The following is a 119595-nucleotide window of genomic DNA, read 5'->3' on the forward strand; positions in this document are numbered from 1 at the left end:
CTCCCACTACCAAAACCTTGCCATGCAAACCCAATATAACTGCACAGGCAAAATGGACAAAGCACTTCACTTCTCACTGATCAATGAACACATGTAGCAGAGTTACCTGAAGAAAAAAAAAGTGCTTCCAGTTTCTGTAACTCCATGTTACCATACCCATTGCCATAGAAACCCTAGCAGATGAAGCCAGTCTTGCAGCCTGTACACTTCTATCTGCTTATGTTATCATGACTTCATATGGCATTTTGACAAAGAAAATTGACAGCATGCATGGAAAGTAATTCCTCTGTGGTCTAAACCTTTGGTTTGGGGTTGGTTTTTTTTTGTTTTTATTAATAAGGCCACAATCATGGATATGAGTTGTGAAGAGAAATGCAAAGTCATAGAAGGTAAACACATGAATCAATTCAAGAAGTTGTTCGACAGATGACTACCATGGATGAAGGAGTAAAGATTTTCTGTGAGACAAAGTGTTTTTTGCAGCCAGAAGAGGAAACAAGAGCTATCATAGTAGTAATCTCCCTCTGCAGGAGAGGAGATTAAACAATGGGGCAAAAGCAAATTGGAAAAAGGAGCAGTATGTGAGCGCTGGAAGTGCTTGAACATCACACAGCAAAGCTGGAAACTTTCAAACAAATGTAACACCAAGATAAAAGCTCAGGGAAACAATTTTGCAGTGATGAAGGACAACGTGGGTGAGAGGCTTGGAAGAGGTTTGCTCTTCAGACATGACTAGAATAAAGATAACAGTATAGTTGTCTGCCTTCCTCCTGTGGCGCAAGACAATAGCTCAAGACATAGAAAAGTGAGTCTGAGTAGGACTAACAGTCATGGGAGATCAGCAGAGAGATGGAAGTGGAAATCATGTCAGTGGGTGAGAAGCACTGACTAAAAAAGAAAACTGGATACCCTTTGGTGCCTCAGTGAGAGTGGGAGAGGAAGGCGGAGGAGGACCTACTGAAGAATCATTGCAGTGACTTCACTGCATCTTGCCACAGTGGACTTAGTTCCACCTATTTCAAAAGTACTGTAGAAAGGGAGGCCTGGATTAACTGATTGCATGTATGACTAGCCTCATGTTTTTAATTTTTTTTATCATAGATTCTGCTAGAATTATTAAGATATTCTTACAAATATCTGCTGAGTGGAATGATTCTTTTGGAACAAATAATTATGAAGTTGTTGGGGGGAGAGAGAGAGAGAATGAGGAAAAGAAAAAAAAAAAAGACTAGTTCTAACTGATTGAATCCTAATAAGAGTCTTATACTTGTGTGAAAATATTTAGTAGTATTTTTCTGCATCCTGTTATACCACTAAACTATATATCCTAATGGTCAACTCTATTGCTTTCTGGACAAGAAAGGATCGTTGAATCATTAATTTATTGTCCATGGTTAGTAGGATACACATATTTTAAGCAGTGTAAAGAACAGTAGTGTACAACAATTGTTTTCAAGAATAAATGAGCTTAGACTGCAGTGTCCTCAGGGCAGGCATTTCGTGGCTTATGCTGTGCTTGCCTAATGAAGCCTTTGCAGAGTAACATGTTCACCTGTGGTGCTACTGAAATGCTTATAAATAATCAACTCTTTGTAGCTTAGTGAACGTTTTTTCATCAAAGACTTCTGACTATTAAATGACTGAGGTACCTTATAAATATATCCTACTCTGGGGAGGACTTTTTCTTTTCTGTAGTGAATTCAGTGTTCAGGATTCACAGCCTTGAGGACTGGGACTATTTTATCTTCCACCGAACAATGGATAATGAAAAACAATAACTGCTAACACTACCTCCTTGTGTTTTTACATTGTTGTATTTTATGGTAGTTCTCTGACCAGCTTTACTTGATAGTGAGTGACTCTCTGGAGGTGCTTGCTGTATAATGTCCTCTTAATTTCAAGATGCACGTTCAAGAACTTGGCTAATATATAAAGATCAGAAAGAAAGGGGTTTATGTTATTGGGGAGGGTCTTTTTTTCTGTCAGTGCTTTCTCTTGACATTTGTGGTAGGTAGAGTGCTTTGGCCAGCACCTCCTGGGGTCTATCATCCGCAGATACTCTAAGTCATCTAAAACAGGGACTGACCAATTGTGAACTTCTCTCTGCCAGTTGAGATGATTGTTGTTACTAGCTTTTTGCTACCATCTGCCAAGCAAAGGTTACCATCCAAAGGCTTGTTCCAGTGGAAGGGATCCCATGAGCTGTGAGTGATCCACATCAGGAAAAGTCAGGTAGGTCAACTCAAACCACCTGGCTAGATAAACCAATTTTGAAATGGACAAGGGAGTGCTCCTGTAATCGCTTTTCTAACATTGATTATGGCTGGCAGAGAATGGTAACAACCAATCATCAACCAGAACACCCATTTGCTAGCTAAGCTTCTGTCTAGCCCCGCCCCCAATATTTAATTTGTTTGGGTTTTTTGCTTTCCCTGAGGGATCTATGAGTCAGGTATACCAAACAAGAGCCTTCTGTATATGAACTATCCCCATATGATGTGTGTTTTCTGAAGTCTTCATGATAGCTTAATCATACCTAATTGCATTTGCCATATTCAGCCACACTGAGAAAGAAACTTCAGGTAAATGCTCAAGTAGCTCATGATGGATTTGCTTGCCAACACAATGCTTGCATAAGTTAAATGCAGGCTAATAATTTGTGCCCTTAAAATCATAGAACAATGCTGGAAACAGTGATGTAAGAGCTGAGGTCCCCATGGGGCCAAACATATTTTTATCAAGCAGCTACTTACCAAAAGACCATCACACTCAAGGCTGGGTTTACTGAGAGTCCAGGCAGAGGAACAAGTAGCAGAAGCAATAGTTTCAGTCAGCACCCAAACTGGCCATTCTGAGTTTGACCTTGGGGCCCTTTCTGTTACCATTGCTTTTCTTGTCAATGTTAATAAGCAGATGCATTGACCAATAGCCCTGATAAGTAGGCTACCGTAAGAAGGAGCTGGTATTGAAAATATGAGTAAAGGCAAGGAAGATAAAGACGATACATCTAGAACAGGAAGGGCAATGTGGCTGGTGACTGTTGTCACTGTACTTCCATTGTACAGCATATTGCTCCGGGCAAAGCATGGCCTTTTGTTACCAGTATTAGCCTGTTTCATTCTGCTTAGGTCTGCTGGGTTTTTTTTGCTTTGCTGCACTTTTTTACTATGACTTTAAAATATTTCTTAAAACATTGGGGAAAAAAAAGTCCCATAATCATGACTGTTGCAATCCAGTACTACACAAAGACATTACTTCATGGAGAAAGCAGGGATAGTTGTTACACCTCTCTTTGTTCCATGTTAACCTTCTCTCAGAAGTTTGTGTCTCAGAAGTTAACCACCATAAGGGAGGTTTTTGCTTGGAAAAACTTCTTTATTTGATGGTATCTTGTGAAAAAATAGGTGTAAGGCAGAAGGGTATTTCTAACTGCTGTAGATGATTTCACTGGATGCCAGACAATACGAAAACAATTCATATTTGTAAACAATTTACATTGTTACATTTTTGGGTTGCTAGCTATAAGAAGCACCCATTTTCTCTGCAATATGACATGAGGTTCTGTTTCTGAACAGTAGATAGACAGTAATTAAGGTCAAACCCTCAATTTGTAGTGCCGTTTGTGTGGCTTTTTTTCTCTTTAAGGTGCTACTCATCACTTTATTGCTTTCCTACTGTGAGCCTCACACTTTTGCTTTAACAGTTCTCTTTCCTGCAGGGTAAATAATAGATCATCTGGAGATTATGTTTTCCCTCCCTGTCCTATGTGTAATATTCAGAAGAAGCTTAAACATCTCAATAACTTTACACTTTTTTTTTCAACTTAAAAAACAATCTACATTTCCAGGGAGTCATTTCCTTGAAATCCTTGAGGATATTCAGTTTTGCCACTTTGGAAAACATGTACACATTTTCAGAACACATGCAGAACAATTTTCAGGGTTGTTGATTGGAACTGATTATAACTGCAGTTGTTTTTTGCATGTAATAAGATTACTTTTCAAGTTTTGTACTGATTTTTTATACCACCTGTTACAGACCTCAAGTAAACAATAGAAAAAATAATGTAGTTCTTTAGCCAGTTGATCATGACTACATTTGCATAGCAAAAACTCTTAAAAAATAGTCCTTGGAAGTGAAGGAAAAAATATCATTTAACAAAAAGTAGTTTTCATAAGGAAATTCAACTGTGACTTGATGAGCATTTCTTTTAGCAGTGGTGCTGTTGTTAGAGGGTCTTATCCCTTGCATGTATTCTTATCCTGGTATGCTTGAATAACCTTAACACTGCCCTTCATTGTCACAAGTGAAATGAGTATCCAACCCAAATGTGCCTTTATGAATGGGTTTAGTTCAGCACAGTTACATACACTCTGAGTTGTAAAGATACAAGCTGTTTGTGAGTTTATACAGTGTGTTGGATTAGAGAGCTCATCTGGGACAAAAGCTTGAAGAAAGTCAGGAAAAAAATATTTCACAGGCAAATCAGCTCCATGAACTGTAACAGCTGAAGAGCTGAAGCAAGGATGTTTCAGAGTAAATTGATATTTTTTTAAGGTCCTTCAGCAGGTTAATTTCCCTGTGGCTGAATTTTGCCTCAATACTTTAATAAGGGGGTTTAAGTGCATTGCCAACCCGTTTCATACAGTGGTTGGGATAATTTCTGCTTCTGTGGTGAAGTATGGTAAGAGTATCCAACGGGTATCTGGTACTGCCTGGAAGCTCAAGGTGCTTCTGTTGAAATAGTAATTGGCAATGTTTTGACATATACGGTCATGCAATTTCCTTGGCACCCTTTTGCTTGCCTGCCCAGTGAAGGTAGGGGGCACACACACTTCACAAGATTTCAGCAGAAAATTCTGGTGTAAGCAAGGGTGAATGGGACCTTCCCAAACCCTGTCCCAATTCGTCCCACTGCCTCCATGCTATCTTTGGATGGGAGGTATCCTTCACAGAGGCCTGAGTACTTTCATGTCCGTGGGGACAGGACAGAGAGAGCAGAGTCCTACCTGCACGGGAAGCCCATGTTCTTTCCCTTCTTGCAGATCTGCTTGTGATTTGTGTCCTCCTGAAGCTTATTTAGGCCAATAAATACAGTGCTACTCCTCAGTGCCACAAGCATAGGCAAATAGTGTGCCAGACTAGGATGACGGAGACAAAGGGTATTATGCTGACGCACTTCAATTATTTTAATTTTATATATCAATATATTAATTTTATCATTTGTTTTGTGATCCTTGGTTGGAAGATACTAAAGAAATAGGAGAAAATATAGCTATTCTCAATCTATTAATGAAGACTATTGATACCAGATAAACCTTAACATTTTGTAATGTGTCTCCATAACTTGCTTATCCCTTTTCCAGTGAAAAATAAAGCCTAAAAAAGTTGCATCCACTGTAATATATGCTCAGCAAGCTACAAAATGGGACCTGCTCTGCCAGAAGTCCTGCAGCACCTTCATTATACCCCGCCCTCTTTGCCATTTCAGTCTGCCATGTAACATACTAAAAGAATGAGTAGTGCTGTTGTTGTCTCTGACTTTTTCTGCCTCCCATGACTTAATGCCTCGTTCTAATAAACTTTTGAAGTAGCTTTGAAACCCTGCCAAGAATTCTTCTGTTCCATGATTAATAAGTCTATTTTGGCAGGCATACAATGTCATGCAGCATTGCATTTAGGCTGGATTTATTCAGATTTGCTTGTGAGATCATTGCACATCACAGACACAGCGTACAACTCCTTGAGAAAATTTTTTGCTCATTTTGGTGCATGCTGAGAGAGACACAAATCTGTATCCCCATTTTTAATGACTGAGATCGCTAAGTGGTTCCAGCCATTATAACCAGAAATCATTCTGAGGTCCAGAGAAAGTCCTGAGGGGGCCTACCAAGGAAAGTTGCCTCAAACTGCCATCTGAGAGTCATACTGCCTTGGCACATTGTGAAACCTCCAAACACAGCAGGAACTAAGGATTTGCTGCGTAAGACCTCCTAGGTTCAAATGAAAATCTTCCTACTCTTCTTCCTGTCTGCCTATGCTCTACCCACCATGGCAGCATGGCTTTGGACATCAGTTAGCATCTCTGCAGCTGTTCAGCACAGGTTTTGAAGAATTACTGGAGCTCAGTGTCATATTAATTTTCACCTTGACTACTGTACAGTAATTACAGGGAGGAGGATGGGGAGGAGAGGTGCTGAAGCAGTTTGTAGCTCTGCCTTGGCTCGTACTGGTATTAACAGGGTCCAGAAGGTTGTGTTCCTACAAGTGGACAGCAATCCCTCCTTTCTGAGCAGGCACTTCAGTGAGTGGTGCCCACCTCTTCCCTCAGGTTGCAAATCAGAGTATGGAGTTTCTGTTAGCTAAAAGGGAGACTCGTGGTACATAACTGTTTTCAACTCGGTATGCAAAGTTATCAGAGGCAGATTTCAGCCTGGATTGCAAAGGTCTGTCTTCTGTCCTTGGCTTGACTACTCTAGATTTTGGGCAGGATTCACAAAGTGTGGGAACTAGCTATACTACCACCCCCCCTTCCCGATGTCTGGGAGTGGGAAAGGAGTGGTGGGAACCACCAGTGCTTTTGTCGGGACAAACATGAACAAATAGGCTTTTGAGAGGGTTTTGTTTGGTGGTTTTTTTTGGGGGGGGGGTAGCTAATATCCAGTCAATATTTAATATTTTGAAGTTGCACTTTATCTTATAATAGTTCACTTGCTCTTATGGTTTTCCTTCTATGTCCTGCTCAGACAGTATTTATCAAATATTTCTGTTTCTATTTCAAATGAATTTTACTTCACCTCTCAGGAGGTGTGTCTGTGTGATGAAAAGAAAATCAACCAGAAATGTGAAGTCTAGTGTTTCCAAACACATAACTGAGAGAACATTTTGTAAAATGAAAGTTTGTAAACATCCAACAATACAAAGGGTACAAGTAGTCTGAATCACAGTCTGTCTCCTTTTTCAGGAAACTGTGAACAGATTCTTACCCTCACAGCCATGTAGCAACTCTAAAGCCTGTAGAGTAGCTGAAAACCAGTTCCCTGACATAAGTTAATTCTGTTCTTGAAACAAAAGCTTTCTAAAGGTATTCTTTCTGGAAGCTATATTCACAAGAAGGCATTTCAGATGGCTCTTGACAATGGAAGATGGGAAATTTGCTGTGCTTTATAATTCATAAGAATACCTTTTATTTCTAACTATTCTTCTCTGCTGGCTTAAAAGAATAGCTAAGCATATAGATCTCCATCCTGCACTGCTCTTCACTAAACAATGGTTATGATCTGTTCCTTTTTCATTCTGTGTTTCATTTTTTAAATGCTGTTAGGTGAAATGCATAGTTTTGGGTCCCATTTGATGAAACTGCTTTGGCAGTGGGACTATGATAGCAAAGAGATCAGGGTCTTTGATATTAAATAAGCATACTGTGAGGTGTGATAAGCTTCCTTGCTTGTGTTGTGCATTAGTGGCACAGCGAATTGCAATTGTTATGGAGTATTCCACAGGTGCACTGTACAGTCAGACATGTACCACTTCCCTACTCTGCCAGTGTCCTAGTGAAGTGTGCCTTGTATGGATGGCATTACAAAATAGATAAAGCTTTAATGATTACTGTGATTTCAGTGAAATACACTTTGGGTAAATTTGACAAGTTGTTTGTATGAATATTTTCACACACTGGAGGTTTCTGTGAGCTGCAGCTACAACCAGTTTTAAAACAGGCTTACAATTTGGGGATAATTTCTCCTGCATTAACTCAGACTTAGTAAAGACAAGAAAACAAAGACACAGCTTTGGTCTGTGATATCTGAGTCAGTGGGTGGAGCAGTTTTGTGTATAGGTAAAATATTTTATTTAAGGATATGACACAAAAAAGACAAAGTTTTTTTGACTAATAGGAGGAATACTTTCCTCAGGAGAATGATGTGAGTGAGTGACTGGAAAGAAGAAGCCTAACTCTATTTACTAATTTGAAGCTGCAAAGTAGTATAGTGTGATAATTTCCAAATTTTCTTTCTTTTATTGAAAGGGAAGGAGGAGGACAGTGTGAGGTGAATCTCTTAAGATCCTTTTTGGAGGCTCAGGAATGCCAATCACTGTTCTCACTGTCAGCTCTTCCCACACAGCTGATAAGGGACAACTGGAAACTGTATGAAGGATAGGGTGGACTCCAAGCTATACAGGTCTCTAGGACATATCTGTGTGCCCCTCATGGCTGTGCCTGAGCACCACATGCCGTTTTGCTATACTTTTCAATTTATATTCTTCACATTACAACAGTATCTCAACAATATGGTAAAGGACTCGGCTTACCCCTATCTTTTGGGGTTTTTTGCATCTAGTGTGTAGATGGGGATTTCTTATATGTAACACTACAGTGTAAAATCCTAGCAGTCAGTCTTCTGCCTAAGAATTAAAGGTTTTATCTCAGTGAAAGCAGAGAGTATTTAAAGAATATTATGAGAATGCTTGCTTCAGGCAGATTTTTAACTAAGTTTTCTGTGCCTATCTTCAGGCACATTACAAACTACTATCCCTCCTTTATCTTAGCAGAGAGAGTGCTTAAATCAGATAGCTGAAGATCTACTGAACAAAACCAAAAGCATGTGGGTTCTTCGGACATTATAAAAATTATGTATTAAATGGCATCAGGCGTCCAAATCAAAATTGTTAGTCTAAAAAGGTTGCACCAAACAGGACACAAGAACCAAAAGATGCATCAGATGATCACAGATGTATTAGCTATATTCAGCATGAATACTTAAAAGGAAGGGAACTGAGAACAGCCTTTTAATGGTGTAGACTTCTCAGGCACAGCTGTATTGAGACTGAGAGCTAGTGCCTGAGCCCTGGTTGCCTGTTGTGTCCTGTCCTGCGGGACCAGGCTTAGTGGAATGAGTGACATTTAGCTGTATGCACAGCATCTTAGCTCCTGCAAAATGACACGGTTTTGCTGAATTCAGCTGGACTCATTTTTCAGCTCATCTAAATCACCACAAGATCACGGACTTCAGCAAAGCCCTCTTCATGTCCACGTCTTAGCCTCTCCCCTTATTTCAGCTGCTAATCAATAACCTGTTTTGGAGGGGGCTCAGCATTCATCATTCAGCTTTCCTTCCTGCTCAACCCCTGACACAAAGCGGCATCTTTGCCTTACCCTGTCCAGCAGTGCTGCCTCCTTTCGATGCTCCCCGAGTGCCTGCAGCCAGCGTGATGTGGTGCAGTGGGCGAGGGAGGGATGACAGCAGTTACCATGATTTTCCTCAGGTTAACACTGGGCTCAGCTTTTGTAATTTAGAGCATGAGAAGATGTATTTTGCTAGCAAAAGCTTAATAGGTAATGAAAGACTGCAAACTGCTCATGATTTTAATGCTGTTCATCCAAACCACAGATTTGGTTTTCTTATTGGAATCAAGAATCCTTGCACTGCCTTGGTTGAAATCAGCAGAACTACATGGATGTAAAGCTGGTGTAATGGAAAGGAGAATCAGGCCCTCTCTTTACAGAGGTATGTAACTGCTTCGCCGAGGAGCACTGGCATATAGCTTTTGCAGTCATTTGTAAATAGGAATGTTTTGGCTGTTAGGCAATAGATTTAAAGCCAGAGTAGCAGCATCGAAAGCAGACATTCTGAGTGCCCCCCCATCATGTTTACTTAATATGCAGACTAATTAGAAGTATCACCTGATATCAGCTCCAGGAAAAGATATTTCCCTTGTTTGAAAATAGGTCAGGAGGAAACCTGACATTTCCTTGAATACCTGATTGCTGTGTTTGCCAGTCCAGGCAGCCCTACTCAGAATATCTTCTGGGAATGAGAAATAAAAAAAGTGTCAAAGGGGCTGAGAGTCCTTACTCTGCTAAATTAATTTACCGGTTTCAGCTTTCTGCTCTTATTTTTTCCCAAGAACAAATGACTCTCAGGCTTTGCGGCTACAGTGTTGTAAGTGTCTGATTAATTTCTGGCTAATCCAGAGCAAAGAGGGGAAGTGGCTGGTTGGAGAGGAACTGTTTCTTACTGGCTGGGGAGATACTGTGAGGTGTGGCTGTGATGCCAGCTTCAGGGGTGACTCAGCAGACACTCCTATCGTCACTGGGTTGAAAAAGTTATGCAAAAGCAGCTGGTGCTTCTCTCTATGTTTTTTGTTCACTTCATCCACCTGCCCCAGTGAAACATCCTGTCATCATATGAATAAGCAATTTCTTATGTTGCTTAATATTTGTTCTGAGATTCTGACGCAGATCTAAGCACCAGGCTACTCCTTCTTCCATGACGGCTTGTTTTTAAAAACAAATGCAGAATTGTTGAACACTTGGTTTAAGGAGTTACAACAGGCAACAGCCCTGATCAAACAGGAGCATGCTTCTGTATATTTGAGAGTAGGGTTAGTCTCTCGGACAGCTTGAGGATTTTTTTGTGTGTGGTGCAGCATGCGCAGGAGTGATGCTCTGGATGGAGTCTCAAAAAGAAGAGTTTTGTGGCCTCCAGGCACACAGAGCTACAGCATCCATGCACAGAAACAGGAAGGGAACTTGTTTTTATACACATATGTGACAGTCTGACAAATTATAGTCAATGTCTCAAACATTCGTTAAAGAACTTTGGTGGGGAAAACGGCCTCTGTAAAAACGCTGGAGTTTGTAAACAGGACAATGTGGCCAGAGGACAGGGCCCCACAGAGGGTGGGACCACACTTCTCCAAAGCCACAATTCCTTATCTTAAGTGACCAGGAGAAGGAGCACAGCATATGCACCTGGAGGAGGAAGCCCCACGGAAGATGGGACTGTGCTTCTATCTTAAGTGGTCATGCCAGCAGAAAAAGAGAGGCAACTCTGCAATGATACCCCCCCCTCTGCCCAAAGCTCACTGACCGATTCCAGAGAACCCCGGGAATGGGACTGCACATGTTGAGACCATCGACTAACACACTATAAAAGAAGGGAGAACGAGTTCTCAGCGCGCGCCCTCCGGACCTGGATCTCTACACTGGCTGGACCAACGCTGGACCCAGGACTGGTGAAACCCTTTTCTTCTCTCTTTCTTCCTTTCTTTCTCTCTTTCTCTCTCTCCCTCTTTTCCTTCTCTCTTTTCCACAGTCCCTACACCTCATCCTTTTAAACATAAACCGTTGACCAAGTCTGAGACTAGGAGTGGATCCAGCCGCCCCTGGGCTCCTCTTTGAGAAGGAGTCCAGAAAGCAAGGGGGTCTGCTCTGAAACTCGTGACTCAATGGGAGGGCTCTCCTTCTGATACAGTTCCATGTTCCTTTTTCCATTTCTTTTTCTACACCTCCCTTCTCTTTTCAAACAGCAGCTTAATGACATGTTGCAAGGTTCATACTGATAAGTTCACTTGTACTTGGGCAAGGTTAGCTAGGTTGAATAAATGTTGATTGTTGTTTGAACTCCCCTGGTGTTGTTTCACCTTAATTCTGACAAAGGAAATCCAGGAACCTGAGTCGCTCCAACTTTGGGACGCAATAACATACACTTACCTACTTGGGCAGTTGCAACAAGTGCTTTCTTAAAATAGTTAGGCATCAGCAAGTGATTTTGGAAGGCTTGCAATGTTTCAAACCCCATGTCCTCAGGGCTACCCACCTACCTTCTACATGACAGGAAAAGGAACAGAGTTCAACCTACTGTGCACAAAGGCCATAATAAAAATGGAGCTGCACCCACCCAAGGATGGTTTAAAAGTCTACAGATTAGGGTCAGCCTTTTTCTCCCTGACTTCTGAGCTTTCTCTGAGACAACTCCTCCATCTCAGATTACTTCCCCTCTCTCTCCCCTCTGCCTGCACTACAAGATACGAGATGATGGATGTAAAAGTCACAAGATGCTAGCAGCTGGCATGTCCAGTTCAGGACAACCCTCACAGCTGTTTGGCATATGCGATGTGCTGCCCTGTGTGGACTTCAGGAGTGGCGACAGCTGCCACCACCCTCTTTTCAGTGCCCCTCAGCAAGCCTTGGCAGCTCAAGGGAAGAGGATTAGAGGAAAGGCAGGTGTCTGTGACCCTTAATAACAGAGGAGGGTTTGTTGTGTTGTTAAACTCGCTAGGCCTACTTCTTCCTGCTGGAGGGTGGCTGTTCAGGACAGCTGAGGCAAGCTCTGTTGTTTCCCAAGACTGCCCGCAAAGGGGACAGAGACTCATGTGGTAACACAGTTTCTGCCCTGTTGGCAAAATGCGGCTGACCCCACAAGGAAAAAAGTAGTCACTGGTATGGCTTTGCCTGTATTTGTCTTGCAGTGAATTGGTACTTTCTAATTACCCCAATCAGTAGCTATAGCTTCCTTTAAGAAGATGAACAAATCTGGTGTGTGCTACAGCATCATGAATCATGGGCTTTGGTGCTCCAAGCTACATTTATCATGGATGGGTGAATGTGCTTAAAGGGTATAGAAACCCTATTTAAAACTGTACCATTCTGTTTTCTGCTTGCAGGACTGTGTCTTGAAAGGTTTCATGATCTGCAAACAGAGAGTGAGTAAATTTTCTGGAATATGGCCCTGAAGTGAAGAATTCAGCTGTCCCATAAGGGCTGCTTAAAGCAAACGATTGCAGTTGTTCCCTGAGTGCACCAAGCTATTCCAGTGTCTCCTGCTTCTTTCCCTGAGTTGACCTGTGACTTTTTTACACAAAAAACACAGGCCAGGTGAACATAAAAGAGTGACGAAGACTTGCTGAACTTGGAGGACAGACACGTGCAGATCAGAGGTCTGTGACAGAGGAATCACTTATTGCAATGTAAGGAAAGGAGAGAGGAACTGAAGGCAGGGTGGGAGGGGGGGAAGGGGAAAGAGTAGGTAAAGATTAGCCATGTGGTACAGGATAGTTGAAAAAGGGAGAGAGCTAAGACAGGACATACAGGGTGAGGCCATGCTTCAGTAACAGCACTTGTGTAAGGACATAAATTTCCATCCCTGTGCTGCAGCATGCATATAGCATGAGCACTGTTAGACCATAGTCAGGATTGTTGGGATACAGCCCTGCAGGGGTGGGAGGTTCTCAGCCCCATCCCCACCTGGCAGGTCTTTGCTGAAGACACCTATCCAACTCCTTGGAGTCAACAAGACTTCACAAAATGCTTAATTAACCCTGAGCCTCTGTACCTATGCTTCTGAGTCTCAGCCATGGACACAATCCAAAGTCAAGAGAGAGGCGTAGGAACAGGAGGGGAAGAAAATGTGTGGGACTGCAAACAGAAGCCCTGGCAGCAGAGGCTTTTCCAGTTTGCATGCTCTGACTCAGGGCATTAGAACTGAGATTTAAAAAATCACATTGCCAGCACAGATGAATGTCGCAGTCTGAAGCGGATTGCTTTAGTCATTTTTTTGGCATGTAGAAATCCAAACTCCCCCATGCCCCTTGTAGAAGAAAAGAACATTGTTCATTAGGATCAGTAGGTGCTGGGATTTTTTCTTCTCTTTTTAGCAGTCAGTGAAAGAAATAAGGTAGCAAGAATGAATAAATAAACAAAAAAAAAAACCAAACAAGAGCCAGCTTTTTAATTCCCAGTGGCAATGTGTGGCTTTTGCTCTGGTAACCATGCTTGCCTCCATACAAAGATCCCAAGGGTCCAAATATCCCCTGCTCCACTTTTTACTAGGCATCTCTGACTGTAACTTATGGTGATTTACCCTAGTGTGTCCCCACAGGATCTTGCTGTTACTGCCTCAGGAAAAATTAGCAGTAGCTCCTTCTTACTCATACCATGCTACTATGTCAGTGGTATCAGTCCCATCAAAGGACTGGATTCAGAATATTTCTTCTACTGAAATAAAATAATTTTGTTGATTCATTGCCTGGCACACAAAATAAACTCAAATTGAATCTTCAACAAATAAAGTGTTTGAAATTCTTTCACATCTGTGCTGATGGCTATTATCTAGCTCTTACCAGTTCTACATGCAAATTAAATAAGCCTCTTAGAAAATAAAAAAACTTTCAGAAAGCTAATTTTTGTGAAGAGCTCAGAAAACCACCCTGCCATGTCAGTGTTGCCACTGAGGTCTGTTGCAACCCAATGGCAAAATTTCAGGTGGCCTGCGCATGGCACAGCATGTGGCAGGACTTGGCAGAGGCTGGCTATGTCTAAGATACCAGGCCAGTGTGGCTTGTCCTCAGGGATCTATCAAATCATGAATGCAGTGCATCAGGCAGGGTCATTCATTTGTGTTCTCTTCCAATATGAATGTTCGGGGGAACCAAACCAGGGCTGGATTTGGCACGAGCAGAGATGCTGGTTCATCAGGCTGATAGGGGTCAGGGTGTGGAAGGGCACAAAAATCATACATGGTCTGTGGGACAAATTAATGGAAGACAAGTCCCCTGAGCACAGGGGACCATGTCAGGCTCAGGAGGTCTGTGAACCGAAGAGGGTTAGAGGCTGCGAGGAGGGCGTTAGAGGAAAGAGTCAGAGATGCCCGTCTTCCATAGCTTGTGCTTATGGCCACTGTTTCAGGCAGGATGGACCTTTGGTCTGGTCCAGAAAAGCTGCTCTTATCCATTTATATGCAAAAGTACACAACCTATTTTGAAATAACAAGCCGTTAAAGAGTGGAGTGTTACTTTGAAAAGTGCCCTAGGAATATTCTTGAAGATGAGAAAAATGACAGAGGATCTAGATTTTCCTGATTATTTTTTAAAATATTGTTCTCTCACTCAGTCTTCTAAAGCATTTCTAAAATGTTCACATGTAGACAAGGAATAATTACATTGCTGGGGGAGGTTGTCTATCATGGATAGGGATTGGCCTTTGTTATAGGGAAACATTTTAACTCAGAATTTTTGTATAGGCTTTTAGCATAAGTCATGAGTGTATAGTTGTACATTTTTAAGGAATTCTGTGAGTCAGAAGGAAATCACAATACAAAATGTAGGTGGAATGGTTTCGAGAGGCAGTCTCTGCCTTTGCAACAAGTGTTCCCACACACATTTTAGCACCTGTGACTCACCATAGAGGCTGATATTAATTGTTAGTGCCAGTGCTTTTATGAGAGCCCATTGATTTAGTGTGGCTCAATGTTTGGGTGCTCAAATGAAGATGTCATTGGGAACTGCCTCAAACTGACTAAGTCCCACTAGCTTCGGTGGGTGTTAAGTGCCAACTGCATAAACATCCCTTGAGAATCTCACTGGCTGTTCTTCTGCATTTTAGTGAATATCTTCCTTTGTGCTCTGTGTTCTGTTCAGGGACAAACAAAGGTGTCTGGAAGACTTTATTTGCTGTCACACATGCCTCTGCTATGAAAACTGTCCTTAGAAGTTCCCCATAACTTTTGCTCACCAAAAATTGACTTAGCTGAGGATTTTGAGAGGGCATTTATAGTCTAGCACAATGTTTTCTTAGCTCATGAGGCAATGAGTAACCTAGCTAGACTTGGCATTGTCTACAAGAGTGGCACAACTCTCACATGACAGATCAGTGTGGTCAAAAACAGGAAGGACAACTTCCATTTTTAAATCATGGAAGGGTGATGTATAAACAGTAGCACATGTGAGCTTTTTATAGCTAGCACTGATCAGTGCAGTTAATTAATGTAACTGGCATAAAGTCACAAACTAGTCATTAGCCTGAAGCACGGTTTACTATGGTTGTGCTTTTTATATTGACTCACAATAAATCAGCACAAATAATGAGAGAGCCATGATATAAAATTCATATTTTTTGTTGCGACAAAACAAAACTCACATGCTGGATTGTTTGCTGTCTAAATCATAAGAAACTGGAGGCAGGGCACAAATGGTAACTCCTGGTTACAGTTTTCTTCTGGGGCTTTCTGCCAATTAGCAATACATTGCTTTTTCTTGAGCATGCCCTCTATAAAAGCAACTGAGAGTTGGTATAATGTCATTACTGGCAATATTACACTATCTGTGTGCCCTGCACTGGTTTGATTGACTTACTAACAGTAGTGATTTAGTTACTCTGAGAGATACAGAATCCGGGTGCATACCCTTGCAAATGGTGTGTGTATATGAATAAGTTCTTTTTTAACGGTTAGTGAGAAACAATCACCAATAATTATACTAAATCTGACCAATTTAGAGCATAACAGCTAGGGTTCTGCTTGTGGAGGATCATCTCTGTTCTCTCTCCTTCAGAAAGAACCTAGGGAGATAAACTGATCATGTTAGTTCATTAATATAGAAACTGAAATTTGAATGACATATATACCCACAGTATATAAATGGTGTCATCCACAAAAATGGGATTTTGTATGATTTTTTTTCTCTTCTGCATTATATAATTATAGCAATGAAATTTTTACTTTAAAAATGAAATCCAATGAAAAAGTATCATATTAGTTCAAAAGTAGCTTTTGTATTAGTCTGGCTCAGTTTAGAATTCTAGCTGTGAAAATAATCTGATATACTGATACTCTCTTTTCATTACTTGTCTGTCCATGTCTATTGTCTTGCCTGAGCAAATGTGGTAAGCCTTACACATAAACCACAAAACTACAAATTTGCAACATTCCTCTGGTGCAGTTTATGATTGAACAGGCTCTACTGTGCAACTTCTTCAGACCTTTCATTAATGAAATCTATTCATATTTCATCTTACCAGAAATCAAGCTTTTGGACTGAAAATATGTGACCCCTGTAGTATTTTTTTAAAAAATAAATTATGAGGATAAGAGAAAGGAGTGAAAACAAAAGGAGCAAAGGAGAGACCACTCTCTTATAAGAGCATAAGCTGAAAAGAAGGTAATAGAGAAATTTATGTTAGGTTCATCATTAATCCTGACGGAGTAAAATGTTAAGATGAGGAAAAAATAATTCCCACGAAAGATTTGACATTTGCTTACTGCTGAATTACATCACTTTTACAGGTTTGAAACTAGTTTTCAAGGGAGTTACGTGTGCAAAACCAGAATAATGAAATGGTGAATTGCAACAGTGCCCTTGCCATCTGTGGGAAGACTCCCACAAATCTCCATGGTCTGATTTGGGCACTCTTTGGAGCATGTGGTTGGGCCGATCCCTAGTCACTGACCTTGACGTGGTCTGTTCTTCATGAGGGGTTTTTTGTTGGCTTTGCTGAGAATCAAACACCTCATGCTTATGCCATTTGGTAAGTAGGAACAAGATTAGTCACTTAAACATCTGATGGCTAATTGTTTTCCTGGATGAGACTGCTCACATGCTTCAGGGTAAGCATGTGCTTCAATGTTCACCTGAACCAGGGTCTCCACTAGTCATCTGGGCAACCTCTACTGCAGTCTGCTGTCTCTGGTCAACAATGACTCTTTGTATTCCATGGGAAGGTGTCTACACTTTCTGAAGGTTTCATTTCATGCTCACAGAGTCTCATTACTGTATGCTTCAGTTAATTCCTAAAAAGCCACTGTGAAATAATAATAGAAGATGCAGAAGTAGAAATAAAAGAAGAAACAGAAGGATTGTAGTATTGACTTACCCTGTATCAGTGTAGCCAGGCTGCAAATTCACCGGAGGAAGAATACTGCCTGTAGCTTGAGTACTATAACCTACTACAGATGCAGTTTGCTATTGTAGCAAATGAGGAAGGAAGAGCACAGAGAGGTGAGATGTTCTGCCTAAAGTCACCCAGAATTTCAAGATTAGATCCAAGTCTCCCAACATTAGCAGTCCCTTCTCCATATAGCAGGCCAGAGTCACTCCGAAATACGTTCAGGGTTCTGTATAAACAAATAGATAATCTAGCAGGATTTCTGTCCAGATGAGAAAAAGAATAAGAAGCAGCAAACAGTAGCAAGTTGAAAAAAAAGCAGAAGTGATAACTTAGAAACATCTAGAATTCTTGGAAGCTCAGAGTCTGATATGCTCTCAATTAAAAATAAGCATCATCATCTCATTAATGCATGTCAGTCACAACTGTACTGAAATGCTAAGTCTCAACAGCAACATATAGAATGTTTACATATACCTTCTAGCACTTGCAGTTTTCAGAACATATTTATAAGCTTGTTATGAGGGCTATTCTTTTGAAAGAGAGGCTATGTTCAGATGACTGAAGATCAATGATTTTAAGAAGGAACACTAAATATTGTGAAACTTCAAAATAAGTTGCCAGTGTAGCAATGTTACCGTTTTCTACTAGTTAAAGGGTAGGCATGGAAGAAAGAAGAAGAATGAAATACAAAATAATTTGTGTCTATGACAAAATGGAATCAAGCATATATATCTTCTGAGTTCCAAAATACAGAATTGCTGTTCAGTTTTATTTGCATTCCCAATTTTGCCTGATCAGAACAAAGAAATGCTAATATAGTAAAAGTAAGTTTCTGGCCTGGCTTGAAGATTTGGAGACCTTATAAATTTATCTGTTCTTGTAGCATTTAAGGTTTCTTTGCCGATGCAAGGATCTTGTTTAATTTAAAAAAAGGCACCAGTTCAGGAATTTTGACTTCACCGTTACTGTTGAGTTTGAATAATGAACCAAAGTGACTTAAAAATTTACAGATATTATGTCAACTTACACTATGGAGGATGTGTAATTTGAAATGCAGCTGCTCCCTGAGCTAGAAATAAGAAAGTGACCCCTTTTATTTATATCAGCTGTACAAGTGAGTTCCACCATATGTGGGTATAGGTGTGACAGATTAATTCTGTAGGAAAAATGCTTGTTTTCTGGTAATTGCTCTTTTTCACAGAGTTACAGGTCTTTAGGTTTGTGTGTAATAGGGAACATGTAGCCTCATTTACTGTTGCATTTAAAATATGATGAGGGAAAGACACTGGGACATCATAAAACATGATTGAACTTTGGGTTAGACATAGATGTTTTTATTTAAAACTATCTCTCTGTGTGCGGTCCAGTGACAGGCTAGCCTCTGTCTGTTGGGGAGTGAAGACTTTCCACAGGTTGCCTTAATGGTTTTAAGGCCAACAAGGCAGAGGCTCTTTGTTAGCTCCCTTCAGTTTGTGGTTCTGTTCTGCAGAAGGGACAAGTGAAACCTGCATCTTTTTAAATTTTCAAAACAACTTTTAAAGAACTCGGCCGTGATCTGTTAGAAATAGAAATGTGCTGAAATCCCACAATGAAAATATCCTTTATGATTTACAAGGAGAATATCCTTAAATAGTATTTGCTAAGTAAGTTGGAAACGTCTACAACTGACTATGGCTATTGCTAACATGGCTGTGAAAAAGGCTGTGTTTGGCAGACTGACTTTTTGTTTGTGGTTAATGTGGTTGGTGTTAGTGTCTATATTAAAGGATCTGTGAGAGTGTCATCTGGGTTAAACGTGCTTTCATTTACAGTACTGAAACTGAAGACTGCTTTCTATATGGGTGATACTGCAGAGAGCAGAAAATGACCCATAAATATACATGCATATCCCCAAGGCAGACTTAAATGAAAATCCTGAATTTGAACATGATAAAAATTTTAGTGAGGCTTCAATGCAGTAATGAACTTCATGTTTCTCCTTCTTATGACAAAAGTCTGATCTCATTTGCACAGTTTACTAGAGTATGTTCTTTAAGTTACATAGGATTTACACCAGTGAATATGAAATTAAGTTCCCTAGATCTCATACCTTCAACCCCTGAAAGATTTTGACCCTGTTTCAAACACAGACTCATTTAAATGACTTATATTCTGCTCTGTGTTAGAAGAGAGGACAATTTAAGTCTGTTTTACTTGCAGAACCTCTCCAGAAAACTCCAGAAAAAAGGTTTGTCTCCACACCCCCACTCAGCTTCTCCATCTTAAATTCATGTATTGTGCTTACATGAAGACAATGAAAAATATTCTTCATCATTAGAACAAGATGAAAATTTAAAGGACATTTAAGCCTTCAGCAAGACCTCATTATTAAAAAAAATATCATAAAAAGGACAAGACATGAAACGTTTTGTAAAGGACCTTATGGAAAAAACATGATACTTGATAGAAAACCTGATCCCCTCCCCTATTTTTTTATTTAGCTGCTACATGAAGCATAAAATTAAAGAAATACTTGGATTTTATGAGCATTTTAGTGTCAGTTTCTTTACTGAAGATACCAGAACTCACTGGAAAGATCCAGTGAAGCCTGGGGCTGCTCCAGTGCTACCTCTCTACCTACAGGTAGGTATGTGGCCAGGCTCTGCAGGCTGCATCCTCAGTGCATCGCTTCTGCCCATTGACCTATTTTGGTACAGTCTGACCACTGCTGCCCCAAGGGAGAAAAAACATGGTCAGCTGTAATTTTGAACTCACTACTGTTGGTAAAAGAACACCCTTTAAAGAAGCCCTACAAATAGCTGGATCCTGTCAGGATACAAGGGTCTGTGCATTCAAAGCACAGCTATCCTCTGCTGGTTACTTTTCTAAAACACTTTCCTCTGTTAAGTTGACACTTACTCTGATTTGCATATTGACTTTGACTAACTGACTTTTGCAGCTTGCCCAGCTGAGCAGTGAAACTTTGGTGATTCAGCGTAGTGGCCTCCAGCACCTTGGGGACTGTGGAGGCCTCCAGGAACAGACTCGTATGGTCTGCTATGGAGAACCTTCATTGCTGCGCCTGCATTTACTACATCCCTAAGAAATTCAGATTACCCCCTGTGTGTAAAAAGCAGCACAGAGCAACCTGTAGGCATGTACAACAGCAAGTTTTATCTGTCTTTGACAATCCCAGGAAGAGTGCTAGTGCTACGTATTCTTGAGTGCCATCTTACTGGCACTTTCCCTACGTCTTATATAAAGTCATACTTTTCTTAACAAGCAATTTCATATTTGATCCTTCATAATAGCTCTCACTGCCAGTTTTGCTGGTGGGGTTTACTTTATCCAGGACTATAGGGTAAGTTCTTCACCACACATCCCAAGGAGGACCCTTGCATCTCCCACTGTATCCAGGACCCAGACCCCCAGAGACCTGCACCCGGCTCCTAGACCTGCAAAGTCTTCATGCTGGTCCTCAGACGAACAGCATGCATATCTCAGCACCCTAGTTCTTCACTTGTAATAGTTCTTCCCTCTCTTTATCCTTTCTGCTGCCTTTGAAATTATCTTGGGACAGAAGCTCAAGTGCCTCCATTGGGCCATATAAACAATGTATACATAGTTACCTAATAATAAAACAGCTAACTATAGATCATACAATCCTAGAATATCTCAAGTTGGAGGGAACCCATAAGGGTCATCAGGTCCAATGCCCTGTCCCTCACAGGACTAGGTAAAACTAAGCCATATGGCTAAGACTGTTGTCCAGATGATCCTTGAACTCTGACAGGCTTGGTGCTGTGGCCACTTCTCTGGGGAGCCTGTTCCAGTGACTGACCACCCTCTCAGTGAAAAACCTTTTCTTAATGTCCAGTCTGAGCTTCCCCTGATGCAGCTTCATTCCGTTTCTTCATGTCCTATCACTGGTTACCGGAGAGAGGAGATCAACAGCTCCCCCTCTGCTGCCCCCCAGTAAGGAAGTTGTAAACTGTAAGGAGGTCACCCCTCAGCCTTCTCTTCTCCAAGGTGAAGAAACCAATCTTGCCTGTGAGACCTTTCGCCATCTTCGTTGCCTTCCTCTGGACACAGTCTAGTAGTGTGATGTCATTCTTATATCGAGGTGCCCCAAACTGCACAGAGTACTCGAGGTGGGGCCTCACCAGTTCATTGCAGAGTGGAACAATCACCTCCCTCAACTGGCTAGCGATGCTGTGCTTGATGCACCCCAGCACACAGTTGACCCTTTCCATTGCCAGGGCACACTCCTAACTCATATTCAACTTGCCATCAACTGAAACCACCAGATCTATTTCCATGGGGCTGTTCTCCAGCTTCTTGTCCTCTAGTTTGTACGTATAATCAGGATTGCCCCGTTCCAGGTGGAGAATCTGGCACTTGCTCATACTAATTTCTTATGGTTGGTGACTGCCCAGCTCTCTAGTCTATCCAGATTTCTCTGCCCTTGAGGAAGTCCACAGTTCAGTATTGTCAGCAAACTTACTGAATGTGCATTTGATTCCTGTGTCCAGAGCATTTATAAAAATATTGAAGAGAACTGGCCTTAAAATTGAGCCCTGGGGAACCCCACTTGTGACTGGCCACCAGCCCAATGTAACCCCATTTACTAAAACTCTTTGAGCCTGATCCATCAGCCAATTGCTCAGCCAATGTATTATGGGCTTGCCTAGCTGTGTGCTGGATGTTTTATCCTGAAGGATACCGTGAGAGACAGTATCAAAAGCTTTGCTAGCATGCAAAAAACCCAACATCTACTGGCTTCCTTTGGTCAACTAGATGAGTGATCTTGTCAGAAAAGAAAATTAAGTTGGTTAAGCAGGGCTTTCCCTGTGTGAACCCATGCTGGCTGTGACCAATGACTGCACTGTCTCTCAAGTGTTTTTCAGTAACTCCCAGAATAACCTTCCCCATAATTTTACGAGGCACTGAAGTGAGACTGACAGGCCTGTAATTACCAGGTCTTCCTTTTTTCCCGTTGTTGTGGTTGGGACAATGTTTGCCAGCTTCCAGTTGACTGGGACCTCTCCAGACTCCCCAGACCATTGAAAGTAATGGAGAGAGGTTCCATGATAACACTGGCCAGCTCTTTCTGTACCCTGGGATGAATCCCATTGGGTGCCATCCACATCCAACTGGAGCAGCAAGTCTTGAAAAGTTCAGGGTCAACTGGAGTTTATCATCCCCCTAGTCATGGTCTTCCAACACAGGGCTCCGGAAGTCCCAGGGCCCATCATTGGTGTTGAAGACAGAGGCGAAGAAGGCACTAAATATCTCTTCTTTGTCTATATCCCTATTTGTGAGGTGACCAACCTCATCAAGCAGTGAACCAATGTTATCTCTGATTCTCCTTTTGCTATTACCTTGTTTAAAAAGCTCTTTCCATTGTCCTTCAGAGAGCTGGCCAGCTTAAACTCTAATTCTGCTTTGACCACATACATTTTCTCCCTACAGTGGCAAACAGCATCTCTGTAGTCCTCCTGTGTCACCTGTCCTTGCTTCCAATGTCTGTACACCTTCCTTTTCTGCCTAAGTTCTAGAAGAAGATCCCTGCTCAGCCAAGCCAGCCTTCTGCCCCACTTGCTTGATTTCTGACACTTTGAAATTGCCTGGTCCTGCTTTCTTAAGAGGCGGCTCTTAAAAAGTGCCTAGCATTCATGTACCCTGATACATTCAGAAGCACATTCCCACGGGACCTCCCTAACTAGCTCCTTCAGCAGCCTGAAATCTGCTTTCTCCATATCCAGGGTTAAAGTTTGCTGGCAGTTTTTCTCCTATTGCCAACAATTTGAAACTCAACTACTTCGTGGTAACTGTGACCAAGACAGCCACCAATCACCATTCCGCCCATGAGCCCCTCTCTGTTTACAAACAACAAATCTAGGAAGGCACCTTTCTTAGCTGGCTCCCTTAGTACCTGCACCAAGCAGTTATCTTCAACATGCTTCAGAAATTTCCTGGACCTGTTTTTGTCCAATATATGATATTCCCAGTTGACATCTGGGAAGTTAAAACGACCCATAAGGACAAGGGCAGTTGATCTAGAGATATCCCTTAATTCCCTGTAGAGTAATTAATCAGTGTTGTCATCCTGGCTGGGTGGTTGATTAGTAGATGCCCACAACAACATCCTCTTTATTTGCTTTCCCCTTCGTCCTTACCCAGAGACTCTCAACCATGTCACCACCAGCTGCAAGCGCCAAGTCCCCTCCCTTACATACAGCACTGCCCCCCAGCCTTGCCTGCCCTGCCTATCCCTCCTGAAGAGCCTATAACCACCCACCATGGCACCTCGGTCACAGGACTCATCCCACCACGTTTTGCTTATGCCAGTGATGTTGTAGCTCTGGGACTAGGCCAAAGCTTCTAGTTCAGCTTGCTTGTTCCTTGTATATCTTTGTATACTTTGAAATCTTCAAATGTAATGGTGAGGATGGGAATAATAGTCATAGATTTGGAGGGATGATAGAGTTAAATAAATTTATGTGACTGATTGTTGGAGGAAAACTGGACTTTATTTAAGAAGGGGGGACAGGTGAATGAAAGGTAAGTATATTTGAAAATACTCATTTCGACCTGTCCACCTGCCTGGCACTGTATTTATGTCTGTCTTCTCTGTATCAGATTGTTGGTACATGTTGTTCCTGTAAGGATAGGTTCACAAAATTATTTGTAGATATTTAAGTCTTTCAGCCACATTTAGGTTTTTGATTCATGTGCCTTCTGAATATGTGGAGATAGAATTTTGTTTCTGAACCTGCTTCTTCTCTCAGATGGAAGAAAAGATGGTATAAAAATCATACATCTTCTTGCTTTTCTTTCTAGTTTTCATTGTTGAGTGGTGCATTTTGTGCACATCAGCATCAATTTACTGTTACAAACAGCCAAAGAAATGAGGTTTGTGTGTAATACCAAAAGTGGACTGTTTCCAGAGCCTTAATCTCCTGTAGTTTGGGTGTCGTTCTGAAGTTGTTTCACTTAAACCATACAAGAACATTGAAACAGAAGAGAATATTGTTTATGCCACTGCCAAATTGACCAAGAATCTTGTTTTATCTCTGCCATCCAAATGATTGATCAATTTAAATCTAACAGGTCATGGAAAGTAGGGACATAACTGACATGATGAAAGATTAATGTGGTTTAATTTCATGCTCTCTCTTTTGCTGCTTCTAAGCAAAACCTCTGTTGGGTGGTCTTCTGCTTTCTTAAGTAATGAGACCGTGATGTTTCTTTTACCTGCAGTTTTGTTGTGGACGGGCCCTTCCGTTAAGGTGCCACTACCTCACATGCATTGCCATCTGTTGATGGCAGCTGGAACTGCAGCTTCTCGGGAGGGATCCTCATGGCCTGGAGTTTCTCGCAGCAAATTGTAACCCAAATAGTTTAACAAACCTCTATCTATCTATCTGTCTATCTATCTATCTATCTATCTATCTATCTATCTACCTACCTACATCTATCTAGAAGCTAGAGATATGACATATCATTCATCAGCACTGCCTATGTTTCTAGCTTTGCATATTTTTACAAACTGAGCGATATGTTTTGAAGATGTATGAAGGCTCTTTCCTGACACTTTTCATTATTGTGATAGTCAAAGAATGACAGAAATAATAAACTAATCATCTTTCTCTACTTCTGTAGAAATTAGGAGTATTATTAAGTCAATTAATATAATTTTATATGCATGTGTGTATGTGGAGAGGTGAGGTAAAGGGGTGAGTGTTGCATCACATAATGAAAACAAGTATGTGCTAATAAAACTGTCATATTCTTTCCCAGAATTTGGCACAGTGACCTTGTCCAGGACTGTGTGACATGATGTTAGGCACAGAAAGTGGATACTGAAACCTCCAAGGCATTAAGAAACATTAGGAGGAAAAGAGAAGAAAAGAGAAGAAAAGAGAAGAGAAGAATGAAAAGAAAAGAAAAAAAGGAAAGAAAAGAAAAGAAAAGAAAAGAAAAGAAAAGAAAAGAAAAGAAAAGAAAAGAAAGAAAAGAAAAGAGAAAAGAAAAGAAAAAAGAAAAGAAAAGAAAAGGAAAAGCTCTTTCCATGCTTCATGCTCAGCTGCCTTGCCTCCTCTTGAGCATGGCTGGAAGTCTGACACAGGGTTTGGAGTACCACGAATGTCACTGATATGAAACCTTTGGTTGTAGCATCTTATGATGACAGTGCTGGAGTTGTCTCTCCTCAGGAATGCAGAGCTGTGTTTTTCCCAAAGATATTCCCTCGATAAATGATGAGGCAATGCTGCCGTGTTCAGGAACAAAGACAAGGGAATTCTGAAAAAGCTTTTGCAAAATTGCCTTTGTCTTTCAGGAACTTACCAAAACTTACCTGAAGAAAAGCTCACTTACAGGTCATAATGGTGTAGTTTTCTGTAATGTTTTCAGTAGCTGATGATCTGCATTTTGCCCAAACCAATGTAATTTTAAGACAAGATTTAGTCTCTGCTACATTTACTGATGTTTTTTTCAAAGGATCTTTGATGTTGAAAATCATTCCTTCAAGGGTGCTTAACTTTTTAGCTTTGGATTTAATGAGAATGTGATTTTATAGCTTCAAGCATATATTTCAAGCCTTTGTTTGTGTGTCCAGGGTTGGAGAGTACTAGTATTTTTCCAGTCATTGTTGGCTTCTACACATGTGTGTATTTTTGCAGACCTTCATGTTTTGTTTTCAAAACATTTTATCTTATTTTATCCTTGGTTTGTTCTGCCTTTACTTGATACAAGCATGTTTATTTCCCTCATCAGCTGAATTGCTGGATTTGTGTCTCAGGAGATCATGAAAAGTCTAGGAAACCCTTAGCCTGCAGTTAACTTGTTAAAATTTTAACCTATTGTATGGGTTTGCCCAGCTTTGCCAAATAATAAAACTTATCACTCTTTAGCAGCTGTTCAACAGGTCAGTTGAGAATGAGTTAATAGTTCCAAAATCTTTCCTAATGAAGGGATGTCCATGTATCAAAGACTGATATTGTCACTGACACTGACTGGCATCCATCTGGAACATCAGCTCACAAAACTAAGGCTGAATGGGTATGGAAGTTATTTTTTAACTTTTCACTTATATGTTCCTATTCTCCTAACAACCCTGATGAAAATGGGTTTTATGGGAAGCTTGCCATGTGAGTAGTTGAAAACACTGTAAGTAATATGGTTTTGGGGTTTTTTCCCCTTCTTGAAAATAATTTCCTTTATATTCTTCTAGTACTAGACTTTTCCCAGTACTACAATGCTGGTGTGCTTAGCTGGTTTGTTATTGTCCTCTCAGGATACTTACTAGCTCCTAGGAGCAGGCACTGATTGAGTGCATTGGAGGGCTATAGGTGGTGTTAATCATTCGTTCAGTGGCTGAAGAATTTGTCATTGAATTGACTACTTGTTGCACTGTTCTTCCCTGGACTCCTGCCTTTCATCTGTATTGTATTCACTTGATTTTACAGGCAACGTGGAAGTAAGAGTTAGAGCAGTTCCTCTGGCTAAAGGCACCATGCCCTCAGTCATTCTGCAGAATTTGCTTTTTCAGAATTCACTCACAGAACTCAGAGTTTTGATATTTTGCTGAAGCTTCACATTCAAGACTTACTTTTTAACTCCTGACCATGATGAAACCTGGTTCTGGTGCTCTTTGCTCTCTGATTGCCCTGCAAAAAAAAAAGAAAGGAAAAAAAAAGGAAAAAGAAGAGGAGTCATTGGTTTTATAGCATTTGCCACTTGCCATGACAGCAGAGGAACCCGACTGGGGTACAGATGCTAGCTAGGGAATATGTGGAGCTGGTTCTGATCCTAGTGCCTTCATGAGATAGAGACAGGTCAGCTCCAAGAACATGCAGTGGTCAAAGTTCAAAAAGAGAGGAGTCCCTGAAGATAATTACAGCCTTTCCACTTCCTCTGGCATGTGCAGTGGTGAGGTGAGTTTTGAGCTGTGCCATCTGTGCCTGCTAAGACTTTTGCGAACTGTCTGCCTGAAAAATGCAATAAAACCTTGGAGTCTAAAGTAGTCACTGTTGAATGTTATGTTCTCTGAGTGATAATTGCTTGTGCAAGTGTTATCTGGTGTAGCAGAGTACATTAAAGTGGACATGACATTTAGGAGGACCTGATCTGTGATTTACATGGGACATTGATGGCTGTGGAGCCACAAAGTTTCAGTATTTTAGTGCTCTGAAGTACATCCTGCCTCAACCAGCCTGTGCAGGCTAAGACTTCTGTTCACCCCTTTTTGGCTGCTCCAGCTGCACCTACTATACAAATAAGTACTTCAAGACATGTAACAATTAGTGTTTTTTTTTTTTAAATATCATTTTAGAACAATTAAGTAATAAAGGGTTGCACCAAGATGTAAATCAGGAGTCCCTCCATTGAGTGCAGACACAACTAAACAGTGAATGCAATTATCTGAGCAGCATGCCCATTCGTCAGCGTAGTAGGTGCTGCGAGCAAGTCAGACATAGCCAGCCATGTGTGATATCAGATGTTATTAAAGAAAGCAGCTGTATTAACGATCATTCAGTCATCCATTCATTTTGGCTAGGATAAAGACAAGAATATGATTCTAAGTAGAATTATCTAAGTAGCATTATCATTAGAGGAAATATATATACACATATCTTCAGATGAACTTCCCAAATGCTTACGGCTACAAATTTTCAAAAGTGATCTAAAGAACAGAGCATATGGAGTTGTAGAAAGTCTCCTAAATATTTTCCTCTCTAATAAAAAATTAACGTGGCAGAATTTTAATGAATGTTAGGAATTTAAAGCTGGTTTCGAGCTTTTAATAAAACATTCTGTTTAAAGATGGAGCAGGATAGATTCAGTGATCAAGAGCAATTTGGATAAGTTCCTCTAAGTCATATATATCACCTTAATTTCTTGTGATCCACATAAATTGACTAGGAAATGTAAAAAAATGACTTCTTCATGAGACTTCTGATGTTTTTCCTCTGAACCTAGTGATCAGGCCTACCAGGAGAGTGTAAAGCACCCAAGTATAATGAAAAATACATCCTGCTGTACTTTTAGCGTAACATCCAGTTTTTCAGAGAAACTTGAAATACAGTATTTCAGAAATATCAGAAAAACTACAAATAGCTTCATAAACAATAATTGCAGAAGTCTGTTGGAATTTTAAGTAGTTTTTTGACTTAGCTGTTAGATTTCCTTTTCATGAGCTGCTCAGAGACCTCTACCCAAATAAGGTTTTGTCTGCAAGTAGATTTCAGCTGTAGCTGTTTTCTCTGTGAATACCAAAGTGGCATCAGAGCAAAGTTACCTGTGTTTCTGTTACACGACATTCTCTAATCTGTGTTCAAGAGCAGAAAGTGTTGACTTGGGAGTTAATATCTGAAAAGGATTGCAAATCAACTTTTGAAAGTTTCGTGCATGAAATTAATCAATCTGATTTGTCATCTGACTTCCCACCCTCGCCCGGGTCCCCCCAGTGCCAGTGTAACCACCCTGCTCTGCTTGCACTCCTGCGGGATGGTGCCCCTCGGGCAGGTTTTGACCCTAGTCCTGCCTCAGCCCCCTCCTGGTGCAGCCTCTTGCTGCTCCCAGACATGATCGGCATAATCATCCACTCAGCTGTGAAAAGATGTGGGATAATGAGGGTGGTAGGCACAGACTTTCCAGTTAATGCTCTTCAGGCTCATCTGACTTATTTAAATGCAGCAGGTTAGGGAAAGATCGATGTAAGTATTACATTACATAGAAAAAGGCATTTTCACTAGCACAGCTGCAGCACCGTGACTTCAGCTTGTTTTTGTATCTACTTCCAGAACTGCTTGATTTTATGATGTCCTTCAGCAGGGCAGAATATGCATTTTGTGTGCCTCAAAACAAAATGGCATTTTAAAATCCCCTTGTGAAAAGAGTCACCTTTAGCAACAAAGTCTGACAGAAGATAATTTATTGCCTTAAGTTTTGCAGTATGTTTAGAAACCAAGGGAAAATGCACCTTGAAACGTGGAAAAACCAACATTCAGGGCATTTCATTGTGGTAGAAGGAGTTCACAGCTGATATGCAGAAGTGGCAGGAAAGAAATTACAGCAGTTATTTCTTTGTGAATAGGTTGTGGCACTGTAACTTAAATGCTGATTACAAGCAAAACTGATGCTTGCAGATTTACTGAGGCACTAATGTTTGTACCAAACATAGTTATGTCATCATTCTTTGGTGTCATCTTTGTTTCCCTTGGATGGATTTATCTGGTTGGCAGATGGCTATCAAGTAAGTTATCAGTTTAGTGGTATGAGGAAGGGTATGTGGACCAATACTTTCCATTTCTCCTTCATTACACATTTTCCCATGAGTTTCAGCTGTGGTAAAGGGATAATTGTGTATTTCCATCCTTATCTTTTGTGTAGCAAGCACGCTTCAGAACTTTGAATATCTAGTAAGTGTCTCTGACAAGGAGGTACACATTTGAAGGAAGAAACAAAAATGTGGCATGTTTGCTAACAACAGAAATTTTTGTAGTGTTCAATAAACTCTTTTAGGAATGAGCCCAGTACTCTGAACCTGTCTGCACCAGGATCATTTTCATCATTTATTATATATTAAAACCACTCTGTGTTGTTCAGATTTTATTGCTATTAAACAGAGCTAAATAAAATTAAAGGCCTTTTTTTTTTTGCAAGACTGGTGTGCTGTAAAGAGAACCTTGTGTAAATGAAGACTGTCCATGCTCTCCATGCAGTCCTTTATATTTGTACTAAAGAAGCAGTAGGATGCTATGAGTTAAATTGGTACAGTTTGTCCTCAATCTCTGTGTAGTATTTGGTCTCCAAATTTTTAATGTTTAAGAAATAGACGATGTAGCCCGGCGCTATATTATCTCCAGTGAGAAGTCTGTCTTCAAAGATTTGCACCCTCTTTCTGCCTCCTGACCCTGGCTGCCCTTTCCCACATCATGTCACAATTTGACTCCCCCTTCTGCGCTAATACATTCATTTGTGGAACCGTGCTGTGGATGGGATCACTGCACTAAGTCGACTTAAGAAAATTATTATTTGCTTTGATTAATGACCCATTTTACGGGGCAGCCCCATGGACAGTTTTAATGGTACACTGATGAGGGCAGCAAGTGGCAGACCTCATGGAGACAGTTAAGTCCTGCAGCCACAAAAGTAAACCACAAACCAGACTGGATCTGGCTTGTCTACAGTAAAAAGTTGCACTGTGGTAAAGGTATTTAACTAAATCTGATCACTGTGTGAGTCACAAACTCATAGAATCATAGAATGGTTTTTGTTGGAAGGGACCTTAAAGATCATGTACTTCCAGCCCCCCTGCCATGGGTAGGGACACCTTCCACAGACCAGATTGCTCAAAGCCCCATCCTGACCCAGTCAGGAGAAACAAATAAAACTTGAGTAATAAATAAAATTTGAGAAACAAGCAAAAAGGAGTGTGCAATTCATCTATATCATAGCAAATGTTCACCCAGAGACCACACTCAGACAGTGAACACAAACTTAATTCTTTTATTTATCTATCTTTTTGAATTCTGCCTTTGCATCTTTGATATTAATATAATGTCATCTTTATTGGTAAGATTAATAAATCAGCCCTCAATGTATGTCCCTTGCCTTTTTATATATCCAGTGAAATATTTTCCAATGTGGCTAATAAATAAAAATGAAATATTATTAACTTAAATTTCTGATGAAGTCTTACACAGTTCCGTCAAGGCTATGGTCTTGATTTCACGGCAATGGTGAAACATCTCATTACAACTCTTTCACTGCTGCTTTTTACAAGTACTTGCAGAATCATTAACTTGAATGCCATGCTCATCATTCCTCCCAAGTTGTTCTTTCTTTTATTAAAGGAGTACAGAAGTCTACCAACTGAATTTTTAGACCATGATTATTCTTCTTCTGAGTTCTTTAAACCAAGGCTTATTACAGATAGTCTAACTATGGATTTTCAGAGACTGAGTGTTTTGTTGCACTTTTTTTTTTCCATTAGAAGTCTTTGCAAGTATATAAATACGGAGGAAATATGATATTATATAATGACTAATGTGAGAATGCAGTAAAGTAAATAATAGTAGTTCAGAAAACATGCTTTATAGACAAAGACGTAGGGCCTCTTATAATTGTACATGTAGACTTAATCTCTCTGGGAATATTTTAAACATAAGATGTTAATGTTCTAACAGAAATAGGATTAAACAGCTGGATGTGTCTTGTCTGTGAACTGAATTTCAAGTCAGTGCAAACAACCTCCACAAACATCTTCAGCATTTCCAAAAAACCCACTGATGCTAAAATTTGAAAATGAAAAGGTAAGGTAGCCAGCATCACTGGATAAACTTCCAGATAAGCTTCCTTCACACATCTGAATGACAGCTCCAAAAAAACTCTGAACGGCTTTTGTAGTCATGTGAGTAAGAGGATCCAAAAACCACTCAGGAGGATCTGAGAATGTGGGGTACATGTGCTTACCCCTTTTTTCAAGCTGGGTCTCACTGAAAGAAATCCAGATGAGGAATACTGGGGACGCTGTGAAGGAATTCTCTAGTTAAATACAGATCAAGAATTGCATTTTAATGTTGTTTTATTATTATTTTACTTCCAAACCTGACCTGTTCTATTAATTAATTTTTTGTTTTGTTTCACTATTAAGCTTGTCTAGTGTTGCAGATACAAGGTGAATCAGGATAGAGCTGGTAAACTTAAGATGTAATATCTGCATAAAGGCAGAAGCAAGGAGTCTTAACAGATCTGCAAGAAGATGCAAATCTAAACCAGCAGATATATCAGCATCTTGCTCCTTTTGTTAAGATGTTTTAAATCAGTGTCAGGCTGTTAAAGCTATGCAAGTCAAATACGTCTAAGGTAAAAGCTGTATTTCGTGAGAAAAAAAAATAAATCCATGTAACTTCCTCCACATGCTGAAGCGTAGACCTGTATGCAGCATCAGAGCATGCCTGTGTGGACAATGTGCAACATCCTTGCTCAGTAAGGCACTTAAGCATTTAAACAGTGTTAGTCATAAGTACACTGCAGGGGAGTTTGTCTTTTTTCAGTAATAATAATAAAGAAGGTGAACAACTTCTTCCATTCTTTTGACCCTAGCATGCCAACCCTAAATAGTAAACTAAACATTCATGAAAGATTAATCACTTAGGAAATTAGTATCTTCTTATATTTCAGTCAGTGAAACTTCACCAGCACCATCCATTTAGTGACAGACAGGACGATGTTGATGTGGTACACTTCATCTTGAACCATTCAACCTTCAGAAGATCTCATATTGGTAACAGCTGGAGCAGCCCTGTGAAATAGCCACGATGCCTAAACATGAAAAGCCAACCGCCATTGAAGGAAATGGTAATTACAACTACAATTATGCATCTTAAGCACATATTCATTTTCTGCATGTAGCTCAACAGTGTGCAAGTTTTGTTTTCTTCTTGTTCTTTCTAATACAAAATTCTCTTTGTCACAATTCATTACCTTTTTTTCAGAAATTTATTTTACTTGGCTTTTGAAAGCAGCTTTGCTGTGTAAATTGGCTAGTTGTAGCATGGCAGTGTGGCTTTCCACTGGTTAGTAAATCAAAAGGGTGCAACCACAGCCCGGTTACTTGTCTTGCATTTATATGTAGTTTAGAGGGAAGATTAAGAAAACAAGGCTGTTTTGTGGCTTCTGTAAATTGCATAAAGGCAATGTCTCCTTTACTTATCGCTTTGAGTATTTGGTGTGAAATGTCAAACATTCTTCATTATAAGATTAACAATATTTCTATACTGATACTGCACTGTTCTGGATGTAAAAAATGCTTTTGTAGGCTGGTAATGCTTAATGGCTTACTCGGGAAAAGTGCAAGGCAACTCTTTGATATAGGAAGTACTTTCAGTTCTCATGGACAATACTACTCTTTCCAAAATATGGATCCTTTTTGTACAGAATAGACATGACATTTCTTACCTTCAGCATGGAGGAAGATTGCAAGGAACCTTATTCTAGACTGGTTTCTGAATGAATTCATTAGGTCTTTCTAAGTACCAGTGCTGGTACTACTAAAAAGTACTTTCTATATTTTTAATTCACACTCGTAATGTGCCATAGTAATAAAATGGGTTCTGCTTCCATAGAAAACATCAGAAGGGACTGCTTAGCATTTTGGCAAAATATAACAAGCAGTTCATTTTAAGAGTCCATCCTATTTTCTTTCCTTTTTTTGTCTGAGCACCTTCATCGGTTTTTTTCTGCCAGTGTTTTCTACAAGTCCCTTTATTGAACAATTTAATTTTCAAGCAGTACATGTTAATTGAGTTCATTTTAACATGAGCGAAGCACAGAATTTAATGTAGCATGGGCAAAATACTTACCAACTTCAGCAGAATTTTTATCTGAATTAAAAAAATGAGCATGAATATAGAACATACATATTTTTATAATAATTTCTAATTAAAAATTTCTTAGAATATCAAAGTTCTAATTTTATCCTATCCTAAATGTCTGCCTTCTGCTTGCAGATATCTGACTAAATTAACTTACCTTCTTATCCAGTGACTTTATTATTCATTCAAAGTACAGAGGTTAGCATTCCCATGGTGAACAAAACCCACACATCTTTATAACTGGAGAAAGCTGAGATCTTTAGGTTGCAGAAACATGATCACTCTGACACATTTTACATGAAAATTTATTGTGTATGTAATTTATAATAAAATCTAAATACCTTAATGACAGTTATCAGTATATCTGGAGATGAGATCTTGCAAGTAAATTCAAGACTACATCTAGATTTAAGAAGACTTTTAAAAAGCTGGAGCTCCACTTCAAGTAACTATGACACACTTTCAGAATGTGGTTCTCAGTCCACTTTTGACTTAAAATGTTCCAAGGGCTGGAGTTAGTCAGCACAGAGCTCAGGCACTAATCTGGTTGTAATTTCTTTACAGGAGGTTTTGCTTCACCATTGCTGACAGTCCTGAGGAATATTCTTGCAAAGAATGGATGCCCCCAACAGTTGCACAAATGCAATCTAGGGCCATACATTTTTGCTTTTTGATATCTTTAGCTCTAGTGAAGCCCTGGTTTGGCCATTCGTCTTGTTTCATAGCATGTCTTCTGCAAAATCTGTGATAGTAGGACATGTATGGTTCATTAAGCTAAGTTCATGAATGTGAATTCATTGTTCCAGGCTTCTCATGCAGGAAAAGAAGACTTAGGGCACAAATCTTCAGATGGGATGTTTAAAAGAGATCAGATGGAAAGTGCCTATTATCATCTAAAAATAACAAAGAGAATATGTGGTGAGCTGCTCAGCTCTAGGTATCAACCTTAAAAGAGCTGTCTTCTCACAAAGTAGTAAAAAATAAAGTTGACTTCAGATCCACTAAGAATGCTACTTTTGTAACTTGAACATAAACTGTTTTCTCCATATTAAAACGTGTTCTTCCCATGTTAACACTAATATGAATGAATAACAATAAGCTAAGTAACTCACATTTCAGAACCTGAAAAGGTCAGATTGGTATGATTTACTGCAGTCTCACACTTCCTAGAATGCATTGGACACTTAATAGTCTGATTCTAATTCTTGCAGTAGAGACTGGATGAAAATAAAAAACTGCCCACCATCAAGCCAACTGTGTGATGAAGACACAAAGTAAATGTGGCTTCTCCTGGTTGCTTTATTACAGTAACCACCAGGTCCTGCAAGCTTGTCAGATCTCTAGTCTTGCGTAGGACAAAGCACTACGTAGTTAGGTCTTTGTCTGGCATAGGTGGGGAAATGTGGGTGTATCCACAGAGATAGTGTAAGACATGGTGGCCTGGAAACTTTTATCCATGCTTTTCTGAAGGGGATGAAATACTGAGGGCTTTCTCACTAAATTAGCTTCCTCCTCTACCTTCTGAAGATTTTATAATAGCAAAATCAGATTTGGCCTAAAATTCTTGTACTGAAATTGTGCAATAAACTTATTTATCCCTGAAGGGAAACTTTGCCTAAGAGAAGTCCTGACCCACAAACTGAGAGACAACACTCAAACTTCATGGTGTGGAAGTACAGTCCAGGAAGAAATTGGAAAGAGGAGAATGTAACCAGATGATATGCCCAATGCCAGCCACAGTGCCACCTTGATCTATGTGAGCTCAGTCTCTGTTGTTTTAGTAGAACATTTGTAATTTTTCCTTACCCGTGGAAAACAAATGAGCAATTTATGGGTGTGAATTGAATGGATTCCATTTGTTCCCTGTGGTCCCATCTGTAATTTTTAGTTGTTGAGTGGGCTACAATTAGTTGGGCAAAATGTCTTTATTGGCAATCTGCAGAGAGGGAAACCTTATTGCCCTTCAGGCAACATCTGGAAACTCTATGGGTGTAGAAGTCTGCAGGCCACAGCATGTATATTAAGACTAATAATTCTTCCAAGACACTAGTGGCTTTATGACATTGTAGTATAAATGTTCTGCCTACTTTATTATTTACAACCTTACCAATTTAGGTGCAGAAAAATAAGCAGTATATTTGCTAGTGTGACTGTAACTGAATAGGAATTATTATTTTACTTCACAAATTCATAGCTATTGCTGGACAGGATATTTTCTGAGCATTGTGATTTTAATTTTAGTCCATTGGAAGAAAAAATTGTAACACTAACTGGGAAAACCATGAAAGAAAAATCAAACATGGTCTCAAATACTAAGTGTGCCAGCTGTTGTATAAATGTAATTTTTATTTGTAATTTCTGTGTTTCAAGTCCCCTTCTCCTGTGCCCGAGGTCAGCCAAGCTGTTTTTCCCAAGGTATGGTTTCCCCTCATACACTAAGAGGATGGGGTCTACAGTGTTAAGGTCTCAAATCTTGGATGTTGAAGTCTGCACCAATTCACTCTTGCCATAGATTTTCTGTGAGACCTTGGTATATTATTTCTGGTGTGTTTCACAGCTTTTACTTCTAGTGATATTTTTCTCACAGAAGTGTTGTGAGACACTCTCATATTGATATGATCAGAAAGAATAGTATGGAAACATATGTAAATATCTAGAATTTAATATTATACAACTCTTCCTTTCTTTTTGACTGGTACTTCATATGCATTTGTTGTCTAATATGATCTTGCATTGCTTACAGTTCTACATGTTCAGCACCCAGTTTATTAGCTATTTAGCCCGATGACTTTCCGGCACTGAAAAAATTCCAGCACGGTCCAGTCCAGAGGAAGACACAATAATTGCTTGCAAGGCTCTATCTCCATATGATCCATTTTGTTGGCTTGATAATTAATTAACAAAGTAAAAATTTATTTTGTAACATATACAAAAAGCCTGATACCATTTTTTGAATTACAGATTACTTTGCATACCACTGGCATTTTTTATGGCACCAGCACGCAGAATTGCTTAGCAGCCCTCAGTTTAACGTAATAGTAATATGAGCAGTAATACTACACAGTGGGCCATATTTTATGGGGTAGTTCCAAAAATCATTACCCCTCTCAGTGAAAAATCAAGGAAATTATGTCAGTATAAAATCAATTTAGAAAAAAAATCCAAAACATGAAATCTGAGTAGTACCCTCTGATAAGTGGGGTACAAACAACTTGGGAAAATAATGTAAGGATACAACAGCCTCCATAATCTGCTAAATGGCCGTCCCATACAGCAAAGACTCCTGTGGTTTTATACATTTTTTTCTGTCCTTAATTTCCTCACCAGGCAACATGTCAACATTTTGAACTCTCTCCTGAGCTGTCTGATGTTCTGCCTTCATTGCAGTCTCTGACTTGCAAGTTAGTCTGAGCCCATATTCAAGATGTCCTCCTTTAGTCTTGTTGGCTCATTTGTGGCTATAGTCTAAAACATAAATAAGACTTCAGGTAAAATGATAGCTTACTCAGATTACACTTTCCTTGCCCTTAGTCTAGAAAGATAAGAAAGTTTCCCTTAAACTACTGTGGGGAAAAAAAACCCAGAAAGTGATTGGGTTTCCAAGAGCATAAGGAGTTATGGACTATAGCTCCAAATATACCTAATGATGTATGTGTCATTAGGGCAGGATGATTTATCCTGGAAGGTGTAACAGCTGAGCAATCATTTGCTCTGGGTCACATAAACTCAAGTTAGCTGACTCAAAGCCTAATAATCTGATATTAGCCCTATGAATATTAATACTGTGAAGAAATGAGGTCCTATCAACCCTTTTCTGGAACAATGAGTAATTCTAGATAGTGCTTTAGTAAGATATAGTTCATTTTAGTGGAGGATTTACTAAACTTTTGATAAGTGGGATCACAAGAAGACCTGTTTACAAAAGCAGAAGACAAGTATATCTACCTAAAAGGATCCCACATAGTGATGATTTTGTTCCTGCATCAAAGACTATACATTTTTATATTAACAGACCAGAGCATCAGCAATGCTCTTCAGTTTTCCTGTAGGATGATAATACAGTGCCTGTGGAATGCACTCTACTGTTTCTCTATGTTGCGGTTTAGAGAAGAACATTTAAATGTAGTGCTAAACTACATTTAGATTTAGTGTCACCATAAAATGTAATTTGTTTATCATTGAAAGGTTTCTCCAATAATTCAGTAAGACATGGTTTGCCACAAGTACATGAAGTGCTGAGTTACGAGCTGCCTAGCCTCTTGCTTTCTTCTTTGAAAAGTATTACAGAGTTAATGACCTGAAATAGCTTTCTAGTAATAATAATGTTAAGCACAGTAATGATTATTTATCTCTCTTATTGCTCAAATACCCAACCAACTGTCAACATTGGTCTTTTAATGATATGTTCCAAAACCCCAAACACAAAAAGATGATGCAACAGCTTGTCTGAATTACAAGTCTCCAGGGATAGCTGTAATGTGGGTGCGGTTTGGGGTGGCTACATAGCTTACATGAGTGCATGCATATATGCTGTTCAGGACAGACCTCAGGGGTGGTAAAGCTCTTTCATCCCCCCTCCTCAGTGATTTTTTTCCTCCTAAACAGCACCAACTGCTATCACAGCTGACTCAAGTGAATAACTTTTAGTTGTACCCTGAGCTTCAGATTTTATGCTAGTGACATAGCTCATGACATAAAGAAGAGAGCAAGGAAACTGGAGGATCAGAGTCCTCTTTGGCTTCCAGCTTCTTTTAAAAATAAATTCTAGTACAATGCTTTCTACGTCATACCCCAAGACCTGGGAGAGATCTCTTATTCTGTGGTTACACCAGAATGAGAAGGACAAACCTCTAACATTCTTCATATGAACACGTTTCATCTCTATATGACCATGGGGCTGTGGAGGCAGGAATGTTTTGAAGTTCAGTTTGGAGCTATAATTTTAAATTTTTCAGAAATAGCTTTTGAAGCTGCATCTGTGATCGTTAGGTATGTCTGGAGTACTCACTATTATTCTACCTGCATGATTCCATGTAATCACTGATCATGTTTTCTAGACTTGTTTTGTGGCAATATATACTTCTGTTTGATTTTATTCTTTTTCTTCATTTCTTTAAAAACTTTGTTACCACTCACGTGCCTGAGCATTTAGAAGAAAAAATGATATGAACACACAGGAGTCACTATTCAGATACACTCCCTTCTAGTAGTGTTCCCAGTACTTTCTTCAAGCAGCCTGAAATATATTAATTATTTTAACACTTTATTTTACCTGAAATGTTGGATTCAGAATAGTGCATTTGTTACCTTTATGCTATTAGAATTAATTAAACCCCAACAGCTACCTTTTGCCCTGCTTAAGCCTCTGTATTAGTCCATTGTCACTTTCACTATTATGTCAGTATGATGTGAACTTGAGCACGATACACTTTCACTGCTAATACATATTTCAGTATATATGATAAACTTCCAGCTGTCTGCTTGTTATATGGGCTCATCAGAATCTGTAGTGAGGTCAATCTTATACCATTAAAGTGCTTTCCTGGGAATTTCTGTCTGACTGGAGGAGATCAGCAAAAGCATTAGTTGCAATAAAAGACCGTGACCTATTGTTGCACGCAAAGTATCTCTTTAGAAGTGTCTGTCTTCATCTTTGCAAGCTTTCAATAGGAATGTAATGATCTTTGTCAAATAGAGATCTTGTTACTGTCAGCAGCAGAAGGCATATGTCCAGACAGAACAAAGGAACACTTATTTTCCCATTCCACTGGTGATATCGAATGTTAATATTTTTGCATAATCTTAAAAAATTATTGTGCAGATGCCGAGGAAATGTTAGCAAATGCAATTACAATTAAATGTTTTGTGGAGGGAACTTAGACTCTCTACATATATCCAAGTTTTAAAACGCCTGTCAAATTTTTCGTAATAACCCTCTGCCCATTATTGCACGCAGTGAAACAAGACACTAGATTCTTTCTTGTTTGCAGCCTTACATATTTTACTGCTTTTCTTTGATACTAGGTAAAGCTAAGAAGTTGTGCCTGATAGTTAGCTACAGCAGTCCCTAGATAAATAAATTTGTGTATAAATTTTTGATAATCACTAGTGGCTTAATAAAATTTATAAAAGGAACTAGGGAATGGGTGGAGAAAAAATATATAAAAAATTCAACAGTATCACCCATGAGCGAAGAAGGAAGATATCTTCTCACCTGAAAAATACAAATATAGGTATCATGACATGTCACCTGTCCTGTCTGTACAGAGGGGAAATTACACAACATACAACTGGAACATAAATGATATATAGGAGTGGAATGACAGCTGCCTACTTCTAGTCATGGTAATATTTCTGAGTCTTCTCCTAAATCTCTTACTACCATGTATTTTTATATATTTCACTGATGTGTCTCAAGTGCTGTCCTACATGTACAAGCTCAAAGATACCTCAGGAGAACCTATTAGCTGCTGGCTTCTCAGGTATTAGTTGGATTGCTTCTGAAGAAACATTGCTGGTGAATACCACTAGCAGTTTCAGGAGTGACCTGTTAAGTACTATGTTCATACCAATATTTGCAGAGAGCGTATTAATTAAATATTATTATTATGGATATAATGCATATTAAAGTATTTTTCTTTCTTCTCTATATATGTATGATCCTAGTTTCAAAATGTACCAGGCAAATGAATTGGATACTTTCCTGGTTATTGATGGGTAGTACAGACAGCATCTCTTATTGAACTTATTGAGACTGAAAAACTTAAGCAAGAGATCTCCCCCAAACCAAAGATGTTTCTGAACAGAAACACTACTTGCTTCTGAAAATAGGATCTCTCTCTCAAGTCTCCAATGTTGTTATCATCTCCTGAGTGGTAGAAAAGGACTGTGGCACAGCATATGAACGAGCTGGGTCACCTTTTGTCACTATGCTTAGAGATTTTTTTGCTGGAACTGAGAGTAAGTCTCCTCTGTCTTCTGGGAATGTGCTCTTCAGCCATGTTGCAGCTATGAAGCTTCATGCCCTCCAGTCAGGCAATCAGAAATGATTCTTTTAATCTTCTTTAATCTCAGTCAGTGCTTATCCTTCATATGTTTAAGAAAATCTCTGAGAATTGCCTGAGAAGCATTTTCATGTTCCTTGTTCTTTTCCCCAAATTGTAGGATATTGCTATTGTGTTTCTTTTTCAGGGTCTTCCTGTCCTACACATTTCTTCCATAAGAGGGAGTTCTTCATGGCATCACTTTGGGGCTTCTTTGAGTGCTGAAGGAAAGTGTAACTATTTTTATTGTCTTCAACTTATTTCTTGAAAACTATTTGCTCTGTTCCAAAAACCTGGGTTTGTGAAATGGCGTAAGGGAGTACAATACAATAACTGCCAAGAATTTCTTAAAACCCTTGCATTCCTAATGACTGATCCACACTTCACATGCACTAGTCTTTGTTTTCACTCCATAGATGGTAGTGATGTTGACAATGAAGAAGCCAGTGCAGCTGAGAATGAAGAAAATGTCAAAGGAACAGGTAATTAGTGTGGATTACTTTGAGGCCACACTCACATGTTTTCTGATTATCTGTATGAATAAAGGAGGAGGAAATTTCTCCATCTGACATACTGCCTTTTCTCATGTGTTTGTTTTTCTCCATCACCTATAAAGCAGGGAAGAGAGCAACACCGAGAACCAGAAGGGGACATGCAAGAGGGAGAGCCAGGCGTGGTGGTGAGGAGGATGAGGATGACGAAGATGGGACAAGGAGAGCTGGGCATCGCAGGCACAGAAACCGTAGAGGACGGGGACGAGCAGCTGGAAAGGAGGGCAGTGATTCTGATGGGGACCCTGAAAAAGCCAGGAAGAATGAGGCAAATCAGAAATCCAAGGAAGGTGATGAAGAGGAAGATGAGAAAGGAGGTAAAAGTGGTAAAGGCAAAAATGAGAAGAAACAGGACAAAAAGCCTGATAAGAAAGGGAAAAAAGAGAAGGCCAACAAGAAGAAAAAAGACAAAAAGAAATCAGGATCTGGGTAATTCAGTAAATTATTTTTTAAATATAAACCCATAGTTATCTTACATAAAACCTGCTTTCATTTATAGCTGTGAAATACCAAGAGTCAGTATGACTCCCTTACGGCCCAAATAGAGCTGGGCAGATTTTATTTTTTTCCTGCAGTGAGGAAATGCTGGTTCAGTGAAATGGAAACTTTCCACAAAGCCATATCCACTTCAGCGGAATGAAGTCAGGGGTTTGTCACAGGTCCAGGGTGGGACCTCGGGAAATGACCAGCCAGGCCCTTCTGGGACTGCTGGTACCCTGAGGATCAGGTTAAAGCTGGTCTGGTGGAATGGGACCTCAAGCCAGGCTCACCCTTATTGTAGTTAAATACCCTAAGTTTATGAGCTGTTCTCTGGAGAAAGGGAGTGAAAGTGACAGAGAAGGGGAGGAAATGACACAGAGAGGTTATAACATGTGAGATCTCTCCTGCTTTTTCCTTTCCCTAAAACTAAAATCTCCCAAACCCTAAGCTGGTAACCCTCCAAAACCCCAAGGCCTAGTTTTATTTCCAGTCCAGAACTAAAATCTTGACACTTTTCACAAGATCTTTTTTTCCCAATCAGGTTCGAGCCAGCTTTTTGTAGAAGGACAGTGCCAAAATTTCAAGAATGCAGAACCGAGGACTGACATGGGATTTTCCAGTCTGTCTCCTACTCACTCCTCTGAAATATTACTGTTCAGTTTCCCAGAGCATTAATGCAACCTGGGGTCTTTGGAAGACCTCACTGACACTGGCTCTGGCTTGCTCCCTGTCCCTGCTTGTGCTATTGAAAGGAAACAACCCCTGGGAATGGTGTATAATGGAACGAATGCAGCTAGGCATGCTTATCTCAGTGGAGAGGGAGAGAGATTTCCCTTCCCCACTCAGCACTTGCTACAGCTGTTTGTGTTCCCAAAGGCATCACTGGAGAGCACAGCAGGAGTCAAAGAAAAGAAAAAAATACAGTGGGAAGTGCTGTTGCATTAATTTGTTCATGATCCCATTTCAATATACCTCTACTTCATTTCCCTTCCCTACAGGAGTGCCTAAAATCTTTCTTCATGCTGGGTCTTCACTGTCGTGCCAATTATACCCCTCTGTGCAATTTCTGTATGCATATAGCAATAGTCCTGAATGTGTGAATCCATCTTCTTTTGCTAATAATTGTCTTCCACTGTAAACATTTATTGAGTGTTATTTAAAAAAAATCACTGAAAATATAAAATTGAATGAGGGCACAATATTTTTCATTGTCTTTCGAAGTTCTTAATATTAAAATACATACATTTGGGCTAAAGAATTCGAAATTTCTACCTGGATCAAGACTTTGTTCTGGAGGTGGTAAGCATAACATTTGAGGAAAAACTGAGGATGTTCTGGGAGATACCTTAAGATCATTATGTTTTTAGACTTTTAGGGGACCATCTGACAAGATTACAAAGTAATAAATATAAGAATATTTTAAAATATTTTTAAAAGAAAAACAAAAATAATGTAAGAATAAAGGAAAATAGGCTGGTGATCAGTTCAGCTGTGATTCAGATGAAGGATTTGCAAATCTTCAGGACAGCAGAGAAGGGAGGCAGCATAGAAATACAGCCTCCCTAGCACATCCATTAAGACCTACCACAACAAATGCTATGTACTGTTTAAATGTACATCTTACTGATGTAGTTTTTTAATTACCAAGACATTTCAGCATGAAAAAGCATGAAAAGAGTAAAATAAGAAGTTGAGAAAGAAAAAAAAAACACAACAAAAAATCTGTAACAAAAAGAAAAGTAAAATTAAATGTGATATTATTCCACAGAGAGATAATACTGTATTTGCTGCTGTGATTGTGGATTTTGTTAAACAGTACAAACGCTTGCCTTTCTAGCTAGATCACGGTACAAGTCAGTAGAATCTGCTGCCGTTACCCTCTTCCTCCCCTCCACTTTTCACCTAAATCAGGACAACATCTTTATGCCCTAGTTATTCTACATAAAGGACATAAAGGAATCCTAGATGAACTATGTGTTGATTCTTTTTTTTTTTTTTAACCTGATTATTTTGAACTCTGCTAATTGGTGGTAGTGAGTTTCACAAGATAATTCCATGGTGAAAGGAGTTATTTCTGGGTGAGTTTTAAATCTTCTGTTCTTAGGCAGAAACCGTGTGCAGTCACTTCAGCTACAAATCCTCAGAGAAGGAATCTTATATTCTGCCTAGCCTATGCACTTTCTGTTTTTACTGTATAGCTCTACATGTGAACAAATCAACTGATTTTTAGTAGGATTACTGAAGAGTATAAAGCTTATGCAAAAGTCCATGAGTACACGGAAGATTAAGGCAGTACAGACACTGCATCTTTTTGCTAGCAGGAAGATTGCTGAAGAGCACTAACTGCCAGGGGATGTTATGGGGATTATCAATAAACAATAGAATTTTCACAAAAAACTAGAAAGAAATATAGTGAAATTTATTCACTCATCACTGTAAACTTTTAAAGTCCTACCAGTCTTTTCACTGAAAACATCCTATCTCTGAGAAAACATTTTCATCTTAATTTTTACCTTTATAAAATGGCTTTTACCAAAATTGTGAGAAAAGTAGATTGCATCCATAAAGAGGAGATGAAACTAACATCAAAACACAGATGTACAATATGGGCATAAAACCAAAACACAGATGAATATTATGAGCAAGTTCATTATGTGTGTGATTTAAGGAAGCATCATTGATTTCAAAAGCTCTACAGACTTAGGAAAAGATGCATTGTGTGCATTGAACCGGAGCCAGAGAAGGTGGGAGCTTGATGTGAAATTATTTAGTGATGCTTTGTGCTCTGTGTTAGTCTGAAAGTCACAGTGAACCCTTCTGGCCTTCAGCTGTAGGAATTGCAACCTTTCATGAAAGGCTAAGACTTTCAGTTGCAGAAGATGGAATTCTGATTTCCTGGCTTAAATTTCATAGTGTTCAACCACTTGAGCTAAAGGAAAAATCTGCTGTAACTGCGTAAAGTTTGACTGTGTAGTGTAAACACTCTTGAAAATGCTGATTTCTTAAAGGTGCTTAGAAATTTGGAATTTTTATTGTTTTCCTGGTTCCAAAGGAAAGTGAAAAATGAAAGATGAGATGTGTTTGCAAAGATAAAGCAGTAGTGGGCAATGGGCACCAGAGCCAACATTATCCCTACTTTACCTCTTGTGTTCTGCTCAGCCTTCTTTCCTCAGTAAGGTCACTGCATTAGCACTTACCACTCATATTTCCCACCAGTCTCACTACGATCTCATAAAACTGCGTATTTCAATTTTGCATAATGCAGCAATCTTCTGTCAAAGGAAATCATCAATATTGGGCATGTTGCTGTCCGCTTTGTAAAATGCAAACCAGCCGATTGTAACAGCTACAAATTTAAAGCACTCTCAAAAACAGACTCCTTTAATCCTTGTGCTCTTCTTAAAGACATGGCTCATTTTGCATTACAATGCCTTAAAATTGTATGCACAAATCTTTTTCTTGACCTTCATCCATTTGACATAAGTTTTCATATAGTACTTCCCTTGCTCTTAGCAATACTGGAATAACAATAAGTATGTCTCGTTTTCAGTAGCTGTGTTCCTTTCTGTAGATTTATATTTTCTGCAGCACTGTTTTTTATCACATGAAGTCTGAAATTTTATGGCTGATGGGTTCAACTCTCTAATGTGACAGTCCTTTCAACAAATAGCATTTAAGTCTTTAATAGCAGGGTACCTGATAACTATGAGAGCTTTTTTCTTTCCTTTGCCAACTTACTCCTGTGTGTCTGAAATTTTTTAACTGATCTGCTATAGCTTTTGCTATAATGATGTGTATTTCATGAAGACTAAAGGTAGATGACCAATGAGAAATTTGTATTTTGCTGTGTTGCAAAAAGAATTTTGCTTTTATTGTATTTGTTTGTTTTGAAACTTTTCATAAATATTCTTACTGATAAAACCTTTTGTCCTTTATGTCACACAAGTAAACCCTTTGACCTTCATGTCACACAAATCTTTAATGGCACCTGTGTTATCTATTTTGGTAGAAGAAAAAGTTTATGATTCTTTAGTTGTCCAGAAGATAGAAACTGTAGAATTAGGTGGCTTAGGTAAAAAATCATTCAGCTCTGACATCAGATTTCGAATATCAAACACTCAGAAAGGTGAATTATAAGCAAAACAGTCTGAAAACTGCTTACCTGGTAAAGCCTGAATGAACTGTTCCCAAAACAAACCAGAAAACTATTTAAAAAAACCCCCTTCAGTAAATTTTCAAATATTCAGAACAGGAAAAAAAAAGGCAAAATAAAACACAACAAGAAACAAATAAAAATGCATTAAACTGCTTTTACTAGGCACTCACTTAGTGGTAGTTGTCACTGTCAGCCTTTTAGGGCAGGAAGTCAGAGTCTAACGATTGCCTTTTTAGCATTTTCCTGTTTGCTGGCATAAGAAAAGGTTAACACCTGTTGCTAATGATTTGCTATGTGCCATTATATGAGATGTAAGATTGCTCACAAAAAAGGATATCTATGCAGGTTTTAGGAAAGTGGACGTTGCCTTAATCAGCAATGCTTTCCAAAGATACTACAAACAGATGCATGAATAAGAAGTTCAGATTACCACACAACACATCTGGAGATGCCATTACTATTGCATCTGCTTACTCTCAGTGCTAGGACACATCACAGCCTTGCTGCGATGTGGCGTTGAATCTTTCCCATCTCTGAAATGTTACTGCCTTGATCAGTTGATGGGCTGTCATCTGGTGTTTACACTTGTCTTTGCTGTGGCTGTGGTGTCTCCTCTCTCCTGTGGCACACTGAAGTGGGGTGAACAAGTTTATTTTTATGACTGCAGTTACAGTGTTCTCACTTGTCTGTTGTGAGTTTGGGTTGGACTCTGAGGAGACTGGTTATTCCTGCAGGAACAATCAGTGTCTGTCAAACATTTCCCCAGGAGTGATGCCCACTCTCCATGGGATGCTCTGGGTGCAGTGCTGGTTCAGCTGCAGCTCTGCACTTTTTGCGCAGGCTTTGCCTTTCATACTAAAATTAATAACAAGTCTAAGTGAACTGTGTCCTCCCTTCTGTGCAACAGTGAAGGCATTTATCTAGGTCTCAGAGTTAAGAAGAATTAACACCAAGTATGTACTTGAGTGAAAACTTCTGTCCTTTCTGATTTTTGGTGATGGTTTTTGTTCCTGCTTTTATTTGAAGCTCTGATTCTGACTCTGAGGAGGAGCCAATTACAGAGGAGGAATTGGCCAAGCTGAAAGAAGAAGTAGAAGAAAAAAAGAAACTAATCGCCACGCTACGAAACAAGCCATGGAAGATGAAAAAGAAATTGTCCGTCCTGAAGTATGGTTTGATTTCCATAATGAATATCTGCCATCCTGCTTTGCACTTTGCATTGTTTTTCTGAACTTTCACTTTATTTCTAGACCTACTGGCACAACTGACTTCAAACCATCTCTAATCTCTCTTCCCCAGCGTGTGTTTTCACAGGAAGTGGAAGTAAATGGCATTGCAGATCAGTACTTTCTTGTCTCTGTAGACCTGAAATCAAATAGGAACAACTCAGGTCTTTTTCTTTTTTAAGTTTCCATTACACGCCCCTGCAAAATCTTTCATTTTCATCAGTTAGGTTAATGTTGGTAAATTCTTTCATTGATAAGTTTAATATCTCATTCAATAAGAATGATGCAATTTCAGGAATACCTCAAGATTACTAGGGTGGGAAGAAAGGGTTTATCTTTCTACTCTTACTTTTTGGAAAGAAGAACAGATTTTATTATTTTTTTTTAACTTATGAAAAAGCAAACTGATTGGAAACTGAGCTTGCATTTTCATTGATTTTTAGGTATGCCACGTATAAAACTGCATTTTGCCCTAGCCAACCTGTTACTATATTTTCATTAAGGCTAAAAGTTAACTTTTCATTTAGAGTTAAATTTCCACCAAGCACAGGGAACTGAGTAAACACATAGAACTTCATTTTTTTTGCCAAAACTGCTAGGCTCCTCTCGTGAATAACTCATTCACTGCAGTACTGCCCAAATACCAACAAAACCTATGGTCATGTTTCATTAGACACATCTAACAGAAAATATGGTTTCTTGTGCAGACAGTTTTTGATATGGATAGAAAACACATACATAATGGTAGGAAAGAGCATATGAAATATGGTGTGGAAGGTCTACAATTTTTTCCTTCTAGAAGGTAAGGTCATTTTGGGAAGGATACAGTTGCAAAGAGGAAATGGAAGGTATGTTGTGAAAGAAGGTGACATGAAAGGGAGTAAAAGAGAACAGAGGACCTAGGAGATGTAAAGTGGAAGCATTGTGAAGGTGAGGGAAATTTAAAAAAAAAAAAAAGATGAGCAGATTAGATAATCAGATAACAATTACTTTATTTTGCATAATCTATAATTGAAGAATCCCCATATACATAAAGTTAAAATTTGTTGTATTCTTACTCTGAACAGAGCTTCTATTTTTATACCCAATCTTATATCCCAGCATTCCTAGCAATTTCTAGTTCCTAGGAAACTTCCTAGCCTGGTATGACCCATTATTGCTCTTCCATGTGGGTGGCAGTGAAGCTTCAACAGGTAGTCCAAGGGCAATCAAAAGAGACTTCTGTGCCTTGGGACAGTTGGTAAGGGGATCTGGGGCACAGGTGGCTTTTTCCTCTATCCTTCCAGTTGTGGGCAGTGATACTGGAAGAAACAGACAGACTTAGCCTATCAATACGTGGCTCAATGGCTGGTGTCACTGACAGAATTTTTCATTTTTTGGTAACAGGATGGTCTACATGACACGAGGCCTGTTGGTGTTAGATGGGATTCTTCTCTTGAAAGTGGAGGAAGAGGGTCTGCCCTCATGAGGCAGCAGGGCTGCCTGATCAAGGGGAATGTACTTACAAAGCCTTCTTACTCCAGCTGTAGGAGGCATCGTGCTTGTAGGCTCTCATCCTGCTGGGGGACTTCAATCACCCTGACAACTGTTGGAAAAGTAGCATGGAGCACTGTAGGCAATCCAGGAGACTCCTGGTGTGCATTGAGGATAATTTCTTAGGCCACATCTTAGGGACAGGCCTAAGGACCAGAGGGGATGTAATACTGGACCTGTTGGACACCAATGCAAGTGAGCTAATCAGAGACGTCAAGATTGGAGGCAGCCTGGGCTGCAGTGATCATGCACTCCTGGAATTTGTAGTCCTGAGGGATATGGGACAGGCAAAGAATAAAGTCAGGACCCTGAATTTTAGGAAAGCAAAATTCCAGCTGTTCAAGGACTTAGTCAATGGGACCCCCTGGGAAATTGCACTCAGGGACACAGAAGAACAGAGCTGGAAGATCTAAGGATGCTTTCCATAGAACGCAAAAGCTCTTGTTGCCCATGTGTAAGAAATCAGGAAAGGACAGTAAGAGACTGGCATGGATGAGTCAAGGCCTTCTGGTCAAACTAAAGAGCAAGAGGGAAATGCACAGGCAGGCAGTTGAAGCAGGGAGAGGTATCCCAGGAAGAGTATAGGGACATACATGTGTAGGGATGGGGTGAGAAAGGCCAAGGGCCAGCTGGAGCTGAACTTGGCAAGGCATGCAAAGAATAATAAGAAGGGTTTCTATAGGTATGTCAGCCAGAAAAGGAAGGTCAAAGAAAGTATACCCCTAATGAACACAACTGGCACATTGGTAACAAGTGACAAGGAGAAGGCTGAGATACTCGACAACATTTTTACCTCAGTCTTCACTGGGAACCTCTCTTCTCACACTTCTCAAGTGGGTGAACCTCAAGACAGGGACGGGGGGAGCAAAGTCCCTCCCACTGCAAGAAAAGATCACGTTCATGACCACCTGATAAACCTGAAGATACGCAAGTCTATGGGACCTGATGAGATGCATCCCAGAGTCCTGAGGGAATTGGCTGATGTGGTTGCCAAGCCACTCTCCACGATATTTGAAAACTCATGGCAGTCAAGTGAAGTCCCTGGTGACTGGAAAGAGGGAAACATTGCACCCATTTTTACAAAGGGTAGAAAGGAGGACCATGGGAACTATTGCCCTGTCAACCTCACCTCTGTGCCTGGGAAGATCAGAGAACAGATCCTTCTAGAAGCTATGCTAAGACACATGGAAGAGAGGGAGGTGATTCAAGACAGCCAGCATGGCTTTGCCAAGGGCAAGTCTTGCCTGACAAACCTAGTGGCCTTCTATGATGGGGTGACTACATCAGTGGACAAGGAAAGAGCTATGGACGTTATCTAGCTGGACTTTTGTAAGGCTTTGCTATGGTCCCCCACAACATCATCCTCTCTAAATTGGAGAGGTATAGATTTGATGGATGGACTATTTGGTGGATAAGGAATTGGCTGTATGGTCATATCCAGAGAGTTAGTGGTCAATGGCTCAACGTCTGTAGGGATATGAGTGACGAGTGGTCTCTTTCAGGAGTTTGGACTGGTACCAGTACCCTTTAATATCTTCATCAATGACACAGACAGTGGGATTGAGTGCACCCTCAGCAAATTTGCGGATGACACGAAGCTGAGTGGTGCGGTTGACATGCTTGAGTGACAGGATGCCATTCAGAGGAAGCTGGACAAGCTTGAGGAGTGGGCCTGTGTGAACCTCATGAGGTTCAACAAGGCCAAGTGCAAGGTCCTGCACCTGGGTTGGGGCAGCCCCCAGTATCAATACAGGCTGGGGGATGAAGGACTTGAGAATAGCCCTGCAGAGAAGGACTTGTGGGTACTGGTGGATGAAAAACTGGACATGAGCAAGCAATGTACACTCACAGCTCAGAAAGCCAGCTGTATCCTGGGCTACATCAAAAGAAGTCTGGCCAGCAGGTCAAGGGAGGTCATTCTGCTCCTCTATTCAGCTCTGGTGAAACCCCACCTGGAGTACTGCATCAATCTCTGGACTCCTCAGCACAAGAAACACATGGACCTGTTGGAGCAGGTCCAGAGGAGGGCCACAAAAATGATCAGAGGGCTGGAACACCTCTCCTTAAGGAAAGGCTGAGAGAGTTGGGGTTGTTCAGCCTGGAGAAGAAAAAGCTCTGGGGAGACCTTATTGCAGCCTTTCAATACTTAAAGGGGGCTTATAAGATGGGGACAAACTTTTTAGTATGGAGTGTAGCAATAGGACAAGTGGTAATGGTTCTGAACTAAAAGAAGATAGATTCAGAATAGGTACAAGAAGAAATTTTTTATGATGTGGGTGGTGAAGCACCGGAACAGGTTGCCCAGAGAGGTTGTAGATGCCCCATCCCTGTAAACATTCAAGGTCAGATTGGATGGGACTCTGAGCAAACTGATCTAGTTGAAGATGTCCCTGCTCATTGGAAGGGGGTTGGACTAGATGACATTTAAAGGTCCCTTCCAGCCCAAACCATCCTGATTTGATGATTAACATCAGCTGCTTCTCTCAGTCTGCTTATATAACATTGTAAAAAAGATGTGTTTCAAGACAACTGGCAAACATATTTGCAGTGAGGGTAAATGATTAACTACAAATAGAAGCCTCTAAATCAGATGTATAATTTTTTGCATGATATGTTTTAGTTCAGCCACTAGTTGTGGGTTTGAATCAGGAGTCCCTCAATGAACATCTGTAGCCTCTGTCATCCTTTCCATGTCGGAGTGAGTGGCAATATCAATCCTTTCCAGCCTTAAAAATCTATGTTACTATGAAATGTTTGTAATTGGATGAGTGCTTCTAGTCATCCACAGTGAATGCTAAATTTCTGCACTTTTTTTATCCTTTGAGGTGGGCTTTCTCAATTAAGCCAATAATAAGTTTTCAAAATCCCACCTTTGTTAGCTGCCTTTTTATCTTAACAATTTCTTTTTTTAATATTCAGGGTGAGGTGGTCCTTCTACATTCAGCATGGGCAGCAATTCTGCCTAAAAGTTCACTAGTTTACCAATTTTCAACCTCTAGTTTATCAACAATCTAGACTGGAAGACTAGACATGTATTCAATTTTATTTGCCAACATCAGAAAGTTTATTTTAGTAAAAGATATGCATCAATGTGCTCTTACGGCAGTTTGTAACAATGTTTTTTTTATATATGCTTTGCTACAGCTCTTTCTGAAGTAGGCTTGGAAGCATGTTATCAGTTTCTTTGCCCTAGAAAATGGTGTATTCCAAGAGCAAATGACAGTTCTTCAGATTAGCTTATTTATTTTGAATCCACCTTTATTAACTGAAGAATTAAGTTTATTACTATGTTTCTCTGTCAAAAAAGATTTAAAAAATAGTTACTTTTTATTCCAGGCAAACCCATTCACATTTTCACAGTTCTGTGCAGAGTTGTGCATATCTCAGTAGACAAAACACATAAATCCAGCAAACAGCTCGAATAAAAAATAAAAGCTAAAACCTAATATTTGGTCACATTTTTAAATGTGTGTGCTGAGAATTAGGCACTTAAATCTGTGTTTAGCATCTTAGATGAAAATGATGGAATTTGGAAGCACTGAGTACCTTTGAAAAAATCAAACCCAATCATTTACACTCCAAAATACAGTCATAGACTGTTTTCTAGAGTCCTGTTTTTGTAATTGGCTCTTTGAAGCCTAAATTCATCTGAGTTGTAATGGAAGACCTGGTGTTATTATGCTGCTTAAAATAAGAAATAATATCTTATCAATGGATGCTTTATTGTGATTGTAGTTATAACAATACAGAAGTGTCTCTATCAGCACATCTTAGGGTTTCTATGTATTTGTTTTGTATTTTAGCAAGTCATTTAAAATTTATACCAGAATCATTAGTCTGATAGATTGGCATTATTCTTGTATATGTGGAAAATGGACACACACCGGCTTTAAGTGCCTTAAACTTGTAAATCAATAACGTGACTTCTGAATGTCCTTGTATTAGCATATCTTGCTGTTGAAACTTTTGGTCAACACTTATTATTAGCAAGTATTTTCCTATGTCATCCGCTTCTTCCCCTGTGCAGATTTTAGAGTATTATGGCATTTATGGGGGGAAAAAAGGCCTATCTTCTTAGAGGTAGAAGAAGATATTTCCTTATTATTTGTCTTCCAGCTTCCACAACAGAGAGATACTTCATTGGCGATTTCTTCTCAGCATTATGAGAAATGTTGTTGCTGTGTGCCAAACCCCATTTCCATGTTTGTTCTGTAGTAGGACCTATTTTTTTTCAAGAGTGGAAAAAAAATGCTTGCCAGGAATGCTCAAGGATTTGTTACATATTCATGACAAAATAATACAAAAAATTGTATTTTTTTCACATTATTTCGAAAAGTTTATGTTAGGGTTGATTAGGACTTTTCATTCTAAATATTTTTTTGAAAGTTGTGTAAATTTCTCAGAACAAACTATTTTTGGGGAAAGATTTAGTTTCCACTAAATTTTGTGTTTCAAAAAAGTGATAAGAAATCTTAAATGGCTGAAACATTTTGTTTAAGCATTTTCAAGGCCAAACAACACCCTCGCTTTGATAATTCAAAATCAGTTTCTCCCGAGGGAGCGTTGTTTCATAGCTTAAAAAGTATAGGGTCGGAAAGATGATTTCTGCTTAGCTCTAGTGACTACTTTGTAAAATAGTTAATCTTCTCCTTCATTCTTTTTGTTCCGAAAATGCATGAATGAACAATAACTTCAGAACACAGATGCAGAACTAGTTGCTCTGTGGAAAATGCCTTCTGTCAAAACCTGGCTGAGATATTCATTGCTGAAATAGCATTCTTAATAGAGCTGCACTGGTAAATTAGATCAGCTCTAATTTCTAATTTACGTTGCTGTGTCTGGAAAGATGCATTTCAAACAGACCCTGATTATTATCTGAAGAACCGTGACTAAGGATACTGCCCTGCTGCAGAGTGTCCATCTGCAGTTTGAAGTTGAATTGTACCAGTATTGTCAGACTCTAACCTCACCTTGAGACTTCATGGTCAGATCTTTACAGGTCTGGAGATGTGAAAAAAAGTGAGGAAGAAGCACGGTTGGGAATGAACAGATGTTATGCAGGAAAGGGCACCACCACTCTCTCAGGCTCTAAGCAATAGACATGTTAAGCTGCAGACTGGGGACACAGTGGTCTGTGCTGTTGAGAGCATGGGTGTGGCTGGAGACCAGACTTTTTCTCATTTCCAAGACAAATATTCTCCTTCAGAAGTTTTCTTGGTTGTTTTTTTTTGTTTTTTTTTTTTTTTTTTTTTTTTTTTTTTCTGTTTTCTTTCCACTGGTTTACATTCTTTGTGAGTACTTTTGTTTTGCCTTTTCTATTAGAGGCAATAATTTGTGCACATTTCCTCTTGACACTGCCTACTCAGGCCAGCACAAAATTACTTGAAGGGCCATCAGATGATAATGACCATCAATCATTACTTACAAGAGTGAGATTTAGAGAGGGGGGTAAACTATTGAAAAGATTTTTGGATTAGAAAAAGGAACAAAATAAAATAAACCCTCATGGGCAATAGCTTCAGCCGTTGCAAATTGGAAAATTTCCAGGGAAAGCTATTCCAATTTACCTCTGAGTGTCTGATTTTGGGGACTTGCATCCCTACCTGTGCATTTTCCTGGTGGGGTTTTGCAGAGTTATGAAGGAAAGGGGAAGCTTTAAAAGCTGTGCTGCTGTGTTTGGCTCTAGTATACTAACCTCACTCCCCTTGTTAGTGCACATAACACTTCAGATAGCCAAAGTTTTGTGCTATAAAATAGCAAAGGCTATTAACAGCTATGTAGTTTATATCCACTAGCAAAGCCTATTATGGCACCATATAATCAGAGAATTGAGCACAAGAATCCAGAAATGTGCCAACAGTGGTCTCACTTTAAAGCTGTAGCACAAGCCAGTTAGCAAACTTTCAAAATAAATGAAATAATGAAATGACAACATTAAAAAAAAAAAAAAAAAAAAGGCAGTCAAATGTCAAGCTTAGGCTTTTTAAAGGACTTCCAATTAAATACAGACCATAAAGAGAGCCATGACAAACTGTTTGGCCTTTCTAAGAAAAACAGAGCAGAACAGGCACCTCTTCATCTGCCAGAGACAGAATATAATGTATAATGTGGTGATTTTCCAGTATTTTTTTAGCATAATTTATTTTTATTATATGACTTAGATCACCCATCAAGACAGATGAATTGGAAACAGAATATTTTATAACTATACAAAACCCAAAGATACATAAGGTACCTGTGTGGGATGGTGGAAATTTTTAAACTTTGGATGTGCTCTTTGTACCCCAGTGAATCAGTATTTCACCTCTCTTACTGTGGACGTACTGGCAGTCCTGGAGGCCAGTCTGGATGTCCTGGAAGCCAGCTGGGTATTAAATAACACTATAATTTGCCCATTATTACTGCCGAACTGCTTTTCAAGTGAACTGTGCCTGACAACAGTTGTTTTGCAGTCAGTTTTTAACCAATCTTTTTAAGACTTGGAGAAGTCCTGGGTGATCAATATTAATACGACATTTCTTTTAAATGAGTTTTTAGATCTTAGAGACTGAAACCTTCCTGAACTGTTACTGAAAAATGTGAGCAATGCACTTGAATCCTACTCATTAGCAACAACCTCTGAGAGCTGTAATTCATCCTCTCTCTGCAACACTGAAGTGGCTGAAGTACCGTACACCTAGCACTTTGGAAGCTGTAACTCCACACCTAGTATAAATAATGAACTCAGGCTTCTCTGGGACAATAATGCCCAGCCCCATGCAACATTTATTAGTTTCTTGTGTCTGTAATTCAATTAATAATGTTTCTCTGAAGCTTCTTTAAATTCACAGTAGGCTAACAGGGCACACTTTGGCCTGTCTTGTGATATAGATAATTTACCTATAACACATGATACCAGTGATTACAAAGCTCAGTTTTGTTGCTCTGTGTTGTTTTTGACACATCCTCATGTTAGCGAAGTTGCATTACTTCCAAGTAGGCGTGCATATATAGGTACATGGGTTTGGTTGTTGTTGTGGTTTCTAAAACAGTTCTATGGGTTTAGGGCTACTTTTTACTGCTTGATCATTCTTCCTGCCCTCATGTTTTATTTTTGGCACAAAAAAGATGGAGGGTAGGACAAAATGTGGCAAAAATCTTCAGGGATGTGCAAATAGAGGTCTTTCAGCAAGACGGTTTAGACATCAAGGTAGAAACCTGAATTAAGTAACATACTGGATTATATTTAACAAAAGCGAGCATGTGTCACAGACATGGAAGTGACATTGCTAGCCTGTTCCCTGACTGAATGGTGCCAAGTCATGGCTGAACTTTTAAAGCCAGGAAGCTTAAGTAGAAGTCAAGGAAAGGTCTCCCTAACCTACAAATTGCAGAGGTCAGGAGTAACCCAGAGGGACTAACGTGCTGCAGAGCTGCTAAGGGAAGAAAAGCTGAGGGAGAGAAGGCAAACATGTTTTGTTTGACAGCTCCAGCATAGTCTGGTAGTTAAGGTTTCTGTATTACTTCCTTGCACGTAACTGCACACATGTTTCTGCCTCATTACCCATAGGCCCTCTTTCAAGTTCTTCTTCTGCGGTTAATTTGCTTTTCAGATATTTCATTAAAACTCTGGTGGGAATTTTTCATAGAATCAAGTTGTTACTGAGATTTGCATTTAAATACCTATTAAGTAAGATCTTTAAGTCATGAAAATATTCATGGATGCAGCTAACAGATAGGCTGCTGTGGGGCACTTAATAACTCCTCTGTATATTTGCGTGTGGTGGGGTTCCCTTGTAAGACTTAGTGTCTCTAAATGAATGGTATGAAGAAGCTACTTAGAATGTTATTGGTAAAATCCAAAAGGTAAGACATGCTTGTAGAACATCAAAGGTAACTTGGTTTCATGTATTCCAAGAGTGGAAGAAATCTTTCACTCTTTTCTTTCACAAAATAACTTCTTTTTTTTTTTTAAGAAAAGAATTTCATTTCTTTCAACTACGTAATAATTATAGAATCATTTAGGTTGGAAAAGACCCGCAAGATCATCAAGTCCAACTGTTAACCTAACACTGCCAAGTCCACCACTAAACCATGTCCCTAAGCACCACATCTACACGTCTTTTAAATACCTCCAGAGATGATCTCTCAACCACGTCCCTGGGCAGCCTGTTCCAATGCTTGACAACTCTTTCAGTAAAGAAATTTTTCCTAATATCCAATCTAAACCTCCCCTGGCACAACTTGAGGCCATTTCGTCTCATCCTATCTCCAGCCACCTGACAGAAGAGACCAACACCCACCTCACTACAACCCCCCTTCAGGTGGTTGTAGAGAGCGATAAGGTCTGCCCTCAGCCCCCTTTTCTCCAGACTAAACAACCCCAGTTCTTTTAGCTGCTCCTCGTAAGACTTGTTCTCTAGACCCTTCACCAGCTTTGTTGCTCTTCTCTGGACACGGTCCAGCACCTCAATGTCTTTCTTGTAGTGAGGGGCCCAAAACTGAACACAGTACTCAAGGTGGGGTCCCACCAATGCCGAATACAGGGTGACAATCACTTCCCTGCTCCTGCTGGCCACACTATTTCTGTTACAGGCCAGGATGCCGTTGGCCTTCTTGGCCACCTGGGCACGCTGTTGGCTCCTATTCAGCCGGCTGTCGACCAACACCACCAGGTCCTTTTCTGCCGGGTAGCTTTCCAGACACTCTTCCCCAAGCCAGTAGCGCTGCATGGGGCTGTTGCGACTGAAGTGCAGGACCTGGCACTTGGCCTTCTTGAACCTCATACAACTGGCCTTGGCCCATCGATCCAGCCTGTCCAGATCTCTTTGTAGAGCCTCCCTACCCTCAAGCAGATCAACAATCCCTCCCAACTTGGTGTCATCTGCAAACTTACTGAGGGTGCACTTGATACCCTCATCCAGATCACTGATAAATATTAAACAGAACTAGCCTCAATACTGAGGCCTGGGGAACACCACTTGTGACTGGTTGCCAACTGGATTTAACTCCATTCACCACAACTCTTATTAACTATGTGATGATTATTGACTATGCCACTATTTTGGCTATTACTTCACAAGAATGGGAAATATTAATAGTCACAGTTTTTAATACATGTTTGAAACACCTTCTTGTTATGGTCAGTGTGAAATATGCATTAATGCCAAAAGTCCTATTAATTCCAAAAATCACAATATATTGTAACTAGACTAGAATGCAAATACAGTATAAATGGAAAATGAAAATAATATTGTTAAGTCCACCATTTGGACTTAGTTGATTTTTTTCAAGATTTATACAACCAAATTTTAAGTACAGGAAAGCAATATATAAAAAATGAACAGAGTTGCTTCATATGTCTTTCATGAAACACAAAAGTAGCTTCACAAATATTGTGCATGCATGGATCCAACTGTTTTTTTTACTCTGGTCTTGTACGTGTAACTCAGTTGGCTGCATGTGTAACCACCCAGTAAGAAGTTTAACTGGTATCAGATTACTGTCTGGTTTGTTTGTGCTGCAACGATGCAATTAGAGCAATGCAGGCCAATGGAGTGAAAATCTGTGAAAAACAGATTATAAAGCAGTAACATTTAGGGGTGGTTTATGACAGTTCTGTAACCAGCACACACTGGAGTGGGGCAGTGTTGGGGAAGAAGGGATGAAGGGAGAAAGGAAAACTCAGCCACTGGCAAAGTAAGAAACAGGGAGGCATTCAGGAGAGTCAGCAGTGTTAAACCTGCAGATCCCAATCACCAGCTTCAAAAAGCAATGTTTTGGTTTGTCCTGGAGAAAAAACTTAAATCCTGCTAACACTGTAACTTGAAAGATTACTTGACGGAGAGTCCAGGAGGCAGAGAGGGATAAGAAATACTATTTTTTGTAGAAAGTCTTGTAAAAAGACATTTCAAGCAAATGAACAGAAGGCTTAGATTGAGAGTGTAAAATAAATCTTTTTATGACTTTCGTTGTGGAAAGTTCCTTCTTGTTTTGGCTTAGCTTAATTTTGTAGCAGAACATGGTTGTGGAGAACTTTCGTGTTCAGCTACAGATGCAAAATGTGTTCACATCTGCTGTGGAGGATTTTTTATGTGTTAATGGTTGTTTTCATATTATCCCCTTAAATTTCTACCCTCACTGTAAAAAACCCCTGCTATAATTTGAAACCTTCAGATTCTGCAACATAACTGCGCATAATTAGTGACTGAAAGCACAGGTTCTCTACAGCTCTGCAGTTTTTATTTCAGTAATTTTTCATGAACAAGCCCCAGTGCTTGAATTACCTAGTGATAGAAGTGGTGGTAGAAGGTTTTCCTCTTAAGTCCAGAATATCATATACTGACTTGGGAGACTGGTACACGTCCAGTTTATTGATTCTGGCTGCTTTTCTGGTAGTGCTCCAGCACTGACTGCCGAGTTTATGAGGAAGCTGCCATCTGCTGTTAGGACTGCCTTGTATCTCCTGACAGTGCAACAAGATTTTAAATCCTCTTGGACACTGGTTTCCTGAAGCTGAAAGAAACTCTTTTCTCTGACTTATTTGAGAGGGCTGAAATTTAAGAGCAGATTTTTTTGAGAATCAAAATGAAAGAATGAGATGTGAGTGCTGAACCAGCAAATCTCTGAAGGACTTGAAGTGGCTTGGAAAATAAAGAAGGCCCAGTAAGTGTCAAAGTTAGCTAACGTACAGAAAGATCAGACTCCAAAATGCAGAATACAGATGTGATCCAGAAGCACAGAACTGAGAATAAGGGACCTAGAGCCTTAAAAAGACACTGACTTGTGTCCCTGAGGAACACTCTGAAGTGGTGAATAGGTGGGATGTGTGGCTGGGGTCGTGGCTGGGTATTTTATCTTTTTTGTTGGAATCTTTGCATGCCTCATGCCAGAGAAAAAAGAAAAAAAGAAAAAAAAAAAAGAGTGATTGCATTGGGATTCATGTCATTGTGTGTAGCTTTTTTGCTTCTGCCAGCTTGTGACTTTGAAGGAGAAAACAGGTTCTCAGATAGTGGGAAAATGCATGCTGAACTCTTGGGGAGTTCAGGTGAACTGGCACTGGTCCTGATGCCTCACCAGCTGGGTTTAGGTGTGAACTCTCAGAGGGCGAGAGTGCTCAGAGGGCTCTCAAAGAAAGAGAGCTCTCAAAGAGCAAAAGCTAAGTTCAGTAGCTCAATTTTGCACTGTCTTGGGAAGCACAGAAACACAAGGCTGTTCGGAGCCTTGGTACTGTGAGCTAAAGAGACTGGTGCAGTGGGTGTCTAGTGGAGAAACGTTTTGATAGGTCTTCACATGATAGTATGAAGATCACCCTAAGCATTTGCAGTTACTAAAAATACACAATATTTTAAAGATGTTTAGATTTTTAACCATGAGTTAAGAGAAATTCTGATACAGCTAATAGCCTTCTTCACACATAATTTTAATTCTCCTTTATCATAGCTACACCACTATTCTGGCAATGCCATTGTCAGATTTTGCAGTTTAACACATTTTTTTTGCTTGCACACATAAAATATGTGAGCAGAAAATATAAGCATGATAATTAATTTCATTCTGTGAACTTATCTGTAGCACTTCTGGAGAGACATGCATCACAATTAACATTTTCCCAACGGGCTACCTTTTCCCAAGTGCTTAATGTAATACCTAATATAATATACAATGCTTTGCAGTCATCTAGTGTGAGGACAAAAGAGTTATACTGTCTTGTGCATACACTCAGAGCTAAGAATTCTTATACTCTCTAGTGTTTTAGATTAGGCATTTAGCCTTTAGGGTACATTTTTTCAATAGAGACATACAAAAGTCATACTTATAAATGAAAATTAGGTGAAATGGAGAAAACATTCATATGCTCTTGATCTCATATGTTTATTGTTTAATCCTTGGACATGATGCCTTTTTAAAACCATTTAAAAATCTTCCTTTCATATTTATATCACCAGGGTATTATTTAACTTCTGTAAATTCATAAGCAAAATTTTAGTCTTTCCGCGAGCACTGAAGCTACACTTCTGAGAAATGATTCTGAGAATGATATAGTTAGAGGTGATATATGCAGAAATTCTGAGGAGTTGAACTAAATCTAGTCTTGACAAAGGTAGACACAAGGGAACCAAGGGTCTAGTGTATGCATATCTCCAAAATAAAAGAATGAAAATAAATTTCCCTTAGCTGGACAACAATTTATATTAGGTGGAACCAGAAGGAATAACAGTTTGTGAGTGGCACAAACGGGCAGCAGCTGAACTACCAAACAAAGTCACTGTGACCAAAAATATTTGGTAACATTAATTGGATGTAGGCAGATCTCAGAGCTCCAAATGCAATTGGATTAGAGCAAATGACTGAAGCTGCTTGTTCTGTTTTCACTACATATGATTAGTCTTCTGTGAAATACAAAATCTCAGAGATTTTCTTTCTAAACATTACTAAGGGAACAAGATTATACAAAACTATAATGAGTTAGAAGACATAAAAAATTACATTGCAATGGTAGAGACAAAAACAAATTTACCATAGCATCATCTACATCTCTCTTTTGCCCTCATTTTTCAGGGAAGCCCAGCTTTTTGTTGAAAAGTTTGAAGGTGCTCTTGGAAAAGGAAAAGGAAAAAAATTCTATGCATACAAAGTGATGATGACCAAGGTAAATTTATTATTTCACGAACTTTATGTAATGCAAATGGAGAGCCTTTTGCAGATAATTGCTATAAGCACCCATCTTCCAAAATAGAGCTCCTCATCTTTCTTTGCATTTTAACACTTTTATTTTCACTGTTCTCACATGAAAATATTTCTAATGAAAGCTCACAGCTTGATTGAGTTGTCATAAAAAAAAAAAAATCAACTGTTTTGCAAGAGTTTGCAAGAGATTATCTTGTGAAAGTTAATTTCTCTTGGTGTGGACTGGGTTTTTCTGTGGACCGAATCCAAAACTCAGTCCTTCCCTTCAGACAGCCCCCTGTGAAGGATCAAAAAGTGTCTTTTGCCCCACAGCAAAAATACTGTAGGCATCTCCACTGAGCCAAGACTCTAGGGATATGTATATCCTAGCAAGCAATATGGCTCTGTAGGATTGTGACTGAAAGATCAAACAGTGGTTGCTGAGGACCTAATGTCCACACAGTATGTGTTCTGGCAGGTCTTGGTTTGGGCTAAGTGCTGTGTGGTCCTAAAAACTAAATACCCAGTAGTGGGCGACATGGATTAGTACGCTCCTCAAGTGCATTCCTCAAGTACAGCTTTTGACTTATTTTTTGCTCTGACACTGCTTTACAGTGCAAATGTGGTGTGGTAAATTGGGATGGTTTGGGAGATTCACTTCAAAAGCATACTTTTGCCCTAAACTAAAATGCTGATGCAGAATGATGCTAAGAAAATTTGGCAGGACTACTTGCTATGACCAGGTTTACCCTTACTTAGACTGGATTTTCTGCAAGCAGTTGTGTAGTCACATCTCATAAACACCAATGTTCACACAAAAAAAATTAGGCTTTCAAACTCAGCTGAGCACAGGAAGCTGAATTACAGAAGTTATACTTATCCAATAGGTAAACTACTGGATAGAGTAATTGTTATTAAATGACACAGCTTGAGCTCCAGATCTGAATTTTGAATAGCAAAGGAAATAACAAAATAAATTCTCAGAAAAAATTGCAAAAAAAATTAATGGCATGAAAGGAAGGGATTATTTAGTCATTCTTCCTGTGGAAGAAATAGGGACTTCACACAAAGCCAGTAGGAGACACATTCAGAACAAACAAAAGGAGAAGGTTCTTCATAAGCTAGTGCTTCTATTGCAGTGGGCTCTGCCAAGGGATACTGTGAATGATTGAGGGGTTACATTAGCTCAAGGGGAAACTGAGCATCTGGGCACTGAGATGATGGTGGTTTTTCTTAATCTTGACCCTTTTCAGAAATGGATGAAATTTCAAAGAGATTTTGAGAATTTTAAGACTGCCTGCATACCCTGGGAAATGAAAATTAAGGAGATTGAAAGTAAGTACTTATGGAAGGTAATAAAGAATAGTATCTAGTATCGTATTCTTGATGCATGCCAGAATGATAAATTACTTCTGATACTTTAGAAATACATGTCTGTATTCAATGTGTAGTATAAAACCAATGAGTATTTATTTTTCATTAATATTTATTGAGCTTGATATTATAGCTCGTTGAAAATATCCTTGAGTGTTAGTTATACTAGTTAGTTAGTTAGTTACAGATGAAAATCCTCAATACACAGGTAACAGGTCAGGAGCTAGTGATTAAATTAATCCTAGAAAAGCAGAATTGGGATTTAGCTATTGCCTACCTTCAGTTTATTTTGTCTGTATTTATACTATAATTATTTCTGTGATGTTTTTGCATCTTCTTGAGCCTTACTTAAGAGGTATTTTAGTGTTATTTCTCTCATTTTCAACTATGTAATACAACACAAAAAAAACAATACTGGTCTTGGATACCCCCTTATTTTAGGCATAAATATAAACAAAACAGTGTAGTAAGTACTATGGGTATGTTTGAGAGTAGGTTTTGGGCACAAGTCAGTTTTATGTTTCAGTCCCAGTGATGAATTCAAACTGCAGCCCTTTCTTTGAAGGAAATTTGGCTTAACTGCATGGGTACCTGAGTGAGGCTCTGCCACTGACGAAATGCAGATGAAAGTGCAATGGAAACTGATTTTAGAGAAGTTGCCATTGGAAGAAGCTGTGAGTTGCATCAAAAGACAATAACCAGAACAGTAGAAGAACAGGAAAATGATGAATTGTGGAGTTTCAGACTGCAAAATAACCATTGAAGAGAACTTACATAATGTCCTTAAACATATGGTCTACAGACTGCTGAACAGATGATCTACTCACTTGAGGTGGAGTTTAGAAGGAAGCTGCTGCATATGTGTAGTTAAAATCAAACCCAGCAGCAAGATGCATGTGGTCTTTTACTGGTCTGTACACATAACAGACGAGGTTTTCGTGGGAACAACGTTTCTGCAAGCCTCTGTAAAGGACTAGTCCTGGCACAAGCTGTTCTGCTGGTAATAGCTTCCAACAGAAACATTTCTTTCCTTATAAAATCAGAATGTAAAAATAGAACAGGATAATTTTTCCAGTCCTGCCTTTATAACTATTTATTTTTTCTTTTGAAATGAGTAACTTTTTTTTTCTGTCACCTGTAAGGTCCAAAAATCACAGTGAGATAGTATCTTTTTATAATCTCAGGAGGTAAAATTGTGAAGTTTACTCTTTTTCTATTATTTTTGCTTCTGTTCAGAGTATTGCTAAGGCAAGCTGCAGTTGCTTTTACTTGCAGAAACAACGGTCTGTCTGAATATTAGTAATTTAAGAAGTTAAACCACGGTTTGTTCCAAAACTTTGTAGTCTAGAATAAGGCTTGATTTTAAGGGAACAGCTCTGAAATATTGCTAAGGAAAATAATTTTAAGTCACAATATATTTGATTCTGGTTAATGCAAGCAGTAGCTTTTAGTGTGTACCTCATATTAGTGAATTTGTAGTACTAAGATCAAGGTCATCTTAATGATGACACGGATAAAGATGCCAAGTCCCAGAACAAAAGGGTGTTTTAGACATTAAAAAAGTGGAAGTGAGGGAAATTGAAATGCAAAAAAGCTAGTCTGTGTATAATGGAAGAACAGAGATTAAGATACATTGAGTTACAGAGATAAAAAACTGCTGCTTCAACTTTTTCTAGAAACCTAGGTGTCATCTGAATTTATGTGTAGCTAGGACGTGTACTACATTGGTCATATTGCATCAACTTTAGTAAATGGTAAAGAGTTATCCTCCATTTCTGCTCTGGCTGTGTCCCCTCCCAAGATCTTGCCCACCCCCAGCCTGCTGCTGAGGGGGGCAAACGTTGGAGAGAGCCTTGATGCTGTGCGAGCACTGCTCAGCGGTGGCCAAAACACTGGTGTGTTATCAACACCTTTCTACCTACCAATACAGAGAACAGCACTAGGAGGGCTGCTATGGGGAGAGTTAACTCCATCTCAGCCAGACCCAATACAAACTTTCATGTGGCCACTGGATCCTTCAGTCCACCCAAAATACTGAGGAGTGTTTGAAGAAAGTGGTTGAACACTGGCCTTGGACACCAGGTTCAATATTTAAAAAGATACTGTTGTTGGACAGCATTGTTTGTGGTCCGTCCTTAGTGATGTCAGTTCCCACAGGCTGCAGTTTCATGTGGCAAAATATGATTGCATAAAGGAAATTGGAGGGAGCACTGTCTACATGACAGTTCATTTTTTGAGAAGACAGTACAGTGACACAAGCAGCAAATTATGTAAGACTGTAACAGGTAAAGTAGGCTGTTTGGACCACTCTTGGAAATCTGATGATGCAAAATGTGCTTGCCCAGTTCTCCACCACAGAATTGGGTCTGTACAACTGCTTTCCATGTCACTATATAGTTTAGTGTTTTTAAACTAATGTTTCTTTTGTGGTAATTTTCCCACCAGAACACATGCATACACACAGATAAGTATCTGGTATATTTAATTCACCAGTTAAACATGTTTGAAAATGAAATGTTCATGGGTAGCTTCTGCTCCTTCCAACAGACAAGATTATAGTCAGATGAACAGTCTTTTAGCCCCCCAAAACCTAGGGGTAAAACCTTTATATAATCCTCCATGATCACTGCTAATACTATGCTATGAGCTATTTTCTTTCCAAAGGCAGGCACTAAGCACGGAAGTGTAAGTATTAACAGGGTATAAGAAGACGTCATGCCAATAGCACCTAAAAGAAAGGCAAGAATTTATGAAATTTCAAGTTCTGTTTGAATCTTGCGTGACCCCGGCTAAAAGAAGTTGTAAGCAGCAGGAGCATGAAGGGAACAAAAGCCTGACACTTATGTGCAGAGTACTCTGTATAGGTAACCTCTTCATTTGGCTAAATACCTTTGTGTGAGGAAATAGTTTATGCCTGGCAAACCTTTACAGTTGTTAGCTTCCAGCCAATTAAATTCTCAGCATAAGTCATGTCTGTGCTCTTACATGAAGATGATTTGCATTTTCTGATCTTAAGGTGAGCTCTTTGTAAAAAAATCCCAAGCAAACAAGGCAGTAACTGTTTACAGTAGAAAATGAGGGAAGTAAATTTAATTTTCTGACTGCTGAGAAACACTAATGTTTATTCTTCAGTCCTTCTAAAAAACTGCATCTGAGCAACCTAGCATGACTCATCCAAAAGAAGACACTTTCAGAGAACTAACAATTTTTGCCCTATAAATTAGAATTAATGCAGGACTATCATGATACCTACTTTAAAATCTAAAGGATCAACAAACCAAAGGAGATCAAGCCATATATTAATAGAATGGCAAAGAGCTGTCTTCTTTGTGATGCAGTTCAGGAGTTAACATTTAATAGAGCCTCTTTTTTAGAAAACCTGATGTTTATACTGTAGTGTTGTTACATGTTGGTCCATTCTCGAAGCCAGGGTTGTACACAGATTGCAAATGAAAAGTGAATTAAGGTCCTGTACAGAGGTAAAAGATCAGTTAGGTAGTACTGGGGAAGATTTCTTTGACTCAGAAGAAAATACTGTACTGGTAAAACAATGTTAGATACATAGAAAGTTTTCTCTCACGCAAACTGAAGAGGACAGGTAGCTGTGCCAACCACTGCCAACTGATGCAGGAAACTTAATGGGAAAGGCAACATTGAAATTAACACACTTTATGAGAACAACAGAACTGCTAAATTCACATAAAGTCAATAGAAATAGTATAGCTTTGGCAAAAAGGAGGTTAAATGAAGAATGTGCTGGACTGGGGCAAGTGGCACACATGTGCCTGGCAGTGCTACCAAACTGAAAAGTTCCTTGGGTTATTACTTATACCCTAGAAAGACCTGGGAAGAAAAAGCTTCATACTGAACAAACTCTCTGCATCTGGAGTCGTGCTGGTGTGCTTGAGAACTCCCAAGGTGTATCATAAGTTCTATCAAGCTTTTTTTGTTACCATAGTTTTGGCTTGATGGGAAAGTTTAAACAGACTTCAAGAAGATACTTTTGAGAAACAAAGGGCTTCTTTAGGACAGGTTGGACTAATCTAAGGTGACCAGCTAATGTTATAGGTAAACCTCAGCGCTCTGGTCTGCTTTGAAAAACCAATTCTGATTTTATTTCAAGGCCACTTGTAGTTACCCAAGAACCACCTTGACCACATCAAGTCAGATAATTAACTGTCACACTACTGTGCCTTAGATATGCTATAGAAAGGTATAGTAAAAATAAATAAATATTATTAACTATTGATCATTATTAATATTGGCATGAGAAGAAACATCACTGTTTTAAATTTTTCATACTGGGTCCTAAACTACAAACTTGCATTAACAACACATTTAAACTTTATACAGAGATCATTTCTGATGGGTCTATGGACTGGCAGCAGGAGGTTGTTAATGCTTAGATACTAAGATTCTTGAGAGTTTTCCTTCCTGTGAAAATTATAATCAACAATGTCATTTAATAATAATAAATAAAAGAATAAAGAAATAAAGAGAGTAACAGAAAGAAGAAAAAAGAAAAGTATTAACTACATTTGAACCCTCCAAGAAAACTCATCTTCAATCTCTGCTTAGTTTCATAATAGTGCCTATTATAATAAATAGGGCCCTTCTTACCACAGCCCTCTTCAGTTGGGTCTGACTCTTCCAGGCTGCTAGCTATCTAGAAAGAACAGGTATCAACATGAAGTTCTGGGCTATCTTAGGTAGGCTCCCTGCTTCAAGATGAGAGTCCTTTCTAGCACAGGGAGCTCAGCTTCAGAATAACAGGCATCAAGCTCTCCTTGTAATGGAAACAGGTGAATCTGCTGCTGGGGTTTTGATTTTAAGAGAGACAGAACTTGATAAATGTGAAGTATTTGTATTTAGAAAAGAGATGATTCTTTTTGTTACGGATTTGACATTCAGTAATATCTGTGCAACAAGACTTTATGGGAACACACATTGCTGTGTTGCAACAGGGAGAACCTCCTCATTCTGCTGCTGAAATTTACACTGTGCATGCCAATCTGCATGCCAATGCATAATATGGTAAGGCTGTGGATGTGGGAAAAGATGGCCAAGTCTACTTTAAAGTATTACTCTTTCCTTCACACCTGGAACATGTTGCACCCCAGAGTGGATTCAAGATGCTGGTGAAACTTGGACTGCTTTTGTTCACAGATGGTGCAGGCTGTTTGTACCATTTTCCATGTTCCCTGTTGCACCCCCTGTTTGGACCTGCCCACTCTGGAAATGTGTTTAAGGGCATCCACAGCTAAATTATCCTCATCCCCAGCTAAGCTTTTTCACTTGAGATTGCTGTTCTTGCCTCATTGGTGAAAAGGAATGAAGCCCATGTGCAGTCTGTGCATTGTGACTTGCAATAACTATACTGATGCATGTAATTCCAATACACTGCCTTAATGCAGATGTTCCAGATGGATGCATGGCAGTAATTTCATCAGGTTAACTGATACAAGAACTATAACTCGATGCATGAAAAGAAGCCATTCCCAAAAGAATGGGGATATTAGGATTTGAGCAAAAAACCTAATGCGGTATGGAGAGGTCTACAGTATCAAAAGTGTCTTGAAATCAGAAATCTTCCTAATTTCCTGCACTTCATTTTTTTGAGTCCATAGCATCCCTGCAGGCTGTAGCTGGGTTGTAATTGGGTAAATAGCATATCACAGCCAGATTAACTAAAAGTCTCCTGCTTTACGCCCCTACCTAGACTTCCCAGTATATAGGTCACTAAGATTGGCTACTTCTTCATGAACAATTTCAAAATTTTGGTTCCACTCTGAACTGTGAATAAAGCAGATTTTGAAATGCTGACATCCTTGACAGAATGTTTTGTTCCTCCCTTTGCACAGGCCTGATAAAAACCTCTTACTAGTCAGTCTCTCTTTATACTCTGAGGTTATACCAGTTTAAGTGTATTACATTTTCTACTGATTTTGTTGTTATAGCAAATTCTGCATATATATGCCCCAAATAGCAGCAATCATGTCAATGTCAATTTACAGAATGGAAGAATCTAATACAAGCAAGGCTTGCAAAACAGTGTGGAAATACCAACGTAAACTCCTCTGAACAGAGGGATTTTCTTCTCATTATTTGCCATCAGAGCACATCAGGCTCCTTAACTAGACTGTGTGTGAAAAATCTGTTGAAAGGTCACTTTTTTTCCTGTGACTGACTGGTAATGGAACTGAAATCTGGTATTTTGCTAACTCTGACAGACAGATGAACATGACTGCCAGCCATCTTATATTCAGCAGACATGTGCTGCAGCAAGATGGGGTTGAATTTGGACTGTTATTTCTGTTTGGCCTGACTTGCAGAGTGTTGGTCAAATCAGGCACTTAGTGCTCACTGCTTCCCCTGCAGGCTCCTCTTCTTCGCACAGGTCTAGGTCAGGGGTTTAGAGTGAGTGGAGTCCAAGGTTTCATCTGTGCACCTGGTGATGGGACTACCTCCATGCCTGGGTGCAGGTGGAACACATAAATAGCAAAGTAAGAGAAAGAAAAGGTACAAACACTTGCAGATCTTTTTGTTGTCCCCTGGTGAACAACTCTGGTGAGCACTCTGGCAACAGCACTTACAAGTATTTTGTGCCCTTGGAAAGGCTATCCCCACGGGGAGTGGGGAGAGGGGGGAGGGAATAGTTTTCTTTGAATCCTGCTGTTAGAGGATTTAATATTAGTAAATATCACAGCTTTTACATGACCCTAAATACTCTGTATAAATAATACTTTATTTTTTGTTTCTATTTTCCCTGCCAGGTCAGTGAATGCTAGTATGCAATCTGAAAAAAAAAGTTATTAGAATTATGGTAATAAAGAAAATGAAAAGCCTCCCCTGATTTTATTTATTTTGAATAAACTTTGAGCTTCTCATCTTTAGGTAAAATAACATAAGAGTACTAACTTATCTGACCTTTTTTCACATCTCATGTTTTCATAGGTCACTTTGGCTCATCAGTAGCATCTTATTTCATATTCTTGCGCTGGATGTATGGGATAAACATGATTCTCTTTGGACTGACCTTTGGACTTGTAATGGTGCCTGAGGTGGGAATCTTTTAAATTACCATTAAGAGATGTTATGTGAATTTCTGTCTTTGCAGTGAGATTTCATAGGACTGGATCTTTAAATAAATTTGTAATCTCTTTATGCTCCATTTAAAAGTAATAATGTATACTAAGGCTGTCAAAATGTGCTTTGATTGTGGACAGTTGTCTCTACAGAGAGGTGTCTTCAAATAGACACAACAGAAAAAAGTATATAGGCTTGTGTCCTGAAAATGTTTGTCCGTGGACTGGGATGGTGCTAAACTTTTTTTCCTGCATAGAAAAGAAGGAGAGGAACTGAGACTAATTAGCAATCAAGTGGAGTATCTTGACTGGAATGTGCATTGCAATAGAAAGATACATTCCAGGCCCCTGAGGCACCATGAATCCTTTTCAGCTGCTTTAATACTCACATGCTGATAAGGCCCAACAGGGCTGTAAAGTCACGAGAGGGGACTCTCATGTTTTGCACTGTGTGCAGCATAACTGTTAATATTGCTGCTCAGAGAAGGTGTAATTCAGGTAGAAATCACTTCTGTGAAATATATATTTTTCTAGCTCCTTTGAGCCATCATACTGTCTTTCTAAAAAGAGGGCTTATATGGAATTAAAAGTATTGTGCCATCTCTTTGATTTCACTATTCCACATCGTCTTGCTTATCTTCTAGTAAGCAGGTGGGAAACAGTCAGGTAGGAATTTCCAACAGCATCCTAGTACAGCATTTCAATAGTATGACCCATCTTCCACTGAAGCCAAAACGGAGAAAATCCACAAAAGTTTCCAGGGTAAAGCCTGGAAAGGACCCTGTGAGGACATATACCGTGGCTGAGCAAGCATCTCGCCAGCACCAGTGGGACTCTCAGAATCCAAAACCTGAATCCCTAGCATCTTCCCATACATTTCAATTAAAAACCCAATAAAATCCATAATACAAGAAAAATTAATGTTCTGGTCTTGTCTTTAAGATAAACACCACTAATCAGAGGAATTTGGACCTCTGTGTTGCCTTTGAATGTAGTTTGACAATCCATTGATACTAGTGGAACACCACTTTAAATTTAGAAAACACCATAAATGCATACTTTAAGCATAGTTTCAATCATTAATGTGAGAAGCAATCAAAAGAATTGGAGAAGTAGGTCATCCTCACTAAGGAGTTCAGGGGCATAAAAGAAGTCTTCCTAAGAAATGACAGATCACTGTCCCTTCCCTTTGTTGGTATTTTGCTTTAAAATGTAAATTGCTCTCATTTTTTTGGTTCCAGGCTTTGATGGGAAAGCCATATGGCTCTTTACCTAGAAAAACTGTCCCAAGAGCTGAAGAAGCAAGTGCTATGAACTTTGCTACTCTCTGGGATTTTAGTGTAAGTGCATAAACTTGCAATATGTATATTCACATGACTATTTGATTATTATGGGCTTTTATTTCATTATTTAATATTCAGAATTTAAGATTAAATATTTCAGGAGGAAATGGCAATAGAATTAATTTACATACATTTTTCACAAGTTCTGAGTATAGATATTTCCTTCAGACAAAACATATAATGAAGCTCAATGTCCAAATGCACTTTCAGTATATTTAGCAATCCAAAGACACATGGAAAAGAGTCTCCAAGCTGGATTCAGATCCCTGGGCACTGACTTTCCATTTCTTATGGGTAAATTTGGTCCTCTGTTTTTATATGATTATGGTTCCAAATTTGAGGATGTAGTGTGAATTAGAAAAAAAGAAAAGAAATTCCAATAATGTGCTCTGTAGGCTTTTTCTAAAACAAAGAATTCTATCTTTAGTTTTTCTTAGTCTTATAGAATATGCAGATATTTTAGCTTTATTGAGAAGCATGTCTTAATTCTTCACCGTTGATGTGATGCCCACTCTATCCTATGGATCTATACCTCCTGTACTGACAACCTAACAGTATACGTCATACTGCTTTTTCTTCCTGAAAACAACAGTTTTATCTAATTTTGCACGTGGCACATCTCTATAGTCGGCCTCTTTATATAAAGATGATACAACTTTGCATAAAGTCAACTGATTATAAATTTGGTATTACAGTATGTTGCTTAGAAGGCTGTTAGGTTTCTCTATGGCATGCAGTCAATGCCATCAAAAGGTACTCTTCCCTTGTGAAAGGGTGCAACCATCTAGTTAAGGTTTTCCTTCAGATTAATCAAAGCAGCATCCATTGAACTAAGTGTGATTTCTCCCTCAATCTCCTGCACTCTTTCCCTTTTGTAAGAAGTACCAAGACTTTTAAAAAGTTATGAATACACATATGTTTTAGCACTTGAGTTGTTTTAGCAACAGCAAGCATGAATATGATGTTGAAAGCAGACCCATTTCTTGGAAAAATAAACTCAGGCGCAGGTTCCTCCAGTTTAAAGCTCAGACTTGCCAGCTGTCTGCAGAATGACTCATCTAAAGTGGCCTCTCCATGTAGCTTTGGACCATGTGACGTCTCATTCCAGCTGTGCCAGTGGGGAGAACAGTGCAGGCTGTGAAGCTCTACACAGGCAATCCCTGGAGAGGCACAGGCAGATTTTCATACCTGTCCCTTTTCCAACAGGAGGTCAGCTCTGATGTGTCCTGAAAAAAAACCATAAAAAGGGTATGGTGTCTATGCTTCTCATTAATATTGCCATTTTTTAGTATGGTTAAGGGGTGGAGAGACCCCTAATGTTGTGACTTGCAGATCTCAAACAGGATCCCTTGGTTTGTGGCTTAATACCTTCATGTGCAGACTCAGATGATGCCAGATTTTGGCCCTTTTTTTAGCTTCCCTAGCTCTATTTTCAATCTTCAGCTACCAGTGGAGGAAGAATCATGTTGTCAGATGACAGAACATCAGAAAAAACTTGGCTGGATATACCCATTTTCTTATTTATAAACAAATCGCTCAGGTTTATTAACTATAGACGACCAAATTAAAAGAAAATAATAAAATAATAGGTAGAAATTACAATGTTTGTCTTTTGACTAATAAATGTATGCAAAGTGAACAGATTGCTTCTTTATTTTTGCCACATAAAGTGATGGACCCTCTTTGGATACAAAAGGATAGAAAGATCTTTCTAAAAGGTCATGCATGTAACATTTTGCAATGACTGCTGCATAAAATGACATTGTGTCTAGTTCATCAGGACTTGTGTATTTGAGTGACAGTAAGAATACATCTAGGCATGTAGCTGGGAAGTTAGATCATGACATTACAAAATAAGAAATTAAAATATCCGTGAGATACTGGAGAAAAAAAAATCATATTAACTTGCATATTTTGTAAAAAGAGTACAGACTGGAAGAGCTTTACACAGCAAATGGCAATAAGGTTTAAAGAGAAACATATTTGAGAAAAGATGAATGAAGACAGATGGTGGAAAGAGAGAGGAAGTTTATAATAACTGTCAGAAACAGGGTCAGACAGCTCTGAATAAGAAAGTGTCATAAATAAGAGAGTAGCAGTTAACACAAGGAGCAAATGCAAAGGTAATAAACACAGAATAGGGCAGTGACAAGATGGATCCCATGAAATACAGAGGGGAAAAAAAATTTTCTTGAGGTGTGTCAGATTGACAAATACTCCCTGAAGACAATATCATCTTTAATTAAGCAGCACAGGAAATAGTACCCTTCATCTGCTAGCAGTTTTTGTATGCTACCAAGTAAGTTACAAATAAATGAACCCATGTGAGCAAACAGTATTTCATCCTAAAAAAAGCCCCAAACCCCACCACTCTTTGAGACAGTAAAGAAAAGATAAGCTCAACATATCTTTTGCTTTTTTTGTGCTTAAAATAGTACTCATTTTACTGACATGGCAAAGAGAAACAGTTTTGGATTTTGATGTATTTAAATTGGAATTCAATTTTAATGTTGTATATTTCACAAATCAGATATTAATTCAAACTTAAAAAAAATCAGAATCTCAAGGGTCACTACGATAAAGCATTTGACCAATATTCTTATCTCACCCCTCTTTTATGTTAGGCTCAGAAAGGAGTGAGAGAGATCTTCCATGCATACTCACCTTTACACAGCTAAAGATATTCAAGTCTCACAGTGAAATGCAGCAGGCAAACCCCACGGAACAACATACTGAATGACATGCAGTGGAGGAATTATCTCTGACTTTGCAGAACACAGTGACTTAAAAAGCGTTTTAATAATCTGCGGGATCCAAAAGGCTCTCCAGAGCTGTGTTAGGCTGTATTGAAACCTGGGCTAAGACGGAATTATAGGATGCTTTAATGAGCAAATGGATGCAAAAGACATACTATTGAATTTGAATATGACCTGACTGGTATAGATGTTTTACTAGTAATTAGTTATAAATGTGTTCTATAACAATATTTCCCTTATCAGAGAAGAACATACTATTATCTGTTATGTGTAGGCACATCTCTCAAACCTAGTCTGATAAGAGGAAAAATGAGATATGCTGATTACCAAAGCAAGACGGTTTGAATAATATTTCTGTTTATCATATATTAATATTTCATTTTCATCTTAGAATTGTGAATTAGGTTTTCCAGATAAGACCATGACTCATTTCATATATAGTGAGGGCTAAAATAAGTTAAGTGCATGTTTTGCAATAATACATGAGAAAGATATTACTTGTTTTAAGTAAAATGAGCAACTGAAAAGCAGAAGGGAAGTAAATGGCTTTTTTAATTCACAAACCCCTCAGCTTACTGTACTAGTGTCAAAATAATGCATGGTCTAACCACTAATTACATGGTCAAATACTCTGTATTTGACTTGAAGTCATTACACCCAGCTGGAGGATTGCCATTGCTGTGCAAGTGCTGAGTTCTTGCAAAGGCTCTGGATACAGTCTTATTCTAGGAAGCAAGTTCTTGCTCTAACCTGATGGTTATCAGGAAGTTTTAGGTATTTGAATCATTTTAGATACCAGCAATTGCTTACATTTAATAATGTACCATTAAATTATTTAAAAAAATCAGCAATCCAACCCATAGAAGAGAGGGTAATTCTCATTAAGATTTTTAGAAAAGGAGGTATACTTTGAATTGCTGATAAAGAAGGTACACTTACATTGCACTTTTTACAGCCTCGGAGTCTAAGCATTAAAAAACCACTGCATACTGAATAATCATCCATAAAATGCAGTTAACTATTGGTTAATCTATATAGAATGATCACCCAATGAACAGCAGACAATATTGCTAGACAGAGAAGGTGTATGAAAATTTTATATCAAATAGGCTATGCAAATAAATTTTAGAAACATGAAAACTAAGTTAAGAATCTGGCATTTTATCTGCAAGTAATTTGTAAAACAAATTTTGTAAAATGAAATGTTTTTTTTCTTTACAAGAAGTATGTAGATGAAAAATTTTGACTCATTAAATTGTAGATGGAGTGCCCATGAAGAGTTTTAAATATAAAAGATTTGAAAGTTGACATGAAATATTTAGGTCTTTCTAAATGAAAGGAGAGATTTTCCATCCTGTGATATTTATTATAGTGATGCTTACAACTGTTTTGAATGCATTGAAATTAATGTTTCTGTACATTGTTATTAGTACAATTTCTGAATATGTGCATATTTAACAGATGTAACATTATAATTTTTGCTGACTTTACAGGGCTTTGCACAGTATTCTGTGCTCTTTTATGGTTATTACAATAACCAGAGGACAATTGGATGGCTCAAGTTCAGGATGCCTCTTTCATATTTCCTTGTCGGAGTTGGGACTATTGGCTACAGCTTTATGATTGTCATTCGAACGTAAGTTTTCCTTGGCTCTGGAGTACAATACATTCAGAACGGCAGATAATTCCTCTCTTGACCACTGAGGCTATCTTTTTAAAAATACGATTATTGTAAGGGCAGGACAATGCTAGATCAAGTGCAAGGTCAAAGTCATGCAAGATTCCTTCATCCTGTATTTATTTATCTACTGTTCTTCACCAGCAGCTGCGTTGCAGTGTAGTGGAAGTGGGAAAAAATCCTTACTGAAATAACATAACACTTCCCTGCTGCAACTTCAAAATGAAAAATGAATGCATAAAGTAAGGAACAGAGCTGTCAGCCCATCTTTTCATAATACTCTGCATCTAGCAGAATGTCAGCTAACATCCAGGAAATTCAATTGTTCTACCTTTAATGATACCTTATGTGAGTTAAATTCTTCTGTGAAAAAAGAAGACAAGAAAGAAATAAACATGGCAAATAATTCTGTGTGTAGCTCACAGTCAGCAGTAAATGATGCTCAGCAAGACTATAGTGGTTAGGTCACATTTGCACAGTGGTGTAGAGGGAAGAATTAATGCTACTGGGCGTAGCAAGGGTTTAATATTCTGTGGAACACAAAATAATCTCCAGCAGTGTGAAAACTATGCTTACTACAATGTTAAGAACATAACATTTAAGCAGTAGGAAGAACAGGGGTCAGTGAAACAGGGTTTATGCAGTTCAGCTGGTGATATAGTAGCCTTTTGCCTCTCAAATTCTGGACTTGAATTTTGTCTTAGGGTCAGAATTTAAATGAAATAAAATTATTATTCACTATTATTAAACACAGTTATAAAACTGTTATTCACAATAATTCACTGTTGGAATAAACTGTGATAATTCTGATAGTTTCTAACGACATCATCCACCAATGAGTATAATCTTTAATACTCTTGACTGAAGCAAGGTGACTACCTACGACAATACAGCTAGATATACTGGTAGCTTTAAAAGATCCCTACAGTGAATGAGTGCATGAGCACTAGTTTAGTTCATGTTCTGTTTTTCAAATATTACATGGTTTCCTGCATAGGGCAAGAAGCATTTCAAAAGAAAAAAAAAATTGTCTTCAGATACATATATGTATTTCTGGAGAAGGAACAAACTACTGCAATAAAAAAGTAATTGGTTTAGCTTGAAAATATATTTTAAAATATTTTTTGATAATGTAGCTGTGAAGATTAGAAAAGTCTTAGTATCAGACAATTGTATTTCAGTGACTGACACACAGACCAAAAAAAAAAAAAAAAATAAAAAAAAAAAATTCCTTCTAGCAGAAAATGCCTGTGGCCCAAACAGAAGAATATCCTTGAGGAAAAAATACTTTATACATGTTGACTTCGTATCCAGCCACATAACACTAACGCCAATCAATATTTTGGTAACCTTATGAGCAGTTCTTGCAGTCTTCTGCTCTTTGCTGTTTCTCCACAAAGCGACACAGTGGGCACAGCAACTAAAAGAAGTGCAATAGGAGGTGCAACCATTTTTCTTCTTTTGACTGAGATCTGGAAAAAGGAATGTCTATGCGAAAGAGGCAGTGAGGATTATAAACATTATTATTTTATTTAGGGGAAGTATTTAGATTTAGGGCTTCTCTCTACAGCTCTTCCAGTCCATAACATAAAATGGAAACGTTTCTGGTCTCAAAGAAATTATATCCCAACCACAAGACTGTTCACTATTTCATTAGGAACCCTTGAGAAGGAATTATCTTAGTATAGAAAACAGCAGCAGGGCAGATCCTACTAAGAACCTTTAATGATCTCTGTCCCTTCTGTATATAGAAGCAAAAACAAAAAAACCAACCCTGGTATTGGTTTATGACAGGTCAAAAGAATTTTCTGTATTATTTACTTATTATTCTCTTCCTAGATTTGAGAGTGTGTATTTTACTGGACTGTTAAAGATGTGGTATGTAGAACGTATTGACACTAATAACATAACTCTGCTGCATTAGTGAGCTTTAAAATAGGTGTTGCCTTTCCCTGACCAAGAAATCAATACAATACCGAAGGCTAAATGTTTTTTACCCTACCAATATACACCATCCTGGTGCTTAATGGTTTGAATTAAGTGATACTATGCAGAAGCAAGACCACTATTATTACAAAAATGACAACACTTTGAAATAGAGACATTAGTAGTCAAGATTAAGTCAAATCACTGAAGAAATAATTTGATGTTTCTGGATACTGTTAGAAATCTTGTTTATAAGTGCATAAGAGATGAAAGGGAAGATAGAAAGCTGTATTAGTGATACTTTTCTATGGCATAACCAGGGTTTGTTTTGGCTTTTGTTGTTGGTTATTTGGTTATTTTAGAACTCTTTTTCTCTTTGTGAATTCTCTAATAAAATCTACTGCAGGTCAGGATGCTCTGCAGCTTTCTGTTTGAGAGATCTTCTTCGTATTGTTTACTCATTGAGTTTCTTCTCCAGCAGAGTTTCTCTGAGATATTAATGAAATAAATTCATTCTTTCTCATCAAAATGTGTGTTGTGACCTCATAAATTGTCTAAATATGAAAATCTCCATCTTCCTCTCTTGTTTCAGACTGAGCTTTCCATATTTAGTATAACATGACTGACAGTAATAATAATACAGGGTTTTATTCAGAACTATGTTAGAATTTAGGAACAATTTAAAAATCATGCTTACATAGCAGAACTAGTTCTAACGAGGTCTTCCTGTGTCTTTCTGAATTTTGTAGAATGGCAAGGAATGCAAATGAAGATGGTGGTGGGGATGATACTAGTTTTAATTTCAGCTGGAAAATGTTCACAAGCTGGGACTACCTGATTGGCAATCCTGAGACAGCAGATAATAAGTTTGCATCCATCACAACAAGCTTTAAGGTAAAATAGAGCTCACTAAGGAGAGGTAACCTGATTTGTCTTTCACACTGCTGTGAATCAAATGGAACTCCAAGGTCAAGTATTAGTTGTGCTTGGGGCCTAGAAACTTAAACTAAAATTGGCAGCTCTATACTCTTTTGAGTCTGGGACTTTGTGCCTTGCCATCTTAACTTTTTCCTTTTGATTGTGGAAGAAAAAGCATTAATGGCATCTTTTTGTGTCCTCTGTGACTGCACTACTAGTTTTAGAAAAATGATTCCACTATGAAAATGATCTTTTTCCCTTTTCTCGTCTCTGATGGCTTCTAGTTTCTATGGTGCTTGCCTGAAACACTTATTTTTAAAATGCTGGTGACATTTTGCCAACCTCACGTTATCATCCTCTCTTGCTACACCGAAGAGATATCATAAGATAAAGCAATAGGATCATCTATAAAGGGCTATTCATCATGTCAGAAGACTTGGCCTCAGAATTTTGAGTGTAAACTCATTTTTCAGTAAGAAAAATGTTACTTACCTTGCTTAATATGAAGTTTTTATTTTTGAATTAATTACAAAATGTAGCCCAGTTTGCAAGGAAATACAAGGTGTTTTTAGGCCTCTTTTCAGTTTATAGGGTATGTTGATTTCAAGAGTTGTTGTGTGAGGAATCTGGGCAGGATGCAAAATGCACTGCCGTGAAAAGAGTGAAGGGGATATATTGTATCTGTTGAATGTTAAAGAGTGTGTTTCCACACTGGGGTCACTGGGACATACCAGAGCAGCATGTAAAGGAAAATCTAATTTTCAGTGTAGTAATGTACAGGGAATACACTGGCAAGGTGTTGCCACATGATGAACAAGATGCTAGTCTTGCAGTCACACTGACAGTATGTAGCATGGGAGCTGGAGGACCAAGCACTAGCTGTGCCATCCAATCACACACAACACCCTTCCTTTCTACAGTGGTGATATAGCCAATATACCATCTCACCCAGCCTACCATCCCAACTGCAGGCATAAAAGATAACTGCACTCAAAGTCAGTAGAAAGAAAAGGTCCAAGGAAAACAAATATTGAAGAAATACTGACCGAAAGCACTGAAACTGTGTGAAGTTTCCCTGCCTGCCTACTAAGGCCAGTTGCTGAAAGCTATTGGGAGAAGAACACAAATCATTTGAGACAGAGACTGAATTTTGAGAAATAAACTCATGAAGCTTTACAGTGATCTTTGCAAATGAGAAAGGAACCTCAGTGAGAAAGTGTGAATCTTGGCTTGGGTGAGGTCATGAGAGTTTTGCTCAAGAGCTGCTGCAATCTCCTTTCATTTATGTAACAAACACAAGATGTAAGAAAAGCAGAGCCATGCAGAGTAATTATTACAGTGCTGAAGCTCAGCTTCCCCTCTGGGCAACTCATCTGTATACCAAAGCGAATAGCTGTAACCGAACTCTCTTTTCACAAGGACACATCAGAGCAAAGCTCTTTCTGGTGTCAACAGTGGGAGCTGGAGATTATAGCTACACCAGAGCCTTAGTGTTTATCAGTCCTGGCCCAGGTTAAATGTGGGACAAACATTTTATTCTGCAGTCTGAAGTTGTGCACTGTTTGCCTTTTCTGGGCTTCCTACAGCTAAACTGTCTTTTCATTTCTTCTGAACTGCTGACTTTCAGAATAAAACCTTTTACCTTTTTCTCACAAATGCACATTTTTAAAGTATGACAGTTCTTTTTCTGGAAGCTAATCACACATTCATCCTGCTGGGTCACTCAGCCTCAGAGCACCTTGCAAGCTGACAGAAAATGCTGGTTTCTTTTTGGCACAAAAGTGCAGGTGTAATGAGACTCAGTGAGGACACACTCAATAGAAGCAAAGCGAGCTCTGGGGAGTCAAAATCTCAGGGTCCACCAGGCTCCAAAACAGATTTTATGAGACAATTTAAAGTCTTTTCAAAACATTATGACCAGGTGTCCATTCACGTCTTCATAATTTATTTAACTGACTTCTAACAACTGGGGAAGCAAGGTGGAGCCTTGACCATTAAAGTACTCATAATATTATTTTCTTTCTAACAAGTGCAGGAAGCTATCGTGGAGGAGCAGGAGAGCCGAAAAGAGGAAAATATTCACTTGACTCGATTCCTGAGGGTTCTTGCTAACTTCTTAGCCCTATGCACACTTGCTGGAAGTGGCTACCTCATCTTTTTTGTTGTCAGAAGATCCCAGAAATTTGCCCTGGAAGGTCTGGAGAACTACGGGTGGTGGGAAAGAAATGAAGTTCGTGCTATCACATTTCTAAAATAGATGTGGTTTGAAACTATGTTTCTCTACTCTGCATGTTGCCTTTTTTTCCTGAGAATTTAAATACTCTGAGTGTGGCTGGTAAAAGTCTAACAAAAGAATTGTTCTTGTGTCTCTGCTTCCTGCTTCATTAAAATGATTGTCCCTTGGTTGGTTCTTTCAAATGTCCCTTTGTATTTAGTTTTCATTTGAAGCCTTTACCTTTCCTCCTCTGTGCTCTTAAGACTGTTTTCCAGCCATTCTACGGACTCACAAGATCTCTTCAAGGGGCCTGCTCTCCTATTGCTTTCCTCCTGGGACTGGCTGAAGCAAAGTGACCAGTGTGTGGGAATATTCAAAGTTATATGGGGCCTCACGGATATGACTCTGCAGTGTAGCAACAGGGTGAAAGTCATGCCTTCCTGATCCAGCTGCCCAGTTCAGTACCAATTTTTTGTGCTTAATCTGCTTCCTTCTAGAGCAGATGCAGCCCTGGCTGATAGAGGTGTATAGTGATAGTGATTGTGTTTGCTGTAGTAGTGTGCAGTAAGCACCTGAAGTCAGTGTTGCTATATGAAAACCTGGGCAGGTTTGACTTTCTTAGTGAAGATGCTGCTGTGTATGTTGTAAAACTAGCTGTTTGTTACTTAAAGCTCATCTTCTGAGCTGGAGTGTGAAGTAGATACCTGATTTAAGCTAAGGCAAAAAGATGCTAGCCTCAAAAAGCTGCTGGGACGGGTGACAATGGAATGAGGAAAGTCAATCACTAATTTTCAGCACCAAAACCTGACTGAGAAAGTAACGCAAAAAACTCCAGCAATCAACCTCTGGAATCCAGAGAAATGGGTCTATAGAGATTGGGTCAAGTTACTTATAAAAGTTATTAAATTTTGATCTGATGGGAAAGAAAATTTGTGTACAAAGCTGGTTAGCTTAAAGCAACATGAGCTTTAAGTGTGGTAACAGACTAGCAGATGAAGACAGTTCAGGAGGAATTCAGCTTTCTCTCAGTTGAAAGGTGTGGTAACAGATTTGTACTAACAAGAACTGTGCTGCCGAAAGCTGTTATATTAGCTTATGCTGCAACCTGGAAAGTAGTTAAATATATGCATGTTTACATTCATTGTTTTACTTTTGTTTGCTTTACAAAAATAAACTGGTAAGCAGGCTCTGTATCACAGAACTAAGATCTGGAGCAAGTCTGTCTCTAAAGGAGAGTGGATAAAGCAACATTGCCATTATTTGGTAAAAGAATTTTTCTTATTGACAAGTAATGAACATATTTGTGAGGAACAAAATATTGCCCTTGATTGGATATTAACATTTAGTTACATAAATATATTTGGCTTCTATGTAATAGCCATTTAAACATTTTTCTTATTTTCTAGATCAAGCTCTCTTATGTTTTTATCAGTAATAACTGAATTGAGATTTTGATCGGGAAAAAACCCCATATACACTTAATGTACTACTTAGACTAAATGAAAGTGTAGCTTTTATGTACAATTCAAGCAACAGTATGTAAAAATTGACATTCTTCATAAAAATATTAAGCTCCTTTTGTAAGAAATTTCTTTTCATCACAATGAATGTATTAAGGGATTAAAAAATTATTACATGTAGTTATGGTGTCCTTGGAGCAACCTGAAGTAAATACATTTTATGTCATCTGTTCCTGAAGTTCACAGCCTAAAGGAAGTGGCGCTGGTGACTTTGTGGACAAGACCTTTTTCTGACTATCCTCCTCTGTCATAGTGTTGTAAATTTTTAAACTCCCTCTCCATATTGGCAGTACCTAGTTCTGTCAGATCACAGTTCAGACAAAGGTGTCTACTGTGTCATGGAAAGCAGGAAATTAGTGGAATCAGGCAGACTAGGACTGTTAAGGTATTTCATCAGTGTTTTCATTGCTCCTCATACATGGCTGTGGCGTGGTGGTTGGTCATGGATGAATGATGGTTCTGCATCATGTGACAATTTCCCCATGACTGTGGAAATTTTGGTAAAATGGAGAATAATGCCACTGATTCCCCTGTTAAAGTTCTGAAATTGGATGAAAATTGCTGAACAAAATTGACTTTTCTCATTTGACAGGAGATAGTTTGCAGAGCTATATAGTAGTATGAACATTTCTCTGGTACTGAGGTACCATGTTTTCTCAAATATATTCCTGTACTGTTTAAAAATAAAGGTACTTAAAGCAGAGGAAACTTATGAGGAGACAGACTGATTTCTTTGAGACAGAATCATTAACAACATTTGGGCAAAGAGGAGATAAGTTTTACCCATATTTTTTTTTTTCCCCAGGAACAAAAAAGTATAGTTTTAACATTTCAGGTCTTGCAAGATGAAACAACCCCATAGGTCTTTTGCGAAACACATCCTGCTATTTAGTTTAATGTTGCTAGTAATGGCTATGGAGTACATTTATACTGAAGTTATTAAGCCATGTTGTCAATGCTCTGTTTAATTTTAGAAATCATCAGGCAACTTTTATTAGTATGAAATATAATTTTTAATTCTAATTTCTTTTTAAAAAATGAAATTGCATTTACTGGAAAAACAGGTCTTTATCAGTCCTTTCTGCAGCAGATGCTAGACAAATCTATGACTATTGCAATCATTGTTAGTGGAAGATATGATATATTTTAGCTAGACTACTTACACTTGATGAACTTAAAATTTAACCAACAAGGGGTCAGTGTTCAATATTTAATGTTGTGTTGGCAGAGTTTAATATGCCGGGAGGCTAGCGTTTAGATGCGATTGCAGTGACAGGATTTCTTACCAGATTCATAGCAGCTGGAAAAGCTTGTGTAAGCAGTAATTTTCTAGCTTTCAGAGAGTAATGTGGAAACTTAGTATGTGGAGTAGTTAATGTCACAGAGAGATAAAAATCTGTGTTTTGAACCAGAGTTTTAGTAATTATTGGGTGCCTCTTGATTGTTGTTGCTTTCTTAGGGAAAATTCTATCTCAGTAGGGCAGAGAGGACTTTTGAGATTCACTCAGTGGATAGTGAATACAAGACCACATTGGTTATCAGCCATGACTCCACCATGTATGCATGCTGGCATGCTGTCCCTCTTCTGGCATATCATTCTACAATTTGTAAGTCAACACAGAACAGTGAAATTGTCACTGATAAAAACAGGGCAGGAAAATCAGCTCCAGCACTTGAGCTTCAAGTTAACAAGAAGTCCAGAATAGAAATCAGATTCTTTCTGAAATCAGACTACATTAAAGTGGATAAAATTCAATGGACTGTTCAATGGATGATTCAATGGACAACGGCAAAATCCTTCACAAGAAACTAAAAAGTATAAAGATAATATATCTATGAAACTATATGAGAAATGTTTATGCTTTTGAAATATAGAACCCATCATAGTTTTTGGATTTTGAAAACTCAATGTGCTACATTTTGTCTCAGTAAAACATTGCATTTTTCCTTGTAATAATTTTTCACTTTTCAGCTTTGCAAGTTTCTGTGCCTCATTTCACCGCTTAGCTTAATAATATCTTTCCTCCAGAATTAGAAATGCTCTTGAGATGGGGAGCATGAATAGTCAAGGCATGGAAAGATGCAGATAGAAAGCAAATCAGAAAGAATATGCTTGCATCAGATAAGTGGTAAAAAAGGCAGAACATAACACAAATACAGAAGATATTGAATGTTCAGGAGAAAGAAAAGCAGTGACTTCTGTCCTGCCTCTCCCATGCAGCAACAAGGAAACTTTTAATAAAGTTACCAGGTACTATATTTAAAATTACCCAAAGAACATAACTTTCCTTCCAAAATACATATTCACTATGTCTTCCAGTATGAGAACTAAGGACATCAAATTAATTGAGTAAAAGCTAGGTTCAGAAAAAGCAAAAGAGAAGGAATGGTAGATTGTGGGTGACAGTGCACATCTGACTGAAGGAAGACTGATCTAAGGCATGAAAAAGAAATCCTCTGGGGTTGCTAAATACATAAAAAACACACCTGACTGACAAGTACCCAAACTGAATATAGTTGGAGTCTAGGACTTATTATTCATGTATGTTTGCCCTGTTGTTCATCCCTGGGCATCTGTTGGGCTAGGCCAACCCTTGGGGTGACCCAGGATATTTCCTCTTATGCACATATTTGCATCTGGAACTTGCTACCATGGGAGGATATGACACACCAGAGCAAGTGAGGATTCTGATTTGAGATTCAGCAGTATCCCAACAGGACTGAATGTTTCTATTGACAAACAGGATACACAGCCTGTTCCAATAAGTTTGAATTTTGAGAGTCCAGGACTGGTCATGTTGGCTGTAGGTGACTCCTGCAGCTTTACTATCTTAGGCCATATTGGGCATAAAGTCTTTGGTTTGATGGTGACTGAGACAATATGTGTTATAAACTATGTTAGATATATCAAAGACTTTAAGATAAAAAAGTTTACACGGTTCATTATGAAGAAAAAATAACCAATATTTTGGTCACCAACATCTCATTACCTTCTAGAAGTACCAAAAAGTAGGAATATCCACAATTCTCATAAGAAAAAAATTATTCAAAGCATTAATGTATGAAACCCAACACAGCTGTTAATAAAATGAGGTAAAAGATGGCAGAGGATTCAAATATAAATTCTGCCCTTTTCAGTTATAAACCCAAGTGCTGCAAGAGATGATAGCTACAAGTTTTTGGTTGTTTGTTTCTTTTTTGAGTGTTATGAGGTAACAGTGACTTCTTGTTATTTTAACAAGGTAATCCTTGTTACAAATAACACTTTCTAAATACATTGGAAACATCAGTGAATTCCTGTACTCATTTAACACACCCCCTTCCCCCCCACACCTTACAGGGTGCCACAAGCCATGCACAGGATGCAATACTGATTGCCTACAAATGCAAAAATCCAGTAATTAGCTCTAGAACTCATTAAAAACCAAGAATAGAAAAGCAGGAGAAAGCAAGCCATTTATTTCTATGCTTTAAGAACACCAGTCACATAGATGAAACTTTTTAAGAGTGGGAATGTACATATTTGTAAGTGAGTGAATTTATTTGTTGGCATAGTGCCTTTCTTCTGCCATATTAATTCTGAGAAGCAAGAGCAGTCCTAACTCTCTCAGTAGCAGGAATTTAGAAATTTATTAAAATTTGTAATAGTTCTAGCAAAATGGATTCCAGCATGGTTGAGAAATGTTAGTTTCAGACCAACTGGAAGACCAGAATTGTGTGAACAATTACATTTTTTTGTGACTAAATAAATTATTTTTACTTAATTGTTTTAATATGAACCATCTCAAATAAACATCATTGTGTTTTCCAAAAACCTTTGTGACTTAGACTGAGCCAATTGTTTCTCTTTCTTGTTTGTTATTTTTAGTCCCTTAAAGGCACACTTTTTGTAATGCAATTTTGTTTTAAATTTGAATTGAATAACTGCACTCTTAAACTTTTTCAATTATTTTCATTTTTGGCTGACACAATGAATTAGAACAAAAAGGTTCAGGTAGACTTGAAATAAATTTCAGCAATCACTTAGGCATGTTACATTACTAGAATGCCTCACTTTGTAGAATTTATAAGCTATGTTGTATTTCAAACTTTCTATAAAAGCTAGTTATCTGTATTTCTCAGTTTGCTTTCTGTAAACTTGTTCCATTTCCATATTGCTAAGATGGTGAGTTAATCTTACTAGAGGTTTCTAAGAAAATCATACAGAAAGAAGCATGGTTGATCTGAATTTGCTTATGCAGTGAGGATATGAGATCTGAGAGACTAGAGAGCTGGGCAATCACCAACCATGCAAAATTTAACAAGAGCAAGTGCCGGATTCTCCACCTGGGACAGGGCAATCCTAGTCATACGTACAAATTAGGGGACGAGAGGCTGGAGAGCAGCTCCACAGAAATAGATCTGGGGATTTGGGTTGATGGCAAGTTGAATATGAGTCAACAGTGTGTCCTGGCAGCAAAAGGGCCAACTGCGAGCTGGGGTGCATCAAGCACAGCATTGCTAGCCCATTGAGGGAGGAGGTTGTCCCACTCTACACTGCACTGGTGCAGCCCCACCTCGAGTACTGTGGGCAGTTGTGGGCGCCTCAATATAAGAAGGACGTCAGACTATTAAGAGGAGGAATTGCTATTAATTGCTACTATTAAGAGTGTCCAGAGGAGGGAGACCAAGATGGTGAAAGGCCTTGAGTTCAAAATTTCTGAGGAGCGGCTGAGGTCACTTGGCTTGTTCACCCTGGAGAAGAGAAAGCTGAGGGGTGACCTCCTCACACTCTACAACTTCCTCACTGGGGGGCAGTGGAGGGGGAGCTGCTGATGTCCTCCCTCTGGACACGAGGAGATGGAATGAAGCTGTGTCACGGGAAGTTCAGATTGGACATTGGGAAAATGTCTTCACTGAGAGGGTAGCTGGTCACTGGAACAGGGTCCCCAGGGGAGTGGTCATGGCCCCAAGCCTGTTAGAGTTCAAGGAGTGTCTGGACAACAGTCTTAATCATATGGCTTAGTATGTCTTATCTCATATATCCATCTGCAGTAGATTGCAACTGGCTTTTCAGCCCTTTCTTCCTTTGTGAAAACATCTTGTGACTCCCAAAGTAAATTTTGTTTTTCATTAAATCAAAAAACAAATAAAAAGTAGTAATGGAAGTACACCCTCTGCCCAAATTAATAATAACAAAAGAACTTGCCTCTAACATTTAATTGTGAACTTTTTATTTTCTTTCCCCCCTCTCAGGTGAACATGGTTATGTCACTTTTAGGAATGTTCTGTCCAACTTTATTTGATGTAATCAGTTCTCTGGAAAACTACCACCCTCGAATAGCTCTAAGATGGCAGCTGGGACGAATCTTTGCTCTTTTTCTTGGCAATCTCTACACTTTCATTATTGCCCTAATGGATGAAATCAATCTCAAGGCAAGCTATTTACTTCCCTTCACTATTTTTAACATGTAGCTGGGCAAGGATGAGAATTTCCAGCCAGTCACAGACATGTCAGCAAAAGATGTTCTTTTCTTTCGGTACTGTAAATCATGTCCATGCCTGAGCTGGTAAGGGGAGTCTTGGAGTAGAAAAGGTTGAGCTGGTAACAAGCTCGTGTTGTTTGTCCCCCCCCCCCCCCCCCCCTTTATTTATTTCTGTACTTAGTTGGAAGAAGAAAAGATAGTCAAGTATAACATGTCAATATGGGAAGCCAATCTGTACAACGGTACTATTCCAGAAAATTCGACTGCTCCTCCAATACAGGTAGACCCTGCAGATGTCCCCAGAGGGCCATGCTGGGAAACAATGGTAGGACAGGTAATGTAACTGCTTTGAGCTCATATTTGAAAACAGGTCATAGTCTGTTACAAGATATGATATCTAAACCATCTTTATTTCTGCTAATAAGTGGCATTAAGGTGGGAAAATGTGAGGAAAAGCAGATGTGGGACTTTTTCTTGAGCTAAAAAGTTAAGAAAAAATTATTTAATTTCTTTGGACCTTGTCTAGCCAAGAATTCTTTCTTCTGGTAGTTGACAGCACTGAAAGTGTTTTGCTTTTTCTGCTCCTTTTTGCTATTTTCTTCATTTACCTTCCTCTTCCTCATCCTATCTTTGTGTTGCAAAACCTGTTTAGCAATTTTGAAAAGTTGGGTTCATTACAACCCCTAATAAATGTGGTAATTGTTATTAGAATTTTGATCAGGCAATATCAGTTGTAGCTACAACAGACCTATAGAAAAGATTAAAAAAAAAAAGAGTACCTCAACAAGGAAATGTGTATAAGATAGCTCTTACAGAAGTGTGATTTTGAGAAAGCAGCTCCATCTTTAGCCAAGTAACATGATGAAAAAGGACAGTCATGGTTTAATGGTAAATCTGCTCAGTCATTTTATTTGATTTAGTTGAACATTTATTCTTATTGACCTATTAATATAAAATATAATTTCCAAAGAATTTTCTAACATCCCCGTTTCCTCTATTTGCTCATACCCCATTGTTATTTTGTGCACGAGAATGAATTCACCACTGAATCACAACTTTTGCTGTTGCTCCATCACTCTGACAATCTCACCTTCTGACTGAATAAATCACCAACAGGGAGCAGACAGGCAAGAAAAACAGCCCCTCTATTCTTTTCACTGATGTGGAATAATAAGCTAAGAACACTAAGAGCTTATCACTGCACTAACCTTCTCTTTAATTTCAGATTAGGGAGAGTAATAGCCTTTTGGGCTATTGGTGTATGGCCTGTTACAGTAGGGTTTAGTGGGACTTGCTAAACTAAAGTAGAGGAGTGAGAGTTTCCATTAGGATTTTCTTCCCTTGTTTTTTTTTTGGTTTTTTTTTTTTTTTTTTATATTCATTGGGAGTTGGTGCTCCTTGAGAAAGAAAACCATTCTTTTTTTTTTTTTTTTTTTTTTTTTAAATCTTCCCAAAATCAAAGGGTTCAAAAGCAGTTTAAGATATCAGCTCAGATTTCTGTTACAGCAGCAATCTTGGCTGGAAGCCTTTCCCAATCTAATCACACCCTGGAAGTCTCATCTGATAATATGAGCACAGAATAGAGCAAAGGATACCTCTAGCAAACGAGGGGCAGTTTTTCTCCTGGCATTTTTCAGAATCGGTGAATGTAAAGGAGGATCAGAGTCTTCTATGTTGAAGCAGGGTAAGCATAATTAGGGATCTAGTCCAGTATTTCACTACTAGTATAATTAGTAATTGCTTAAATATATTCTTAAAAGAAAATATTGCTCTAACAGGAATTTGTGCGGCTGACAGTCTCCGACACGATGACAACATACATCACAATTCTAATTGGCGATTTCTTGAGAGCTGTCTTTGTTAGGTTTTTCAATTACTGCTGGTGCTGGGACTTGGAGTATGGATTTGTAAGTATCTTGTTTGCTATTTTAAATGTCTTTTTCAGATTATCACTTCATATTTTTAGAATAAATTATGTTTTCCTTTCAATCCTACAGAGTTAACAGTTAGCTAGACACATCACCTTCAAAAACCATGAACAACATTGTGTTAGTTTTTCTCAGAATTTGCTTATGTTTGTTTACAGTATGTATGTGTCTGTACTGGAAACAAAAATTTATGATACAGTGCTTTTTTCAGCAGACAAAATAATAATGAGACACCATGGCTCAATCTTGAAGTAAAAATTAGAATCAAACACACTTAAATTAGAAATAAGATATTCATACTAAGCAGGGAAGACAATGGTTGGCAATATCTATCAGTGCTCAAAAAGAATCTTTCAACAGTAACTCTTAAAATATGAAAGACAGTGTTATAGTTCAAACAGGAATTAAATCACAGCAGCCTTATGGCTGGTACTATATTAGAGGACACGTTAGATGACCACCACTAGCCACTTCAATGGAAAATTTATTAACTGTTTGGTTTAAAAGTTACCTAGTACCTAGAACTATCTTTAATTCTCCATTAGCACCTTCCTCAGAACAAATCTCAGAAAGATTTTCAGTAATATACAGCAAGTTGTATTAAAGTCTGCCTGTTGGCCTTTAGTCATATTAATTTGTTTCATGATTCACTGATATGCTGTGACAAAAGGCCTTACAACACAATGCCAGTATGCTGCTGCTGTTGGAAGCGATGGTTTTAACCTACTGTAAGTCATCTTAAAACCCTTTGTGCAAACTTAATGGAAGCATCTGTATTATTTCTTTCAGCCATCATATTCTGAGTTTGATATAAGTGGAAATGTGCTGGGACTGATCTTTAACCAAGGCATGATCTGGTAGGTATGGCAAAGCATGTTGCATCTGCAGGACTGCAGGATTTAGCTGTATCTGTGAAAGATTCTTCTGAAATCCTGATCCTGTCCCATTGCTTTAGTTTGATGGAAGTGTAATCCAATATATATCAAACTCTGGTACGCTACGATCAGTGGGACTACTTCAAAACTAGTTCTGGGCTAAGATTATGAGACCAGATGCATCAGGATTTTGCAATAAACTGGTAAGACCAACCGATAAAAAGCTATATAGATGACTTACCTTTTTTTGACTGACTGCTTGCTAGAGGAAGCACCTGTCCTGTCCTGTTTTGCTTTGAATTTCAGCCTTTCAAAATACTTTACCACTCTTTTCCCATGTGTTCTGTGAAAAAAGGCCTTGAAACAAAAGTATGTACACTTATCTGTGCAGGCATGTGAATGTGCATAAAATGCTTCTGCTGCACTCTTAGCCCTTAGCTCTAGAGAAGAGGTCTGTTTCATCCCATTTTTGGACTTTACACTAGAGATAAAGAATACCAGCATGTAGAGTCCTCATGCAAGACGCTCAGTCTTCCTCAGGAACTGTCCTTCTCAAGCACTGTTGACATCTCAAAGTAAATTGTTGCTGTAGCCTAATTTTTCACCTTTAATATGACTTTGCTGATCCGACTTTCTGCTTGGTGAACGTCCTCACTTCTGTAAAGCCAAAGGTTGTGTGCTCTGTGCATGTTAAAGAAATGCAGCAGAAATATGGCAAAGAGGCTGCAAATATCTTAGAGTCCCCGCAACCAAACCCTGTTGGGGGGATGCACTGAGGACCCCAACAGCAGCACTGTGGGCTTGCTCAGAAGGAGGGTATATCGCTGGGGATGAGCATGGCACCACCTATGGCTTCGTAGTGATGGCGTGCCATAGGAGTGTGGGTGGAGGGAGTCCAGACCTGCTGCTGGCATGTGGAGCACCTACATTGTGTGCTGCAACTTAGAAAAGCTGCTTAGCTTTGCAATTCACATCTTGCTACCTGCCTTAGGACTGGAATTCTAATTTCTGATGAGAAACATTTCTAAGGCTGCTGTTCATCAAGATGATGAGGCTGCAGCATAAACTCTCCTTGCAATTCTATACACAACTGATGGCACTAATACTTTCTACTGCTGTAATTAACACATCGGAAGATAGGTTGGAAATCATTCTCTACCTGAGAGATGTTGAGGACTGGGTGAGGGAGTCAATTCCTGATTATTCTCTAACAAAACTTCTATACCTACTTATCATTTTTGTATTTCATTACATGTACAGACTCCGTGCACTTATAAGCTGCCATGACCCAATGTGCACATTCTGGCACAGAAACTGTGACTTGTGCTTTTGTGATGCTATTTAGATACAGCATCCTTTGGTTTACTGCTTATTGCAGGGTTGGGACCAGAATTTATAAGCTAATTGATATTTGCAGGGCTGAGTAAGGCACTAGAGTTGTAGTGTTTTTCAAAATAATGTCTGATGATTTAAACTGAACCAAATACATCAGGTGAGTACAAAAGGGTAGATTGACTTATAATAAATATACACTGCCAAAACCATGTTTATCATTAATACATACAAAGGATAAATCAGTTTCTGTTTCATCTGAGCTTTACAAATTCTAGTGCACATGTTCATGCTCATCTGAAACAGACTAAAAAAATGTTTCAGGTGCAGCTGGTAAGCTGGCACTATCATATAACTAGAAAGGATACAAGAGGCATGTATGTGTGCATTTATTTTTGTGTACAAGAGAGAGACCACGTGGTTAGGAAAACTCCTCTCTTCTCCTTCTCTGTTTTCAGAAAGCAAGTGGGATGCAAATAATTTGCAAGTCTTCATCATATTAATAAGCTTTGGCAAGAATTTGTTTACCATATAATAAATGTTATACTGAAATATGATAATGGGCATAAGTTACCCAGATTCTGAACTTGTTGAAATTGAGGGGTATTTCGCAACTGATTTCCATGAGGGAAAGGAACAGAGCCAGGAGGTGCTCTCTCCCTTCGACTGTAAGACTAGCAAGGCCTTCATCTTATCACTGAAGATATATAAAGAGACAGAAGAGATATTAATATTACAGAGAAACTGAGGCACTCAGAGGCAAAGAAGCTCAGCCCTTTGTCACCCGGACAACGATTAAGGAAAAAGTAGATTCCTGATCTCTTACATTCTGGATCATTTGTCCAGGCAAATGAAAGTAATTGCTCTTCAATTAGCAGGGCACAAGAAACAAGGTGTGATAAAAATAAAATGGTCCCAACTGTTTCAGTGTCATAACCATGCAACCATACATAATAAGGAAAAAACCAATATTTAGCGGGATCAATAAACAGCTTGTTGGAATGAAGCACTAAACAATCATGGTAACAGAAGTAAAATAATTGTCAACTAAGAAAAAATATCTTTCCTAAAATGGTGCTAGTATATTAAGAAAAATAATAAAGAATAAACTACATTACTTTGGTAATACCTAGCTTCAGGACTATCCTTGTTTATAAAACACAAGTGAGATGCTACCTGAACTAAAGGGACAAGTTAAGAGTGGATAACATTTCATCAGGTGATCATTTAATTTGCAGACAAAGAGGTCTTTGTAGCTTCTCTCCATACATCTCCTGCTCTTCTTAAAGCAAGACTGAAGAGACAAGAGCAGTAAAAAAGTATAAAGGTGGTTTTATGAACTTGATTTCTGAGTGCACAGTGTGTATGGCTGCAAAACACATTGACAAAGGGAATGGCTAGCATATCTAGGAAGACAGAAATGCTACAACAAAGTGATTATTTTTTTGTTGCTTCTTTTCTAGGATGGGATCTTTTTATGCTCCCTGTCTCCCAGCAATCAATGTGTTCCGCCTCCACACTTCGATGTACTTGCAGTGCTGGGCAGTGATGTGCTGCAACGTCCCCCAAGAGAGGGTCTTCAAAGCTTCCAGATCCAATAACTTCTACATGGCCATGCTGCTTTTCATCCTTTTTCTCTCTACACTGCCTGCTGTGTACACCATTGTTTCCATCCCACCATCTTTTGACTGTGGTCCTTTCAGGTTTTTGCATTTTACATCCATCTTTTGTTGTTGGTGTAATGTACTGCATCATCACATCACAGTGAATGATGCAGTAATGAAAAAGAGTGTTAGCACCTGATAGGCTAAGTGTTTAATTGTGGATAATTCCTGAAGCTGGAATCCTAGAAAACTGAGTAATTCTTTGGAAAGATTTATCTGAAGTGTAGAGTAGAATATATTTTCCTTTAGTTAGTTGTAATGTAAAAAATTGTCATTACTGCTGTAATTAAGCCAGAAATTATTCTTAAAGAGTAGACCAGTGACCTGTTATGCATCTCTGGTCTGCTGGCTTGAGAGCGGTGACTTTCAAGAAATGTCTGCACATGCCTTGTAGAAAGGGCATATCAGAACGTATGGTGGTGTGCTAAATGTATGGTGGTGTAGTCTTTGACTGCTGTGACTCTCTCCAGCTGACACAGTATTCCATGCATCTGTATTACCACTGGACGATGATTCTGTGTCTTCAGTCTTCAAGACCTCAACATTCATTAGTCCCTTCTGAAAACTTAGGCCTGCCTTGCCTGTGTAAACATGTGACTTGCATTCAAGCTAGCTTAGATGTTGCCACATTTTCTCCTTCTGTGCACACGACCTGGAAAGTCCAGGGCCATTTCTATCATCTTTACTTAGCAGGTAGCATGACATACAACTATAATGAATACACAACAACACTCAATATATGAAATTAAAATTTTTTAAAGACTTTTGTCTTTGGTTTTGAACAAAGTATTAACAAAGAAAGAGTAGGAGAATAGTAAAAGAGACATCCTGATTCCAATAAAAGGTTTGAATAATACATTACTGTTGTGAGTAAAATGATATCTGCATAATCCCCAGTACACTTTGTAAAGGAGCAGAAGTCTTGCCACATTAGCTTTGGCCAAAGGCAAAATATCTGGGAGATAGTTTCCAGCCACCTGCAATAGTCACAGTCACCTAAGAGGGAGAATTGCATGACATGCCAAAATTTCTGAAGAGACAGAATATTGCTTTAATTTATGGAAGCATGATAACAAAGCAAGTGATGCAAACTAAGGGTTTTTTTTGTCATAGCAAACAAAGTACAGAGGGAGACATCTGGAGTCAGATCAGAGTAGCTGCAGTTACTAATTGAATATTACTGAAATGGCAGGATTACTGTTGAAAATGAGAAAGATGATAGTGCCTGTAACTTTTCCTCTGTCAAATGCAGAGATACCCTGTTCTTCATGAAAAGTGTGAAATAGTCAATGTAACTTTTAATAGGGGAGGATTTGAAACTAATGAAGGTTCATTCAAGCTGAATATAGGTAATATTACTATTGAACAGCCAGTAGATAAATACTGGTAGTGGATGGCTTTATATTATAAAAACCAAAACAACCCACTTTCTTTTGGTAACTCACTGTCTCATCTATTATGAAACTTCTGATTCTTTGGGGGTTATTTTTCCTTCTTTTGTTGTTGTTGTTGTTGTTTTGTTTTGTTTTGTTTTGGTTTTTTAATCTGTCATTAAAGGCAACATACACAAATCAACAGAGACTTGCCAGGAGTAGGGAAGCCGGGACAGAATTAGCAAAGTTGTAACAGAAGAAGCTTTGTGCGTGCTGGGGAAAAGATAAGGAGAGCACAAAGTGGAATTTCTCGTCTACCATGGGTGGGTAGGGGAAGTGAAGAGAAAGAATTGGACTGAAGAATTCTCCCTGCAGCCTTTTTAGATTACCAGGAAGGGGTTAAACGTAAGAACTGGTTGTCAGAAATGCTTTACAAGAACTGAAAAGAAGTGACAGGAGACCTCAATGACTGGAATATCAGGTGGCAATTTCGTGACAATTCCTTCAACCAATTAAAACTGCCAGTTAGTATCAATCATATAAAGACCTATTTTGCTGGTATTGTTCAGGTAAAAAACTTCAAACTCTATATTGTGTTGCTCAGCCAAAAGCAAAATAAACAGGAAGCGACTTTTGGAACATCCATTAAAATGCTTCTGCAAGAAAAACTTAATGTTAATGGTCTAGGGAGAAAATACTTTCTAGATTAAACTGGCCATGGAACAATTATGCATGAAGGTTATTAGATTGCTGTAACAATAACAAAAATCTCCTAAACCACAGCCACTGACTTTTATAGCATTGCTACATGGCAAAGAGAGGAGAATTAGGCTGAACACTGCTGGATGGAAATTAATTGAAAGCAGACCAATTTTTGCTTATCAACCATAAAAAGGTGGGATTTGAATTTTTCACCAGGAATTCATAGAGCACAAAGTGCACTTCACTCTTTGGTTGGTGCCATGGAGTTCACAACATGGTACACTGATTCTTTGAGGAGTAATCTTGGTGGTAACTGCAGGCAAAATCTATTAGCATACAATAAAAATATTGGTGTCCATTCCCCCCCTTAAAATACATAAATACTCTTTTAAATAATATTCCTTTCAAACTGTCAAGTTTTAAATAATGTAAACATATAGTTCATTGACCTATTCCCGGGTTTGATGTGATGTGATTAACTTATATATTCATACTACTGCATTGACATAATATTTGTGTGTGATATATTGTCAACTTTTCTTTTTAATAGTGGGAAGACTAGAATGTTTGAGGTCATATCAGAAACTCTGGAGCATGACTTCCCTTCCTGGTTCGGGAAGGTATTTGGTTATGCCTCTAACCCTGGACTCATCCTACCTTTTATATTGCTGATGGTGTATGTATAAAATATTAACTCAAAGCTTGCTTAATCTAAGGTCTGTTAAGTTTCTTTCACTCTGAATCTTCATTGTGTGAATATTTAATTAAATACAGTCCTGATTGCCTCTATGGTGAGGGACCTAAACAATTCACAAGCCTTTTATTTCATGATAATTAATATGCCTTTGAACAAGGGGTAATATCTCTTTTTTGTTCAATGGCTTTCTTTTTGGTCTTGTTATTGCTTTTCAAAAATGTTGTTGTTGCCACAATAATGGCAAAGCTATTAAAACACAAAAGCCTGTAGGGGATCTGAAATACTGTGACTTTTATCAGCTTGTCCAGCAGGCAGAACAACGTATCATAAATCCTTAGCAAGTTTAATAGAAACATGACCACCAGGAAGCAGAGTTATTTCTCAGTAACTTTCAGGGAGTGATCTTCAGTGCCTTGGCCTTTCCTTGATAAACAAAGTACTCTATGGTGTTGGGATAGACGTGTGAGACAGGGTGTTGGAGACTTTACGACATAGGGCTAGTAGAGATTTTTTGTAAGTCAGTACCTGGTAAAGAATAATGACCCCAGAATAGTCTTTCTCAGAGACTGTATTGAGTCCTGCTTTATAAAGGCATTTTAAACTGCTGTATACATATATCGGATTATTTAGCATACTGCTGAACTAAAAGTTAATTCTATGTAGAGATGAGCTGGGATTTAACCCTCCATTGTAGAACTGCCAATAAATATAGAGAAGATTACAGAATACAGTAGAAACTGCAGAAGGATTTTACATGAGCAAAATGAAATTCTGAGATGAAAATTTTCCAAGGTTCACTTAACATCAAATTCTATTTTAACTCTTGGCTGGAAAAAGAAAGAATCCAGGCTGTCCTCTGAAATACATGATCAGCTCCTACAGATATTTTTTTGAGCACTATTCTCTTCTTGGAATGGTCCAAGGCAAAGATACTGAAAATAAATAAAAAAAAAAAAAAAAAAAGAAAGAAGGAAAATACAAGGCAAAATCAGGCAAAACAGAGAAAATAGTATATGCAGAGTAATTATTTACTGCTTACATCAGTAAAAGACTTCATATCAGAATTTCTCTAATTAAGTCAACATGGTGAAAAATACTAATTTCATAGAGTTATCAAAGAAATAATACAATACACTGAAAAATGAAAATTGCATTATGAAGTTATGTTTTTATTCAGTAGAAGGTGTAGGTCATAATTTAATACAAAAATAAAAACTTATGCTTTTGGCTGTTTTCTTGGCAGTACTTGAGTTTGCCTATTGTATTAGTCCAAAAGCTTTTATAAATATGATTTACTCATTTTTAAGGTATGTCATACAAGTTAATTAACTTTTATAAGTTATTCTTTAGAACACACTTCATAGTGAGGCATAGCTTTCTGGAACATCTTCCTTAACTACTGGAAGATTGCATGTGGAGTATTAATAGACAGAATAATTTCTTTCAGCTTTTTTTGACCCTGAAGTAACAGTGTCATCTTCATACTGTAAGGAAGCACATTGTTCGCTGTCAAAATACTACTACTGATTAGGCACAGTAAATGAGGAAAATATACAGACTTTATATTAGCACAACTGTAGTTGTTGCTATAGGAAAGTTGTAAGAGTCTTTATATTTAAATCATTACATAACAATAAATTATTTTTCTTTAAATTTAGCTTGAGTATTTATTATCTCAACGCTACATCCAAATCCTACAAGGAAGCTAACTTGGAACTTAAAAAGAAGCTACAAAGTGTAAGAAATAGAGAATTACTGGTTTTCAGTTTTACTAAATATCGGAGAATTTGTTCAGGTCACTGAAAGATGCCTTCTCTCTCCCCCCACCATTAGCAAGCAGAAGAAAATAAAAGAAGAAATAAACAAAAGGCACAAAAATCAAATGAACAGGAGGAAAATCCATTTGACACAGAACCACCGCAGCCAAAGCAAAAAGGAGGCGAGCAAGATGAACCCACTCCAAATCAAGGTAAAGACTGTTTTGAACTCCTCAGGACGAGGAATTAATGTATGCCAGACCATAGTGTTCCTCACTGCCTTGACTGTTTTCTTTGCCATAATCTCCTGAAAGAGATTCACAATACTGAATCACAAGTATTAGCCTAATCTCCAGTCCATTTTTCTTTCTTCGGCTTGTTTAAGAAACACTGTAACATTATTCCACACCAGGCAACACCAAATTAAAAAACCCTGTAATACAGCTATAATGAATCGCAAGGTCCCAGTCCCATTAAAAAAACACTTAAAGCCTGGTCTGAATGTCAGTGATCGCTCTTACCTATCACAAACCAAATTTTGCACCCTCCTATTATATTTCGTTGATCCAAGACTGCTCAGGACAATGTTTGTCCTCTCTGCCAGATTCACTGGGAGAAGGTATAGTGAGAACACAGACTGGTAGCAACCCTTATCATAAAGCCTAGCTTGGTCAGGCAGGTTTCAGTCTGTCCTGAAGGATTTTGCAGGCTGTTTCCTTTTCTCTGGACACTGCTAGACTTTCCCCGTCACGCATGCATGTCATACAGCCAGTGTAAGCTCAAACCTAGCAGAGAAACACAAGAGTAGAGATGACTGTCTTTGGAAGAACCGTGTGCAAGGCACATGTTCAGCATCAAAACCTGCCCACTTAACTCTGAAATAGCTACCTTACCATCATTTATAGATGATATCTAAGTGCTAGCTGCTTGGGAAAAGCCTCCACTTTCCTACACTGGGACCCTGAAGAAAGGACTGGAAAGAAAATACCGGTGCAAAGATCATGAAGGTCCATTACCCCAGACTTCAGCTGCTAGCAGGGGAGGCACAAGACTTTCCAGCACACTCTGGAGTGGACAGGTGGCTGCAGGTTTTTCCTCTCAGGGGATTTCTGGTTTGCATGTTCATTTTTTAATTCTGTTCTCCAAACACATTTCAGACAACAAGAAAGGACAGGGTGGCAATGAGGTGAAGAAGACAGGGCAGCCACAAGAAGCCAGCTCCTCTCAGGCACTCCAGCATCCAGGCCCTGCCCTGAACGGCCACTATCCCCCCCAGAGCAGAGGAGGAAATCTTCCTCCCCCAACCATAGCTGTGACAAGGCCACCGGGGCCCAGGGGGTATGGAATGATGGGCTATCCACCCGGAAACCCACGCTTCCCAGGGGCGCAGCCAGGATTGCCCAGGGGGTCTGCCAACTACAGATAAGGAGCCTCAAGCACATTGTGATATGATGAAGGATGCTGAGGGACAGAAGAGTCATCCTAAACCCAAACACACTCCTGCAAGTGCAGAACCCTGCTGTGTTTATTGTAAATCTTCATGTGCATAGAAGTTACCCATGAGCTTCAGTTTTTGCAGGATGGGAGGCTTCAGAAGAAAACGTTGCATCTAACTTCTTGCATTTGAAGGCATTGTAAAAATGTGTTATCTGTGTTAATAAGTTACTAAACTTAGGGATTTTTATTGGAAGATATTTATTAGAAGAATGAAAAACATTTTGTATTCAGTTGATTATTTTCTTAAAAGCCTGGAAATGTGTCCCTAACATCTTTTCCTTTTTCTTAGAAGCACAGTTCACTGAAAACATAGCTTACTACAAAGTGTGTGGGAGTCAGTTATATTTAAACACTGCATACAGCTTGTCTTCTGCAGGTCAGATATGCTTACCCAAAGATTTCAGATTTTAGATGGGAAAACTAGGATCTTTCCAAAAGCTGAATGATCACTTCTAAAGTCTTTGAGAAAGTATTAAAAAGGTAAAAGAAAGCCAATATTCTGCCTGTTGTTATGAAGAACATTTAACTCCTATTACAGTACCATTTTTAGGTAATAATAGTTTTATTACATTCTGAAAGACTAAAAATAAATTTAAAAAATCAAAGTGGTGAAGAAATCTCTCCTGTGCAGAAAAACGTATTTGAGGATTAGAGGTAAAACAGTTATGCAATAATCTCCCCCAGGTACTCTGCAGGATTGTGTCATAGCACAGAGACTCTTATTATTGGATAAGATTATGTGCTGTATAATCTCCTTTGGGAATTTATCATCGTATAGTTGCATTGACCTCTATGGAGTCCATGTTGGAAAAGGTCCTTAGTCTGATAGGCCTTGTGGAAACACAGGCTAGCTGCGAGCCCATGCACAAGCTGATGTTACTTTTTCCAATGAGATAGCTTTATTTTTATGTCTGATTTTATGTCCTTGTCCAGAATTTGGGCCTTGATAATTATTTTTAAGACTCACAAGATTAATAACAACAAAATTAGTCAACTGACTCTTTTCTAAAAAATAAATGTAATTCCATTGGGGGCCTTCTGTAAAATAGAGGTCAGTTTTGTACAGTGGAAAAACTTTAACCATATTTCAGTATAAAAACAGTTTGTGACATCACAAAACAACCTCCATGTAACTAAATTGTGGAACTTAATGAAAAAGGCTTACAAAAATCCCCAGTATATACTATGTATCCCCATAGAACACAATAATCCAGATGCAATTTCCAGCTCCAGCAGTCTTTAACAATTGCCAGAACCTGGATGGGTAAAGCAAGGGAAAGTTCACCTTATACTTGACTTGACTCTGTACTGCTTCCATAAGCATCTGCTATCAGCTGGAGAGAAGATATTAGCTCAATCAGACCTTTAGTGGGCACCAGCATGTAAACACTAAGCACGGATAATGAAGTCAAGAGATAAGTGTATTGCAACAACTACAAGGGAGGGCCTTTTCCAGCCGACAGACTAGAAATTTGTTATTACTAGGGGAGAGGACAAATGAGTTAAGACTGGATCCCAAGACATGTCTGCATCCGGGGTGCAGCGAGTCTTGCATTTTATGTTAGAGAAAGTGCAGCTAAGTGCAGTGTAAGTTGTTTCATCTTTCTCAGATAAGATTTCTAATCTATGGACTTCAGACATGGAAAAAGTACAGTAATTCAAACTGTCTATTAATCTGAAATCTTCTTCTAAAATTATTAATTTTTAAACTGCATATGTTTTTAGCCCAGAAGCATAAGATTGTCAGTAGTCTTACTGAAGTTAAGCATGGGCCCCAGTGCTCTAGCGTGTCCATGTTTTTAAGGTAAACCTTTTCTAGAAGCTGGGATTGATCTGTCATGAGACACTGATTTGCATAGAGGTTTTAGCTCAGTGTTTGTTAATATTTCATATGTGTATTCCTTAGGAAAAGTAATATTGTTTATAGCAGTGAAGAAACTGATTTTAAAGATGTTTTGTGCCTTGGTGATCCATCTGATTTTTTCAAGGGGTGTTAGAATAAATTGGAGTTGTAAACTGGTTTTGATGCAGTCTGGTTCCCTGAAATGTAGAGGGAAGTTTATGCTATGTACACAGATCTTAATAAGGATTCCTTGTTCTGTTAGGAGTGAAAATTTTCTGTGGGTATTAAAGGCTTTCTCATTATTAGCAAGCTTAGTATTTCATTCTGTTGGATTGCTTTACATCATGAATAGGAGAAACGACACAGTAAGGAATCCACCAGCTGAAATTATTCTGAGGAACTTTCTGTTAGATCTGTATGCTGTATTGATTTTCAACAATAACTGTTCTCAGAATGCACCTCTATATGCAGTGATGAGCATTAATAACCAAAATGAATAACAACAACAAGACACAGTTGCTCATGCCCTGTGATCAACATCAGACTGCTGTGACTGAAAATGAAATATGTATTCTTATTCTTTGGTACTTCTAAGTAAAGGCCTTTCATCACTGTGTTTCATGACGCTGTGCTTTCAATGCTTCCTAGCTTAGTTCTGTTTCATTGTCTGCAATCTTATTGATAACATAACATTGACTTAGCTGACAAAACGTGATCTTATACATTTTAATGTTCTATACTAAGTCTGCCTTTAGGAAAACATGCTGCTTACTTGGTAAAAGTAATTTTGAGATTGTTACAATAATCTTGCATTATCAGATTTCAAGTCACATTTCCTTTCTGTACAACCTTTCTCTATCTCTCCTAAACTTTGAGTCTTTCAGTTAAAATTTTTTGTCTGCTTTTTTTGAAAAAGCGCCTCAAGCAACCTTCATTCGCTTACCCACACAGCTACTCCTCTGTTTGATTCTTGTACTGTGCTAACAGGTAACAAATACTCCTGACAGTAGGAATAATACTTACTGTGATTCAAATCATGGCAAATGGTCTTACTTATAGAAACGAAATCTATTTTTTTTTCATTGGTGACACCTATACCATTTTCTTTCTTCTATGTTTTTAGACCTGCAAATTGAGCTCTATTATGCATTTATTTTCAGTGAAATCAGGACTCAGAGCATCTTACCATGTCCCACATCTTCATCTGCACAATTTACATGCCATCTTCATAACATTTGGCTGACCATTTAGTATAATGTTCTGTGTAATAAAAGCGCAATTCACTATATTAGTGTACTGGTACAGAGGGACCTTCAAAATATTTTGAAGTCCCTGCCAAAGATTTAATTTCTCACTGATCTGTGAAAATTATAATTACTGTAAAATGATGGTTATTGAACACACATCCCTTCTCCTATTTGTCTTTTTTCTGCTGTTGAATTAGATATTTTTACTCAGTGACAAAGTCCTACTCTGGGAGTGTGCAATGCTCTCAGATGAACAGGGAGCAAAAGGACGACAAGTCCTGTCTTGATTGAATTCACAAGTGAGAGACAGCAGGTTTCATAACATAGCCTTTTCAACACTAGATTTGTGGTAGCTGGGACCTGAAAATAACAAGTATAATGAATGCAATAATAACATCCATGGAGATCTGCGGAAATTTAGAGCTGTTGTAAAGCTGATAGAGATTTAAATTAAAGGAATCATTTTATCACCTTACATTGTTTAAAAAAACCACAAAATGCTCACTGGAAAATTAGGTGCAGTTTTTAGCTGTGTTTCGCTTCACTTTCTAGTCCTCTGTGAAAACCCAGGCTGTTAAACTCATTATGGCTAGAGATTAACTTCAAAAGCAGGTAACATCTGCTCTGTCCTTTGTTGAAAAATGAAGCTGTGAGCTCACTATGAGCTATTTGCTGTCCATGCCACATAACCATGTCTGTATTAATTCCTTGAAATCACTGAATGGACAAAAAAAAAAAAAAAAAAAAAAAAAAAAAATCATAACAATATGTTGACACAAACAATATTCCCCTACCTCCTGTAGAAAAGGTCATTATAATCCGAAGAGCACCCATGCCTAGTGGTTATAAGAAAGCTATGAAAAACAGTATTTCCCTAAACTAAACAGTGACCTGGGGGTTGTGACAGAAGTTTCTGTATGGATGTGGCAAATGTGCTGTTTACAGTCTATAAACACTGGACTATAAAAATGTCAGTGTGTGATTGCGCTGTATAATTGATGCTACCTCCCAGATTATAACTATACTCAGTGGTAGCTGTGCTTCAAGATATTAAAGTCAGGTTAATAATGGAATGTATACTTTTTTGTGAGTTGTCCGTTTTCTCCATCTATTTCTGCTCAGCTACTGTCTCTAATGCATTCACGAGCCTAGTTATCACCGGGTAATCAGGAAGCAGCACTCACCATTGTGGTCTGTGGTTACGTTATGGCTGTGGGACCTAACTATAGCATAGTTTGGAGAGACAAAACACATAAGCACCCGCTGCCCAACTTGTAGGTGTGAGGGAAAGGATGCAGTTCTCATTCTCCTTCCACAGGGAGATTGTGGTAGTCCGTGGAGAGACACTGCTACACCCCTGTGGTGCATCAGCTACCACTGGGAGAAACTTTTTCATTTTTATTGTTCTGCTCGGTGGGTGCAAGTAAAGGTGTTTCCAGGGCATTGCGTCAGAGGAAACAGCAAGGTGGAAGGGTGTGCCTCCCTGGTAGCTCGGCTGTGGCTCAGCCTGCTGGCTCAAGAGAACACGGATGTGATTTCAGCAGCAAGCTTATTCCAGAGGATCATAGTGCAGAAGGCTTTGCAAGCCACAGCAGGAGAGTCAGAGAGCTTCCTCTGACAGCTCAGTGATGCTGCCCTGCAGTGCTGGGGTGGGAGACTCAGCTCCTTGGGCCACAGCTGTGTGCAGATGAGCTCTTTCTCACACAGCTGATTCATGCAGTGACACTAAAACTGTGCACAAGGGAAAGGAGACAAGGTCAGAGTCACCAGGATGCCGTGGTAATGGTTTGTGAGATTCAAATGCCACCATGGTTGCTTGTCAGATACTCACTACGACATTTTCCTGGGTGAAACTGGACTGTGTGAAACAGCAGGGCTTTGGCCACTGTAGTAACTGCTTTGGAAAGGAGCAGTGGCTCTGGATGAGGGCTGCCACATCTTCGTCCCAGGCAGCTGTTCTCCCGGGGTCTCAGCAAAGGAAACAAGTCACCACCTTGTCCCCCTCTTTCCTGTCCCCTTTTAGTTTATCTTCTTTCACTCAGTACCACAAGCAAGAAGCTGTCTCTCCATGGTCATACTCCATCACATGCAGCCACCAAGTCCTACACACAGCTCCTGTCTACATACTGTACATGACAGGTGGCCATTTCCTCAAATAGCAAGGTTATCCAGGGAATTCACATGTGTCTGTGTTAACAAAAGCCACAGAACCAAGATATTTTTATCACAGTAAGTTTTTGCCTTATTGCCTAAATGCTGTGGGAGGACACTGTGTCAGAAATTACAGATCCTATTGACAGCTTGCAAATAGAAATGTTGCTAAGGTTAGGATTCAAATGTACTACCAGTATCATATTTGGGTATAAACATTCTCAGTGGAATATTTGTTTGTGTTTACATTATTAGAAGATTTTTAGGTTAGTGTAAAGAGCTGAAAGACGTTTGGCATTAATAATAATTCAAGGTAGGAATGAATATCACCTCCCTACCTGTCTGGGGCACACCTGAATATACTGGCCTGCACTTCAGGGGTCTGATTCTTTTATCCTGCTTAACATGACCATCTAAAAAAAAAGGATCTTGTATATCACATCAGATTTTGTTTTCTTTCCTTTGAGACATAACTTCTCAGCTGCAGTGCATAGTCATAGAAAGCTGTGAACCACATCTGCTGAAGTGTTAGCAAAATAATAATAAAAAAGTATTGCAGAATTTATCTGAGGCTTATTTTTGTCCTTGACTTTCTGTTGGAAGATTGTAAGGGACAGGTGTCAGACATTTGTCTTAAACTTTTCTTGGCACAAGAACATTTCTTTATACACGAGACTGTATAAAAGTTTCTTGGTATGAAGGAAACCACAGGGACAGAGCAGTCTACCTGTACCCCAACAATGATACCCACAGCCTGGCGCAATCTGTCACAATCTTGACAGTGCAGGTGCAACAAAAGTTCGGTGGGTAGTTGCAGAGACATGAGTGTTCGACTGGAGACACCACATGATTTTTGCATGGGTCTCCGTTAGCTTGACTAGTCAAGTTACAACTGGGCGGAGATTTGGGGGACTTGGACTGCATCAAAGGGCACCATTGGGAACAGAAGTGGGGAGATCTCTGATACCCAACACACGGGGAGAGTTCCGTCACCAAGTCGACACACAGGGAGACACCACCACCAGCCAGCTGAGAAGACCAGGACACCAGCAATCAACAGGACCAAGAGAACATCTCTGGATCCTAGGGTGCTGATACCTTTTACCACTGTCTCTCTCTCTTTTGCTTTCCTACCTTGCTCTTCTTTTTCTCTTTGCGGCCAGCACCTTATTTTGCTCTTGCTCTTTTTCGCTGCATTTATCTCACTTTGTGTACATAGTTTGATGTTGTTAGTCATCTGAATAGTTCATCCATAGAGTTTAAGTTTCATGTCGAATCATTTTGGTAAAATCAGGCAAACTTCTCCCCTCTCCTTTCCCTTCGATTTTGTGACTTGCTTGGCAGACAGCAATTTTTTGAGTTATCGTACAATTGTTTGGGTTTTGTTTATGTTTGTGCTCTATAAACAATTTGATTGTTTTTTTGGCATCATTTTGCCTTAATCTACACCAAGGGGATTTCGAGCTTTCCATGACCTCCCACATTACCCAGGGTAGTGTGCTGGTCAGGTCATGAAAAAGATGATTCGTTTATTTGTACATACTACTCTGTGCAGTTAACGTCACAGTTACGTATATTTTGAAAAAATATTGGTTATTTAATTTTGAAATTGCACAAGAAAAGAGAATTTCTAAAACTTGTGGTAGATTTTTTTTCTTAAATCCTTTCTTATCATGTGCACATTGCTATCATACAATAACTAATGAGGTTTGCAGTAAATTATGTTTATCAGTTACCTTTTGACTCTTTTGTCTGTGTCCTTGCCGGCTCCCCACAGCGTGGGGAAACCTTTAATATTTCAAACTCTTAACCCATTGTGAAGAACTTCCTAAAAAATAGAATCAGAACATTTTTTTCCCTTGGAATTAGATCAGGAAAAAAATTCCAATATGTAATCTGTGGTCAATAATAGTTACAACCCATTATCTCAAAAGAATGGAGCAGAAAACAAAACAATTATGTTGGAGATATTTAAATTGCACAATTCTTAGAGCAGGTAGTTTTCAATCAATATAAATTCTACTCATTAAAACTATTAATTTAAAATTTTGAACTTCCTGACTACAAAACTCTACCTGTGCTTATCCCAAGTGATTGACTCACAAAGCTAAAAGCTACTTTTATGCAATGAGCTAAGCAAAAGAGAGTCAAATGGCTAACAGACCATTAAAACCATTAGTCTGCATCTCTGAGAAGGGATGAGTCTTGTTTTTTTCACTAGATAAAGCCGTTTTTAAGACCTGGAAAAGTGAACAGAAGAAAAGGTGTTATGTAATAAATGTAGGAAAAAAATATCTAAAATACTTTCAGAGGTTCTCAAAGTACAATGGCCAAATCTTCAGCAAAACACTAATATCCACCAGTAAGAAGATATCAACCTAATACATATTGTATATAAAGTAACAATTCAATCCTTCTAGTGTTACAGTATGAAGCACAATTTCATTGTAATCAATATGGGATTAATTTCTTACTAGCTGAAGATAAATGTGATTTTTCAAAACCTTTACATTTCTTTCTCTCTTCCTTTTTGCTAGAAGGATGAAGCAAATGTATTCTCAGTGTTGCACTGTTTTTTGTCAAGAGCATTCCCTTCCTTTTTTTTTTTTTTTTTTTTTTTTTTAAATCACTTAATGACCACTCCACAGACAGAGCTACAGCTCCAGATACCTTGCACAAAGGATGTTTTTAGAAAGTCTTCAAGCTAAATTCATTTGTTTAAAGGAATCATATTTGAAACACTGAGGACATTTTTCCAAACACCTTGTAAGCTTTGTTATTGCTTGTAAACAACTGTCTGAAAACCTCTAAAATCTCTTATACCATTCTAAAGGCCTCTTCTTGTCACCAGTGTATAGCACCAGTCTGGCACCTTCAAGTATCTCTGATGACTACACATAGCAATGATGCCAGTGGACCATAAATCGGCTTACGCTCCAGCTGCAACCACATTAAAAATATGGAAGTGTATTTATTTTTTTTAATAAGCAGTTTCTTTTTGTCAAGATCAGCCTCAGTGCTACCTAGCGTGCAAAAGCAGACTGACAGCCCTGTCTGTGCCACTGCTGCTCTCATGTGCTGGATTAGCATCATAGAGATGGGTATTCTCAGATGGTAAACTGTGCTTTCACTGATTTTGTCTGCTAAAATAATCTCCTTGGCCCTTGGTATTTCCTTTCCCAAAATGAGCTTTGCTGCACAGTGGAGAGCAAATATCCTGTCATTTCCACACACACAGGAAAGCGGTGTAACGTTGTCCTGGTTTCAGCTGGGATAGAGTTAATTTTCTTCCTAGTAGCTGGTACAGTGCTATGTTGTGAGTTCACCATGTGAAGAATGTTGATAACACACTGATGTTTTCAGTCGTTGCTCAGTAGTGTTTAGGCTAACGTCAAGGATTTTTCAGCTTCTGAAGCCCAGCCAGCGAGAAAGCTGGAGGGGCACAAGAAGTTGGCACAGGACACAGCCAGGGCAGCTGACCCAAACTGGCCAACGGGGTATTCCATCCATACCATGGGACGTCACATCCAGTATAGGAACTGGGGGGAGTGGAGCTGGAGGGATCGCCGCTGGGGGACTGACTGGGTGTCTGTCGGCGGGTGGTGAGCAATTGCCCTGCGCACCATTTATACATTCCAATCCTATCATTATTGCTATTGTCATTTTATTAGTGTTATCATTATCATTATGAGTTTCTTCTTTTCTGTTCTATTAAACCGTTCTTATCTCAACCCATGAGTTTTACGTCCTTTCCCGATTTTCTCCCCCATCCCACTGGATGGGGGTGAGAGTGAGTGAGCAGCTGCGTGGGTGCTTAGTTGGTGGCTGGGGTTAAACCACGACAAATGTGCATTGGAAGTGAGATGCTCTGGGGCATGGTAAAAAATTAGTATAAATAGCAATTTTCAGAGAAATTGAGTGCCCAGTGTCTGCCTGTATAATACCAAGTTACTTTCATCATGCTGCAAGACTAGGAATAAGTCTATCTATCTATTTATCTGTTTACCTACCTATAAACAGCCTGTGTCCAAGGTTCTGTGACAGCCTAGAAAACGGAACATAATAAAGAACACAAAGCACGTTACATGTTAAGATCTGATTTCCTCTCCTGCTTCAGTATTGTCTCCCTGGGGTTTTCCGAATCACCTGTGATTAATGCAGGTTGTAAAGGCAGCTGCCCTCTACCCCAGCCATCCCCTCCACATCAGGGTGCTGATGGCACTAAGAATCCTTGTCATCATCTTGTGGGCTCCTCTCTTCTAAATATTGCCTTAAATCAGAGAGGGAGCCTGACCTGATTCAGCAAAGTGAGCATCAACACAAGAAATATCTCTCTGTCCTGCTTTGTTCAGTAATTTGTGGAAGAATGAGTTAAATTAAAAGAAACTAAGCCACAAGGAACATTCTTTTGTTTATTGCTGGTCTGTCTCCTGGCAGATTTGTTCAGTGAATATACGAACGCATCACTGTCCGTACAGAGCTGCCTCTAACCTTTGCTTGATCTCTGGTTTGGTTTTACTTTGCACAAGGATTTTGATGAGAATTTAGTGGAGGGATGCAGCAGGCACAATGAAGAGCAGACAGACACTAAGAAGAGCAGGGAAGCAAATTGCTTTCCCTTCTCTGTACAGCATTGTGGTGGTGCAGCTCTGGCTGTAGCCCCAACACCCTAGTGACAAGGTGGTTCAGCCGCGTGCTGTGGGACCACCCCGGCCCAGCAGAAGAAGGATCTCTTTTTTCTGGGACTGCCACAATCTGCCTGTAGCATGGCAAGAGGCTTTCCACCTTTCCCAGCCCTGCAGCTACTACTCCCTTATGCCACAGCTCAGCCCCGTAGATGGGATAGGGGAGGTATGTTCACGTTTCTTCTCTGTTCGTGCTACGTAATTGTCTGCTTTCTGTGAGACAGAGACTGGCAATCCCTGTGTGTTAGGCTACCCATATTACACTAGTGGCACTATGCTAGGATGGTCCTGAGACAGGAGGGGAGGTGCCCTATTTTTAACTAATGTTTTTCAAAAAGCAGGCCTGCCAGGCAGTCTTTTTCTGACAACAGAAGTCCTCCTTCTTTCACACATGGGATCAGCTCTCAGGGCTCAATGTTTTGTTTACATAATTTCATGTAGGTCTCTTTTTTGTTCCCTCTTTTGTATATGATGTGTATGATTTAATCAGTATAGAAAGTTTCTTTTGGACTGCATTTTGATGAAGAAACCCTAACAATTCAAAATTACTTTTTTCTTTTTCTTCACCACATCTAGATAGTGGTTTCTTTGCTTGCAATCTTCTCCAAGTCATTCCCACGTGGGAGACTCCAGCATTTCATTCCTCTTTTGATGAACTGCTAAGAAAAGCCCCAGTACTCTTGTGCTTGCTCTTTTTCTACTGTTTCACTTTACAGTTCACAGCAGAATTTAATTGAGTCAGAGGCTAAAATTATATTTGCTTACTTAACGTATGAGTTTACCACACTGCCATGCTCACTTCTATGCTGCAATTTTGCAGGATACCATTAGAAAAAAAGCCACTGGTTTTATGTAGGCTTATTTAGGCCTTTACCTGAGCAAGCCCAGGCTGCTTAGATTTACTTTTAAAGCCTATATGATATCTCCAACATGACTCTAATATTTAGCCTGTTTCTGTGCCCCTAAACCAAATGAAATTAGGTTGGTAAAATCCCTTCTGCATTTTTATATTCCAAAGTGTTTGCACTAGGAGATAGTTTATCTCAGTACTTCATCAACTTTAACTGAAGAAAGACAAATATGTCACATTTTTCTTGTCAGTATCTGAACTTAATGAAATTGTGTCCCTGAATTCCTCCTTGTCTTTCTCTCAACCTTCAACCCTCTCCTGAAATCCTGCTCCTTGCCCTTTCTCCTTGCTAACTGTGGACATCACTTATAGTTTAGCTTCTACCTTATTCACTCCACCACTGCAAGCTATAGATACAGAGATCATAATCCAGCATTTAAGTATGAATTTAGTAAATAGTTCACTGACTGCAGAAGGATGCCTTGTGTACTCACTTTAGTAACTGCTGAATTTAAGTTAACTCATGAAAAAAAAAAAAATTACTCTTGCCTTAATCTGCCTAGCCACTTCCTTTTCAGCTATTTTTCTTTGTCAAACTTACAGGCTGCATCATGTCCCATGTAAACCCTTTGGGGTAGCTTGGCCTTTTTATCTGTTTGTAAGTCTCCCACTGCAGAGCTGTTCCAAATCTGACTGGGATCTTTGAGTGCTACTAGTACAGTGAACATCTAGGTGTGTGAGTACTTAACCATTAGTTTCACATTGAAATGTGCCATCAGATATGAATTAATCTATTACCTAAATGCATAATAAGAAGTGGCTTTAAAGCTTACAGTGAAGTAAAAAGTGCCTTTTTCCTTTCCTTTCCAGTTGTCTCCAAAAAAAAAAAAAAAAGAAAAGAATTACAGGTGCCTTGGTCTTTTCTCCAGCAGAGGTCACAACAACATAAGATATTGCTCTGCATCCATGTGAGCAACTGCCCCAGGGAAGGATAAATCTTTACTATTTGATCCCATAAAAGTTGACAGAACTAAGGCTGCTAGTAGGGTTTCAGATCAACCATGAATTCGTGAGAACACCAGAAGTTTGCTGATGTGATGTTTGGACTAAAGTACAAGATTTTCTGTGCTGTTGTAATCTAAAGGGAACAAAGAATTTAATAGGCTGTCTGAAATAGTGCATGGGAAAATTAAGTAAAAAAAATAATCTTTCCAACATTAGTGTGTTTTTCAGATATAATAACAGGTAGTATAACTGCTTGGGAATAAGTCTATTTGTTTCTGTTTTTAAAAGCAGCATTGCTGAATCATATAGTGTGACCCATAGGTATTTTGCAGGCCAAAATAGTCCATCTATTCTCTCATTTCAAACATGACAATATGTAATGCGTGTTCAAAAAGCCAGTTTTAAACATTATTCATAAGTACATAGAAAAAAGGCAAACTTTAAACTCATCAAAGTGAGTTTTCATTTCAGGAGCTTCATTTGGGAAGGAAAAGTAATACCTTCTGTCTTACATGTTGTGTTAAAGTAACTGAGTAATGATTTTCATTTAGCTGGACAAATGCATAGATATGTGGAAATATTCAGATAGAAAAGCCTTTTCCAGAATAATTTGGGAAACGTTTTTGTAAAGCAAAGATGTTTGGAAAAACTCTAAATTGTTATTCCCTCAGTGCAGGTAGCAAATAGCTCTGCAAAGAATCCAGCACTACTCCATATCACAGAGCATCTGTAATGGCCCAAACACCACAATAATGAGAAAATGCATGCAGAGATAGGATTAAAGAAAAAGCCACAGCCTTTATAAACTGTGACAGAACAGGCTAGAGGCCGAGATGGTCCTGCCTCGCACAAACTGTCCATGTAGGTAAGTACAACGCAGCTTCAAACGCTGAAACATCCATTGCAGGAGGTTACAGGTACCTATCCCTTCTTTTCCACATCATGAGTGAACAGGATCAGGAAAACCTCAGACTACACCTTTCTGTTCCCTAACACAAAACAAGTATGAAGGTACAGGAAGGATCTTATTTCCAATGCAATCAATATAAGGCTGGTGGGCAGCCAGGTTCTGTGCACAGCAGTGGTATATCCAGTCCCCGCTTTGTATTTCAGTTAACGACAACAAATAAATGTACAGCAGCAAACAATACTGCCCCTAGAAAACCTCTAGCATTGCTCTAGAAAAGACAAATATCACCTTAACTCCAGCTACCACTTTGCAGTGTGGAGTAAGTACTTTCTGTCTCCTAAGGGTCACAGGCAAGACAAAATAGTATGGGAATCTCACAGAAAGTAACAAGGAAAGCTAACTCCAGGGGAAGTATGAATACAAAACCCAGCATCATCAGGATAATTTTCTTCACTGCATTCATTGCTATCAATATTTTATTACTTATGTATGGTTATTTTTCTGTAGTGTTTTATGATGTGCCAAAGATACACAGCAGAATTGCTTACGCTACATTTTAAGTGATGGTACCATCTCTGCACATGTGGTGAACTTTGGTTACACCCCAGCAAGGCTGCAGGAGACTCTGCTGCTTGAAACTGCTCTTTTAGTTTGGCCTCTCTTTCCTGGGTTTGTCTGCAAACAAATACATAGCCATCCAAAGTGACTCAGTTGAGACCTCTCTGCTGGATGGTCAAGGAACTAGTGGATACTTTTCCTGTGACAGCTGCACCTAGCTGAGAGTTACAAAGTAAGGAGCAGTAGCTGAATCCACAAAGACAGGCATTTAACTTCCACTTTCACTGTGTGTATTCAGAATTACAGAATAAAATTTTTCCCTTTCTTGCTGCCTTGCCTGAAGTTATCTGAATTTTCTGTGAAAACATCTTTCCACCAGCAAAGTTACCCTGGTACCCAAATGTCTGCTCGGACATGCATAGACCTGCTTAAAACTTGACTGTTACAAGTACCAAAAGCCAGGTCACCCAACATATGCCTAAATTATACTGAGAGTAACAAACTCAGATTCAGGTTTAAACCCTACCAGCTTTAAGTGTGTAACCATTGGAGAATGTGACTAACACTGTGTGAACAGTCAGGCCAGCGCTTCCTTTTTTCTGTACTAGGGTCCTGGTGGTAAATGGGGTTTGATGTGCAGGACTCCAGTTTCAAATGCCTGGTACCAGAATTTTCCCAGTCTTTTCTCTCTCCAGGAAATGCCAATACGGCAGCTTGCTCCGTAGATGGCACTTTCTCCTTTTCCCCTGTTTCCCTTGACACAAAGCACCCTTGTGCCAGGGATTGAGCCAATATGACTTCAGAGCCCAGTAATTACACTGAATATTCTTTACAAATACAGGAAGCTGGTCCTTAGTCCGTACTATGTTTAGTTGTCCCATTAATCTTGACTGTTTGGCAATTTTTAGCTCAGTGCTTAACATACAAGATTTTGCAGATTTCATTTTGATGTTCTTAATATGTGCACTTGGATACTGAGAGCTCAGGGCACCTCCTGGAAATGTTAATGGACAGCATGGTGCCTTCTAGTTAGACAGCAGCCCTGAGCATGGGAAATTCTGTGCTGTTTTGTCAGTCTCCTAGGAGTTCACAAGTGTGTTCTAGGACGGATTTCAATGAAGAAAGTTGGGGTTTTTTAAAGTTTTAATTTAATTGTACTGAAGCGCTACACATAATTTATATGGGATTGTGGCATAAAAAGTACCATTTTCTCCCAGACAGACAATGAAATAAAGAATATTTCAATCCTAGGTTAAAATAGGATCATTCCTGGTTCTGCAGTAACTATATCATGGTTCATTCATGTGTTTCTTATTTCACTGACAGACCAGGCAAGTTAAAGTAATGTTGTGCCATCAGCTCCTTGAGGCTAGGAACATTTCCTTTATATGAAACTTTCTGCAGGTATTCTTTTGACAGATGATTTTTGTTCATATACAGATTTTTTTTTTTTTTGTTTTTGTTGAGGAATTGTTTATATTGCATTATGGCAAAGGAAAAATATATTTACTGTGGAGAGCAAACAAGACCCATCTGTCACAAATGTCATAGCAATAGAATCAGATTTCACAGATAAGCCATTGTTCAAAACCTTCTTGAGATCTACATTAATAACTACATCAAAGATTGGGCTGAATGGCATCCTACCAATTAGTAGCTTATCTGTGGACGACTCCACTCTTTTACACAGCTATTTCTTAACAATTTTCTCCCCTTGAGGAGAAGGAAGAAAATATAAAAAGCTGAAACATAAATTAAATTAAATAAATTAGTTCCTCTAACTTGGCTCTCAAATGCCTTCTTCTCCTTTGCTAACTAGACAATATCACTCTAAATATTACTGATATCCAAGGGCTACATAGTGACTTTTTTGCCTTACGTACTTGCATTTCTTTTAAGTCTAAGCTTAGCTATGAATTCTCTGAATCTGCCTATTATGCTGAGTTTGTTCTATATAATTCTTTTTCTCAATTCTGAATGCTTCCTATATATGCTAATCTCTAGCCTTCTGAGATATGTGTTCCTTAAGGAAATACATAAGAAAGAGCTGTAAAGCTTAAGAGCCGGACTTCTTCGAAGATGACAGAAAAATATCATAGGGTGGAATGTTTAATTTATTGTCACTTTCAAATGTTGTAACCAGAAGTTCATTCTTACAAATGCTAATATATCTTACTTGCCTTAATTTTCCAGCCTATTACATAATATGAAACATTATCTTTCTATCTCTGCAAAAGGTTCAGTGTGTTTTTCCGCATCAACTCCCTATCGACTTTTTTGTGGGTATATATTTTCTCCTTTCTCAGTAAAGTTTCTTAATTTACTTTGTAGCTTTGTTTTGATTGTTTCTTCGAGCTTTACTTTTTAAATACATAAAGTTTTGGGGTGATAAAATCTTGTCCACCATATTCACTGGAGCCCCTCTGCCTTCAGCTGGTTATTATGAACAAGATTTGACCTTGGCATTATGGATTTTGCTAGGTGGTTGTAGTCCGCTGCCACTCACACTCATGGATTTTTGCATCAGTACTTTAGAGCAGAGAGTTTTCTCACAGAGAGAGCAATGACTAAAAAGTAAACAGATATTTTCTGTTTAATAATGTAGTGTCTTATTTATACAATGAGAATTTTAGTTTTAAATATTTAACTTGTTTCTGGATTCTCTCAACTGGTGTGCTCTTTTTTCTGTCATCACATATGTTACACATTTCCCTGGTTGAATACCATTATTAAAAGTCTCACCTTCAAAATAATTTATTCTATGCAGCATTCAGGAGAAAGATTAGTTTTAAAGATGTCCATTTGGTTTCTTTAAAAATTAAAGAGCTAAAATGCATCTTTCAGATAAAACATGCCTTTGGAAGTTAAAGCAGTAACAACATGCAAGCAGCCCTGAGGCAGTAAAGCACCAGACCACAATGAATAAATGGTTCTTCTATTCAGAGCATAGCAATGCTCATAGGAGATGTTTACCTGAATCACATGGATATCCGGACCTGTCAAAATTAATGCTAGTGACAACTGACACCACCAGAAATCTTCAGTTTAGTCTCTTCATGGATAATACTGAAGTTTTTGTACAGGCTATAGAGTATGCAGGCTGGTCTCTGTCGTTGACAAGTCAGTGCCAGGATGGACATTGCGGAGTGCTTCATTTAACAGTCAAAAATTATGTCAGACTCTTCTAGATTTGGTGATTGTGAAAAGTTTCTGTCTGTTAGGAATCGATCACTTTAACACACAGCTAGCTTCTCCCATACAGTTCTTCCTATGACATGAAGGAACTCTAATGAGCTGTGAATCTCTTCTTTCCAGCTGCAATAGGGACATAAAACCACACAAAAATCTGAGTCAAACTGACTCACCCCACTTTCTTCCCAGGCAGCCGCTTGTGTGCTAGGGAGGTAGGCACAGAAGGCAGCAATGAAAGTGCTAAGACCTTGGTCTGGACAGGTATGTTTGGTGTGAAGGAGAAGGCATATGTATTTGTCTTATATGTCCAGTATGTCAAAGTTTTAAACTTTCATAATCTCCTTTTATGAACCAAATTCTGCCATGTTCTGTTCTGGTAAATATATTCCATAATACAATGATTTACATATAAACTCATATTTCTGTATCATTTGCACAAGATTAGTACTTAAATGTAGTTTTTTTGTAAGCAAAGTGTTTACAGAAAAAAATAAGAAGGAAGCAAATAGGCAGTAAACATGTGCAACAAATAGATCTTATAAAAAATTAATCATTTGGTTAAATAATGTTTAAAAAAAAGTGTCTTCCAGTGTCCATAAAGCCACATACTTAAGTAGCCTAATTTCTAGCAGTGAATAAGCCAGTGGAAGTTAACTATTAAGCCTACATATTAATGGAGGCAGGGAAAAGTGACAGATAAAATGTTGAAGGTTTTGCAAGAGCTCCCTTGTTTACTGGGGGCTAATACGTCACATACAGAAAAGAAAACAATAGGACATAGAGACATATTGTCAGACATGATCTATCTTGTATCAGTGAATAGTGTAATGCATGGGCATTTTTCCTTTTGTTAAAGATAACTAAGACCTCTCTGAAGAGGACTACAGTAACTGAGCGCAGGCTGAGGAAGCATATTGTGAATGAAACACACACATGCTTTGCTAAATATTAAGGTTTAGGTTCCTGGGATACTTTCTCATGGAGAATGACCTTTCCTTAGTCTTAATGACACCAATTGTTGCTGTTTGCTTGCTGAGGTCTGGGGAGAAATGTAATGAAACCTAACCTTTCCATCAACAGATCAGCAAAATAGAAGATATGAAACATTGTTTATTAGACTGTGAAATTTCTTTAGCTCTATAGAGGGGACCGGGGGTTTTGCCCATTTCTATGGTGCCATGGCTAGTTGTCCATGTAAATAACTCCACAATTGTTTTCCTCAATCATATTGAAATTATTATGGCATTCAACATAACAAGTTAGTTTCATATTAAACAACTCCTTTATGTAGGTGTTAACAGAGAGACAGCCATGGAGCACAGGGGAGTATGTGCATCAAAAGAAGGAGGATGAAGTAGTGGAAAACTTACTGCTTTTCCCATTGCACATTAGATGCCATAAAGAAAGACTAACAAAGAACCTGTATGTTGGGCTTTTTGTGGAGATGGAATTTGGGTATATGAGCTGGGAGTGCTCCTCTCCTCGACCTCCTTATTATTACTTTGACTGTGATTGTTTCCCCTTACTTGGGATCAAACCTGAGAACAGGCTACCAGCAGGTGGCATGGAGAAGGCACTTTGTACCCAAGATCTTCTTTGTTGTTCTACTATTTGATGTGGTCTTGTAAAAGATTGCACCTCTTTCTTAATCATGTTGTTTTGCCTTTAGAACCCTACAGCCACAACAGCATTAACGGTGAGTGCTTGTGTCTCCTTCCTCCTTCATACCAAATCTCCCTCATAACATGTGGATATGTGGAGCTGTGACTTCAGATTCCTTCCTTTAGTTAACCTATGCCCAAGACGTCCTGTATTCAACAAACAGAATGCCTTTATTGCTCAGGACATTAAAATTAAATACTTACATTTATTTTATTTTAGAGAATTTTGACTTAGTACACAAAGAAGAAAGAGAAGACTAATTTTCCCTGGAAATTCCCCACTAAGAGAAAACAATAGGTTAAGAATATTGAATAATAATTAGCATATTAATACTAAATAAGTAATATACAATAAGTCTTTACTGTATATACTCCTCTGCTGGATAAATATCTGTAGACAGATTATGATTTTCTTTTATTCATTCATCATCCAAATGTATGCACTGGCATTTTTCCCTTAGTTTGAACTTGACTGATGTGCCCTATGAGGGCCCATGCATTGTGCTGAAAATAAGTGCTCTGCATGGATTCTTTTCCTCGAGGATTTCTGAAAATGCAGAAGGCCACAGAATCTTATGTCTTTTAAAGAATTCCATCAACACAGTGGATAAGCAGGGTCAAAGATTCTTTATGTAAGAGTCAGCTCTCTAATAGGCACTGTGCCGCTATGGACATTATTTGTCCATAATAACGGTTCTAAAATATGTGCTGATGTGTCTGTGCATCAGACATATTTATAGTCCAAATACAATGTTCACATGACACATTTCTTTCTTCACACTCATACAAAGTCTTTCTTGGTTCCTGAATATAGCAAATTGTGGACAGTATTGCTTGTTCTCTCTTGATTCACTTATTTGCCTGTAAGACATTCTTCTCTTCCAAGGGCAATAAATCTCTAATCTTGCTCAATTTTTCCAGGCTCATTCTTGCTGTCACCACACAGTGTTGTCCTCAGTCCTAAGCATGATCACTGTGTGTAGTAAGGAGCTATATTCAGAACTAATGTAGAATCCATGTTATTGGAGTCACCAACCTGCAAGGAACCCATAGGCAGGGCCTAGACAGCTTGCACCATTTGGCGAAGTATGATGATACAAAGGCGTTATTCTGTTTGCCACAGCCGGATTTGTGCTGTATGTATCACGCTATGTTATCAAAGCTTCTTAATAGTCCATAAAAAGGTACTGGTGGCTAAGGGAATTTTCCTGCTCTGACAGCGAGGGGATGGTGCCCAGTTGCAGTGGTTTGTTTAATAATTTGAAATGCTTGTCAGAGTTTGTCAAATTGCTCTTTATGTGCAAAGCCATCTTGGATTGGGGTGTAATGAGTATCCAAGCTATTATTTAGTCATAATCTTATACTCCACATAGTACTATAAGCAATATGAAGATATAAACTAAAATAATAAAACAAACCCTCTCCTTGCTGCTGTCTCTTCTAGCTTGCTTGTTTCTAAATAACCCTCAGTACTAATATAGTTTCTTGTAAGAGTTTGCTACTTCTATTCCACTCCCATCTAGGACAACTTTATTGTATTTTGGTTAATCCTTCTTCCAATTCTTTCTGCAACACCTGCTAGTCATGTGTAAAATCAGCTGTGGTCTCTTCCTCTTGCATGGACAGTTTATTTTACTGTGTATGAATCATCTTTGTTGCTGCCCTTTGAGGACTGTTTAACGAGTTGGATTTTCAATAGTCAAACCACCTGTCCAATTTTTCATGCAACAAGTGATTTATGTCTTTCCTACAAGACTATGCAGCATTTTATTTGACTGAGTCAGTTTATGTTGTGCTTCCAGATCTTTAACTTTTATTTCCAGAGCAGTATATTCATCGAGTCACTGTTGTTCTCTCAGCATAGCAAAGGTAATAATTCAGTCCTTAGGGCCTCCCACTAAGTTCACAGGAAACTATTATTCCCAAATTTTCAGAGACTCATTT

At 38.8% G+C, this 119595-nt stretch overlaps 1 protein-coding gene across 1 annotated transcript; it reads left to right on the forward strand.

The window, feature by feature from the left end:
- Window positions 1-32751: 32751 nt before the first annotated feature.
- On the forward strand, window positions 32752-99627 carry TMC1 (transmembrane channel like 1). Its single transcript, XM_049795482.1, has 20 exons — window positions 32752-32791; window positions 41267-41332; window positions 41467-41830; window positions 47064-47204; window positions 61337-61427; window positions 62698-62779; window positions 69773-69879; window positions 71145-71243; window positions 75496-75638; window positions 78356-78500; window positions 80560-80754; window positions 87495-87674; window positions 87906-88058; window positions 89503-89631; window positions 90442-90509; window positions 93323-93562; window positions 96149-96274; window positions 97954-98032; window positions 98129-98264; window positions 99210-99627. The coding sequence occupies exons 1-20, from the start codon at window positions 32752-32754 to the stop codon at window positions 99476-99478; spliced, it is 2853 nt and encodes a 950-aa protein (XP_049651439.1). The 3' UTR covers window positions 99479-99627.
- The last annotated feature ends 19968 nt before the right edge of the window (window positions 99628-119595 follow it).

This window comes from Accipiter gentilis, chromosome Z (genome assembly GCF_929443795.1).
Source record: "Accipiter gentilis chromosome Z, bAccGen1.1, whole genome shotgun sequence".
Taxonomy (NCBI): Eukaryota; Metazoa; Chordata; class Aves; order Accipitriformes; family Accipitridae; genus Astur; species Astur gentilis.

Bases quoted from the DNA above. Each gene is read 5' to 3' on its own strand.
- TMC1 (XM_049795482.1), top strand. From the start codon at position 32,752: ATGCCTAAACATGAAAAGCCAACCGCCATTGAAGGAAATG. The intron at 69,880-71,144 runs GTGGGAATCTTT...TTTTGGTTCCAG, and splicing joins GACTTGTAATGGTGCCTGAG to GCTTTGATGGGAAAGCCATA. The intron at 90,510-93,322 runs GTAGGTATGGCA...CTTCTTTTCTAG, and splicing joins TTTAACCAAGGCATGATCTG to GATGGGATCTTTTTATGCTC.